General features: G+C 36.1%; 4 protein-coding genes and 1 non-coding gene across 5 annotated transcripts; 2 read left to right on the top strand and 3 right to left on the bottom strand.

Moving 5' to 3' along the window:
* Positions 1-7,844: 7,844 nt before the first annotated feature.
* Positions 7,845-9,609, bottom strand: LOC100266436 (protein BIG GRAIN 1-like E). Its single transcript, XM_002263511.5, has one exon. The coding sequence runs from the start codon at positions 9,030-9,032 to the stop codon at positions 8,061-8,063; it is 972 nt and encodes a 323-aa protein (XP_002263547.1). The 5' UTR covers positions 9,033-9,609; the 3' UTR covers positions 7,845-8,060.
* A 5,260-nt stretch (positions 9,610-14,869) lies between these two features.
* TRNAI-AAU (transfer RNA isoleucine (anticodon AAU)) lies at positions 14,870-14,943 on the bottom strand. Its single transcript has one exon. It is a non-coding gene; the product is annotated as a tRNA-Ile (tRNA).
* Positions 14,944-22,324: 7,381 nt separating this feature from the next.
* LOC100232936 (agamous-like MADS-box protein MADS2) lies at positions 22,325-35,009 on the top strand. Its single transcript, XM_002263374.5, has 8 exons — positions 22,325-23,031; positions 29,099-29,177; positions 29,383-29,444; positions 29,568-29,667; positions 33,828-33,869; positions 33,946-33,987; positions 34,373-34,509; positions 34,637-35,009. The coding sequence occupies exons 1-8, from the start codon at positions 22,847-22,849 to the stop codon at positions 34,719-34,721; spliced, it is 732 nt and encodes a 243-aa protein (XP_002263410.2). The 5' UTR covers positions 22,325-22,846; the 3' UTR covers positions 34,722-35,009.
* An 18,681-nt stretch (positions 35,010-53,690) lies between these two features.
* Positions 53,691-78,451, top strand: AP1 (apetala1). The gene is given in 8 exon segments (NM_001281281.1): positions 53,691-53,875; positions 73,100-73,178; positions 73,359-73,423; positions 73,556-73,655; positions 73,746-73,787; positions 77,648-77,689; positions 77,837-77,949; positions 78,352-78,451. Coding segments are annotated over 8 exon segments (726 nt in total).
* Positions 78,452-110,028: 31,577 nt separating this feature from the next.
* On the bottom strand, positions 110,029-111,930 carry LOC100855079 (uncharacterized). Its single transcript, XM_010652116.3, has 2 exons — positions 111,531-111,930; positions 110,029-110,388 (listed from the first exon to the last, which is right to left on the bottom strand). The coding sequence occupies exons 1-2, from the start codon at positions 111,642-111,644 to the stop codon at positions 110,029-110,031; spliced, it is 474 nt and encodes a 157-aa protein (XP_010650418.1). The 5' UTR covers positions 111,645-111,930.
* Between the last annotated feature and the right edge of the window lie 3,208 nt (positions 111,931-115,138).

Raw genomic sequence — 115,138 nt, 5'->3', positions numbered from 1 at the left:
TTATTTCCTTTAATTCCAAAAACTTTAATCACACCGCTGTGGGTCCAAGTAGAGTCCTTTCCTTTTGTTTTTCCTTTTTTGCAAAATAATAATAATGAAATAGATGAATGACATAGACATGACAACAAATGATACAAGATATATTAGAGATCAAGTCTAAAGGCGATTGGGGTTTTTGATGAATTCTTTTAACGAGGCATTGCACTTCAAATCTCGTATTCATTGTTTTTTCTTCTGTTTCTCGAAGACATAAAGAGAAATCAATGGAATGGAGATAAGGTTACTGTAGAAAGGCACTGAGTAGTTAATGGAGAATGACAAGGGAGGGTGGGTTGAGTGCCAAATGTATGTGTGGAGAGCACCCACGTGTTACAAGTCAGAAAGGGATATAGCAAACATGGGGCTGGGGAGTGATCTGCTCCTGCTGCTGCACCCACTTGAACACCTTTTTCCTTTTGGCTTTTGGAGGTTTTTGAATTTTTTGGTCATGGCCCCATGTTAAAATTGTTATATATCAACAATCCCCTTTATTCCTCCTTTGATGCCCATATGGCACATCATACCTACTACCAAAACACCCAACCCACACCCTGCAAAACCCCACTCCATTATTCAACATACTCCCGCCTCCAAACACCACCTCACTCAGTTTGTCCATGACTCTGAGGCTGAGGCTGAGGTGTTGTTACAACTCTTACAAATGGAGAACCCGCGTTCAAATTTCTGCCACAAGCTTTCAAATCAAAGGCCTCATGAAGGAGAAGGGCCTTACCTGAAAAGACATCCCAAATTGCAGCTTGAAACAACCCCCCAAAAGGACCTCTCCTTCCTTCTACTCCTCCTCCTGAGTGGGGATGACTTTTGGCAGTTTATTGATTGTCTGATTTTGTCTAATTTTTAGCTTCATGGGTGATGGGTCCAAGAAATTAAAGCAAAGTGAATTATATAGATTGATGGGGAGGTGAGTGATTAATGTAAAAGCCTGGATTAGATACCCATATTTCACAATGCCTAATCAATTCATACCATAAATGTGTATTGTAAAGATCCACAAGTTCCTTTTCTGTCTGCAAAAGTTGCACGCTTTATTCCCTTGCTCTATTTGTTTTCTCACATGAGTCACGACCTTCATGTAATTCTCATTATCTATATGCATCTCACTTCTGACCCAGATCTTTTTTATTTAAATAATATTATTTTTAAAAGAACAGTATTTAGATAAATTAAAACAAAAAAAAAAAACGATTTTTTGTTTACAGATATTATATTTGTATAATAAAATTATCTTTTTAAAATGAGATATTATTTATAAAATTATCTTTTCAAAGACACACAGAGAAACCCCTGCCTCCCCCTGATGATAAAAAAGGAAAAAATAAAAAATCTGAGATACAAATCATGTGATTGATGGTGTTGTAGAGTTGATAGATACTAAAATGATACCATTTGATGAGGGCAGTGCACGAATTCCTTTTTACTTGTTTGCCAAGTTATTCTTTCCCACGTGAAAGAAACAATGATTAGGGTCATAATATACAGGGCGTACACATGCTTACAACTTACAACTTAACAGCTTAACAACTGAATCAGCTTCCTCTTTTAACGAGTTCAACTTTTGGATATTCTTTCCTTGATTGGCGAACATGGGTTTCCATTAATTACGGTTATGCCATGTTTGATGCATGGATTCTTTTATCCTTTATCCTTCTTTATTTTTTATAGTAAGAAAAGGAAATTATTTTCTATTTTTTAGAAATTGAGGAAACCGTCTTATTTTCAAGAAACTTCAAAATATTATTTTTCATATTTGAAAAAACAAATGTAAGCCTTAATAATTAACAATATTTATACATGCTGCAAGCTGCTTCAAAAAGAAAAAACATATATGTATTTTCACTACCAAATAAGCTTAATTTATATTATATTGGTATGATATGAGATTATGATAGTATAGTAAAACCCCTAATAAATAAATGTTGATTTAATACATCAGTAACTTCGTTCAAATAATAACATTTTTTGATATTAAATTAATAATTATGTTACATATATAAGATAATAATTTTTTATATAAATTAATAATTGATGAAGTTAATAAAAAATAATAAACAAAAATCATAATACAGGATTGATATTTTTTTACAATTTTCATTTTTCTCAATTCAACTCTTTTTCAAAGTCTATGCATATTTATCATCTTATAGCTAGACTATTAAGTTTTGATACAAAAGCTCTTCCTTTTACAAGTCTTTATATCTTCAATAATTAGTAATTATCTCTTCTCTTTTTGAAATGTCTTAGACTTCTATGTATTAACCACTAACGACATCACTATATTTGTATTTATAAATCATATATGTATAAGTATTGTACAATATAAACCTAATAATCCATCTAAATTAATAAATTATTCATCTATCAGTACATCAATAACTCCACTAAGATAGTAATTTCTACTAGTCCCAAGAGTATTATTTTATAGCGATTTTATTATATATAAAAAAATTAATAAAAATTGATTAAAACACCATCAAATTGACACAAGTAAAAGAGTTAATTAAATAAATTATAAGGAATTGGGTTATAATAAAATAGAGCACATAGATTGACTAGTGTAAACTTAGAGAATCAAATAATGTAAATAGTTCCAAAAAAGTCTTGTGCTCCAAAATTTACCAGGGTGAAGCGGATAATAATGGACCAAATCATTTTATTACGTTTTCATGGAGGGACACCAAATAATTGGAGTGATGATTAGGAGATAATAGGTTAGAGAATATACCGTAGAACAAGGTCCACATATTTTCTCCGAGGCCTGTGTGCCCCCATATTTGACCGTCATGATTAGCTCCTTACCTCCTGTTTCAACAACCGCTTTCACCTCCTAACCATACATTGTCACATCTTACTCCCATAACCCCACCACTCTATTCATCCATTCAAAACATAATACATTCAAGCAACAAGGGATAAGGCTCAAGGGCATGGATTGTTCATATACATCAAATCATCACCAAGAAGGCTTAGACCTGCCGTCACCATCTTTCACATAGGGAGGCTGATAAATCATAAATGACTCCCAAACCGTCCACACATTTTGCAGTATCCGCGTGCTAATTATGGGGGCCACGTCCCCCACAGGTTCATAACAACGGATTAACGACACTTGTAAAGAAAGGAGGAGGAGGTCTCCATTGGTGGAAAAGGATGATCCATTTTTTGGCATAATTGGAGGAGGGTCGTAGTCATCCTAGTCATGCATGCAAGCAGGAAGGCCTTTTTTCTAATCTGCTTTGATGGCTAGCTTGTGAAACATGCATCATATGTGGTAAGCAACTGGATTTAAATTTGGTGGAGATATATTGAGTCTGCGGTCGAGTCGTCTGAGTCATTTTCAGATGCAACCTGCAAAGTTTTGGAAAGAAGAGGAAAAGTACTGGGATGACAGCTAAGTTGATTGGATTGGGACTTTGTGATGAGACAAGAGACATGTATTTGCATGTTATTAGCTTGTGGGTTTTGTTGCTACTTGCTACTAGGCGTGATTGTGATTGTGAAGCTTCACATTAATGCGGGGGTGGGTGGGGCACCACTTTCCCAGCTTAATCAAGACTCATGGGCCAGAGTGGAAGCTTAGGGACCTTAGGGTTAGGCCTCTCTGCCTGTTGGTCTATTCAAATTCAATGGGCTGCTTTTCCAAGGTCCATGGTGGAATTACGAAACGATTTCCAATCCTGACTCCTTTCTAGACAAAAGTGTTGGGCCTGTTGGGATCAGCAAGCATTGTCTCTCCATCATATATCATATATGTGCCTATGTGACACCCATTTGATTGCCAATTAATTAATAAGATTAGGGTAAAGTCGTGTTTCTTTTTTTACTTAATTTTAAATAGAATTTTAATGTTTAATAGGGTTAAATATTAAGTTATTTATTTTTGTAGTATTTTATTTTTATTAAATATTAAAAAGTAAAGAAAAATCAATATGTTATTTTTTCAATTTAAAAAAAAATTAAATATTTTGGTGGTGTTTGGTTTTTTTTTTTTTAACTTAATTCTAAATAAAAATTTAATGCTTAATAGTGTTAAATATTAGGTTATTTATTTTTATAGTATTTTATTTCTGTTAAGTATTATAAAATAATGAAAAATTAATATATTATTTTTTTATTTAAAAAAAGTTATATATTATGATTTTTTTTATTTAGTAAAAAATTTATAATAAGTTATAAAAAAAATTAAAAAATAAACCACTTAAATTTTTTTAATAAGAAGCCAAAAAAATAAACACCACTTTGACTTTTTATATATAACAAAAAGTTTATAATAATTTATAAAAAAATAAAAAAATAAAAAAATAAAACACCTGAAAATAAATTACTTTCAAACACCGTTTAAACCTTTTTTTGGTTGGTATAACATTGTACGTCACACGGATCCCAAGACTTTTTGATCCATCATTTTTATCGGGAAGTTAGTATCATTGCCAATTAATGCAATGTAGAATAAGGACTTGTTTTCGTGTCTACATTAATTCTAGTGTCTCTCAGGAGTCAGGACTCCTTCCAAGTTTCCAACAGGCCCATCTTGCTTTGGTTGGAAATTCTACGGCATCATCTGCTCCTTCCACAATTACCGTATTATATTATATAAAATTTTATCTAACTCCTTGCTGCATATTTTATAATTAATATGTTATTTTTATTCTTCAACTTATTTTCGTAATTCCGTTTTTTTATTTTTTATTTTTTATTTTTTAAGGTAAAAATACTTTTTTTTTTTTTTCTCTTTCTTAAATATTTTTTTGGTAACCAAAGGTAGTGTTAGAAAAATTGGGCCCTGAAATTATTATATGATAGGAATATTGGTTTTGCAATCATTGTAGTTTTGAGAGAAAAGTGATGACATGGTTTGGATTTTGTGGAGAAGATATAACCAATTAGATCAGCTTTCATACTCGAGCCAAATCAAAATGAGAAGACTTGGCCTCAATTTATCAGCGAGGCAGAGGACAGTGGTGGTTGTGGTGCCAAAACCATCCAAGTAGGCCTGCAAAAAGGAAATTAAATTAAAATTTATAATTGATGGGCCATCATCAATTATGGTAGATAAATTCACACAAATCTCTCAATAATTGTAATTAAAGATTCCAGCAAATCAAAATTTGCTCCTTGATAAGATTTTACTATTGAATTTATAGGAATAAAAATCTCCAAATTGTTCAAAGATTAAACAATTATGAATTAATTAAGAATCCCATTAAAAGTCATCTTGAAAAAGTTAAATGCACTTTCTAATATTTAGAAGCCTATTTTTACATATATTATATATTTCCTAAACTTCAAAAAATTAAACATTCTTTTTTTCACATGTAATACAATTTCAAAAATATTATCAAACTCAAACTTTTTTTTACATGTATATATTCAAATCATAGATGCAAGCGGCGTCCATGATAAAAGTAACTATTAATAAAAGCATCATCATAGATAAAAATATGTAATAGACAAAAAAAGAAAAATGTTTTAATTACATTTCCAAATAAAATGACTCTAAATTAGAGTCCTTTGATAGTAATTATGAAAGAAGTAGGATCATCCCACTCAAATCACTTTAAATTATTTTTTAAAATTTGCTAAATGTTGTAATTTCAATAAGAAAGTGCCTCCAAACGTTAGGACGTGGTTTTAAACCAATCCAATCCCTCGTGAACGGGATCTTGGTAAAAGAAAAGGTAAGGTCTAAAAAAATCATAAATTTGAAAGTGGCATCATTATTTAGCAACAACTTACCCGTCTTTGTCCTTTTTTGGGCCCGCTATCTCAAAGCAAGTAGAATTCTAAGCAATTATTACGAGGTAGAAAAAGGTTTGAGGTTGCAATTAATGGGATTAGCAAACAGAATTTAGTTTCTTGTTTTTGCATGTCTCTGGGACTGAGGATAAGATGTATTAAAACCCATATGTGTCGACTGTCATATGTTGTACTTGGTGATTGAAGAAGAGAATATGGGAAGTTGATTTTGAAAAGGGGTAGTTGTAGTGGTGTGTTTTCAAATAGAACTTGTACAAAAGTTACAAAACAAGGGAAACTGAACTAACAGCCTCAGGATCTGATGGTTTCTGTGCCCCCTTGTTGTTTTAACTTTCCAAGAAGTGGGTCAGGGATCAGACAAGCATTAGAAAACAATTAGAGCCACCAGATGAAAGGGTCCAAAATTAAAGTGAAGATCGATGGCCAACCACATTAATTTCTGATTACCTCTTCGAAGGTATAACGAATTGGTCTCAAACTTTGAAATGGAATATGGTTAAAATCATCCCACCAAGATGATTTTTTTTTTTGGGGACTTCTTTATTTTTTCCCTTTCTTTCTTTTTCTTTTTGGCGCACAAGCCGCTGATGTAGTGCGCAGGGGCGTAACGTATGGGCATAACCAACTTTGTTAACAAAACATACCTTTGAATAATCACACGCTTTGGGCCCTTCGGCCACTCAATTTGTCCCCTGCTTTACTGGCCTCCTTTTGCCCCTTGTGCATCATTTCTTGTACATATTTCTTTCTTTTAAATACCTGCTGGACCGGTATCTTATCTTTTTGACCTGAAAGTTTAAACTGTTGGATAATGGGTTTGGCATTACTTCTCCAAAATTCGATCATTATGGCCTTAGTTCTAGCGTACTCACTTTGGTTAGACAAGGAGACACCTCTTTTTCAAAAGAAGTGATGATATCAAACTTGGGCTATGAAGTTAAGTCAACAGTAGTTTCAAATGCACAACTAATTGGAAGTGCATCAATGAGAGATTAATTTTGGTTTGAAAAATGAATGTGCAACATATAATTAGAGTAGCTAAAAATCTATGTTCAATGGTATGGTCATCTCCTCTCTCTCTCTCTCTCATCCTTTTTCAAAAGAAAGTGCCCTTGAGTACTATTATTATAACCTTGCTAATTTCAAAAAGACTTTTACGATCCTTGAATGGGGTTAAACCATTGCTTTATATGACAGAAATCAGTAAAAGCAAGGGTCAGTACCCGACATTTTAAAACATCCAAGGCCTACCCTTTCCACAAACCCTAATCCAATAATGATGGAAGGCATAGAATATTCATGTTTTCTCACTTCCTCCAGGGTAATAATTCGTAATCCCACACAAGATTTCTCTATCCCTTATTTTATAGTTTATATATATATATATATCCTGATTGCCTTTAGGCCATGCCTTAACTTATCTCAATACAATCTTGAATGGCCCTCTATTGTACTAAGAATATGTATTAATAGAATAAGCCTTACTTCCCTTTCTATGCTGATCTCTTGATTAGACAGTCACAATATCAACCACCTCATTATTTGGGTTAAGATAAAAAAGTGCAATATGGAAGAGATATTATGTCGACCCTAGAGCTCTTTAACTTTTCTTTTTTCTTCTTTTTTTTTCAATGGGGTTCACTGTCATAGAGCTAGTCTCATGCCCCCACGACAAATTAACCGGCCAGTACCATTAGTTCTTGATGAAGTAGTGCAAATATGAGGAGAAGAACCCTATATACAAGTTATTGATGGGTTTGGTTATAATTGGATCAAGCACACGTGCAGGCGTGAACTATTAATTAATGTGGGCATATATGATTGCGGCTTGAAATAAGTCAAAAAGATGAATAGATGCAGTCCACATGGGGTGATGATCCATACTTTATATCTCAATTAATTTAGTGGAAGGTCTCTAAATCATCCCGCAGTCTAATCAAGCAATTCCAGTGGTGGACTTCCAATGCTCCAGCACTCCACAAGCATACCTCTAAAAGCAATTGAAGGTTAAAAAACAAAAAACGGAAATGGAAGACAAGCAGACATTCCCAACTGTACATACAGAGAAAGAAGTGGAGGAACTTTCAAGAGCCTGCAACAGAAAAGGAAAAAAAGGGAAAAAGAAAAAAAAGGAAACTATTTGACAAGAACTCAACATTTTTTTTGGCCTTCTCGCAACTTCCAATCAACATGAATTGGAGCAAAGAAGTGATCATGAATGAGGAGGAGAAAAATATACAGAATTATTATAGGGGTAGGGGGCCATTGGAAATGGGTGCTCCTCTCTTGATGCTGTCCATGTGGGTGGTCTCATATACGGGTAAGCCACTTGAGTAGCAACCCAAGTCATAGTTCTGCAGCTCGAATAGATCAGAGCTTGAATCACTCTCCGCACCGGCATCAATCTCATCCAACTTTCTGAATTCCTTCTCCTCTGATGGATACTCATCAACCCAAATCCTATCTTTCTCTGAAAGCCCGTTGCTGAAATTTTTGTGTTTCTCTGAAAACCCACTGCTGAATTTGAATTTCTCGTCCAGCCAAACCAACTCTTTGATTCTCTTCTCGTCCAAGGCCTCGTTTCGTAAGCCAGTAGCTTTTACATTGCCGTTGTTGTAGTTTGGGAGAGACACCACTTGCCTGTGATCTGAATAGCTTCTGAGATCCTTGTAGGTCTTTGTGGGAGTATTTGCATAAGGAGGGGGAGTTCTAAAGCCAGAACTTGAGGAAGAATACACGGACTTGGAATCAGCAGTGCTGGAACTCCGGAAATGGCTAATGCTGCTCCTCCTTTTCCTCCTCCCACCCGGGCTCTCCTCTTCATCCTTGATCGACTGTGCTGTGGACTTTGATTTCTTCTTCTTGGAGTTTGTTTGATTGAAAAGAGAATTCAAGAAGCTAGCGAGTCTGCCACCAGGAGAGCTGGGTTGTTTGTATTTGATCTTCTCTTTCATTTGTTTTTCCACAGCATGAGATGACTGTGTCGGTAGCGAGCTCCTCATCGGCATATCCAAGCTAATTCTTCCTCCTCTCCAACCTTGCCTCTCTTCTCTCATCATCATCCTCTGAGGAAAAGCTGCACCATTGTACCCAATAATTTCATTGCCGCCGGAGAAATACCTTGCAGCTTCAAAAACATCAAGCTCGCCAGAATCATTCCTCCGGTGGAAGGACTTCTTGTAAATTTTATCTGCCTCTGAAAGAGCTGCGACAGACATGGGTGCGGGAGTGTGTGCTATATGGGGTATGAAATGAATTGTTTGAAAAATATGCCAAAGGTGGAGAAGGTATTTATGGGAAGAAAGGTGGAGGCAAGGGAAAGCATAAAAGGAGGGATTTGTAGTGATAGGAGAGCGAATGGGGTTTGAAATGATTGAGAGTAGTGGGAGGTAAGAGTGACTTTATAACCATCAATTGCACCGTATAATACAAGTATTTCAGAGAGAGACTAGAGACCCACATGGATTGATGTGAATTTGTGCTTTACTTAGATAGAGGAATAGAGTGGGGCAGAGGGGAAACCAAGCTTTTATCCTTATCATACTGTGAAAACCAGTAGCTGTGTTGTGGGTGGTGGGGGGCAAATAGCTGTGTGTTTCCTTGGATTCTCGGCTTCTAGTCATTTTTAGTGGGATTTCCTTCCGAGTGGTGTCTGCTATGTGGCCATGTACTAGCGTTTTATCTTTTCCTGAGTTGATCTCTCATTACTCATTAGAGAGTGTTAGACAAGTGGTAGATCCCACGCTCCTTTTCAGAGCTTGGAGCTCACTCTTCCATAAAATACACTCAAACTAGTCCCCAGCTGCCATATCTTTTGACTTGCGCACCGCCATCATCGCTTCTATAAAGTTACCACTTCCACTGGTTGAATGTGGAGTCAGATGAATTCATTTTAACGTGAGTTAACAAATTAATTTCATTTTTCATCTGGGGAATTCATAATTAATGAGAATGCTAATTGATATCAAAAGAGGCCAGTTAAGAGGTAGCGGGGTGTATGTTTGAAGCACTACATATCATTAATCAATCTAAGTTAGTAAGTTGTGTTGAGGCCTAGCGTCCCGATGATCCACGTAGCTGTCAAGTGGATACACGCTTTCAACCAAGATTGAGTTCTGGTTCAGTTGTCCCTGCAAAAGATGTTCGGACAGGGTGTCCGGACACACCCTCCGATGGTTTTGTCAGCCATGGATAGAGAGATCAAACAGTTGACATTTTTCTAGGTATAGCAAACTTACCTTCCTCCTTGTGTGAAGGTCCATATATATAGTGTCAGAATCTCTGCCTCCCTCTTTAATGGTAGGGAGACTTTTTGGCTCGTCATGATGTCTCTAGGTGGTGGCAGGGCCATCATCACCATACGGGCGGCTATCAGAGATTGTGAGAGGCGACGCGGCTGTCAGAGATCGTGGGAGGTGACTTGTCATCATTTCTATCCTTTCGCTCTACAGGTGGCGGAACGTGGGCTATGCTAGGTTGTTAGAATGACGTAGTAAGACTTGCTCACTTTAGTCAACGATCCGGACAACATATCCGGATAGGATATGCTATCATCCAGATGTGATGTTTGCAAGTGCCGTGTACTTCTCCCTGAGGGAGTCCCGATAGGGGAGCGCGCCATGTGTCATCAGGGGGAGGAGTCCCTACAATGCCCCCCTTTTAACTTGCTGATTTTGCCCGGGCAGAATGGGTGGGTTAAAAATGATTGTTTTTTAAACTGAAGTTACTTTCTACGCTCATTAGGCCACGTGGTGTGCGGAGGCGAAGAGGAACAAGAGCATTTATGATGAGCCGTCGTCTCTGGGATTTCCCAGGCAGCGTGTCTTTTCAATAATGGTGCGGCTGAGCAGTTAGAATACCGAGGGGCTGTCTCTCGTTTTAAATAGCAGACCGAGTCCTTCACTCTTGCATTTTCTGTCGGTAGTGCTTTCTCTTCAGCCTTTTGCGTATCTTCGTCTGTGAGTGAGGTTCTAGGGTTTTCTGCTAGCAATACCCGTGCCGTGACGGTGACTGCATCGCGGACATCATCTCCATTTTCCCAGTTTACGCTCGGTAGCTCAGATGGTACCAGGAAGGCAACCACAAAGACTAAGGTCTTGAATTCGAATCCTGGGGACGTCACCCTTCAAGGGCCAAATAAACAAATGGCCCCATAAGACTTTGTGCTCTGTGCGGGCAAACATGAGGTCTTCGGACCCGAGCATCCCACAGACCAGAGCAAAAAAGGCCGACGTTTATGTTGGGACGTCATTTGTTTTTATTTTTGGCTCTAGCCAGCCGTACCACCGAACTGTGCCAGACGGGGCATCACAGCCGGAATGAGCCAGGACCAGAGTGGCCTCCCCAGGATTCGAACTTGGGTCCTGTAGGCCTTAAGGCTTAGGACGTTGCCCTCCTGGTACCATCTGGGCTACTGTAGGCCTTAAGGCTTAGGACGTTGCCCTCTTGCTACCATCTGGGCTAGGACCTAAGTTCGAATCCTGGGGAGGCCACTCTGGTCCTGGCCCATTCCGACTGTGATGCCCCCGTTTGGCACAGTTCGGTGGTATGGCTGGCCAGAGCCAAAAATAAAAACAAATGACGTCCCAACAAGTTGTACACTGATTTTTTTTTTTTAAAGGGTCGGTTTTGATCCTTTTCTTATAGAAGTACTGAGGAAACATGTCTGCATCTTATGGACTTTGTTATGTCTCGTTCTGATTCGTTTCCTTTCACTAGGCGCGCTTGAAATTAAAATCCGTGTAGAAGCAAAGAAAAATCAATGTTGTGGAGTCCCACCAAAGCTACGAGACATGATTGTGTTGCAAGGACTTCTTTTATGTGTAAACAAGTAAGCTAGATATGTTGTTAGTGTAAAACAGCTTTCTTACGAGATATTGGGTTTGGCCCATCAAAAGATGAGCGCCATTTCTTGATGTTCCTGAGGTACCGATGCTCCATCTGTGCAGGCATTGCAGATCGATCGACCACACGTGTGCAGTGCTAGCAAATAGATAATTGTGGCATATATGTGTGCTGGCATTTGGGTTTGATGTGAGCATATCTAGCGGGGAGCCAGACGATTGTGACAGTCGTACTAAACTAAAGTCATTGCTTAATTTTTGGCATCCATCGTAATGTGGATAATGATCAGATAGTCCCTTTCCCTTCCCCTTCCCCTTCACCATCACATGCCCACTGACCGACTGACTTTGAGGCTAAGATCTTCAGTGTCACCATCCTCAACAAGACTTTGTTGTAACATATATGGCTTCACGGCCACTGATTGAGTTAGAGCGCATAAATTGTTGCATACTCAGAGTAGGCCTTGTGGTTGTGAAGGCACTGCTCAAGTCTTAAGACAAATCATGATCAGTTAGGGAGATAATGGAAATTATCAACATCTTAGAATTGTGCTTTGAATTGAATTGTTCACATGGACCACTGGCCCTTCAATTTCCAAGCATGGACCATAATTTACTTTCTTTGAGGCCCAAGCCAACCCATGCAGTGCAGACAAAAATTGCAGTCTAGTTGGGTGTGCAAGTCCAAGCATTGGAGTGCGCCTAGTGCCTAGATATGTATAACGAAGCTTCCTCTATTTATGAGGCGATGACCTACTAAGCTATATTGACATGGATACGCATTCTAATATGAGCCATACTGATTGAGGAAAGCATGCCTTAATGGGAGGGTGAGGAAGTAGGAACAAGATCATTTAACCAGGTATACAATATGCCCCAAATCAGAGGTCCATGAATGGCCCACTTCAGGAAAGGAGTAGGGAGTGGATTTGATGGTGGCCACATGAATTTGGGTTGTTAGGCAGCCTGTTAAGATCAGAATGCCGTGCCAATGGCTATCGAACACTTGTCGGGATGCATAAATTGCCAACCAATGCGGCGTCTTCATCCGCTATAGCCAATTCCTACTTGGATAGGTGCATGTTTGGTTGCTTTCTTTTAATGTGCACCAAGCATTTCAAAAGTTACCTTCCATGGCCATGGATTTTTCAAGAGTCCCATCTCATGCCCTTAAGTTGAAGGTCTTGTGCCCTTTTTCACAAGAGCCCCTGAACAAAATGGAGTTGGTATATGGCGTGGACTTGGCAGAGATGGAAACTGTGAATCCAAATGAAGAGGGATCCCTGATCTCTGAGAAGATGGATCCATTTCATCGAGGCTAGCTGTGTGTAGACACTGACCCACCACTGCCTAAGGCTGCCCTAGCAGGGTACATTTTTGACCAGTTGCAACCCCTCAAGGGCCTTGATTTTGGGTACAGGGCCCCCCCAATGGGTAGGCCCCACTTAACCCAACCTTGCTGCCTCCTGCTGCGACAATATGGGGCATCTCCCAAAAATGTCACTCAATCCAAACCATGCATGGAGGCCCTAACGATGATTCTTGGCATGCAAACTTTAATGGCGCGGGGGGGGGGGGGGGGGGGGGAGGGGGTGCCCTCAACTACAAGCTTTCTTAGAGAAGAAGATAGATGAGATGAGATAAGATAAGAAGATCTAACCTATTCGGTGTGTGGATTCATGGGCTTGTGCATGGTGATCTGTACTCAAAAGTGAAGAAAAATAGAAAGGGGGGGAACTACTCCAAAAGCAGGCCTCTGTTTTAATCAGCTTTGTCTCCCACCCCTTTAGAGTACCATAAAACGAAGCTCTCTAAACGTACGTGGCAACACTAGCTACACACATAGTGCCCTTTAATCTAAGTCCCTTGGAAAAAGGTGTTACTTTTTATGGCTTGATGGTGTTGTTTAAAGGCTTCCAGAGGAAATATACAGATCATAGGGCATGTGGGTATGCCTATTCTATATCTCTACAAAATATTCTACCACTTAACACAAAATACATCACATCTGACATCCTCTCCCCCATGGGACACCACCACTGTCTCTTAACTAGAGCTAGCTAGCTGGAGAAGAAGATGAGCTTTACACAACATCCAGTTATCATTAATATTTTAAAATTTCAAAATTGGCTATCTAGCTATCATCTATGATAAGGTCTGGAGATAAACTTACAAAGCATGTGGTCTGCTTCTCTGATCCATTCCATCAACTCAAACATCAGATATTGATATGGGCAATGGGCCTATACATCACATCCCAAAAAAGATACGGAAACCTGATTTTAAGAGAAGAAGCGGATCAGGAAGCTTTTCATGTCCTTCACATGTTCTGCTTGCTAGCTGCTCTTAAGTCTTACCATCCATGAAAAAGATCTTTCGCCTACATGTACATTAGATTAGACTAGATAAACTCTTTAACTTTTCTCCTTTGTTCATTCTTCAGTTGCGCACGAGTACAATCATGTAATTCAAAGCAAAACTCATCTCATATGGCTGCAGCATTAGGAAGTAGTACTTCTCTTCATTTTTCTCCAACAATTCTTATGGGTTCCAGTTCTTCATCAGATGTGACTCTCATTTACATTTCTCTGTAGCTTTCCATCTATGGAAAATGATTGAATGGTAAAGACATAAGCAGTCACTGCAACAAAACACCATAAGGACAACACTACAACTCACCACATGGGAAATCATTACAGAATAATAAATATATATATATATATATAAACACCAGTACGAAAGGGAACAAATACTAATAATTTTTTTTCATGGGCATGCAAAAAGACCCCTGAAAAGAAACATAAAGATTAATATCACAAGTCAACAGAAGAGTTATCATAAAATAGCAATGACAACACATTCACACAGAAATATATCTCTAAATATATGGATGGCAATGACATAACATGAACACACAAAAGAAAAATTAAAAATGAGAAAACATGAATTCAAAATAAATAAAACACACTAAGGAAAGAAAAATAAACACAGAAAATAAAAATGAGAAGAGGGAAAAAAGGCAACGAGAAAACATGAACACATAAAAGAAAAGAAGAAAGAGGAAAAGCAAAAACAACGAGGAAACATGAACACACAAAAGAAAAAAAAAAAAGGAAGAAAAGCAAAAGTTTTGAGGAAACAAGAACTAAACTTCCTTCCAACACATGTGATCACCAGCCAATGAACTAAAGGGAGAAAAAAAAAATCCAAAATGGCCCATGCAGGTCTCGAACCTGCGACCTTCGCGTTATTAGCACGACGCTCTAACCAACTGAGCTAATAGGCCATTGATTTGCATTTCATAAAAGAAATTATAAATATTTTTAAAACTTTCTACCACTAACACACATTCGTCGGGCAATGTGTATTAGCATGCCAAATTTTAGTTTTAGCTATAATTGTCAACTAAAACTAGAGCCAGATGACCCTTAATTTGAAGATCATCCATCACTATCAATTAAATTATTTGCATCAAATAGTTTAATGATAATACTATAATGCCAAATGATTGATCAACTACCAACTACCACATCTATGAAGAGGACTTCCTTATAATTATATGCAAGATTGTGCAACATATAATATATATTGTAACCTTCATTCTCAAATTAGATCAGTTTAAGATTTATATATAAGCGAAAATTTCACCTTGATCACATTATGGTAACAATGTTTATTGATGTGAAGAAAAGTGAATGAAAGGAACAAAATTAAAATTAAAAATTCATTCAAGTGTTGCGTAAATATTACAAATGGAATAAGAATGAAAATGATTGATTTTGAGCTATTTAATAATAAGAAATCATAATGAAATACATTGATCTCATTTTTTTCAAATAACTCCTATTTTGATGTTATATTAATATGATTTTGTATTTTGTATTTTGTAAATAACATTTTAAATTTATTTTTATTTATAAGAAAATTTTAATGAATTTAAAAACATTTAAATATATTAAATTATTAGAGAATTTTAGTCATTTTAAAATTATTTAAGTATATTAAATAATTTAATGACTTTAAATATCTTAATGTTCAAATATTAGTATTTAAATTTAATTAAATTATTTATTTTAAAATATTTAATATATTTCGAGGAATTTGAATGTCATTCCTTAAGCTCATTTGGTCCAAGGAATCCTTTTCTCCTTTTTAAGAGAATCAATTTCTTAAATTTTTTGTGGGCTCCATGATTCCTTAAGGCAAGTTAACAAGTCTAATAAAGGGAATGTGAATCATTTCCATTAATTTTAATTGTGGGATGCATGTAATGATCCATACTGGCTCGAAAGAGAACTCAAGGGAGAATGAATTTCTTAGTTTTGTTTTTGGATTAATCCATGACTCTCAAAGGGAAATAAATAAGTATGGATAAGGGGATGTGAATCATTGTCATTGATTTTATTCAAAAGATGCAAGTAATGATATGTATTTACTAGGAAGTGAAGTTAAGAGAATAGGTTTACAAGTGTAACGAAGGGAATGTGAATCATGCTGGTTCAAGGGTTTTAAGATAAACAATTTGAAATAACCCAAACTCAAAACAACAAGAATAGTGTCATGTCCCAAAACCCACTCTAAGGGCATGAAGGTCATTTCACACCTCAAGCCCAAAGACTCAAAGTAGAAACGATATAAACATTCGTATTGTAATTGGAAAGAAATTTACCAATTACCAAATTCTTGTTCAGAATAGTATGACAAAATTCTAAAGTCTCAAAGCATCAACTTTTTTTTAAAAAATTAACACATCAACTAAAGTATTATTGTCCAAATAATTCCAAATTCAAATAATTTAAATGAAAAATAAATTTTAACATCTAAACAATGTTCAAAATAAAGTTTGAACCAAAATCCTAATAAAAAAAAAATTTCCCCGGCCTAGCCATCACTCCTCGCCCGAACTGAGAGTACTTGAAAAATTATCAATAAAGGGGCATGAGCTCAAAGCTCAATAAGGAACATCAATACAGTTTCACGGATCAAACATTTTCAATCATGTTTGCAAATAGGAGACATAACATATACTTATTTTCATAAAAAAACTTTTGAGTTCGAAATACTAATATATTCAAACTTTTCAACAAACTTTCTCATGTCAATTTCAAAACAATTTCTCATCAAAACCAAATCAAATGCATTCAAAATATTTTACTTTGGTTATCAAATACCAAATGGTGCCCCATTAGGTGGGACTTTACAAATGAGTGACTAGTTTCAAATTTGTTCCATTTAAGGTGAACAAAACCAAAAGTCAACTATTATAACCTATTGACTAGGGTCATAAGGTCAACTATTATAACCCGTTGACTAAGGCCATATAATATCAATTATTATAACCCGTTGATTAAGGCCATAGAAATGTCAACAATTATAACCTATTGACTAGGGTCATAGGAATCATAGTCAACCACTTTATTTCATTAATTCAAACTTGCAAAACAAAATATCATATCTCCAAAATTTTTCACTTTTCATAAATAAACGAAGATTCTCAAATATATTTTACATACAAAACACATATTTGATCCATGCAAAAAGATAAAAATAATATTTTTACACTTTTCAAAATACAATATATAAAGGAAATTATTTTCTTTTGTAAACATCTGCATTAATTTCTCTTACCTTGAAGAAGCACTCAAAATCTTGAAGTATTTAACTCTTCCTCTTCACCTAATATAATATCATACACAATTGATTATTGATTATTTATCCAAACATATAAATTTGAAAATCCTAAAAATATTTTATTTAGTATTAGGGATCCTAATTAATTTCTCATATTAATATTATTATCATTCAATATTATTTTCAACTTCCTAAACAATAATTTATTTCTTTTTTTCTAACTTATCTAAAATAAATTTTTTAAGAATATTTATTTGGATTAAACTATTATTACTATTATTTAAATCTCCTACCGAAACTTAACAAATACCCCATGCAATTTTTATTTTTTTTCAACATGTTAAATCCTTCCTACGCTTCTTTCATCATTTTTTTTCATCTCTAAAGTAAAAACTTTTAACCTCCATACTCACAATTTTATGTAATTTTCACATCCAAACTATATAATTTTTTTAATTTTTTTTTTATCTAGATCTATTCATTTGAGTAATCAAAATTTATTGATCTCCATTAATAAATCAAACTATGTTAATAAATTTTTAATCTTTTTGACCTAGAAATTAATTAAACGAACTCTAATCAAAATTGAGACATTCCAAATAATATCTAGAGTGTTTAAAACTAACGAATATAAAATATTAATTTTAAAATTAAAAATCTTACTTGAAAAATTGATCTTCAAGCCCTAAACCTTCAAACCTTCAACCTTATACTCTCTGATCTTTCTGATATTTGTGTAAAAGAGTTTTCTAAATAGAGAATATAGGAAAGATATAATTTATATATAGAGGTTTTAAATGTGAAAAGACTTTTTTAGCCTTATTAAATTATTTTAATTAATTAATAATATTTAAATTACTATTTTATCCCTAAATTGGGTTTGGGGCATTATAAATAGAGTACTTATTAATTTAAAATGATTGAGACATTATGAGTATTGCCCGTAAAATAGATTCATCCTCTTTGAATATCAACTTTGGTTCGGTAGAAAACCAACATTTTGTTTGTAGGATACAATAGTTAAGAATCTCTTCTTAGGGGATACTCGATACAAGTCAAAGTTTTAAAGAAGCTAGAAAGATAGTAGAAAAGACTTGAAATGGGAGTACTACTATATAGTGGGCTTAGATGTAACAAAATTTTGGTTGCAGCAAGGGTAGTGGTTGTGGTGGGACAGAGGTGAAGACTGTAGCAGATGCAAGTCAAGTCTCAAGCTACAAGGAGGGAGAGCCACTTGAAAGACTTGATCCAACCAAATGACAAAGTAAAAAAAAGAGTTAAAAGAAATTAAAATTAAAAACAGAGAACAAATTGAGGGGTACTAGACCTTGTACAGGCAGAGTCCTCTCTCAAAAGACAATTGTCTTGAAATTGCAAAAGGTTTCGAATTTCCACTAGAATGGGTGTGTGGGGCCTTGGGCGCGTGAGACTTCCCACGAGGCTAAGGTAATATAAAATGCGCCTAAAGTGCTTCTCCCTGTTGTAATGTGGGATATTTGACACTTTAAGCTTTATTTTTTATTTTTCCACTTTAGAAAACACACACTCTACATGATTTTCTTACAAATTATTTTCATTGATTTCATCAAAGAAGAGTATATAATATTCTAATTTATTGTTGCTGAAAAAAAGGGTACCAATATTATATATATATATATATATATATATATTAAGAGTCTCATTGCTTATTCTCAAGTTTTAATTATCTTTACCATATTAGTCAACATCCTAGCATGTTGGATTGCGATGCTACATCTCTTGGCAAGCATTGTTACCATCTTCTTCTTCTTCTTCTTCATTGTCAACATCTTCTCTGTAAACCAAGCAGGAACATTATGGGTATATCATAATCAATGATTTGGCTGCTAGCAGGACCAACCCAGAAAACCTGGTCTATAATTACCAATCTTATAGTTGCTGCCCTTTCAGTCAGTACAAGCTCGGAAATAAGTTATAAAAATTCTCATAATTAAGGCCTAACCAACTTCTCTCAATTTAAGAACACTAATACAACCATTTTTATTATTTGTCCTTGATAGTCTAACACCTTTTTACATTGATTGAAGTGCTTAAGAAAACACTAACCCAACTCACCCTTAACTTGATCTACCTCAGTGCCCAACCTTGGAAAGAGCTTAGACTTACAGACCGGCAAGGCCCAGCATGAATGCCTTCAAACTACTCCAAATTAAAGGCCCTCCCTTCATCTCTTTGCATGCATATATATAATTAGGGGTGTAAAGGGTTATGATCTAATTGATTTTTAGAATAAAATTAAATTAGCTGAACCAAATTTTTAGTAATGAAAAAATTAAATCAAACTAAACTTATTTAAAATGGATTTGATTCGATTTAGATGATCAATTGGATGGAAGTTGATTTAAACCTTAAGTCCAAATTATCTCAAGTTAACTTAGGTTTGAAGTTAAAAAATTTCTAATATTCCAAACTATAGTGAGTACATTTAAAAATTGATTAGATCATATATGAACTATTTTAGTAAACTTTATTAAATATATAATAATGATAATAATAATAATAAATATAAAAAAAATCCATTAAATATTGAACAATTACAATTTACAAAGCATAAAGGATGGAAATTTAGCAACATCAATTTAGCTCGACTTTTATCGATTGGGAGATAAAGAATCCAAAAATCAAACTGAGGTTTATAATTAATATTGATTTTCACTTACTGTCTTGACTGAAACCTGAAAATTCATTTCTGGAATATAGGTACACGTATGTAGAAAAAGTAAAAGTACATAACAATAAATAAAAAAAAATCGAAAGAAGAAAAAACTGAGGAAAGCTGGCGAATGAGAAATCGACACAAGTGAGGAAAGGTGGCGAATGGGAAATCGACAGAAGTGAAGAGAGGTGGCGAATGAGAAATCGACACAAGTGAGGAAAGGTGGCGAATGAGAAGTCGACACAAGCGTGCGGGAGGATGTGGGTGTTGGAATGATCTTGACAAAGACTCCAAGACAGGATGCTTTCTTTAATGTCACCTCTGATCCGTCTAGCCTGGTATTTAATGCCTTTCCCATCCTTCTTTTTCTTTTGTTTTCATGTCCAAACACCCTCTAAATATGCAACAACATCGCAAAAAGTAACTCTGCACACCTTTCATCTCCTCCACCAAAGTCTGTAGAATGTACGTGGTACGTACACGCAAGCATGCACATATATGTATGTATATAACTATATATTTTCATTCATATGTGACATGGGAAATTGGAATAATTTTAATTTCAGCCTTTTCAGTACAAATGTATTCCATTGTAACATATCTGCTGTGATTTGGTCTTCTTTTTCAGTGAATATCTCCTTCCCTGTCGACAGCTTGTGACCCGGGTCCAGGGTCCTTCCTTTCATACTTGAGCGTCAACTGGTCATATCCCACCCACAACTTTGCTTCCTTCATCCTTTTTTACTCAGAATTTAGAACTACAACCTTGTACTTGTTGAATCAAGACAATTTTTGGGAAGCTTCAACGTGTTTTGTTGCTGTTTTTTATTATTTTAAATGAAAAAAAAAAAAAATTTTAGAATAGAAAAATGATATTTTGTTTTTAAAAATTTGTTCTAAAATAGGCTTTAGTTTTTTAAGGATAAATTTAAAGTATTTTTAATTTTTGTTAGTATTCCAAGTAATATTTTGGAAACTTTTAGCACCTTTATGGAGAATAAGATGCAAAAACTCTTTTTCATGTTTAAGCTTTGAAAACAAATTTTGCTCCTATGAGTAATTAAGAATAGTTTCTTTTTAGAAATGTTGTCAAAAATTATTTTGTAAGAACTATATTTAGAAACATGCATCATCAAACAAACCCAAACTTTTTCTAAAACAAATTTTATAAAGGAAATCAAATATGAAAAATAATTTTTCTTTGAGTTGGTACTGTAATATTAATTCTTATAAATATTTTTTCATTATTGCTGAAAAAAACTCAATAGACAACAATGAAATGTCAAAAATTTGTGTTAAAAATATTGTTTTGTGTCATGAGTATTAAAACATTTAGGACTTGCTGAAATGGAGGTACACCTCAGAATTATTCAGCCAGTATAAATACCCCACATGGTGCATCCGGGAGGTAAGGAATTTCTGTGTACTTTTACTTTAGAGAGAATATTTTTTGAAGATGTGCAGGAACTAGAATTCAAAATCTAGCCATTTGGAGGAAAGCTGCCCCCCATTCAACCCTCCCTTCTTTGTACATTTAGGCAATGGAAAAGATTTGAACAAAATTTGACAGGTTGATCATAATGAGAAAAATCTCAATTCAACTCAAGGATTTGATTGAAGTTCAGTTGAGAACCATTTCCAACACAACACTTACAAGTTACGTACAAGATGTTGGCATGTTAGACTTTCAGTTCATTCTAAGTTCGAGGAGTGTAAACAGGATGAAAATTATTATAAAAGAAAAAGTTTTAAAACATTATAAAAATTTTCTTTTGTTGACTATAGAAAAATTGAGTGAAAGGAAATTAAAAGGCCATTAAAAATAATTTTAATTATTTTTGGAATAAAATTTTATCTGGGAATTCAAACATAAAGAATAATTTTTTCAATTTATTCCTGTTTTTATGTACCATATTATTCTAAAAAGTAAAAAAAAAAAAAAAATCTATTTCAAAGTAAAAAAACCATTTTAAGCAATAATTTTGAAGCTGGGCCTAAACTATTATGAAATGCATTTTTATCAAACTTTTTCTCACTTTTATTTACGCAAAACAAGAAAAAAAATCTTTTAGTATTTACATGATAAATGCTTTTTTTTTTCCTTTCTTTTTGTTCGTATTTTCACTTTCAGAGAAGCGAACTTAGCCAAAAGAAAGAGATGCATGGAGACAAGAGGATGCGAGAAAACAGGAATTGCCCAGGGCAGTGGGAATTGAGCAAAGAATAGAGTTTGGCATTGATCGGTGAATGTTGAAAGAAGCAAAGGCACGTGCTTAGAAAAAAAAGGAAAAAAATAAAAATCAGGGGCTCGCCAATGGAGTTGTACCTCCACCGTTACATATGAGCCTTTTGTGGGTGGGGCAACCATCCCATATTCTGAGGGCGACTGCAACATGGTGATGGGAGCAGGGGCACCATGGTCACAACACTGCATGGAACTGGGTTCTCCCAATGGGATCTCGACACGCTGTTTGTGATGTTTGAGGTTGCTCATCATATACAGCAATCACAGCAGTCACCATGGTAATAAAACAACTATAAATAAATAAATAAATAAGAGGGTGGGATTGTGGATTTGTGTTGTTTTTTAGTGGTGCGCAGACTGCATAGAAATCCCACGAAGGCAGCTCAGCAACCAAAACCCAGGTTGCAGAAATACAAACTACTCTCTTGCTCTCTGTCTCCCTCTCATACATCAGCAAACCTAGCTAAAGCCCTAGAGATTAGCAGAGAAGAAGAAGAGAAAATGGGACACAGAATCCATATTTTTAGAGCCGATTTTCAATTTTGAAATAATTATTATTAACGTAATAATCACAATATTACCAATAAGAAGCAGAAGCGGAAGAATAACAAGGATAATATGGGAAGAGGGAAGGTGGAGCTGAAGAGGATCGAGAACAAGATAAATCGACAGGTGACATTTGCAAAAAGAAGGAATGGACTGCTGAAGAAGGCCTATGAGCTTTCAGTTTTGTGTGATGCTGAGGTTGCGCTCATCATTTTCTCCAACCGTGGCAAGCTTTATGAGTTCTGCAGCGGCTCTAGGTATATTTCTTTCTCTATCCTTTCTTTTATCTCATCTATCTATACACTTACATGTCTATCTATGTACATGCTTGTCTGCCATGAACGCGGGTTTTTTTCTTCTGGGTCTCCTTTTGTGTTTGAGTCATAAATTCTTAGATTTGCCTGGTTATGGATGTGATTGTGTGCAGTTTTGAAAGGGTCAGGTGGCCTCCTTTCGGGAGAATTTAGGTTATGGTTTTTGGCATTTTTTTTGTCTTTGGTTGGACTATTGATCTGATCTTTTATTTTTGGTTCCGTGTCCATGCTGATGGTGAGAGATCCGAGACCAAAAGACAGCTTGGTTCAAGGCTGTAACATTTTGGTTTTGTGCTTTTGAGATTGTCTTTGTAGACATATCCAACACAAAATGGGGACGATATATGCAGAGTGGGACTGGTTCTTCATGAAATTGGCCCTAGTTGCCTAAGTTTGTTAGTTCATTCGACAATTTGATGGCGGATTGAACTCATATTTTACATGTATAATACTTTTGCTTGTCTGGGATGCCATTGACGTGTGGATTAAGAATTTGCTATGCCGGCTTTGTTAATCCTTTACATATTTGAGAAAGGTAGAAAGAAATTAAAACAACTGGGTAAATGATTGATGGAAGAGCTGTTGTACGAGCATTTAAGAACATAATCCTATGTCTCATCATTAAACTTTTTATTTTAGAGTTTTTCTTAACCCTTTTTTTTTTTGTTCAAAGTATGGATGCAAAGTATTGGGTTTCCAAGATAGAAGCTAGGGCTTCTGCTTTAAAGCTGCAAATTTGTACACAGTGGCCTCGTAGTCATGGAATAGTCAGTCTGAGTTCATAACTGACTAATGCTGTAGCTGTAGCTGAGTGTGATTTCATTTCATTATATTTTGAGAACAGCACAAACCCTTGTTTGCCTTTCTATGTGAGGCAATTCTTGTATGATAAAGCTAGGTTATATAAGTATTTTTTTTTTCTTTGAATAGTCGTGACTTGCTGCTAATATCCATTGATTTAGTTTATGCCTAGATTGTTTTTCCGGATCCATGTTAGTCAATTTAATGATTTAGTAATTTGCATCAAACATTACTTTAATCAAAAGGTGCATCTGCCCAGCGTCAAGGAAGTTTCCATCTGTTATAATATGATCTCGCAAAGAGGTAAGGGACAATACTGTGTCTTCTGAATGGAAATTCATTGGGAAATTAGGGGTTGTTGTGAGCAATTAATTAACGTCTATTGACTAGTAATTAACGTTTGTAGGTTGTGCTTTTAATTCTGGTCAGATCAGCATCCCCTAATCCATTGCACTGTCTGTTGCATATTAGTTTTAATAAAAATTAGAGATCAGTAGGATAATAGGATAAATCTTGATTAATATTTGGATACTTTTATAAATAAATAAAAATTCTTCAGATATGATTACTATCTAAAGACAATATGCATATATACACAACTAAGAAAATCTCAGAAACTTATTGTTTATGGTTGAGTCTTCAAATGAGTTATTGCAGGTCATTAGGATAATGAATTTTGATACTAGAAATAACACATGGATTGTCTTGCAAGGCAAGCTAGCTCCATTTGAAACATAAAAAGATCTGTATGTGAAGGTTTCATGAAAATTATAATTTTTAATCAATCCCTGTATATATATATATTTTTCCTAAGTCCATTCCTATTTTTAGCATCATTTTGACTTTCACTGCCATTTAATTAATTATTAACAAGTTTAGGTTGCTTCATGTTACCTGTGCACCCATTGAAGGAGACTTCATATCTTCATGATGATTAGATTTCATGGAAATGTTATTGCGTTAACCTGAGAATTATTTTCTTACAAGGGATGAAATAACCCCAACAGTGTGAAAGTAACTCTTCACATGTTTCAACTTGAAAAGTAATATGCTCTTCACATAAATTCCTTCAATATTTGGATCATTTTCATATATATTTTGGAAGAGAGTTATTTTTACAAGAAAAGATGAAAGACATTTGTGTCCAAAAAAGGTGCATTTTTAGACTCAAACATGAGAAGGATTACTTTAAAAATATCGGGATTATTTCATTTATTTTACCCTTAACATAATAGTAGGCCACTATTATACAATGTGTTTGTGTTCATATTTGTATATTTTTAGGATATAAGATATATGATAGTTAATAAAATTTATAAGTGATGCATTAGGATATTAGCATTAGTCACGACATTAATTGAGCATCATATCCCATAATATAAAGTCATGGTGCTTCACAATTGATTCATGTTGGAAGCTTGGGACTGATCAAGGGATCGCACATAGTTTAGGGTTATGATAAAAAACCAAGCTACTTTAATTTTCTTAAGAACAAAAAGGGAGTGCCAGTGTTCTTGAAGTTGATTTTGTTGCTTCGAGATTACATCTACTAGGTTCTTTATTTGATGCTTCTGTGACTGAAAAATAAAATATCTCTGACAATAATTGCCAATTTAAAATGGTATATTGAATTATAATTTGAATGATGGAGCATCAAGTATTGGAGTCCTAGCTAGCTTTAGAATATGCTGTTATCATGGACATGGTTCAAATGCGGCCATTGTTGATACCGGGTCAATTGAGGTTAGATTTCTCCCTCGATTGTGGTAGCGAAAGTTCCAATCCAGCAACTAGAGACTGGGCTAACTTCTTCCTTGCATAAAAGATGTCCGGACAGGTTGTCTGGACACACCTTCTGAAGCTCAAGTTAGACACAAAATGGGTAGGAACCTTTAGAGAGGAGAGAAGATGTGAGAGTCATTTGGTGTTGCATACCTAAGTTCAGTTTCAGAGGGGTTTTTATAGTGCTCAAGGGGAAAAACACTGGAGTGCTGAACTGACGCCTTGACCTAAACTGCAATGATGATTGTCCAGTGGGTGACAGGGCAATCATTGCAGTTCAGGGTGGCTGTGGCCTCATCAGACGGCGCGTCATGGTGCAGCTTGCCACCGTTTCAGCTTGTTGAAGGTATGGGACAAGGTGTGATAGTCCACTGATGTAGATGTAAGGATGGAGGTAGGTCCCCTCAATCACTCCTATGTCAGATGGCCATCGTTTCATGTATCAGGGAGGATTTGGGATTGACAGGAAGACGTTGTCCGCTCAGTGAACCCATATGGTCCAAATTAAACTTTTGTGGGTACTTCAATGGTTGTCCGGACAGTAATGGAGGGAGTGACACATGGTCCAGCAAGGGTACTGCCACGTGAACAAATACATGGAGGTACACATAGACAGACACGTGAGAGAAGGTCCCATAACCATGATAGAAAAAAAAACATGTTAGGTTTTGCTTCTGAGTATCAAGCACACCTTCTCCATGACATCTGTGTGACATTAATTCATCTGAGGGGACAAATAGTTTGTTATTTACAATGTCTTGTACTTGAGAATTATATCTTTTTGCATACATTTAGCGCTTAGTTTATGTAGACTCACTTGCATACAAATTTGGCGTATGTAGTTTTTTTCAAACCAAGAATGACGAAGTGAGATGATCAATGAAATAAGAATCATAATAAATGATTGGCGGATGGGCAAGTTGACAATATTTTAGGAGCTTAGTGGCATGCAAAGACCTATGCTTTGGGGATTAGATATTACCCAAGCCTTACTCATTGAGGTGTGAAACATGTGAGGTGCATGGTTCACACCTCAAGGCATGTCTTACACATGCTTCATTGGATTGCCTTGTGAAGAACTTGAACTCAAGGTTTTGTTTGATTTTGGAAATTTTGAAGGAAAGAAAATATAGAGGAAAAGTGGAAGGAAAGAAAAAATAAAATAAAATTATAAATGAATTAAAAGTTAATAATTTATTTTTATATATATTTTTAAATTTATTTCACTTATTTTCCTTAATTATATAAAGATTGAATTATTTCAAAATGTATACATTTTAAACTAATTTTAATTATATTTGATTTTTTTTTATATTTTTTATAGTGAAATCAAATATAAGAAAATTATTTTTCTTAGTATTTTTTTTCTTAATACTTTAGGGAATCAAGTATAATCAAAAGACTGTCAAAAAGGATGTGGGAAGGAGCATATTAGAACCCTACCTACTAAAATTTTGTCTTGTCCTCAATGAGTGTTGGTTGACTGAAGTGACTTCACCGTTGGGGTACCATTTTTTGTATGTGGGATCATGGATTAATTGTTATTATTGCTAAGGGTTCTAGAATTTGTTTCATTTGATATGGTCACATGATCAAAGCAATTCATACGTTTAAGTTTTGAATGATACGGATAAGGGAATATTTATATTGATGCTAGTCTGTAGAATGAAGTTGACCGAGTCTAAGAATTGAGTTCAAGGAATTAAAGGATGAAGGGCCATAATGTAGGACAGCACCCCTCCAAGCCAATTTGTAGAATGAAGTTGACAAGTCTAATAGCTACCATCAAGGAATTAAAGCATATAGGCCAAAAACACCCCCCTCTGGTGCGTTAGAGAAGCGATAACACCCTTCCTCAGGTGTGCTATTGAAGAGACTTGAACTTGAGGCCCCTAATTACCTATGGTTTTAACAGTATGTTTTTTTTATAGGAGGTTTTAACAGTATGTTGAGTCATCAACTTTTCTAAAAACTTGAACAGTTAGTATATGGATTCATGATGTATACCAAACTAATAGAAAGCATTCAGTCTTTCACTACTATGCATATTTCTTCTAGTCCTTGAGAGTTTGTAGCATAGATTGAAGATTCCACCGATTACCACCAAGAAAAAGATGCTAGCTCCTTACTTGTCCATAGTTAAGCCTCTAGATTCATGAATGCAGATGATTTAATTAGATAGTGTTGAATTTCCCACAACCAGCCACATTTCTTCCACAAGGTGTAAGATAGCATTGAATCGACCTTTTTGCATTGTAAAAAGCTGACACAAGTGAAGCCTCTGAACTTTTTGGACACCTGAGTAAAACTCATGATTTCACAGAGGGTAAAAACTCCCTTCTACACCCTTAGAAAAATGACATATTGGTGCCATTAGGATCAGGTTGGAGATGATGGAGTTGGTCCTTCTCGTAGTCTCTAACCAGACATTTGATGGCCATAAGTGCCTTTCCAACTTGTTTTCAACTTTGTGCTTGTTTAAAAATAGTGTCCTCTCTTTTATATGTACAGATTGTAACTTCTCTCTTGGTCTTTAAGTGTCTGGTGGGTCTTGCATGAAAGGAGAAAAGTCATAATTTTCCTTGTGGCTCATGCATGAAAGAATTGAATGTTTGCTTTAAGTATTCTATATAGAATTTGAATGGAATTATGGGTAATTGGGTAATGTTTTTTTTTGCTTTTTCATTTTAGCTTTAAAAATTACGAGGATTTGTGAATATCATTCCTGATGCAGACACCCTATGCATCTGGGATCTTAATTATTAACACGTACCTGCCCTCATCTACAAGGATTTCCTTTAGGTTTAAGATATCTGTCACATGATTGAGGAACTAGCCTTATATTTCCCTTGACATAAATACCTGATCAGCCAAAGTACTCCTATTTGTTCTTATATGTGCTGCAGGTAGAGGAAATCATCTAATATAAAATCATATCAATGTGAGAAAATAGAACTAAGATATGGTACAAATTTTAGAGGTAAAAACCTTAGATATGGAGCAAAAGACTGTATAGAGAATCTTCAAATATCCAGACAGTGATGGGACATAGAAGAATCCTCTCACTATTAGAAATTTGCTTATGGATCATGGTTTAATTCTTGGTTCCACGTGGCTTAATCACCATCACATGCAGAAAAGACAGGACAATTTTTTGATGCATATGCAAAGTGTCACTGATTGTTTTTCACATGCCTAAATTGAACGCTAAGAAGAACATTTTGTCTTCCCTCTAGTGATAGAAAATTATGGTAGTAATAATTAATAATATGTCATTTTATTCACCCAACAGAACTAGTTTTATCTCTGAAAAGTGAGAGCCAAAAGGTTGATTTCCAACAGTACTACTTTCACTATCCTATTCCACTAGAGATGCCTCTTTCAGTACTCTTACTGTCCTTCACCTTTTTCTTTGTCTCTAATCTAGCATGCCAGAGACACTTGAGAGGTATCAAAGATGCAGTTACAGTGCACTGGAAGCCAGCCAACCTGCAAAGGAGACACAGGTATCTCGTTAATGGGTTTTTTCCCTCCACTTTCATTACATTCATCAACTGGTCAGGGTCATACTGGAGGTCTCACTCTGGCTCTTAGCTTTGTGCTCTAATGCATGATTCATCATACTTTTATTGTAAATTTTAGCTAGAGTGGTCAATACCAATATGCCCATTGAGCTTTTTCACTTATCATTCTGTTCATTCTCTCAAGCAGAACAGTTACCAGGAATATCTGAAACTAAAATCAAAGGTCGAGGTCCTGCAACGAACTCAGAGGTAAAGCCACCATGGTGTATCGCTTGCACTGCAACATTGTGAATTGAAAAAAAAAAAAAAGTAATCATTCATCTTGCTTATATAGACATTATCATAAAAACATTTCAACTTGGAAATATGTAGAAATTTTCTGGGGGAAGATTTGGGGCATTTGGGTACAAAGGAGCTTGAGCAGCTTGAGCATCAGCTGGACAAGTCATTGAAGCAAATCAGATCAACAAAGGTATTGGAGTTTTAACTCTGAAACCATGTATTTTTAGAGATGCCTGAGACTGAAAAACTTGGAAAATGCTTTCTTGGTTGTCAAGATAGCATGCAAAAGGAAATGAAAATTTGAAAATTTCTAACTGAATGGGGTTTGAGTGGCTGATTCACAATTTTATCTCTGTTTTCTAATGGTTTTTTGTCAACTCATAGCAGAGCATGTAACTCTGACAACGCTAATGCCTCTTTTGTCAATTTTCCTGGAAAATTGAAACAAGAATATCTTTACCTCCATTTGCTGTTTTTTTTCTCTTGTTTGACAATATTATACACAATTGTGGTTCGTGCGTCGGTACTTTTCTGTAATCCTTGCGAGCTCTAACCCGTTTTACCTCTTTTATATGGTGCAATAAGCCTCTTTCTAGATGCCTATATTCTATACAAAACCCTTAATTCATGACTTTCACTCTTTCTTGTTGGTGGGTCACTGGACCCTTTGGAAGCTACAGAACTTGGAGATCCCTGGACCTTACTTAATAAAATAGGATTTAGAAAGTTTCATGAATGTTGATTGGGTAGATGACCTGAGTGAGTGATCGAAATGTAGAGAAATTGAAACTAGTTCAGCCTGAAAAGGACAAGTAATGGAGCCTTGCACCTTCAACAATAATGAGGAAAAGATTCTAAGTCACTGCTCCACCTTCTCAAACCAATAATACTATCTCCCCTGTTTATCCTATTATACCAACTACATTTCAGACTTCCACCTACATCACGGAATACCAATAGCAGTCTTTATTATACCAACTACAATTCAAAGTTCCACCTACATCACAGAATATTAATAGCAGTCTGGAGACATTTTGTCCAAATGTGATAAACTTATAAAACCTATAACGAAACTCCACAAAAACATAAAATCTATTAAAACTCATTGAATATCGAAACTCAAGCCTCCTACATATGAAATATACACTTAAAGCTCATAATAGCCCAAAACCCATTAAAATCCTTTCAATGTTTGAAGCTTAAACCTCAACTATCTTTGGGTTATTAAATCAAGACTAAAGTCTCAATGTGGTGAAGCTTCAATTATCCTAACCGAAGTTATAATCTCAAGCCTAATTTACAAAGTTTTGTTTTATTGTAAGCCTTAAGGTATAAGTCTTGATAGCTTTGATAATATATATTTTTTAAATCAAAACAAACCAGTCTTATCATTGAATTGTGTAAACTAGTATTTATAAAATAAATAAATAATCTAATCAAAGAGTAAAGAAATTATACAAGGAACTGTAAGGAAAAAATAACAAAATAGTAGAAAAGATATATTGATGACAATGAGGTGAGTTTGAAATTTGACAAAATATTGATGACAATGATAAAGTGTAACCTAATCCCGAGGTTTGAAATTTGATTTTACTGTCTAAGCCAATGTTGGATATTATACCACTTCACCTATATCGTTCTACTATATGTATATATAAAATGAAACAAAACAAAATCTAAATTTTTTTTTATTTTTTTTTTGAAGAAACAAATTTTTTACTTTTCATAAAAAATAAGATAAAAATTTATGATAATTTATTTATAAATTATATATATGTTCTATATAATTCAACATTTCTAAACCAAGCATAAGATTGAATTTAACTTAAATTTTTCTTTTTAAACATATTTGAAATAAAAATATAAGTTATTTTTTATACAAAAATATTAAATACAATTAATTTATTTGTATTAAAATAATTGAAAATTTCTAAATAAGATGGGTAGGACCGATAAGGTCAGGTGAGTGTGAGAATTTAGATATTATCCCACCCAATCAAAGCCCAACTCAACCCACTTGAGGAATGGACTGAACCCATTCCATTTGAATCCTTAGATACAATTGGGGGAATAAAAACTCTCCCACAAAATGGTTTACGATAAAGCTCCAAGCTCCAAACTTGCTTAGAGTCATGTCCACTAACTATTTAGCTTAGCGTAGAATAAGACACCCCATAACTATGACTAAATCTTCAATTTGATGTGATCAAAGGTTCTTTTTTCACTGACCTTATTTCTTGCTTAGACACCCAAGATGGTTGCAGCAAAATCACCTTCAACCAAGAGGTTGAATAGTCCCAAAGAATTAGCCAAGCCCTCCTACAATGTCTCAAACCTTTTTTTTAGTCGCTGTCCCAAGTTACCTACCTTAACTGCCATGCATCAAAATTTAATTTGATGTTTACCTGTATGAGGGGTTTTCTAATCAGCTTGTATCTTCAGAATGCTCCTCCTAGAAGAGCAAACAAATTTGTAATCCAATACCATGAAGCTTAGGGGAGTAGTAAGGAAAGGCCTCTGTAACTAAAGCCACAAAAGAAGAAAGAAAATGCCCATTCTGTATATATATGTTTGTTACATGAAATACACCAAAATCAAAGCAAGCCATAACTAGAAATGAATGAATTCCAAGGATTTTAGACAAATAAAAAAGATGATTGTCCTCTACATTCATCACAAATCCCAATACACCTAATAAACATCTGGATTCGCCATAGTCCCTCTTGCAATACTACAACCACTTTATGAATTGGTTATTTCTAAACGAATCATGAAAGGTATAATGAACATATCTTATCTCCACAATAAATTAAAAATCGGGATTAGAGGGTAAAAAATTGTTAAAGACATCCTAATCAATTTCTAAAAGCCTAAAAAACTTGAGCCATAGCCCACAAGCAATTAGATGATAAAGAAAAAGGCGAGTTATGAACATAACATACCTACCAAGGCTAAGATCCTTGCCAGCTCTCCTCGAGTACTATAATATGCTATCGGCAAGAAAAGGGGTTGAATGGTTGAATGAAGTGAGGATTAAAAGGTTCGGCTAACAGAATAGACAGGGAACAGACCTAAGGAGTCATCAAGAATAAAGAAGGATGTATTTGAAACAAACCCAGAGTTAGTAGGAAATAGTGTAGATATGTAGAAAGTAACAAGGACACAAATACTAAGAACTCATAATATAAATTTGTTAAAAGCAAAATGAAATTTATTAACTGGGACCCTGTTTGGATTCACTCTTAAAAATCAGAAGTTCGGAGGGTTGTCCTTTCCGAACTTGGATGGTGACCCCTTTAGAATTTGGATGTTACCTTTATATTCTCTTTTCTTTATTCTTTGAAAAATGATCGACTTTCCATTATAACTGCTGTAGTTCTTAAGATACTATAGTCATCTCATAAGCTATTGTAACTTTGTATTTAGCTTATTCAACCTGATCTGGGATAGGGGCATGACTTCTGTTTAGCCATTGCTGGAAACACATCCCAGTTTAACCTGTAGGTCTCCTATTTAGGTTTGACATTAATCCACCACAAAAACAGAGTCTTGGTGATCTTTTGCCAAAAAATGCTTAGTAGACTGGAATCATAGGTCGCCTTCTCTTGATGATCTAAGCTGTCAATTCCTTAACCTATTCCCAATTTCTTATATTAAGAAGTGGTTTTCAACATTGAGAAAACTATTCCCTGGATGATATGAAGATGAATGAAGAAAGTGAATAGAGAAGAATTACAAGTGGCATAAAACGAATTAAATGAAAAGCAGAAGAACAAGTGTAGAGGATAAAAAAGAGAGTTGCCACCCAAGTTTGGTAGTATAACAAGTAAATTGGAAAAGAACTCAACTTTATTGGAATCCAGTCCTTGAAATTATATCCTTTGAATTGCTGATATGCAATTCAAATGGAACCGTCGTCAACTCATGATTTTGTCTTTCTCCATAAGCATTTAAGACAGGCAAGATTACTACATAATCAAGTAAGGGGGCTTACAATTGATGTCCTGATTATAGTCTACTGTACCAGAATCCAATGTGATAAGGATGTAGATTGATTGAAATTTTGTTTGACATGGACGTGCATTGTATGACTCAAAGTGGTTTTCCATTATAATGTAAATCTGATGTTCTATTAGCAATCTGCTATTGATGAACATTGATAAATCTTCAGTATATTTTCCTCTTATTTTTTGCTCATTGCTCCCAGTCCTCCTAATCTGGGGAATTGGAAAGAAACTGTTGTACATGATTACACACTTGTAGAATTGAGAGTGAATACTTTCTTTCTCCAAACTCAGAAGTGCTCTAACTCTAGGAAAATATTCTTACTATGCTATTCATGCTTTGCAGACCCAATTTATGCTTGATCAACTGTCTGATCTTCAAAGAAAGGTACGCATGCCTAAAAAATTCAGTCACATAGTTATATATTATTCAAAAATCACTGTGGAGTTGTATTCTTGTGCAGGAACAAATCCTAATGGAAGCCAACAACGCCTTAAGGAGGAAGGTACTTATACCTGCTCAATGATTTTGCTTTTGATTTTGAGTTGAAGAATGTGGGCAAGTTTAGATGGAGTGTTTTTCTGTCCTTTGTAGTTAAACCCGGCATGAGAATCTCTCTAGTCCTGTATGGATTCAGGAAAACCTGAACCCTTCTGCATTTTCTTCTGGGCTTGAGTTTCTTCAGTTGTCCAACTTAAGTTCTCATAAATGACTGATCATCCCCAAACTGTCCAGCACTAGTATTCCGGATTTTTCTTCTTTGGTTTTCCACAATCAAATATTTGACACAATCCCTGAACTCTGTCACCCCAATTCATGGATTTAATTGTTGTAGCTGTTATATTTATAATAGGGTATTTGTCAGCTAGTCAAACTTTTATGTTCTGCAGTTGGGTGAAAGCAGTGCAGAAAGTGGCCTGGGATCAACATGGGAAGCTGCCGCACATAATCTACCATATAATCGCGAGCCTGTTCAGTCAGAGGACTTTTTCGAGCCTCTGCAATGCGATAGCACTTTGCAGATTGGGTAAATTTCACCTCCTCCTAATGCAAAAAAAAAAAAAAAAAAAAAAAGAAACATCTCTGTTTGAGTTATAGCCTTATAGGGTCTCTGAATCAACTAAGTTGCCTTTCCGTGACATTTTTGGATACAGTTACAATCCTGTGCTGCGGGTTGAGATGAACGGAGCCAGCACAACACAAAATGTCAATGGATTCATCCCTGGGTGGATGGTTTGAAACCCAAACTCATGATCTGTAATTGGCCATAGAAATGCCAACAGCGCAATTGTTTTCTAACCTTCACTAAAATCATGCCTATCCAACCCCTTTTCTGTCATATGACAGAGGACAATAATAGAGCTACTGATTTGAGTATATCTCTAATCTACGTCAAAGTTGTTAATAAAGTCCAATTGAATTGTCGGCAATTGTAGAAACCACAATCCTTGGAACAAATACTATGTAATAAATCCTTTTGCAATAATTTGGGTTGGCTGAAAATTTGTCCATTAAGCTGGCCAAGTACATATAGCTTATTGTGTTTATATTTGTGAAAATTTGAATGGGCAAGGGTGATGGACTGCGTAAACAGATGATATATGGTTGTCTCTGTGTGTTTTAGGAGCAGCTTCTGTACCCATATTGAAATTAATCTACCATGTTTTTATCCTGTTCATGTTTTTCCCAAAACAAAGTCAGGTTCAAATGGGCCAAGCTAGTGAAGATCTGAAAAAATAATGAACAAGACAGTGATGGGCTGAAGCGAGTCTGAGTTGGTGACAGAAAAACCATAAAGTATGTGGCTGATGAGCCAAGATTGATTGAGCCAAGTGGTCAAGTTGTTTGTGACAAACGTAAAGGATAAAATAACTAGATCCCACAAAAGAATTTATAAAGGCAACACATGATTGCATATTATGTCGGCCTCTCTTTCAAACTCGTGATTTCAAATGAAATTGGACATGCCATCCTCCATTTCACAGTTGTTGTGGTCCTCTCTCCTTCTGCTTTGTTGACAGAATTTCTCGTCATTTATTGGCGTCCTCAAGGCATGTGCTTCCTAACTCTGCTGGTGTTTTCCTGCAGCTCTTATGTCTATGTGTGGGTGTCCCCAGCCCTTCACATCACTATTTAATGGGCGAAGATAACAAGGATCTGTGTGGTTCGGCCCACAGGCAACGTCTCCAGAGCCAAGGCCCAAGGCCATGAAAAATTTTCGATCTAATTGAATTCAGTCTTGTCAGTTGTCAGGGCTGTGAAACTTTTGTGTTTTGATGAGGACATTGGTCTGGTTGTGCTCTTGTGGGTCCTTTGTTCTTCTTTCTTCAACTATTCTTCCACCACCGAACCCATGCCAGTTCCAAATTAGTCTTCCCAGAAAAGGGAAAGAAATTCAAAGATGGAGAAAGCAAAAGAATCTCTTTTGGTAAGCAATTTGAATTTCCTTTTTGACAATTGAAGAGCAGACATGTAAATGGTACTTTAACTGGAGCAGCCACCCACTCACCCATCCTTGATCCTTGTGAGGTGCATTGCACTCATATTTCCTCTTCCATGCATGATATCTTCTTATTTTCAGTATGGAAAGAAGAAATGCAGGCAGCTATTATTAACGGTATAAGCCTTCTTCCAGCAATGATCAAAAGGGAAAGTTTAAAGTAGCAAACCAAAGGTAGGATATTAACAGATTGTATAGTTCTCTTCTGGGTTGTTGGTCTTTAGACTAGTACTCTCTATGACTGTGCATGCGTTGGCCCACCATGAATGGGTGTTCTTTTATTTAATTTTATCAACCGCTGGACTCTGACCATGCAGCTTTTGAAATTTCCCTAACTAAACAAGCAGATGAAATGAGTATGCCCAGTTACATGAATGTTTATATACCAAGTTACCAACAACCTTATTTAGTGTTTAGGGTACAAAATATTAACCACGCCAGGGCCTCAACTACTTTTTATAGTCTCAAAAAGGAGAAATAAATGGATGCCAGTGGTCTCATGTGATCAATTGGTGATCTGAGGGAAGGAGGATGAAAAAAAAAAATTGAGAATATGAAAACACATGGAGCCGGAGAAAGTAAGTATATTTCTTTAAAATATTCCAACCCTTACCGAGATGGGATTCATTTTGGGTAAGCAAGTGTTGTACTGGTCCCACTGCTGTACTGTTGAATCCAGAGCCATTGCTTAGCTTTACAGATTTGCTTCTATTATGAGCATTTCTCAAAGCCAAATGGGAAATATTCCCAGCTGCCACTGAGAGATTTTGAGCAGAAATCTGGTGTTTTGCCGGTGGAGGAGTGGTGGCCCTCAAGGCCTTGTAAAAGATGTCTCTTACCCACTAGGCAAAGGAGAACTACATTTTTTTGTGGTGCAAAATGAGATTGACGTTGCACATGGGCAGACTGGATGCTCAAACATCAACATTCATTATTTAACATATGCTCCTTTCCCCTTTTCAGCGGTGCTTAAGGAGCACATGAGGGTCGCCTTTATGTGCGGCACCTCACCCTTCACCCCTTACCACCCCCCTAGACAAAGACTTTTGGCAACCACTTCACTCTTCAAATTGCTTGGCGTGCCCCTTTGTTGTTTATCCATTTTTAGCACCCTTCCTTATTCCCCACTTGTTTGGAGGTGGAGGAGAGAAATTTCTAGAATCAATTCAACTATGGGGATGATGTTTATCATCTTGTAAGTCGTACAATGGGGAATAGAGATAATAATAATGATAATAACAATAATAATAATGTGTATGAATTATTTGATGAGACCAAATAAAGTTATTGAACATGTGCAAACTATATGAGAATTGATATTGTGTTGTATTTGTTTCTTGATGGGGGGATGCATGAAGTCTCTAAATTGCTTCACCAGTCACCACCATGCATATCTTGTCAAACCGTCCACGATTTCATGAATGACTTTTAAGGCTTTTTGGAACTTGTTTAGTAACCTTACCTTTTCAAAGAAATGACATTTTGAATTTATGAAATCATTTCACAAATACGATTATTATAAATTAATGATCAAACTAAGCTAAAGGCAATTTAGAATGCTATTTGCATGTGATACTATTAGTGCGCTTAATTATCTCAATTAACATGGATGATTGCTCCAAATTATACCTGTTGGGACGTCATTTGTTTATTTGGCCCTGGTGCCTAGGCTTGAGCCTACGCGGCGCCCAGAGTGGCCTTCCCAGGATTCGAACTCGAGACCTTAAGGACTTTTGGTTTGCCCTCCTGGTACTAGCTCAGATGGTAGCTCAGATGGTACCAGGAGGGCAAACCAAAAGTCCTTAAGGTCTCGAGTTCGAATCCTGGGAAGGCCACTCTGGGCGCCACATAGGCTCAAGCCTAGGCACTAGGGCCAAATAAACAAATGACGTCCCAACAGGTATAATTTGGAGCAATCAAATGACGTCCCAACAAAAACGTCGGCCTTTTTTTCTCTGGTCTGTGGGATGCTCGGGTCCGGAGACCTCACGTTTGCCCACACAGAGCGCAGAGTCTTATGAGTAGCCCCAGATGGTACCAGGAGGGCAAACCAAAAAGTCCTTAAGGTCTCGAGTTCGAATCCTGGGAAGGCCACTCTGGGCGCCGCGTAGGCTCAAGCCTAGGTACCAGGGCCAAATAAACAAATGACGTCCCAACAATACCTACAATAGAAGATGGTAGAAAAGTTGTCCAATGCACCTTCTTTGATGGTAAAGTAGGGATATGCGGTGATTATAGAAAGAAGAAACCAATTTCTAAAGTAAACTATGATCTTCCCTCGCTCACTTAGATGTAGCCAACTTAAATAAAGGTTGTTGTTCATGACCTCAAGTAAGGTTGTTACAACCATGATAATAATATTGGTTAGAATATTAATCTACTAAAAAAAAGTTTGTTACAACCATGATTTAGGGCTAAAATATCAATTAACTCAGGCTCAAGGTTGTTTCGAATGTCAGACTTGTTTTATGGAGGGAGATCGTTCATTTTGTTACCAAAAAGTAGTGCAATATTTCATCTTTGGTAGGGTACAGGTACATTAATTGCTTGCCAAATGCCAGCAAAGAAAAAAATAATCATGTATAAAATATGAATTGGCATTGGCAAGGCTACTCGGATGAAAAAAATCAATATTTTTTCTTATAAGAAAATTTGATAAGAGTAGCATTATTGAGCATTAATGCATCTAGAGTTTATATTCAAGAGATTTTGCTTTAGATGTAAAACTTAGTTTTAATAAGAAATGACAACCAAATCATCCACAATCAAGCCAGATCTTTGGACACAATCAGACCATTGAATATTCTATTGTTTCCTTGTACAATTCTATAAATACCTTATTAATCAACAAATTGTTGGTCTAAGATAAAATCATATATTTTATTCTGTCTTCAATTCATTAGAGTACAGGTGTATATATAGACAAAAAAGAAAAGGCTATACATGGATTATGGCTACAATTGTTGACCTATAATTGACCCTATAAATGAGGGATTGTAGTGACTGATTTTTCTCCTATGATATCCATAATTTTCTCCTTTAATGGTTCAGAGAACAGCTCACGCCAACACTTCCCCTCAAGTTGGTACGTAAATATCAATAAGTCCCAACTTGTCTAGTAAGTGATGAAATATTTTACTGCTCACAGTTTTTGTAAGAATATCGGCCAATTGGTCTTTAGATTTCACAAAAGGGAATCGGATAATCTTTACATCAAGATTTTGTTTAATAAAGTGTCAATCTACTTCTACGTGCTTAGTCCAATCATGCTGAATGGGATTATGGGAGATGTCAATTGCTGCTTTATTATCACAAAACAACTTCATCTCGGAGTCAAGGGCAAAACTAATTTACGTTAGAAGTCTCCTAAGCCACAATAACTCACATAGCCCTTTAGCCATTCCACGAAACTCAGCTTCCGCACTAGATAGAGCGACCACCTTCTGTTTTTTGCTTCTTTAAGTAACCAAGTTTCCTCCAACAAAAGTGAAGTAGCCTGAGGTGGATTTCCTATCTGTGATGTTCCCTGCCCAATCTACGTCTGTATATCCTTCTACTCTTAGGTGATCATTTTTTGAGAACATAAGTCCCTTTCCAGGGGACGACTTCAAATATCTCAAAATTTGCATAACGACACTCATATGATCTTCACTTGGACAATGCATAAACTGGCTTACCATACTTACTGCATAAGCAATATCAGGCCGTGTGTGAGAAATAAATAAGCTTGCCTACCAGTCATTGATACCTTCCTTTGTCTGTTGGTACTTGATTGGGATATTCTCCAAGTTTGTGATTCGAAATTATTGGAGTTTATGTAGGCTTACAATCAAGTAATCCAACCTCTGTTAATAGGTCTAAAATATATTTTTTCTGAGACAGGAATATACATCGCTTTGATCTAGCAACTTCAATTCCCAGAAAGTATTTTAGTCCTCCTAGGTTCTTCATTTCAAACTTAGATGCCAACTGCTCTTGAAGTCTCGTTATCTCCTCTGAATCGTCTCCTATGATGATCATATCGTCTACATAGACTATCAAAGCAGTCAGTTTTCCCTATCTATGCTTTAGGAACAAAGTGTGATCAAAATTACTTTGCTGGAATCCATACTTTTTCATTGTCGTATTGAATCTCCCAAACCAAGCTCGAGGTGATTGTTTCAACCCGTATAGAGTTCTTTGTAATTTGAAAACAATGTTGCCTTCTGTGTTGACTACATATCCTGAGGGAATGTCCATATATATATATCTTCTTCTAGATCACCATGTAAAAACACATTCTTTCCATCGAACTGATGTAGGGACCAATCCAGATTTGCTGCAAATGACAACAATACTCTCACCGTATTTAGTTTGGCAACGAGTGAGAATGTTTCCTGATAGTCAACTCCCTATGTCTGTGTGAATCCCTTTGCTACAAGTCTCGCCTTGTAACACTCAACTGTTCCATCTGCTTTGTATTTGATAGAAAACACCCCCTTGCACCACACTGTTTTCTGTCCTTTAGGTAGATTGACAAGAATCCAGGTCTTATTTTTCAACAGCGCCTCCATCTCCTCATTCATAGCCTGGACCCACCTCGGGTCTTTCATTGCTTCTTCAACGCTTGTAGGAACCTGACACGAGGAGAGTGCATCTGCAAAAGTCTTTAGAGGTTTAGGAAGCGTCTTTGTGGATACATAGTTGGCAATCGGGTATTTCAACCTCCGGTCTTCTCTGTTAGGAGAGTATCTATCTGGTGGCTTGCCTCGATTATGCCTGCATGGTAACTCATAGCCCACATGAGCATCATTAGTTAACACAAGTGTACTCGGAGTGTTCAGGGAACTTACCTCAGGAATATTCTCAGGAGATGGGTCTTTGGATACTGTGAGATGATGGGGTACTATTGACTGCTGTGGCTGCTGCTCTTCAGTTACTAATGGTAGAACACCAGGTTTTGTGTCAACATCAGGTTTTGTATTGGATACAGAAATAACAAGCTCCCAATCAAACCTCAGCTAATTCAACTCTTTATTTTGAGGCGCCCCTTGAAGGGTAGAAGTGGATATGGTTGGAGAGTAGAAATTCTTTGATTCCAAGAAGGTGACATCCATCGTCACATAGGTGAGATGATTAGATGGATCATAATAGCGATATCCCTTTTGATGTAGGCCATACCCCAAAAAAAGACACCAGACTGTGCAGGGATTGAGTTTAGTGCGTTGATTCTTGTGTAAATGAACGAAAGCAACACAACCAAATACTCGAGGCGGAAGCATTAAGGCAGTAGGTAGAGAGATGACAGTGGATAGAGCCTGGAGAGGAGTCTTGAACTTAAGAACCTTAGAAGACATCCGATTAATAAGGTGAACTGCTGTAGTGACAGCATCAGTCCAAAAATGATTAGGTACATGAGCACCAAGAAGAATAGCCCAAGCAGTCTCTAAAATATGTCAATTTTTCCTTTCGGCAATTCCGTTTTGCTGTGGTGTTTGAGGATAGGTAGTTTCATGAATCAAGCCATGGCGATTGAAATAATTTTTGAAGTCACGATGCATATACTCTCCACCATTATCGGATCGAAGTATGCGAATTGTAGCAAAATACTGAGTTTTAACCATCTCATGAAATGAGCAAAAAACAGAGAAAACTTCATCCTTATTCTTCATTAGATACAACCATGTCATACGAGTGCAATCATCCACAAAAATCACAAACCATCGAACCCCAGATATAGTGGGTTTGGGAGATGGACTCCACACATCAGAGTGAATCAATTCAAAAGGTATCTGATTCTTATTAAAACTCAAAGGATAACTAACATGATGACTTTTAGCTAAGATGCATGTCTCGCATTTAAAATCAAATCCGACAAATTGGAAAATAAAGAAGGAAATACAAGTTTCAAATAGCCAAATGAAGGATGTCCTAACCGACGATGTCGCAACAAAATGTTCGCCTTATTTCGATCACTAGAGCTTCTCGTATGGTTAGCTCGACCGATGCTAAAATCTTCCATATAGTAGAGCCCCCTCCCCCTCCCCCCCCCCCCTTTTTTTAGTACCACGCCCAATTATCTCCTTGGTGAGAATATCATGAATAAGACAAAAGGTTGGATAAATTAGAACAATACAATTTAACTCCTTTGTGACTTAGCTCACTGACAATAATTTATGAGACAATGAGGGTACAAAAAGGGTATTGGTTAATGAGAGAGCTAGTGATATCATCACTGTACCAGCCCATTTTACCAAAGAAATGTCCCCATTAGCATTAGCAATGCTAGTGCGTCGAGGAGAGGATCGTGCAGAAAAATCACTTGCATCATACGTCATGTGGTCTGTTGCCCCTGAATCAAGAATCCAACCGTCATATGATTCAGTGGTATTGGTCTCGAGAAAACTCATACCTATATCCAAATCAACTGTTGTTGTCGGAATAAGTGACAATTGGGACTCAGCCGAGGCTATTGTGGCCTTGGCCGTGCCATTAGCTGCATTTTTGCTTGCTCCACCATCATTCCCATTCCCATTCCGTCACCTCTTGGCTTGTAATTCATGCCACCAATCTGGGTAGCCATGCAGTTTGAAGCATCTGTCTCGAGTATGCTTCGAATTTCCACAATGAGAGCATTTCATGTCATTAGATGGACCCTTTGACTTCGAAACTGAGTTGAATTTTTCATTCAATGACAGAGAGTTGGTTGCAGTGGAGGGCCCTTATTTGAGGCTTCGTGAAGCCAATACTGCTCCAGCCGCATCTTCTCCATCATTGGTTGTCATCACCGCTTGACGCATAGCTTCTCTACGAACATGGGCATATGCCTGTTCCACTGTGGGAAATGGCTTAAGCTGCAACACATCACTTCTAATATTATCAAGTTTATCATCCAAACCATAAAAAAAAGTATATACCCGATCCTCTTGCAGCATATTGTTAAAATATTGGATATCTGTTGGACATTGCATTGGATTGAGACGACAGAAATCAATCTCCCGCCATAGACCTTGGAGATCATTGTAGTATTTTTCCAGAGAGCCACTACCCTGCCTGAGTTGTGCCACTTGCTGCCGGAGTTCATAAACTTGGGTTGCATCACTTCCATTGAAGTAAGTGGTTGCAATTGCATCCCAAACTTGCTTTGCCATTGGAAACCGAATGAAGTTGCCAATAAGGGATGGATCCATCGAACCAATCAGCCATCCTTTCACAGTTGCATTCTCAGTCCACCGCCTATGGAAGGAAGGGTCGATTGTTGATGGTTGAGGAAGGTCGCCGTTGATGTAGCTAAGTTTATCCTTGTCCGCGACATACATCTCTACGACTTGTGATCAGAGGGCGTAATTCGTGTTGTCCAGCTTGATGCCAATCGGTGCAATTGCTAAGTCGGTGGCTGGAATGGACGTCGGAGCTTTGCTCAAAGCTTCTATCATCCTTGTTGTCAGTTCAGACAGTACAGATGGAGAGATTGAAGATTCACCCGAGTGAGGATCTGTATCTACCATGTGAAAAGAGATTGGGCTCTGTTTTCAAGAAATTTGGTTGAACGGAGGATAGAGGATCGAATTATGCTCTGATACCATGTTGGTCTGAGATAAAATCATATATTTTATTCTGTCTTCAATTCATTAGAGTACAGGTGTATATATAGACAAAAAAGAAAAGGTTATACATGGATTACGACTACAATTGTTTTCCTATAATTGACTCTATAAATGAGGGATTGCAGTGATTGATTTTTCTCCTGTGATATCCATAATTTTCTCCTTTAATGGTTCAGAGAACAGCTCACGCCAACACAAATATATAACATCATTCCTCTACAATTCTATATATATACCCAATTAATCAATATGAATATACAACATCTTTCCTCCATTGTTGTGCTTGATCTTTTGTGGTATGAGAGCACCATTACTCCTACGAGCATACCTAATCTCCATTGCTCCATATCTCAAATTCCTCTTTGTCTACCACAATGGCTCAAGAGTCATATATAGCCGAATCAAACCAAATTCCTAATGTACATTATCACTCTTGGAGGAAATCTCAACAACATGTTAGTGACTTTTAATTAACCATAAAGAAAAATGGCATTGACATTGTAAATCCAAAGCACAAACTTTGGAAGAGGCAAGAGAGTCCCCTCTTTAATGTCATGCTTGCATCTGTTAGTGATTGACTTACACCTTTTGTTGCTTCTATTGGATCAACCAAAGAATCATGGGATCGATTGCATAGGACTTGTCAACAAGTCACAATCTCACATCTTCGATCTCTAAGAGTCTCTTACTAAATTCATGAAGGATAATATGATAGTTGCAGAATTTATGCAAACTATCAAGGGCATTGCTAAAGAATTAGCACTTGTCAAAACCCTTATTGAAGGTCATGATTTAGTGATTGTTATTGTATTGAATGGATTGAGAGAAGAATCTAATAATAAATGTTTCCGATTGAACTAGAGATACTAATTTCCTTCAAAGAACTTCATGAGAAATTGACAAATCATGAGTGACATCTCAAAAGTCATATTACTAAATGAGAAAATGTGTAAATAACAATCCCCATAACAAAAATAAATATAACAATCCCCATAATAAGAATAAATGTAGCAATGACAATAACTACAATTTTGGCAATCAACATTTGAATCAAGGAATCACTACGAACCACAATCATTGAGGACATTTTTCCACTCAAATAAATCGTTTTTTCACTTATTTTTATTTATTTTTATTTTTTTGCAGTAGCCTCTCCACTTATTTTTCATTTTTATTCAAAATTGGTATTATTTTTAATATCCAGACAAAGACACAAGCAAGTAGCATCATAGTTTAAAAAAGAAAAATGTCCATTAGTGAATGATGGATGACAGTTTAGGATTGATTAAGAATTACTGTTACTTTCTGAAGAATGTGGGGTGAAGGCCTGAAGGGCGGTGATGTGGTGGCGTGATTTAGGACTCCAGAATAATGGTTGTAATCCGTGAAAAATGTGGAATCGGATTTCAACTTGATTGCTATTGGCCCTATGTCATGGCCCCGCTAAGACGATAAGAAACAAAGAGATAATAAGGGCGATACTTGTACTAGTTGGCATGGCGCCTCTGCTAGACGCTGACAAGTGACGAGCTAGGCTTTGTATATTTCTCGTGAAGATGTAGGGTAGGTCATGACTCGTATAATCCATAAACGTAGGTGATTTTTTGCCTCATGAGTGCACTCTCAGTGGGCGTGATGTGTACGAATTTCAGCTAAGATGAGAAAATGGGACCAAGGTATCAATGTTTTTTATTCTTTCAAGGAGGTATTTCTTAAAACAAATTTGAGTTATGTTTTTAGATTGCTTTCAGCGATAATAAAAAAGATAGGGATATTTGAAATTTTTTTTTTTTTTTTTAGTATACTATATATCTTTACCGAAGAATGGATTTTTTTTTTCCCTCACGACAAGAGAAAGGTGGATAGAGTGATGTTAACCGAGTTGAAGAGTGAGTTTTTCCATCCAAAATATTTACTTATTTGACTTTTAAATTTTATGACATATTTAAAATAAATTTTCCTTCAAATCATAAACTTTATTTTGTAAATATCTCTTTTAACCCAACAATCTATTGTTCTAATCATTTTCTTCTCAATATGACAACATTTATAAATACTTATCTCCTCGATTAACTTTCAAATATTTTCAACTAATATGCTTATAAATCTTGACTTCACTTTTACGGTATTAAAATTTAAAATAATAATAAAATTAAAACAAAAAATCCAAAGAGAAATTTTTTTGGTAGTGGTTTGCTCATTACAATAATTGAAAAACCCGTACATATTAGTTTTGAATTAATGAACTTTATCGTTTGAATTTTTTTCAAATATTAAAGGTTCATTTGGTCATATTTTTCTCAAACTTCTTTTTCAAAATTATTTTTAAATTATAAAATAAAAAACAGTTTCTAAAAAAAAGTTTTTTATCAAACTAATTATGTTTTTTTTTTTTGTTTTTAAAAAACGGTGAAAACATCTTTTACTTATTTTTAAAAATTATTTTTTATTTCACTTAATTTTTAAAAATTATTTTTTGAAAACAATAATTAAACAATGTTAAAAGAATTTAAAAACAGTTTTTTGTTTAAAAAATAATTATTTTTAAATCGGCTTTAAATTTTGGGTTTAGATTGCTGGGATGTTTTTGTGTTTGAAAATCTGAATATTGAATGTATTTTGGGTGACAATGTGGAATTTGGAGTAGATACAAGTATATACATTTAATATATAAAAGATGAGAGGATGCAGCGGTATAATGCTAATAAAGTTAAGAGCAAAGGATACCAACAGCGGTACCTTTTTTCTTTTGCCCTTTTAGAATTTGTCTATTATTTAGCGTTTTCCATGACCAAATAACATGTAATGTTTTCTAAACGTACACTATGAGTCTGACTCCAAAAAAATAAAAAGACAAAAACCCCAAATCCAAATGGAAGAATGACCACATAAATCTGTCAATAGCTCGGAGCACCCATGCAAAGGAACAAAAATTGTTATCCATGTCATTTAATCAATTGACAAAGCTAAAATACATCAAGAAAAAAACATTAGTTGCATGGTTTTCATTTCTGAATAAAATACACTCAATGTATAATACCTTTTCACTTGATATACAAAGCCTGCTCAAGATCCACAATTAAATGACTGTGCATGGAATACGATCCTTGGAAATTAAAAGTAGCTTCAATTGGTTCATATTCCATTCTCATAAGCCTTTGCAGATGTTAATTAAGTCAAATGAAATGTATGTCAAATTGCTATACAAACAAGATATACTTGGTAACCAAAAATAGTTTCACTCGATGTATTTATGGTGTATAAGTCTTTAATTTTGAATATGTAAGAATGAAAGGAGTTATTTGGACATTTTGTCTTTAAGAACCCGTTGACAATCAATTACAAGTGATCATGTGATGATATAAGTCTTATTTTGTCTACATTTGATAAAATCATGCGTACAATTCACACTATTATCTTATCCCGTCATACATTTTTTTTATATCTTAAGTCAATTTGTTTGTAATCTTGTTTAATAATCCAAATTGAGAAAACAAAGGCTATACTTAATTAAGAAAAACACCCAAAAGGGGGTGGGTGAATTGAGTTTTTAAAATCTTTTCAATCATAACAAATTGAAACGCAATATAAGTAAAATAAAGAGATAAGAGTTTAGAGAATTCAAACTTAGGTTTATAGTGGTTCGACACTTCTTTACCTACATCCACTTTTCTCAACCTCCTAACCAAGTAAGGGTTCCACTAACTTGAAGCTTAAACTAAGCTTCCAATCTTCTTACACGTGGATTCCGGCTCCAATGAACTCTTACACAATCTCTTCAAGATTCAAATTTCTTGAAGACTTTGACACTCAGATTTTTACAAGACAAATACACTCAGATTCCTCAACCTAGCTTAAGGATAACTCAAATACAAGACAAAGCTAGGATGACACATAAGAGTACACTAAAGGATATGTAAGTGGTGATTTAATGCACTATGAAAGAAATGAGAGCTTTTTGATCAAGAACAGGTAGGTAGACTATTGAATGCAAGTGTTCTCTTGTCAATAAATGAAGTGGAGCTCTCAATTTATAGGTTTCTAAGCTCAGGAGTCAAAAATAGCAAAAGGTAACCTCGTCCGGTCGAGCTTCCTTCGACCGGGAAGAGAAAGCTACTAGGAGAAAGAGAAACTTTTTGGCCTCCCTCGACTGGTCCTCGACCGGACGACCATAATCGGTTGACCGGTTCCTCAACCGGTTGAGCTGGTTGGCCATAACCTTGACTGGTTGAGCATTTTTGGCCCCGAAAACCTATTTTTTTTAATTCCTTTCTTTTCTAACACTTAGGCAAGACCTTTAGGAGAATTATTAAGTCAATTATAAAACATTTTGCCTAAGGTACATTAGTTAAAAACTCAGGTTTTAATGAAATCAAAGTTTTAAAGAATAAACCGAGTTTTCTAAGTTACATGAAATGTATGAAAATCCTAAGTGCACTCATGCATTCATCTTACATTAGTTTCCTATGATCACAAGTCTTCCAAGCGTCTTGATCTTGTATCCATTTGGTCCTTTGATGAATTTTTGAGTTTATGTATGAGATTCTTAACCATTAAACAAATTAGTCACTTAACCATGGTTTGTTATCATCAAAACCTGATTAGGAGAACCATTGGGCTAACGATCTCCCATTTTTTTTTATGATGACAAACTTTGGTTATCTAGAAGAGAAAAAAATCTCCCCCTCAAACCAATCATGGATCAATCAAACAATTTTTAATAGGAAATAATGTAAAACACGAAAATTTGAATAGGAAGCAATGGATCATGAAAATATCATATCACATATATATGGAAACCTCACATGTACAAACAAGATAGATATGACAATGATGACAATGACATGCATGAGGGTCTCCTAGATCCTATATATTTCTCCCCTTTTGGCAACATAAAAAAGAAACGGATGGGGAACTCTAGATAATCTCAAGGCTGAGGGGGTGGAGGAGGAAACACAAAGTGGAGGTAAGCCATCATCTCCTCATGCTGACTCGCCTGACGACTCTCAATGCGATCAATGCTCTGCTGGAGATGCTCGAATGTAGCCTGCTGTTGATCCATACGCTCCTCTATGCGCTCAAATCTCTGCTGGAAGTGATCAAATTGAGAAGTGACTCTAGTCTGATACTGATCCATGTGCTCCTCCATAGAGTAGAAGCGAGTGTCATGGACTAAAGCAAGTTCCTCCATACGAGTCCCAAGGGAGCTGATCTGAGCCGAGACATCCATCCAAGTCGTATGATTAGGAGCGTGAGGAGCCTGAGATGGTAGCTTTGTGTGAGGAAACTCAGTAAATGATGGTTGAGATGATGGTCCTGCTGTGTAAGACAACTCAGTCATCATAGGCTCTGAGAAAGTGGCTTCAACATGAATGCCCTTTGATTGAGGTGGAGGTGGAATGTCAAGCTTTGTCCCTCTCTGCTCAAAGTCCCTCTAAGGGTCTAACCCATCCTCCATCTCTCTGATCTCGGCTTCCTCCTCTGCTTCGGGATGCATCTATCCTTATCCCCGGGCCTGTCGCTCAACTCTCCTAACTCAAGAGCCATCGAGTGCCTTCTCGAACTTCATTCGTCCCAAGGACTGCTCATCATACGTGTCATAGCTAGTGGGGGCCTCGAAGTTCGTCTCTCTACTCAAGTCGACCCCGACATCCTTGAATACTTGGGTAAGGAAGCGGTTGTAGGGGAGTACTCGTGTCGTGCTCTCAACGTAGGATATCATATGCATCATCATCAGATATCCCACGTGAATTCGTTTCCTAGTGAAGATCGAGTCCACAATAAATGACTCAAGGTAGGAGACCTCATCTTGATGTCCTCCTTGTGGCAATAAGATGGAGAAATTCATGTGATGAAGGACTTGGATGGGCATGTCAGGCTGTGTGTCGATGGTTTGCCCATCCCCTGGGCATCTGCAAGTCCACACAACCTCTGAACAGCCTCTCTAGGCTTGAATCCCGTCATAGTGGGCCACGCCTTGGTCTCATACACTTAGAGTCCAACTGAAGGAATGTCGAGAATGCGGCAGATACTCTCAGGGCTCAATCTGATCTCAACTTCTCTCATTGTGGACAAGACTGGTTCTCCAAGCCCATAGGTCACCTGGGAATAAAAAGTCCGCACCAGAGTCAAGATGATTGGTTCAAAAATTGTCACAACTGGCAGTCATTCCATCCGACCGAAGAGTCCCTCAAACCCGAAGTGCTGAAGCTGGGAGAAATTGACACTTCTCATTGGGACGACTTTCCTCTAGGCGAACTTTTGCTTTTATCACTGATAGTCTTCGAAGGAATTGAAGAGGACCTTGTCATACCTCGCCTTTCGGCAAGCCTCTGTCTGCTCAGGCTGAGATGGCTCAGCAAGGCGCTTGCCCTGAGCCCTGAAGGTGCATGTCTCTCGTCTTAGAGCCATCCAATGAATGGAAAGGAGAAGGAGGAGTCCAAAAGGAGAATGAAATCAAACAAGAGAGAGCAAACACCAACCCGAAGGCCTAGGCGCACGGAGATGAGGCTGAATCCAAGCTTGAAGCGCACGGTCAGAGAGAAATCACCCCCAAAAATTGAAACCCAGGGTTTCAAATCAAACCAAAATCAAATCCACAGCCTGCAATTGGTCCGAAATCTTGCCAAAATTGACTTCTGGAAGTAGGGATGTGAAAGGTCTTTAAGGTATGTAGGAGAACAGGTGAAAAATGAAGCGCGAAGGGGCTTTTTATGTCCAACAGATCGACCGCTTGGTCAACGGTCAACGATCAACAGTCCAATTTTTGCATTTTCTTGCCTCGTGATCCTCCTCTTGCCATTTTCAGTTGAAATCCCCAATTTTTTATGTCCAATGCCAAGGGAATTTTGATTTTTGGTCAAAATTTGACCTTTTTCCTAATATTATTTCTATATGATGCATATGATATGAATTTCATACAATCATAAGGTATATTCAATCAAGAATTCATCAAGCAATCATTTGATCACAAAGAAATCACCCCTAGTTGTCTTCTAATATCAACAAATTACTCTTCACTTAGGGGTTTTGTAAAAATATCGGCAAGTTGATCTTTTGTGCTTACAAATTCAAGTCTAATGTCACCCTTTTGTGCATGGTCTCTAAGAAAATGGTGTCTTATCTCTATATGCTTAGTCCTAGAGTGTTGCACCGAATTTTTTGAAATGTTTATGGCACTAGTGTTATCACATTTAATAGGAACATGCTCAAAAATCAAATTGAAATCACTAAGTGTTTGTTTCATCCAAAGGATTTGTGCACAACATAAATCGACTGCTATGTATTCGGCTTCCGCCGTAGATAAAGCTATCGAATTTTGCTTCTTACTATGCCATGAAACAAGTGAATATCCTAGGAAATGACAAGTGTCACTAGTGTTTTTCCTCTCAACTTTACAACTGGCAAAGTCGACATCCGAGTATCCAATTAATTCAAAGTTATCACCTATAGGATACCATAGGCCTATGTCCATTGTCCCTTTTAAATATCTAAGAATTCGTTTTACAACACTTAAATGAGATTCTTTAGGACAAGATTGAAATCTAGCACACAAACATACACTATTAATGATGTCGGGTCTACTAGCGGTCAAATATAGCAAAGAACCTATCATGCCTCTATACATAGTTGAGTTGACGGACTTACCTTTCTCATTCATGTCAAGCTTGATGGATGAACTCATTGGAGTCTTCATTGTTTTGGCTTCCTCCATATTGAACCTTTTGAGGAGATCTTTTATATACTTTGCTTGATTGATGAAGGTTCCTTCCTTTAGTTGCTTGATTTGAAGTCCAAGGAAGAAGTTAAGTTCTCCCATCATGCTCATTTTGAACTCACTATGCATGCGTTTAGAAAATTCTTCACAAAGAAAGACATTAGTAGCTCCAAAAATGATATCATCAACGTATATTTGCACTAAGAGTATGTCATTTTCTTTGGTTTTTTTTTAAAAGAGTTGTGTCAATTTTTCCCATTTTAAAACCTTTTTTCAAAAGAAATTTACTCAATCTTTCATACCATGCTCTAGGTGCTTGTTTCAAACCATAAAGTGCATTTTTAAGTTTAAAAACATGATTAAGAAAGTTAAAACTTTGAAAACCGGACCTCGATCGGTAAGAGAATTCCCTCGACCGGGAAGAGAAGGCTACTGGGAGAAAGAGAAACTTTTTGGCCTCCCTCGACTGGTCCTGGACTAGTCGACCGGTTCCTCAACCGATCGACCGGTTCCTCAACCGGTTGAGCCGGTTGGCCATAACCTCGACTGGTTGAGCATTTTTGGCCCCAAAAACCTATTTTTTTAATTCCTTTCTTTTCTAACACTTAAGCAAGACCTTTAGGAGAATTATTAAGTCAATTATAAAACATTTTGCCTAAGGTACATTAGTTAAAAACTCGGGTTTTAATGAAATTGAAGTTTTAAAGAATAAACCGAGTTTTCAAAGTTGCATGAAACGTATGAAAATCCTAAGTGCACTCATGCATTCATCTTACATTAGTTTTCTATGATCACAAGTCTTCCAAGCGTCTCGATCTTGTATCTATTTGGTCATTTGATGAATTTTCGAGTTTATGCCTGAGATTCTTAACCATTAAACAAATTAGTCACTTAACCATGGTTTGTTATCATCAAAACCCGATTAGGAGAGCCCTTGGGCTAACATAAATTTTATAATATGTTTTAAATAGTCTAAATTTAAACTTTTATACTTAAGGTTGAAATTTTGAAGTAACATTTTTTGGATATAAATAATTAATTTTCAATAAATAAAAGAAAAAAGAAAGAGAATGGAAAAATGATTTGATTTTACTTGATATTCTTATAACTAAATTTGATTGGTTGATTTGACCAATTGAACCATTAATTGATTGTGTTATTAGTTCAGTTGAGCTATTAGATCATTCTAAACATTAGACTTCAATTGAACTATTTAAACCGCTTAAATGGGAGTACTGACCAAGTCTTAAAAAATTAGATGATCGAGATTTTTTTTTTTTTTTTTTGTTTCTAGGTCAATATAGTGGCAAAACTTATATACTTGCCATTAGGTTTATTGTTGCTTTTAATAATAACATGATGCGCGTTATGGTTTATAATTAAATATACAATTTTAAAATTTTAAAATAAATATGAATTTTTATACAATAAACAAACTTATGCTATTTAATAAACTTAGAAGCTTTGGTGCATTTAGATTTTACCTATATCTTGATTTAATTATTAATGTTAAATATAGAAATATGGAAGATTTTAAACTTTATTTATCCATAATTATTTATAGTTAATTTTTAAAATGTAGAAATGATATATTTATGAGACGTAATTCGATAAATTTATATATTTGTTGTTTATAAATTATATATTAAATAATCCGACGACTTTTCTAGTTACAAGTTACCACCAAGTCCCGGTAGACAACTTGGGTTTGGTTTCTCAAGAGTTAAGACTTAAGAGACAAGAGAAAGAAGTGGAAAAGAAAAAAAAGAGTGGGGCATGTCAAGTCACAGTAATCGACGTTAATAATTCAGAGAGGGAGTCACACGTAAATGATTAAGAATAAGAAAAAGAGATTAAAGGAAAAGAAGGAGAAAGGGATAGTGATGATCAGAAGCGCCGTCAATGGAAGTGAGAAGACTGCAGTGGCCGTACAAGGGCTGACAATAACATCTACTGATGCCTAAAATGCCTAAAAACTTGTGGCTCCTACACCAGACAGTAACGACTGTACAGTACCCTCCGCCAATCACAACTCGACAACAAATTCTTAAAAACCACTCTGGTTTTACCACACCATCCATCCCTCCATCCAACCCTCCAATACCACTTTTCATCAATATGCCTCTTTTTCCTTTCCTTCTATAAATGACCATTCTCTCTTCCACACAACTCTCACCAAAATACATCACCATTTGGAAACTACAAGGAAACCCCTTTAAGCTTTTTTTTAATCGAACTATCTACTTCAACTGCTCTTTGTTTTTGTTTTTGTTTTCTTTTTTGGAATTCTCTTTCCCTTTCTTTTGGGTTTAATTTTCTCCGCTGTTTTCTGTTTGGGTTCTAAGAAAAAAAAATACATAAAAATAACAAAACAATCGAAAAAAAAAAAAACGCAAAACCAAAAGATGGGAAGAGGTAGGGTTCAGCTGAAGCGCATAGAGAACAAGATCAATCGCCAAGTCACCTTCTCCAAGAGGAGGACTGGGTTGCTGAAGAAAGCTCATGAGATCTCGGTCTTGTGTGATGCAGAGGTTGCTTTGATTGTCTTCTCCACTAAAGGAAAGCTGTTTGAGTACTCAACTGATTCTTGGTACGCTTCTTATGTTTCTTCTTCATCATCCATTCTTCTTCTTCTTCCTCTTTAAAATATAAGTATATATCTTATTTGCTTCCTTGTTGTAATGAAAATATCTTCTTTTTTATTTTTTGCAATTTTTCTCATCACCGGGGCTTTCTTTTATAAATTGATTTAGATTTTTGTCTCCCCTACTTCTGATCCATGGCCTGGTAGAGAAAGCCTTGCCTATGAATGGCGAAATTATTTAACAATTCCTTACGAATCCCTGATATCATCTTCAAGTCACCAGCCTCTTTGCATTTAAAAAACTTGTTATCATTCATACATATATAGCCTTTCTCCTGATCTAAATCTTGTCCCCTTTTTTTTTTTTTAATTCTGTGCTTCCTTTTCCTTCAGATCTTTGGCTTGAAAATTATAACCAAATGACATCATTCATTGTTTTCAATGAGAGATTATGACGCATGTGCATGTGTACGTGCTCCTTGGGGACTTGGTGCTAGATGGTTCAGAGATTTCATGCAAAACTATGAGTTTATAGAGTATCTTTTTCCTGGGGTATTGGAGGATGTCTTGAAGTTTTTCATGAACCTTCAAGTACCATCCAGACCGGCAAGGTGGGGCCACTATGGAAGGTCATAGCTGGCAAACGCAGCTAGTCCTTCAAACGAGGGTATGAGATCTAAGCCATTACGCAGTTGATCTTACTCAGTGTCGATTCCCTACTCTGGTGCAACTGTAAAGAATAGGGCGTGTGTAGATTCTTCTAAAACTGATTAAAGGAGAAGTAATGCATAGTTTAGACCTTTTTTATTAGTTGCTGCCTTGCTGGAAAGTGATCGCTTTAGATGAAGTTATATATACATGGTTTTGACTTGACATATCGCTGGTAATGTGCTATAAATCGAATCCAAGAATGAATTGAACACTTTCGGACCTAAAACCCATCTCCATTCCTAATACTTCAGGTTTAAAACTCTTACTTGATTAGGTAGGCGGCTTATAGTAATACCAAAGGGGAGTCAGACTATTTAAGAAATTTGCACAAGTACGTACATTCACACATAGAGGAGGTGTTTCAGTTTCAGGTAGTGGAAGGTGGTGTTTTCGTTTAATCCAAGACCCTAAAACCATCTTGGTCACTTAGAAAGAGTAGTGTAGAGATTATATTAGCGCCATTTTTGTGTGAGTATTAGTTAGGTTTTTATTTTGGAGGCCGCGACTGTGCCAGCGACAGAAAATTTATTTCTCTACATTAATTATCATGGTTGTCACATAACCACAGGTCTTCAGTGTTTTATAATGATGACAACCCAAAGCAACTAGGAAAAGAGAAGTAGAAAAACAAAAACAAAACAAAACAAGAACAAAGGCAAAAAATATTACTGAAGTTAACTCTTGTTTTATTAATCTGGTTTTCAATTAAATAGGCAACCTAACCTAAAAAATTTCCCAAAGAAAAATAACCACTAAAGCATTAACATAACACAAGCAACTTCTGAAACCTAGGACCCACACATTCAACTCTTGCAAATTTGTAGGATCCATGCTGTAACATATTTGACTCAATGTAATATTTAAATAATTTCATGACTGACCAATATCATAGGACTACATTTCAACATTAATCTCAACACTCCTCCCTTAATGCTGAAATTTAAGGGGTCCCAACATGTCCCTCCAATACACAAGCTTCTCCAAAGAGAAAGACCCCATAAACATTTCTACAAATTACTCATTGTGATACAATATGACTGTCTTGATGCTTCCATTGGCCACCAACTATGATAAAATGATGCCGCATTTCTATGTGTCTTGTGCATTCATGAAATACTAAATTCTTTGCTATGGCAATTGTGGACTGATTTTCACAATGCACAATTTTCGGATTTTCTCGATGCTATTTCACATCTTCTAAAATTCCTCTTAACCAAACACCTTAACAAGCTGTGGAAATTGCTATAATATATTCCATCTCTGACAAAGATAGTGCAACTGTTGACTGCTTTTTAGAACTCAATGAAATGACCCTTGAACCAAGATTACAAATATAGCTCATCGATCTTTAATGAACATGCCTGATCACTATCAAAAAGACCACATAGCTTAAGATTGTTAGCAATAATGTATCAAATACCATATGAGCTTGTCATCGTAGCACTCTCTTGGCTGCACCAAAATAAAGTTTGCTTAGATTTTGCATGAACCTTGATGATAGACTTGTTGCTTGCATAACATCTGACCTGCTGTTTATGAGATAGAACAAGCTTTCAATTAAACTTTGATATTCTTGAGTATCAATTTTTTTTTTCTCCATCATTCAAGCAAAATTTATGGTTGGTGTGTGTAGGAGTTTCACTATTTTAAACTCATACTTGCTTATTTTGAGAAATAAAAATCCCTACATCACATTGTTTTTCTTTCAACCTAAGAAAGTAATTCATCAACCAAGGTCAATCATCTCAAATTTCATTAATTATCATAGTTTTAAATTCCTCCACTAACACAACACAATGACCAGTATAAATCAATTCATCAGCATATATATAGGCAAATGATAAGTTTTTCATTTATATAGGCTCCTTATAACTTGAGTGAATGGACACCTTTCACACTCCTTATATATCACCTTTAAGGACTTCATCTTTCTTAGTGGTGTTTCAAGAAAGGAAAGAGAAGAAAAACTTGGAGAGGTCGATGGGCTATATCTTGGTGTGAAATGATTTAAATCACCATCATTTTGAATTTCATGTCCTAATGGTCTTTCTTCCAACTTATCAATTTTCAGAAGTGCACCCAGATAATTTTGTAGTTCCCAATTCTAGGCATTTTTCTCATCAAACATAACATCACAACTAAAAATTACTTCCTGATACCATTTAGTTTTAAGTGATGTAACCCACAATATGCATTTCATACTATTATCATCAAGTTTATGCATCTTTTGAGAAGGTACATTAACCTTTGCAACACAACTAAAAATCTTAAAATGGGATATCTTGTGCATCCACACAATCCATGCTTCAAAAGGAGTTTGGGGGTGTAATGCTGATGTAGGACTCCCCTATAAGAAGGTAAGTTGTTTGGCCTAGAACAATTTGGAAGACTCTTAGCTTTTGGCATATTTTGAGCCATTACTACCAGACTTATGTTTCTCTTTTCTGCTACTCCATTTTGTTAAGGAGTATTGCTAGCTGTCAGTTGCCTCCAAATGTCAAATTCTTCACAAATTTATTAAACTCATTAGAAACAAATTCATCAGCATGATCTATTCACATAATCTTCAAGGAAAAAGTATCATGTTTTTTTAATGTGATTCTTGAATTTGTTAAAGATAGACATAGCTTTTGATTTTTCTTTAGCAAAATGAACCCAAGTTATCCTACTTAAATCATCCATAAAGATATATAATAAACATTTACTATCATTAAGAAAAGGAGTTCCCAATGGCCTACAAACATGGGCATGTACCAATTCAATGGGTCTTGTAGCTCTTTTCACTTGCCCTTTTGGAAAAGCATCTCAATGTTTCTTTCCAAGTATACTATTCTCATAGATTTCATCTACATGTTTTACAAAAGGCAAACCATGCATCATATTTTCCTTGCACAATAGTTTTAAACTTTTAATTAAATTAATATGTCCAAATCTAAGATGCCACAACCAATTAGCATCAAACAATGAAACATTGCATACATGTGTATCACCACATAGAATTAAGGGTTAACAAACTTTCTTTTTTAGCCATAGGAGCTTTTTACAAACAAATGTCTTTTGGTTTTCTCTAGAAACATGGAACATGCTAAATCATCGAAAAACAAGAGATTAACCTCCTAATAAAAACTACCCCACATATAACACACTTGTATCTAAATTAGTATCTTCACATAGATGGTCATAGATTTATTCAAACGTGTGAAAACTTCTAAGCTTGTTGTCATGTGATTACTACAAACATTGTTTTTATGCCGAACATTTGAAACATTCTTTTTAACAGAATAACAAGCGAGGGACATAGTTTTGGATTCTTCATTGTCTTTTGCTTCAACAAATTTCATATGTTTTTCTTTTAGTCTATCGTATTTTTCTATGCAGCCAAATTTCTTACAAAAGAAACTTTGGATTGACATATGATTATAATTTTCCTTTTTTTTTTTCAATAGCTTTATTTTGTTAGTGATTTTTTTCCACCATCTCTTTTGCGACAAGAGGTTTAATGTTCTTGACATACTCTTTTGCTGGTAGATTCGTTGTTGTTGCCTACTATCTTTTCTTCAGAAAAGTACAACTTAAGTTTGAAATAGATTTTCTACAAAATTTTCTTCATATCATTTTAGCCTATCTTCATGACATTGAAGGAACCAAGTAATTTATCAATGGTTAGGAAACTTAAATCTTTGAACTCTTCTATTGTACATCTTGGGTTAAGTGTCTCAAAAAAATTTCAATAGCTTATTCATCGGATAATTGTTAACCACATTTTTTACTTTAGTTCACAATTTTCAACATGTTGCATAAATAATCATGCATACAATCACTATCTTTCATTAGTAAGGTTTCAAACTTTCTACAAAGAGTTTGAAATTTAGCAGAATTTACATTAGCTGTGTTGTGGTACTGTCTTAACATGCATCTAAAGCTTCATTGATCTTTGTTGCTACAGAAAATCAAGGAAATAACTTGTTGAATGAAAAACAAGACCTCGGTATCTTTGTTTCATACATCTTTAATAATCTTTGGTAGAATGTTTCTTCTATATAACCTTCATCCAATAGCTTCCACAAATCTTGGTAGATAAAAAGAGTCATCATCTAGGTACACCAAACATTATATCCATTTTTTTCTCCAGAAAAAATGGTATGGTATGATGGGTTGGGTAAGATAAAAATTATTAATTAGTAAACCGATAATTTATTAATTTGATTTGCAATTAAATAGGCAATATAGCCTAAATAAACTCCTTAGAAAAAAGTAACTACCAAAGCATTAACATTAACATGATGGGAGCACCATTCACTAACAACTCTTAGAATAAAGGACTTTCATATTCAATTGTTGCAAATTTGTAGGGCACATGCTATAACTTATTTGACTCATTCACATGCTATAACTTATTTGACTCATGCAAAAAACATATATATTTAGTGAAATAATAAAAACTACCTGGGGGTCAATAGGTTGTCCTTAAAATCATCCCCAAATTAATTCCTTATTATTAGTTTTTAGTTTGTTCTTTTAGATTAATTGTTTATTGAGAGCAATTAATTTCATGCAAATGAATACAATCGGTCACATAGATGAGCATTAGGATATAAGGTAGAAAAATCACCTAGCAATCTATTTGGTGTGAAAAACCATGGATGGTTTCTCAATCATTAAATAATTCATTAATTATTAAAAATGACACACAATTTTACATGATTGGATGCATCTACTCTATAAGGTCTTATACCATTAGCACTTACACTCATTTTCCACGTCCCTGACACAATACTCCCCTATTTTTCTTTAGTGAATCCCTCCAAGCCTTTATCAAAGTTTCGCGATGAGATCTCTTACCTTTGTCAAAGTCAAAAGTTTCTCTTAAGTTTTGACAGTTTGATATGCTCTCTTAAGGTCCATGAAAGTCCATGCTTATTTTGGATAAAATATCTCTATTTATATTTATAAAACTCTTTTTAGAATTGTGAAGAGTTTCCTAATTCTAAAACATTCTAAAAATCTTTTTTAAAATCAAATACCATTTTATAGATAAACACAAATTTAAATCTTGTCTAAAAAATTATTAAACACCAATTTAGAGATAAACACAATTTTAAAACCTACCAAAAACAATTTTTGGAATTAAAAACATAGTAGAAACCAACTTAGGAAAAATAAAATATTTTCTTCCTAATTCCTTGTATTAACCATTGTAAAAGCTTTACTAACCATAAATGCATATTTACTTTAAATTTTACATGTTTGAACAACCCAAATTTGAATATGATGAAGTCCAAATTTGTCTTGGGATGGATAAGATCCAAGAAAGTAAGTCACATTTGATTGTTAAGAAAGGAACAAAATTGCCAACTAAATAAACTACATTAACAATCTTGCAATTCAGCAATTTTGTGACAAAATACATAGATACAATGAGGCCCCTAATAACTCTCATAAAACCTCACTAAACCTAATTCTAATCCTAGTCAAGGCCACTCCCAATACAAGAAGGCAAAATAGTAAAACATGTCCTTTTTGTCATAACAATGATAGATAAATAAATAAGGCTAGAAAAATCAATATCCAAATAGAGGCAAGAAAACATTTAGAGTGAAAAAGAATAAGCACTTAATAAGATTTTCGAAGCTATTTGGAATCCATGGATAACTCCATTCCTAGCCCTAGGTGGCTTAAGGTGCATCCTAGTAATCTTAGGGCTCTCTAGACCTAATCACATTGGATAACCATGACAATAAATAATATAGATCTAGATAGAATAAAGATCAAACATGAGATCTGGATGTTACCAGATCAATTCCAATTAATGAAGATGTGTCGAAAACTGAAAGATTCTTGTAAACACAATAGTCTTCCACCAAATTAAATGGCTTCTTTACCGATCTTGACACAAATGGGTAGAATCCTCTAAGAGGGTTGGAGGCTAGGGTTCTCTTTTCTCTGGAGAATGGTAGACTAGATGGGCAAAAGAAAATCTAAAGCTAGACCTTAACAGAGTTTTATATAAGCTTCCAATGGGTTTAAATGACTTGAGTTTATTATAGGTTTAGGTTACTTAAACTAGCCTACTTTGGTTATAATTGATTAATTAGCCCACTTATGCTCTAATTAATGAATTAACCAAATCTAGATAGATCATTCACAAGTTCTTGTATAATGTTATAGATTTACCAAAATGCCTTGTGCACATAAGTGAAAAAAGTAATCAATTAACTCTTTTAAACTATGTTACCATGGAAACTAAACTCAAGCGGAAACTACTGCGACCCATAGGAAAATATTGATATCCTCATAATCCAATTCTAAAGTTGACCAACATCTCAATATATAAAGTCAGTTGCATTCATTTTTGTATATTAAAGTGATATACAAGAATTTAGGTACATGACCTACTATCCACTGTTTGTCGACTCCTTATGAACTAATGTTCATTATCTTATGAGACATGTGTTATTAATCGTTCAAGATTACATTTCCCATCCTTGACTTACAATGAAATCTTGTTATTATTTGATCAATAAATATATTTTAGCTCAAAAAGAGCATATGTTAAATTTCACTAAAAGAATTACTAGAGTCATCGATTTCATGATCACATGCCCTTATGATCACCTAAGAGGACATGCTATCTCAATTGCATAAGACATTATGATGTCTATCTTAAGGTTACATATTGCCATTAGCCTCCATCAATTGTGACCCAAACCATGGAAAACATATATATGACCATCTTAAGGCATCACTCGTAGACTAAAGTCATTGATAACTTTAGTACAAACTCAATATCCTCTCAAAGTTAAGAGTTCATACAATATAATAGATTCATAAGGTCATGACTACTTGATAGCTAATGTCATGACTCACTATAAGTCTTGTCCAATGCACTCGCCATAGGAACCTCATTTTTATGACTAAGACTAGTCATCCTTCTAATTAAAAGGTAATGCACTACAACCTCAAATGGATGGTTTAAGTTAATAAACTAATTGTGAATAAATCATTTATTTGCAAGAAACCTAAGACTTAGATCTTTCATACAACTTCTAATGCACCTTAGTCATATATAATACAAGAGTTGTTAGGTTTGAATGCTTAACATATATAATGCATAAATGGGATAAAGAAAGGAGAACTAACTTATAGTGTTTGATAGGTTTTCTTTTTTCTTAGGCTATTCTTCAGCATCCTTTGAGAGTCCAAACAGCTCTAGCACTCCTTAGAGTGCTCAAAATGTCATTTTTAACCAAAAATACTCACAAAATTTCCCTTTGAAAACTTTGTAGAAAAATTCTAACACAAACAATGTTAATTCACTTGATAACCTTTAGAATAACATTGGAATTCAATATAGTAAAATAATCACAAATAATCTGAATAATCTAACAAAAAATAACTCAAATCAAACATTTTTTTCATGAAAATTGTCAAGAAAATTAAGTTAATTACAATTTAGACTCTAAAATTTTTCAAGAGTGAATAAGATATTAGAAGCATAAAATCATCTAAAGAACCTCATCTCGATGTCATCGATTTTCTATTCAATTAAAATTATTCAATTTACAAATCTAGTTGGTTTATTAGATCATGTTTGCCTTTTAATTAATTTAACACTTATTCAATTTGAAAATTGTTCATCAAATTTTTGTTTAGCACGACAAAACATTGGTCTTTAAAGCATAATATTACTCCCTCTAAATTGATGACTTTGTTTTTTCATTTTTATCATTCATTTTTTTTAAATTTTTTTTTCATTTTCGTTTTTTTATAATGAAAGCTTTTATCATTACTTAAGATAAATACCTTTCATGCATGGGTAGCCTTTCTACAAGGTGGTTTTCCCAATTTTGCAAGTGATCACTTTCACTCCTGGTTTGCAAAATATGAAATATTGATTTAACCAATGAAGCTTCTTGCACTTCGAGAAATTTAAATTTTGAACTATACCAAGCATGTATTTCAAATTAGTTTAAAATACACATAATGTTCATGAATTCCTTGAATTGGAATCTTTATGCAATAATTAAAATTAAGCAAATTTCCTTCTAATTAGAAATAATATAAGATCTTATAAAATAGTCATATCAAATTCTCTATATACTTTGTTATCAAATTTTAAAAGGAGTTAAAGTGAACATAAGGATATTAAATAGAAGAATAAACTCTTTTAAGAATAACAAAATAGAGAGATCACTTAAACTATTTAGAAAAATAATAATAAATTAAATAACCTCAAACTTTATCAAACCACAAGTATAGAATACAATTGACATAGAATTCCAAGAAATATAATTCCCCTTAAAATAAAGATTCCAAGTCTTAAAGTTAGGAACAAATATACTTCCCTAACTATGATACTCTTCTCCTAAATTCATAACGAAGATTCTAGCACACTAATAATATAGTCTTAAAAAGCAAACACAATAGAAAAAACCCTAAGGTCTCCTAAAATTGACATGACCCTATGAATAAGGATAAAACATGCACTAAGACTAGACCCTTGAGTATGGAAGAAAATATGCTAACTAAAGAGGGAAGCTCCTAAAGAGTTCCCAGGTGATGAACTTCTTAGAGAATCTAAAGTAGAAAGCTTGGAACTTACTAGGCTTGTATGTGAAGTACAACTAGGTCTTCTTTCCTAATATAAATTTGACTAGTTTAAGAGATAGTGTTAATTGGACTCTATCTTTTCTTAGGCTAGCATGAGATCTATTTCTCTTTTTTATATTCAAAATTTTATTTTTAAGATAATTTGACTCACTTACTAGTCTATTAGCAATGATTCTTCAAGAGAGGAACTTCCTTTATGTTTCACAAAAGTAGTCTTTCCACTTGTGGGAGTTTCAAAGTCGCTTAAGTAACCTAAACTTTTTTTTTTTTATCTCCATGAGCTTTTTGTTTCTCGATTATTTCATTCAAGATTTTAGAACTAGGGTAAAAGTAAAACACTTCATTTCAACTCCTAAGTTCTTTCTAAGTTTATCTTGCTTTGAGATAAAGAAATTGTTTAATCACCACATCATGGTGTTAAGATTCAAGAAAATTAATTTTTTTCAATTAGATTTTTTTTTTCAACTTTAAGTTCCTTGATCTCACTATTCATGTCAATTTTTTTAGATCTATAAAAATTTAAATTTTCGTTTAAATAATTTTGTTTTTTTTAGATTCAAGGCATTCAATGAAAGTGTTCTTTATATTCAAAGTTTTCTTTAAGTTTGTATTCTCAACATTTAACTCATAACTCTTATGATACAAGACATTATATGTCTCTTGAAGAATCACTTGATTCAATGAGACTATCAATTTTAGAAAATGAGGAAGGAAGGTAGTGAAGGCAATAGGATTATTATTAGTTTCACTTTCAATCGAGCCTTTGGAATTATTATCATCCAACTCGAAATCACTCCAAGTCACTTGCATGACTTTCTTCTTCTTTTTTAGTGTATGGAAATCTGAAGCAAAGTGTCATTTCCCACCACAGTTGAAACACTCAACATATGATGATTTTGATAGACTGTTTTCATTATGTTTCTTGAAAAAAGATTTCTTCCCTTTGTTTGAGTCATCTTTTAAGTTTGTTTTCTTTTGCATTTTCATAAAAATTTTGAATTTTTTATCCAACCGTGAAAGTTCAAATTAAGTGAGAACTTGCTCACTCTCATCTTTAAACTCAATTTTTTCTTTTGAAGAAGCCTTTAGGGCAATCCCTTTAGGTCTTTTAGGGGTTGATAGATCATAGGTCTATAAAAAGCCTACAAGTTCATCTACTTTCATAGGGCTATAAAGAGCTTACAAGTTCCTCTATAGTGATCACTTCAAGTTTAAATCTCTCAATGAGAGATCTTAATATTTTCCTAGCCATTTTAGAGTTAAGGATTCTTTTTCCTAGATTGAAACAAAAATTATTTAGTTAACATTTGTAATTTTGACAACTTCACAATAATAATGTTCTCATGTGTTACTGTAAAAATGTCCTAAGCCTCTTTAACGTATTTACATATGGCAATCCTATGAATCTTATTTGGACTAATCTTATTGAAAATGAAACAAAGAGCTTTGGCATTTGCCTTACTGCTTTCATTATCTAATCTATTCCATTTTTGCTTAGGTTTTAATTCACTAGTTGGACTACCATTCTTGGTAGCTAAGATTGAGGGCAACCACTCATATTTCACTATATTCTAAATTCTTTTAGCTTGCATTTTAAGTGAAAATTCCATTTCGACTTCCAATGGGGGTAATTACTCCCATCCATAGTTGTGAAAGGCACATCTAAGGCGCGCCTAGGCTTTGGGCGGCGCGACGCCACCCTCCGGCGCCTCGCCTGAAGGCAAGTGACGTCCTTTCACGAAGGCGTCGCTTAGGCACACAAGGTGCGACGCGATCCACAGGTTCGCCTTGATCCCTTACCTTCTTCTTCTTCTTCTTTTTCTTCTTCGGCGTTGGGTTACAGAGGGCAAAGAGAAGCCCTAATTTCTTTTTTTATTTTTTGGGACCAAAACGACATCGTTTTGGACCTTTTTAAAAATGGTCAAAACAACGTCATTTTGGTCCTTTTTATTTTAAAAAAGAACAGGCCAAAACGACACTATTTTGGAGTCTGTTCCTTTAAAATAAAAAACAGGCCAAAACGACGTCGTTTTGGCCTTGTTTTCCCTTCCAGCCCCCTTTTCTGGTTGTTTTCAACTCGATAACTCTCTCAAATTTTTCCCTAGCCTCAGCCGTGCAGTGGAGAAGTGAAGATGAGGAAAAATAGGAGAAAAATAGAGGGAAAATATATGTAAATTAGGGTGCGTCTCACTTCACTAAAGCCCGCGCCTTAGGTGCGCTTTGTGCCTTAGGCTCTAAGACTACATTTGCGCCTTGGTACACCTTGAGCCTTTTAAAACTATGCTCCCATCAAAGAATGATGGACAATTTATAAAAGTCTCAACTCTGTGTGGTTCTATTTATCAAGACTAGCATGAATAAATAAAAACTTTAAAAATAATTTTTTCCCATTTTGATACAACTTAAAAGAAAATTTATCTCTAGTTTTGATATAATGAAACTACCTAGGCTTGAATAGGTAGTTTTTTAATTAATCCCCAAATTAATTATTTATTACTAATTTTTTATTTTTCCATTTAGATTATTATTTATTAAGAGCAGTTAATCCCATGCAAATATAAACGAAATCATATATACTAATGAACATAGGGATATAATATAGAAAAACCTCTTAGTGACCTAGTAGGTGTAAAAAACCAAGAGTAGTCTTTTGACCACTAGATAATCCAAAATTATGATAAAAGAGTATACAATTTTATCTTATTGGATGCACCTACTCCAAAGAGTCTTATACCATTAATACATACACTTCTTTCCACATCTTGACATAATACTCCACTATGTAGATCCCTCGAAGCCTTTATTAAAGTTTCGTGATAAGATCTTTGACCTTTGTTGAAGACAAAATTTACTCTTAGACCTTAAAAGTTTAACAATTTGAGGATAAATGTTTTAATAAGTGAACATGCTCTTATACAGTTCCTAAAAGTCCACATTTATTTAGAATAAAATATTTCTATTTATATTTATAAAACATCTTTTAGAATTATGGAGAGTCTTTTTTTTTTTTTTAAAAAAAAAAACATTCCAAAAAATCATTTCTAGAATGAAATACTAATTTAGAGACAAACATAATTTTAAAACTTACCGAAAACCATTCCAAAAAATTTTGTTATTATCAAACATCAATTTAGAAATAAGCAAATTTTAAAATTTACCAAAAATAATTTTTGGAATTAAATACATAGTAGAAACCATGTCTGGATATATAAAATATTCCTTTCCTATTTTCTTGTGTTGTTCATTTTAAAAGCTTTACCAACCATAAGTACATACTTACCTTTAAATTTTAAATATTTGATCAACCTAAATCCAAATATAGTTAAATCCAAGGAAGTAAGTCATATCCAATCAATAAGAAATAATCGAAATTGCCAACTACGGTGATTAGGATGTTGTTCTAGAGCTTCAAGGAAAGGTTACGGAGTGGGCTCTAGAAGGTTATCTAGAGTAGGTGGAATGAGTTTAACAAAAGAGTTGTTTTTAAGGTAGGAAATGGTTAGAGGGTAAGGTTTTGAAACAATTGGTGGTGTAAGGAGGGTCCCCCGATTAAATGATTGTGTAATGAGAAAGGTAGAAGAGTTGTTTAGACGATTGTAAGAGCATGTCGTTAGAAGGGGTGCTAAGGATGTCATAACTTGGTGGTTACCAAAGGAAGACACCTTTACAATTAAATCCTTTTACTTCTCCTTAGCAGGTTGTCATCTGCAAGGGTTCCCTATAGGCATTATGTGGAATATGTGGATTCTAATAAAAGTTAGGCTTTTTTTCTTGGGAAGTGGTTTGGGAACAAATTATAACTTTTGATCAGCTAAAAAGAAAGGATTGGTGTTTATCAAGCAGATATTATTTGTGTGAAGTTTAAAAGGAATCGATAAACCACATCCTCCTTCACAGTCCTAGAGCAATCATGTTGTGACATCTTATTTTTGCTCTTTTTAATGTTTAGTAGGTTATGCATTTCTCAATCAAGGACTCCTTCCTTAGCTGGCAAGGTGCCTTAGTAGGGAAGAAAAGGAAGATCATGTGGAAAATAACTCCTTTGTGCTTATTCTAAACCTTATGGAAAGAGAAAAATCGAAGAGCCTTTGAAAATTCAAATTTGATGGACCAAGCTATTTTACGGTCATTTATGTATATGTTTTTGGAGTGGGTTAGGATGCTTTTAGGCTCTAGATATGCCTTTATTGATTGGCTAGGCTACAAATAAGGCAAGGGTGTTGTTTTTTTGTGTATCCCCTCCCTTTTTGACCTAATATGCATAGTGTATATTTTTGGGTGCTTTTCAAACGCTTTTAAAATAATTGATTTTGCCTATTAGAAAAAATTGTCAACTAAATTTAAGACTCCAACACAACGTTACTAACAAGAAAATTAGACTCCATTTCAACGTTAATCTCAACAAATGAAACAAAATTCTCTGTTGAATGGATTGGCCTTAGACTCATTGTAAGCTAAATTCATCACCCTGAATTCCTAGTTTCTTTCTGATTTACAATCAAAATCTATCTTAACCTCTAAGACTGGTAATATTCATCTCATATAAACTTCCAATTCGGACTAGAACTAGTCAAATGCTATTTTATAGATAAAATCTTTTTAGCAATGTTTCCTGTAACTTTCACGGTGCAGTTGCAAAAGTAGTGATAATTCTTTTCCTTATTCTTTAACTCAGAGGTAAAGTCTCTAATCCTTGATAATCGTGAACTGGAAAAAGGAACATGAGAGATTTCATTTGAAGGGAAAGTTATTTCATCATTTATCAGTTTTAGAAGTTTGTTTATTGCAAAAAACAGACGTGAATTGATAGGATTAGGATGAGTTTTGGTGTCCAGTCGAACCTATGCAAAGAAAGACCTCTCATTTTGGTCAAGTCTTAATGGAAGGTGAGATATACCTTGATAATATTAATGTAGAATGGTCCGTTCCCTTTAAGTGAAATCAGACGTTCAGTGTTGTCGTATGTCCTAACAATGCTATTCTCTATCAAGGGAATCATGTAGACTCTACTTTTGAAGGATCCTTAGAGATGTCTTTCTAAACCAGGTAAATAAATTGTATCAACAGAATGATATTGTTACTTGGACTGGGATGGAGCATACTCCTTATGGAGAAAGATGTGCTAGCCGGCCTGCAATGTTTTTGTTGAAGGAGAGTCGAACCTTTCATCACGTTTTCTCGGAGGCACCAAGGTTCCACCCAGTTTTCTTTTATTGATCATATTTTTAAAGCAAATTCAATTAGGTAGTGGCGAGTGCACAGTTGGATATGCCGTGAAATGGAATGTTCCATTTCTTGTTGGTAGGAACTTAAGGTGAAAGCCATCAAAGAATGGAAGAATTGGAGAATTTGGAGACATTGAACACAGATATGAATAAAATCTTATATATATTATTTTTTGTGATTGACTAGATTATTTGCTCCTGAAGACAGGGACTGCATAACAACCCTGGCCAACCTCCCATCAATCCGACTTAACATGTTTTCAAAAGAACACCAGTAATTCCACAACTATCGTTCAGCTATAAAAGCATGAAATGAACACATTCATATTGCTAAATTAATACATGGACTACTTCTAGATGCTGTATAATACAAAGAAATGATTCCATTCCCATGGGATACCTAAAAGTGCCTTCAGGAACAGTGAACAGTTCCATTAATCCCTTAGTTCTCTCCTTTCAAATTCAAGCCTTGCAGCTCCTTATATATGCTATCTAATCTAATTAGCCACCTATCCTCACTTCCCTTACTAAGAGCTAGAACCTTTTACGCCCATACATTTGTTGTTTAGGAAGCCGGGTCTTTCTCAATGTATTGCAAGGGACCTGAAAGAGGGAACTTGGCTGGCTATTAAACCCTAGAAATATCTGTGAAGGGCCCCATTTGCTTTGTGTCATTGAGATCATAAGAAATTCTCAAGGTGGAAAATGTAGTTGCAGTCATAAGGTCGTCTTCTTCAGTAGTTGAAAGAAAAGCTTCTATGGATTTTTTTCTGGAGATTTCATCCAGGATAACTTGATCTTTCTTGGATGGTCATCTGGGTCCAAGTTATTCTTCCATAAGGGCAGATCCAGAACTCAAGATGTCGGTCATTGCACTTGGCTTCCTATTTTGGGGGCCTCTCATAATGGATCCTTCAAAGAAGTGATTGAACCTTGGCGCTCCGATGACTGACATGCATGTCCTTTTCAAAACTTACTTTTTTTCCTCTCTAGGTTTTAATCCTACTGCAATGCATGTTCTATTTTATTGCTGAGAAGTGGTACCAACCAAAATGATGATCGTCAAGTTCAACACTGAATAGACTCCAAATATTCAAACCCAGATTGCTGCACCCTCACACTCACACATCTGGAAGTAGTTCCTCACATCAAAAAATCAATTTTGATGCCATATCATGTAAGAGCCTTGGTTGATCAAGTTTTTATATAATATGCTTGTCAGAGAGATGATCCCGCGACCTCGATTGTGAATTCATGATTCTATAGAAATGAAGGGTAACCAAAAGGAAAGAGCAACAAACCACTACCCAAACAAAACTGAAGCCCTAAAGGGCTAGGAACCCACCACCCAAACAAAACCACAGAGCAATAATTCTACCGACTTCCCGCTAGATTTGACAAGTATCTCCCTATCTCAAACACTGCCATTCTTTTCGGCTAATTTCTATTCAAACCTGAGATCACCTTAAAACAAAGCCCCCGGCATTTCAATCATCAAGTTAAAAATTCAGTTGTACTTCAGAAAAGATAATTATATTTTCACACACAAAAAGGGACATGTGTCTAGGGCGTTTTCCATGATTCTTTGATGAAAGACAAGCTTGACGTGATTGTCTATGACCGAGTCAGGGTAGGTTGGATTTCATTTCTTTAGGGTTTTAGGAGGTGAACAGGGAATTATAGCTATAGCAAAGGGAGGGATAAAATTGAGGATAGGAAGAAAAGAAGAAATAGAAGAAACTCCATGTAGAGTATGACTAAAAATAATTGACTTTTGTTATTAAAAAATATAGGAATGCAAAATTATCACTGTTTATCATTGTTTTTGTTTAAATCAATTAGCCTTGTTCATCACCTTCAAAAAACTCCATGCAAGTCAACAACATAGAAAAAGAAATCCAACTCATATGATTATTTACTAGTCTCTTATTCTTTTCCCTGAAACCGTTTTTTTTTTTTTATATATAAGTATTCTTTTCCTTGAAACCTTAATCCTCCCCTAAAATTAAACTAAAATAAAATAGAAACTTTATTGAATTTTTGGATGTTTAAGAAAATGATTTTTCTTTTTTTTTTAGAATATATAAGTTCTTAAATTAATTGAAAACTTACAAAAAAAAAAAAAATTTAGGAGGGGAAAAAAAAAAAGAGAGGTAATTTTTAGAAAATAAGACTTTCTAAATTCTAGTAGGAGTCCAAGGATCCAATTCGCTGAAAAAATTTTAAGTATAAGTAATATGAATAAAGTAAATGATGAAAATGTTCATGTCTTATGATTCCCAAACCTCATGTTATCATTTGCACCCTTCATCATCCCACATGAATGATTTTATTATGCATAGACGTTAACTCTCTTTATGTTGCTTATAGAAATAGTTTCATGAGTTGTTTCTCTTCATTAGGCCATATGAACAATATTTTTTGAAAAGTAAATCAATAATAATTTGTTGATGACATATGCATTACATGAAGATAAAAGAAATCCACAGATAAAGGTTATCAAGGTTTTAATATGGTTTGATTAATCAAACTTACATCCATGGATAGGAAAGAACTAATTCACTACACCATAGAAAACTTAGAGGGAAAAGAGTAAATAGATACTAGTTTTGAGTCCTCAAGGATCTTATGTTCAATCTCATAACTTTTTGTTTTCTTAACTTAGAATACTTACAGACATATTTCTAGTATATTTCCTTAGTCATCACCAATATTTATTTTGATAACAAAATATCAACACAAAAACATATCAAAGTAAATATGTGCCAAATAAGAAGTTGGGCATTTCACAATGATCTCCATATTGGTCCAAATGCTATAGACCTATCTTACATATCTCAATGACACACACTTCTCTATACACGTGTTCTCCACACATCTCGTCAATACTTGCAAACACCTCTAGTACGTCATTGTCAAGGCAGTCTCTCAATGTACTCAAAGATTTTTCTAAACCACATCTACTAGAATTTAAGTTTTAAGCAACGAAATGTTGAGCAACCATCCACTATTTCCAATCCTAGGTCCACAACATGAACTTTCAAACAATTACTGCATACCGTGACACCCCTATGTGCTATGATGAACACTCTTTATTCACCTTCTAGTAGATTTCCTAGAAATGAAACTATTCAAACACTTCATTGTTTCCACTTTTGGAGATCCAATAAGTGTGTGATATTCTTATGGGAGACACTTTTCAACAATCTTGGTAGGTGGGCAGCTATCTTGCTCCTCAGAAAATGATAGCTCAAGAAATGAACCTCATGATGGGTGAATATGTCTTGAAATGAGCATGATGTCAAACTAGATGTGTAACAACCTACTCCTAATCATATACATATTGTTTGTTTTGGGCTGAATAGTCACAATTTTAAAATATGTCTACATGGTTAAGAGAAGTTCTTACATATAGTGTGTGAGGAATTTTTTTTCTCTATTTGATGTAAGATATCACAATCACTTCTTATGGTGTCATACACAATTTCCTCCTCATATCTCATAGGATTGTGAAACCAAACAAATAGATACCCAAAGACCCACACTGAGGCTAGGGGTCAATTATATCATTTGTAATGATCTTTTCCCAATTGTATGGATGTTAACTATTTCTAAATCCAATAGGCTCTCACAACTTCAAAATTACGCAGCTAAATGAAACTCATATATGAATTTTTTCTCCTATTCGATATGGAATATTATATTTTTACTAAACAAAATAAAATTGCATGAAAAAGAAAGATATTGTGCGTTCCATTCCAACTTCCATGGATTTGTGTAAGGTGACTTGATTAATTAAATGTTGCATCATCAAGGGGTTCTAAGGATTGTGTTGCTCAGCCATGAGGAGAGTGACTAGAAGTTTCCATTTAGAAAAATGATGATAAAATGGTGTGCAAGAATAATGACTGCATGAAACACATAGCCCTTGGGTTTTGTGACAGGAGTGGTTACTCATATCAAGGTGGAGAAATCATACAGGCCTTGAATATCCTTATAATTGCTGATGGACAGGAGAAATGATTGTTAACCAGGCACAGACACGATCTTTCACATGTTGAGCGAGTCTGTTAAACTTCAAATCTAAGAAAAAACAGAGGGTCTCGATAATATTATCATGGGTATTATGTAGGCTCTTCTTAAATACATACGTAGCATTACTATGACTTCGAGAGATGCCTTGTTAGTTCCAGGTATGGGATAATAGAAGGAACTTATGGCTCTGGGACTGCCCCGAAGGAGATTCTTTTATACTTTCATTTTCATACTTTTCCAGATATGGAACAATAGAAGGAACTTATATGGTTGTGGTAGGTTCTTAATTGATTTTAATTACGTCTCACTAGTTGTGATCCTTCTTAAATAACCTTTAGAGTCCCTGCAACTAACCCCCCATAAGCCTGTGCATATATTATATAGTAACTCATCTATCCAGAATGAGGAAAACAGAAAATGCATGTGGCCACTAACTAGAAGGCCCCTATGGGATGTATGTATCATTTCATAAACTTGTACTGCAGGCTTTGGAACATAACAAGATCAATATTGTTTTCACTTATTTTCATATGGGAGAACTTGTGTGTCTTTGGCATTTAGGAGTAGATTTTTTTCAAGAAAATGTTTAAATTTTTTATCAGGCACGGAGAACTTTTTGCTAGATTTAAAAATTTTCCTTCTTCAACAGCATGGAGAAGATCCTTGATCGCTATGAAAGATATTCTTATGCAGAGAGGCAGCTGACTGCAACTGATCCTGAATCACAGGTATGCCGTACCATCAGCCTACCAATTGTCATATGGCATAACCATGTTGTTAGTACAATTTAATAATTGTTCCTAGGGGCTCAGATGGGGTCGAAGTCTCTAAGAATGTATGCATAGGTATAATCTATTTGTGGTCAGTGTTCTAATCAGTTCTTGTGTACTATGTTAAAAATGTTACAGGGAAACTGGTCCCTTGAGTACTCCAAACTTAAGGCAAAGATTGAGCTTTTACAAAGAAGCCAAAGGTATTACTTAATCTGCAAGAACACCAGTGAATAGGACAGGATCTGAAGGCCGTTCAAGTGTTTTGTTTATCAATGGTTAATGTGTGACTACTATATTAATTTCTTAATTTATTACTTCTAAAACCTCTTCAGGCACTTTTTGGGGGAAGATCTGGATTCACTGAGTCTGAAAGAGCTCCAAAATTTGGAACAGCAGCTTGATACCGCTCTTAAACACATTCGATCAAGAAAAGTATGCTAGAGTAGTATTAAAATTTTGCAGCTCAGTGCCCCAGGTATTGTTTTTAGATGACTGACTCAAAAAAAAATTCTTCTCTCGCAGAACCAGCTAATGTATGAGTCAATTTCTGAACTTCAGAGGAAGGTACGTAGGCCTCTTAGCACATGCTTCAGTGTCAGAAATTATCAGGAGAACTGTTATTAGAATGCTAAGAACAACTTAACCCTAAAACTGATTGCCCATTAATTGTGACTTATCTTTTTTGATGGGCAGACAAAGTCTCTCTTGAAATGGGGTGCACCCTATGTACAAGGGGGCATATGGGAAGCACCAAAGAGAGGAGAATAACACCACCCCACCTAAAAAAGAGCAAAACTAAGTTCTGTTATGCATAATTTAGGCTACCTTTGAAGTCCAATAATGTATAGTTGACCAACTCTTCTCATGTCAAGGTCTAAGGTTAAGATTTTCCCTACACCATCTCCCATGCAAAAAAACATATATTAAAAAAATAAATAAAAAAGCAAGTCCTTATAGGAGCACTAGTTCCCCAAGCATCATGAACAGTAAAAAAAGGTTCTTGTCCTCAACACTTCAGGCATTTAAAAAAAAAATCAAATTAAAGCTCTTTCTTCCTCCCTTGACCATAAATTGTCCAATTTAGCCTGTAATCTCAAAGCACTAATGACATCCAAAAATTGTTAACCTCCTCCATTTCCTAATCCTAAAAACGTCTTTGGAATTACAAGGACTATTGACCTCCATTCCCTCGTGTCCACCCTTAAAACATTTCTTGGAGAGGCTAGATTGAATTGAGTAGGGAAGGATTTCTTCAAAGATTGCTCCCCGCCCCCTTTATCCACCCAAAAATTTGTCCTATCCCCATTACTGAGCACAATAGAAGTTCCAAAAGTGAATTCTTCTTGCCTCCTTCTAACATCTTTCCACAACCCCACACTAAAAGCCTTTAACTTCTTGAGTGCATCACCCCCTTCCACCTCTCCAAATTTTTCATAGATGATCCTCCTTCACATGCTATCACGTTGATAAGCATATCATTACAGCCATTTCTCAAGCAATGCCTTATTCAGAGAAACCAAATTTCTAATTGCCAGCCCTCAATACGTTGATAAGGTTCAATCTCCCTCTCTTTGACAAATACTACTTCTTCCAAGAGTTTAATCTCATTTTAAATCTTTCCTCCAAAGAATCCTAAACTGCTGTAGATCTATGAGATGTACCGAGAGTGTTATCTGCAAATAAAAGAAGAATGACTTTCATTATATCTCCCCCTCTTCCTCTTACCTTAAATTGATAAATGAATTCTCCCTGCCTTGCTCTAGAAATCAGGGAGCTAAGAACCTCCATTATCAACACCAAAAGATAAGGCAAGATAGAGTCACCTTGCTGCAAGCTTTGAAACTCTGAAAATCTTTTGTGGGGGTGTCATTGACAAAATGTAAAGTGTCACCATAAAAATAGTGAAATGCAGAATGTCAACAATCTTTGCCTAAAACTCATTTTTTCCATAATAGAATGGAGAAAATTCCAGTTCACAACCTCATAGGCTGTTTTTGATATCCTATGAGGCCTTAAGTTGTCTCATAAATAGAGCAACAAGGGGGGGATTCTTAACAGGCTGTAGGATAAGGGGAAGGGGTGGAGATGGGGTTCAAATTACTCACATGTTGTTGGTTGATGATACACTGGTATTCTATGACACTTTCCAGGAGCAGATGGCTTTTTTAAGTTGATTGTTAATATGGTTTGAAGTCATTTCAAAGCTGAGAATCAATTTGGATAAGAGTGAAATTTTGTTGATGGGCAGAGTAGAGAATGTAGAGTTGTTAGCCATAGAACTCAGCTACAAAGTGGGAGCACTTCCTTCCATTTACTTGGGCTCCCCTTGGGTGCATCGCACAAAGCAGTGGCGATTTGGGATGGCGTGGAGGAGAGGATTCAGAAGAGACTAGCCATGTGAGAGAGGCAATACATTTCTAAAGAAGGGAGAATTACTCTCATTCAGAGCACTTTGGCTAGCATGCCCATTTATCTCATGTCTTTCATGTGTATGCCAAGAGTTGTTAGATTGAGTCTAAGCAAATCCAAAAGGACTTTCTTTGAGGTAGGGAAGCTTTGGAGAAGAAGCCTCAAATGTAAAGTGGGCAATTGTTTGTTCAAGAAAAAAAGAAGGGTGTTTTGGGTGTTAGAAGTCTTTCTACTCTCATTTGGGCCCTTTTGTGCAAGTGGAGTTGGCGCTTTGCGGTTGAAAATGAGTCCTTGTGGAGGCTTGTCATTAGTAGGAAGTTTGGAGTGGAAAAAGGAGGTTGGTGTACCCGTGAAGTAAGGGAGGGCTAAGGGGAGGGGTTATGGAAGGAAATTAGGAAGGAAGGGCCCCTAATGTTTAAAAATATTGTTTGTGTTAAGTTAGAGGACTTAAAACAGATACATCCCACTTGTCATCTTTTCGTATGACTCTAATACCAATTTGTTGGAGTAATAGGGTTGAAAGAGAGACACAATTACAATTACAAATAAAATAAAATGAGATTTGGAAGAATAAAAACTTTACTGTATTCACCACTCTTTCATATTCAAATATTACATAATCTCTTATTTATAAAACTTACATTTAACAAAATAGAAAACTCCTTTAATAAAATATAAAAACCTTCTAGGATTTGGCAACTCAACAATAGAAACTAAAATAATCACATAAAATAAAATATTCTCCTTTAACTATTTAGAAAATAAATCCAATCGTAATATTTAAAAAGCTTCTAAATCAAGTTTAACTTTCCAACATGCCGTGGGTGTTATCTTTCTTCGTTAAAGAGTCCCTCTTAGCATGGTGTGGTTCCTTTGTTGGAAGGAAACATAAATAAAATAAAAAATAAAAAAAGGGTTTAGGGAGCAACTCCTTTGTGAATTTTTTTCAAACAATTTGGAACGAGAGAAATAGAAAAGTATTGTTTGAAAATAAGGAATTTTCTTACAAAAAATTGAAAAAGAAAAAAAAAATCTTTGCAATTTGTTGTTTGGAGTCCCTCTTAGGATGGTGTGGTTCCTTTGTTGGAAAGAAAAAAAAGGTTTAGGGTGCAACTCCTTTGTGCATTTTTTTGGGACAATTTTGAATGAGAAATAGACGAATGCTTGAAAATAAGGAATTTACCAAAGATTGAAAAACTTTTTTCTTTGTAATTTGTTGTTGGACTAAATTGTATATAAGTGAAGGTCAAATGTCCTTAATTTTCTTTGCTGATCAGTTGGTTTCTTATTAAGGTAGAGAGTAGTTTTTTTTGTCTCTTTTCCTTTTGTTTTTTGGTGGCCGTTGTATACATCCCATATACTCTGATGCTTTCGTTTTGGTGTCTTTTTATATAATAGTCTTTATTTACCAATAAAAAAATCCTATAATTTGGTAGCAAGTCGAGTTTCAGAAAATTAATATACTTTCATGGAACCTACTACAGATTTCAAATACACTTTATACTTGGCACAAGATTGCAATTGAGTGATGTGTTGTTACTTCAAATCTTCCTCTTGAGTAACTTCTGGGACACTTCACCACATACCCTATTTTAAAAGATAAACAGAAGGACACTAAAGGAGAGAAAAAAAAAATCCTAAAACACAGGCACTCTTTTGGAGAATTAAGGAAAAGTTTATAACATATGATAGTGATGGACTTTTCTTTTGCTAGTGTGGAAAAACCCATCACTTTCTAATCTCAGCTGTAATTTCAATTCTCAGAATTTACTAGGCATGGTAATTTTGCATCTTTTTGGATTATTGTGGGAAGAGAAGCATAGAGATTGATGGCTACTGTGATTTCTGACAATCTTTTCTAAGTTTGGTTAGGCCAGCAGAAACACTAGTTCTTTGAGGATATCAGATGTAACATTAAGAATCTCACCTTGACGGGGAAGCGTTCAATAGAAAATTTGAAAATGAAATGCACCTGAAACTCACGTTTGTTAGTTGTTTCTCTAATTTTGGGACAGGAAAAGGCAATGCAGGAGCAAAATAACATGCTAGCTAAGGAGGTGATTACATTTATTGTTTGCATGCATGCTATTCATTTTTCTCCCAAAAAATTTCTGCTGCCAGATTTACCACATCAGGGCAGTGGTATGAAATATAAAGTAGAAGCATATCTAATAACTTGGTATTTTTCTATAATTTTAAAATAGATCAAGGAGAAGGAGAAGACTGTGGCACAGCAGACACATTGGGAGCAGCAAAACCATGGTCTTAATACATCATCCTTCCTACTGCCACAGCAGCTTCCCTGTCTAAACATGGGGTAACTATTTGTTCTCATGCCCAATGTATTAAATTTAGACATGATTCCCATATTGCAATTCATCATTGTCATATGATTAAATTTGTGGAAGCTTGAAAGAGCAAAGCTTGAGATACCCTGATGGCATGGACTACACGATGATAATGTATGTAATGGGGCTAGGAAAAAAAAAAGTGTCAGATGTTAATTAGGTCTGTTTGCAGAAGCGCAGAGATGGAATGGTGGGTGTGCAACTGGTGCTCCATCAGGGTATTTTAGTTCTTTTATGGGATGTTACTTCTGAATAAGAGTTGCACCCTCAACAGTCGATTCTCTGCTCTCTCGCATTCAGAATGTAGAAGATATTCACTAGAGGAAGGCCGGTATCATTGACTTGCTGCTTTGTATGTATTTCCAATGCAGTGGGACTTACCAGGGAGAAGCACATGGAGCAAGGAGGAATGAGCTGGACCTTACGCTTGAACCAATATATCCCTCCCACCTTGGATGCTTCACGACGTGAATTGGTTTGAGTCTTCTATATGGTTATAATTTTTAGTTCCATGTGAATATGGACTTATAGTTAAGCTGAGAGACCTTTTATGTATCTGATTTGATATCTACTTGGGTGAGGAGTATATACTCAACAATACATTTAAATGCTTTTGGAATCTGAATTATTTTAAGATGTTTCCCCTTATATTTCTCTGAGTGTATATAATACTCTCCCTTCCTTGGACAGTTCTGAGGTGCTGCTGTACTGCAACACCTTCAACTCTTGTAGATTTGTAGATTCCCCAATTCAGTGGTATTTGTTTATTAGTTTTTATTAGTCATAGATTCCCTCAAACCTCATTTACCTTTGTGTTATAGGCCATCTTTCATTTGAAATTTGCAATTTGATTCACAATTCTTTTTCATGAAAAAAAAATTTATTGTAGATGTTTTTCTTGAGAAAAGAGAGAAATGTGTGACAAACCTCCATCAATATTTTTAGACCACAAGGGAAAAACTAGTGAGATGCAAAGTAGGCATATAAAGACTATACCAGGTATGTAGAGATATGTTAGAAAAATAAGAACTTCAGTAGTGGGGATTGTTTTGGAGTTGGAAGTTCCAGTTATATATATTAGTAACAAGGAAACGAGTCAACCCTTGGAATTTTCTCTTCCTCCTACATGTGCCTAAAATATGTTTGGATGAACTACATTTAAGTTTGGAACTCTATGAATAGTTTCCCCAAGCTATAGTGGATTAATTCCAGTCTATAGGCAAAAACATGCTTAGTTGAATTGTGGTCCTTTTATCCATGGGTGTAAGCATTTGTCGAACCATGCATGTTACACACTGCTTTTCCATGGATGCATAATATGTGCCAAACATAGAAGCTTCCGCTGTTGTGACAGATTAACATTAGAACTTCAGTGGGTACAGCAAATTTTCTAAGAGTTTGCTTTCATGACCAAGAAAAAAAGCGTACCAACATACTAACCCAAGATGCTTTTGACTTAACATGCATTATCCTTAGTCATCGTTGTGGGAAGTATACTGAAGTTTGATTAGACTTAAGTTTGATAGTTTCAGACTAGGTTGCTGAGTAAAACCTGGCCATACATCTGCCAGAAATGTCAAAACATTAAATTGTTGCAAAGAGTTCATGTTATTGGATTGCAAGTACAAAGATGGAGGCTTCTCATTAGGGTGTTCCAGTTGAGAAATTCAAATTTAAGAATATCAAGACTAGCAGGTTTGGATCATTTGCATGAACTGGTAGCCAAATATCATGATTAACTGTAGGTGAGTCCAACTGAATGTGCTGGTTTTTTCAGCCTAATTTTAGTTTGTGTAGACATTGTTGCAGTGGGAAAAAAATGTTGATTTGTTAGGTATTCCAGGGTAATCTTGATTTCCTGTCTAAACAACTTGCCGTCCACAAATACTTTGTAAGAGTTCAACCGACAGTAAGCAGTGCCATATTTCATAGTGCACACGTAGTTGTGGTCAGTAACAACCTCATGCAGTAAAATTATAAGCGTGGGGTTCCATAGCCTCAATCAAATTTTGAAGTTGTCTAATACATGCAGGCTCTCAAGGATGCATAATGATTCCAGCTATTTGTGCTTCCACATATTCAAGTTAAGAGATATTCTGGTCCTTTTCTGGTGATACAAGCTCTGGTAAAGACCATAATCCTTCGATTGATAAGAAGTTGTGAAGAACAAAGCCGATGAGATCCGGGGCACAGGAGACTTGTAGATTGGTTTGTCAGAAACTGCGAATAGGGGGAGAGGGTGGGTGGATGTCAACCCACTCATCCTCCCAACATAACTGAAGCCCTGAAGCCCTCCAATGTGGTCCTGTAACAACAGTGTTAACAGCCCTATATCAGTGAGAGAGCGTGTCCCAAGTGTGAGCTCTGGCTGCGGACATTATGGCAGGTAGTGACCCAACACCGTCAACCTCTCCCCCATGCTCGTCTGTTTTACTCAAATCTCCCTACCTCCAACCCCAGCCCTATCTCCATCAGCCCCATCACCCTCACCCCCACTTGACCTCTCCAACCTTTTCTATCTATCCTTAGAAGTAGGGCGAGTAAGAAGCTCGATCTGGATCCAAAATGGACTATGGATCTCGATCTATTGGTCTATGCAGGATTCGCCCCCCTCTCCAGTCTCAGTTCTGGTTCGAACAGATCCCTTTCCACCTTTTTGAATTAGCTACTACTACTATTGATGAATGCACCTTTGCTGCACTCGGCCGCTTTCAGGGGGAGTGGGGATGGCAGGGAAGGGCATTTCTTTGCCGTGATCCCCATGTTCAACTGTTAATCCGTACCTATCCACCCGGCTTGGCTTTCGATCTGAGAATTACCTTCCTCGCTCATCGTTAGCTCTTCTTTATGAAGAAAGAAGTCCAAGGGGCATGCTAACACTAGGAATTGCAATTGGTTCTTTCCTGCTATAAGAGCATTGGATTCGGCTTTCACCACTACTTAAAAGAAGATATAGAACAAATAGGTTGTTTAGCCCTACCAACTCGTCTTTATACTATATATATAGGGATTTTTGCTTGCCGCCGGCTTCTCATATGATCTCCATATCCTCTTTCTCTATGAAAATGGGAGAGGGGATCTTCCCTTCTAGAGAACTTTTTTATTGCCTTCTCCTCACACTCTTTGCTCCCTACTAAATCTCACCCTATTCAGGCATGATAAATGGGAGGTCTCAAGGAGACTTATTGTTTTTCCCCTTGCGTTAGGAATTAGCTTATCCTATACCATTGGAAGATAAAGAAGAAGGCTCGAGATCAATGGACCTCCTTTCTCTTAGGTCTTACCGTTGTGATCTTGTTTAGGATTGGAATGGCTTTCCTTTCTTAACTGTAAGTTAGAAGTTTAATAAACCTTGGTGCCCGAGCTGCCCCTTAATAATTCGGTCCCAAGGTAAAGAATAACTAGTTACACCAAAAGATGCGGTCAATACAACCAGAACCACACCCGTAACCCAAGTAAATTCGCGAGGTTTTTAAAATCCACTGGTGAGATATACACAAATGCCTCTTGCTTTAACACAGAAGAAGTTTCTCAACCACTTTGTCATCATGATGAAAGCACGGTGAGTGAGTGATCTACGACCACCCTGATCTACGATCAGCCTTAGTGGAAGAAGAGAAGGGGAGTTCACATCATTTGTCAGACTGTTGAGCCCGGTACCGAAGCAAAGTACTCATCCGAAAAGACGGTTTGATCATGCCCTTTGTCCTCAACCCGTGGTTCTCCTATATCCCACCCTCTCAGAGAAAAATAGGATTTACAATCAGCCTGCTTAAGATCGTAGACCAACCTTGGCTCTCAAGTGTTGTGAGGGCTTTCATTTGCGCGTTAAGGGCAGTTTCTATTATAGCACTAGGAATCGGTGCCGTTAGTTTAAGCTAAAACAGAGGGCGTTAAGCTTCCGTATTTCATACGCTAGGAAGTCGATCCGGACTTTCATCATAACCTTTGCTTGAACCGAAGAGAGCGATGCGAACAGTTCAGGAGGTCGCAGATAAAACCCTTAGTTCAGTGCCGGGTTTCATAAGTACTCTCGGTCAATCATAGAATTATCCAAACGGGATGGGGTCATTAGGTCAAAACTAGGGGAGTGCTTACTAATAGTGAAAGGCTAACATCTCTCCGCTCTTATTAGTAGTAGCGAACATCAGGTAACTTCGTGTTGTAAGACGACTGGTAGGTAATGAAAAGCAATGTACTAAGAAAGTGTAACTCTATTAGCCCTTTATCTGGAAAAAGCTGGAAGAAATGCAAGAAAGAAAGGTTGCCTACTACTAATAAGGGCGGGTAAGAAAGAGAGGTGAGGTTGGTCGTAGATCACTTTATTCAATCTAAAAGGTTGGCTAAGTGCCCTATCTGCCTTGTTGTGATAGGGGGGCAGTGCTCTTACCTTATAGTATAGTAAGAAAGTTGTCTTTCAGTCTTTAACAGTTGCTTCAAAAGTCAATTCAAGGTTGCCACCTTTCCTTTTTCTTTTTAGTATGAGCTCTCATTGAGAGAGTGTTTCGGTGGGAAATCTCTAAGTTGGTTAGAGTCCTGGTCCGTCACGCCAGAAGTCGCAGGTTCGAACCCCTCTTGATGGAAAAAAAAAGTCGAAGTTACGGGATCCTAGGTACAACAAGACTGCAACTACGAAAGGAAGGAAAGATGAGTGAGACTGCCCTAAGATGATGTTATGAAAGAGAGCTTGCGGCGATTTTTTTCTATGTTGGAAGGGGGCCAGAATTGATGCTCTATTCGATTCTACCACTAGACAGAATTTCTTAATATAAGAGAGCCATTCCAAGTAGTATAAAACCAGAATTTCTACAATCCCTTTTAGAAAATGGTGGGTTAACTAAAGAAAGAAAGATGGAACCATATGCATTCTTAAAAGAAAGCGCTTTGCCTTACCTATGATCTATGAGAGGGTTGATCGAATGGATTGACAACCCGTCTTTTTCCATTATTTACCCTTTTCTTTTTTGGTTTATTTTGGTTTTTCCTATTAATGGATTCAAACACTAAAGACTCTCACTTTGAACCATCTTCCAATGGCTCGTAAATGATAACTAATAGACATCCATGGATCTAGCAATAAGCATCCATAGAATCCGAAAAGCTTACCAAGTATTGGCCATTCAAAGTGCTTTTAAGGGATTTAAAGCTAAACCTTGAAATAAAGACCATTAATGGTTAACAACTACTTTCATTTAAAGTAAGGACAACTCCCACCTTTGCATTCAGGTCCTTCACCTAACTTCCATCACTCCAAGAAACGTAAAACCTAGCCACTCATCCTTTTAGAAATCATTCTCAGAGGTTGTTTGGCTAGAAAGAAAAGTGAAAACAAAATGAGAAGGAAAAACATAACAAAAAGCTCTCTATATTTCTTACTACGGGAATTTACAAGTGTTCAATGAAAAACATATATATATTTCTCCCTCTCTCTCCCCTTATATATATGCTACCTAAAAGATATATAAAAATATATGTAAAAAAAAATATCTAGGTTGGTTACAAGGAGAAACTAGGAAATTACACAAAATATCTGAATATAAAAATCTAACAGAGTTAGTGCACAGGAAGATTTCGCATACCATGCGAAATTGGCATGGTGCGTGAAATCCTTTGGCTACCTCAAGTGGTTTCGCATGGTGTGCGAAATTTTGCACAGCCATACGAAAATGTTGGTTGTTGGATTTATTCCTCTGGTTTTCTTCCTTACATCTCTGATTGGCTTGGCAAAGGGCTATGAAGTGCTCCAAAACTTGGATTCTTCATGTATTTGAGCTTTAACTTGCATTGCCATGGATTTCACCAAATTCTCCCTCATTCTTGGCTTGTTTCAATAATCAAATGGCTACCAACAACACCAAAACTTGCCAAAAACTGATTAGTAACCCTTGCTAGGTTCCTTAATATGTCAATTGAGTTAAAAGGTATTAACTACTACTCAAAAGTATTTAAAACAGTTAGTTTCAAGCTATAAAAGAGTATTTTTTGAGTAGTAATCACTTCCCCCAATCGACATATTGCTAGTCCCTTAGTAATGAAGGAGAGATAAATAAGAATAAACAGTAAAATAATTTACAAAATCATGTTAATCATTCCAAAAAAATTTCAAGTGGCATGATGCGGATTATACTCTCTCATGGAATATCAGAGAGGCAAAACCCAACCTTCAACAAGAGTCATCAAATCTCCTGCCTAATTACAATTTACAAAGAGTGGGCATTATGCAAATTTAAGCAACAAAAGAATTTCCACTCCCAAAGGTCCAAACCTTATTTTTCCACAAAAATCTAAGTGTTAATCTTATTAGTTTCCGATTATAGTATGTCGAACTATTTTCTCCCCCCAACCAAGTTCTTTCTTAAACCTTAGCAAACTGACCAACCTCCAATAAGCTAAGAACGCACCTCTTTTATTTCACAATTTTTTCATTGTAGGAGTGCAATGCTAAAGGTATTGTTTTCTAAAGTGTCCATGTAATGGGGATCCATTGATGACTCCCAACCAATCAAGGTTTAGGGCATCGAGCTTTAAGGATCTTTCGACCACTAACTCCTCAGATTTTTCCCCGGACTTTTGAGATTGAAATTCAATACCCAAGCACCTACAATATGTTAACTCCACCTATTCACCCTTGTAACAACCATTGAGGTCGGTGACTCCCAACCAATCAAGGCTTAAGGCACCGGGTTTTAAAGACTTTCGCCATATACCTCTCAGACTTTGCTCGGGTTTCAAGGCAAGCGAAACACTTTGTTCTTTCTTTTTTTTTTTCGAAGGCTCATTGGCCTTTTATAAGGTGTCCCAACACTATTAAAACAAGGTCAAAGGTATCAAGACGAAATTTTTCTAAGTTTAGGAGGTGAGATAGTTTTTCATCTTATAACCGTAACCTAATATGCACTATGTGTGGTAAGATTAAAGTGGAAGAAATAAGGTTGAATTCCATAAGAGTTTCAATAATTCATCAACTTCAATAAGCATAATACAAACTCTAAGATTCAAGTAAAAATGCAAGAACTCAATTCCTCCCATTTCATTTTGAGAATTTTTCCTTAATAACCATGGAAAGTAGAGTGAAAACTTTTTTAAAATTAAGCCAATGGCATGACTGCATTGAATGAGAGATTAAATTAAGCCAAAAAGTAACTAAATTAACAAATTAACCTAGCATTATTAACAAAACTTTCTTCCTCAACTCTTGATTACTACTCAAAAAGTGCTATTTGATAGCCTATAATTAATCCTTTTAAACACTTTTGAGTAGTAGTTTTGGCCTTTTAACTCAATTGGCATGTTAATGACCCTTTAAAGCAATTTTGATCACTTTGTGTAAGTTTTGGTGTTTTTGTTAGTATTTTGATCACCAAAGCAAGTCAAGACTGAGGAGAGCTATGAGGAATCTTGGGCAAAGCTTAGAAGTCATTTGCCAAGAGTGAATCCGGATTGCAAGGAGAAAAAGCAAAGAGAATCTGCCATAAAGCATATTCTTGATGACAGTCGTAGCAGCCACTTTTGGAGCACTTTCTGAAGTCCAAATGATGCATGCTATATACCATTTCAAAGCTCAGGAAGTCAACAATCCAATGCTTGAAACGGTGTGCAATTCGGAGTTGAAACGAAGAAGTTACAGCCATTACAAGCCAATCACTCCGAGCTGAATGAAGCATTTTGCAAAGTGTTGCGAAATCACCCTTTTGTTGCGAAGTGATTTCGCAGCATTTTTGTACAGTAAGGTGTTTCTCTTTCTGACGATGCACGAACCATGCCGCGAGAAGGGAGCTGGGAACCTCAAGGTGGAAGCCAACTTCGCAGCCCTGGGAAGATAGCTCGGTGTTGCGAAATAATTTCGCAGCCCTCTTGGGTGTCTGCGAAATCTCGCAGACACCATTTTTCTCCTGCGAAATGGTTCCTGAAGCCTCCTGATATTTGCTACCGACATTGGGAGATATTTTCCATTAGATTTTTGTTGTCTAAATCCCAAAATACTCCTTGTAAACCACCAATTACATGATTCCTTAGTTTTTAAGTTAGTAAAAAGACTAAATATCTTTGTAACAATTAGTTTTATATTATGTTGATATATATACCTCTCAAGAGCCTGTTCTCAGAGAGGAGTTCCTTCTGTAAACGTTTGGGTAAGCAAGTAAAGTCTATTTTCTTTCTACTACCTTACCTTCTCACTTTGTATTTTCATTTTATTACTAAGTTATGAATTCTCTGAGGAGTTTTCCCCAGAGAATGAGTAACTAAACCTCTAATTCCTTGGAGCTAAGGTTGCCGGGGAAGGTTCCAAATGCAAGAATGCAAAGCTTGGTGGTTTTAGCTAGTAATAAAGAGGAAGTGAAATCCTTTAGTGATTTCTATGTTTTTAGTTAACTTAAAACACCTTAGAGTTACCTGGGCCAACACTTGGTAAGGCAAGTGATTTCCAACCATGGAAATGCACTAGTTTACCCCTTGCGAGCCTCTGGGAGGTGACTTCAGGGTAGGATTTTCTAGAATAGCCAACACTTGGTAAGCTTTTGGACTCCTAGGAGGCATCCATTAGTTATCTCTTGCGAGCTTTTGACGGGTAATCCAAGGTTAAAGATCACCTTGAATGGTTAAGGCTTAGTGAGAGGCTTAAAGTGAAATCTAATTGAAGGAGTCTCTGTACATCACCGGTTAGAGAATTGACTATATGTTGAATCTCTAATGCGAGGAAATGAACCATCTGACCGGAGCTATGTCTTTTGCATGAGGAACCACCCCAGTGAACCTAAATCTCCAAGGAATGCTTTTCTTCCTAAATTATTCCAAACTTCTGTTAAGTTAGTTAGTTTAAGTCTCAACTTTTACCAATCAAAGTTTGTGTTTTATTTCTTAAGCTAACCATGAAATGAAACAAGACCAATTCACTTGGAATTGGTATCATTGATTGCTTGTTAATCATTCCCAGTGAACGACCCTAGAGCCACTATACTATAGTAGCTTTTTCTTTGCTACCCTAGTGTATGGTGTTATAGGTTATAAATTTTGTTGATTACTCCCTCAATCAAGGAGCACCAGCTGGACACAAATCAGCTGAGACACCAATTGGGCACGAATCAACTCTCTTCCCCCAATCGAGATCAACATTGCCCTCAATGTTTCAAGAGCAATTGAAAATAAAGGGAGAAAGTGGTACCTCCTGAATGAAATGGAGTCTGAGTCGTATAGGAGAAACCACATGAGTCAAAAAACAAAAGGGTAATGAGTAGAGGAAATAGAAAAATGCTAAGTATAATAAAAAATAGGATGTTTATATATTAATCTGAGAAAGTACAATATAAGATATGATCAGGTAATACATCCAATCCCAGAATATAAAGTATCAAAACAAGGATAAATCTCCAATAATATAATATGTAAATACAATAAGATAAAGAGATGTCCTATGATCAAGTAGTGGGAGCCTCAGGTAGAGATGATGCATCCTCTGGTGTAGCTATAGTGGCCTCCTAAGGTGGGGGAATTTGGACCTCTGTTGGTGTAGTGTCCTCAGCTAGAGCTATAGGCTCTGATGATGCGGGAAGGTCAGGTTGAGGCGGAAGTAGAAGTCCCAGGTGGTGCTGAATCTAGCGGAGAATAGCAGTCTGTTGGTCCTAATGGGCATGCATTTCAGCCATCTGCTGGAATAGAGCAGAATGGGTGGTGGTGAATGTTTGAAAGGTATGCACAAAGGCGCGGAACTCTGAAGCAAATATGGTAATGGAAGGCTCGGATGTAGTAGGCGTGACTGGTGGAACCGTAGGAGTCACAAACGGAGCAGCATAAGTAGCCTCAGGTATGGGCACTGGTGGTACAGTCTCTATGGGGAGCTCGCTCTGCTCTGGCGTGGGGGCACTAGAGGTGCTACCATGGGAGGGGCTCCAGGAGGTGCAGAATAGCCCGCCAACTGATTTCATTTGTCGATAGTGAATCACTCTCCACAAAGGCGACGGCACTCGAGCCAAGGCTCAGTAGGAAAGCCCATGTACTCCAAGACCTAGCATAGCAACCTTGGGGATAATAATGGAATGGTGTCGGCCCTTTGAAGCTTCTTCCTATGGACCTTCTCCTCAAAGTGGATGAGGGAGGCCATGATCAAGTGGTGCAGGCCAAAGTAGAAGCCCTCTAATATACGGAATAACTCGTCTAAAATAACTCATCTCCTCTGTACTAAATGCTATAAGAGAAAAAGGTTGGAACGTAGCACCACGTCTACGAGGAGCATCCCATGTGGAAGCTCATTCCCTAGAAAAATTGAATCTATGGAGGTCCCCCTAGATAAAATGTGGACCATGTCACTCTGAGATACTGAGGACCAGTAGCAAAAAAACAGATGGATCATCTGGCTCTAAAGAAATCTATAGAGCCTCTGCAATATGCCTGGCCTCGAGGACACCATGACGTCCATCAATGGTGAAGTGAATCGCAATAGGACTCGGAACACCACGAGTAGTCATAGACTGGTAAAAGCCTAATGCTACTCTGGGATAAAAGAACTCACGAGGAGTCATGGGTGCTCAAGGTGGTACATCTGGAGTAGGCTGTAAGAGTCTCGGAGCTCAGGTTGTTGTCACATGGCCTCCTGATCAAAATATAGCTCCTAGTGGAAGGGTCTTGTTCTACAATCTGAGTTGCCCTCAATGGGCGATGCTATGAGCATCGGGCGTCTGATAATAGACTCCGTGACAAGTCAGAAAAAACCTCAGAATATGCAAGAGGTTCAGAAGCTATAGATGACTCACCTGGGCCTGAAGTCCTGGCCCTCTTAGTCGGAGGGCACCGTACTAAACTCTCAGGGAGCGAAATAGTTGCATCTGGTGTAGTTGGTGGTCTCCTCGTCTCGTATCTGTGCTGAGGAGCAGGAGAGGAAGGACCAATGGTTGTTCCACCCTCGGAATGTGGAATCTGTGGGGCTTCCGCGGCCTGAGGTTGAGAATCGCTAAGCACCTGAGCAGAGGAGGCTCTCTACCTCGTAGTGTGTCTCTGTGAAGGGACGGGAGGGGTTCATCGGGTCCGTGCCATGTCGAAAATGGAAGGCGAGCCTCGAGTCCATGCTCCAAGGGGGTGCGGTATCAAATCTTCGAAATGAGATGCGCGCGGGGCTTGGTATCGAATGGAAAAGAGTGAGGTCGCAAGGTGGCAGGGGAAAATGAGGGATTTGCAGGGTGTGGGGTGTTTGTAAAATGGGGATTTTAGGGTTCAGGGGGTTTAAAAAGAAATGGCAAGTGACCTTTCATTTTTGCATAACGATTCTTGGGTTTCGCACAGCGTGTGAAATGGCTTTGGGGGTGCGAAATTTTATGCATGGTCTGCGAAAATTTCGCTAGGTGTGCGAAAATTTAGCTAGGTGTGCGAAATTTTCGCTAAGTGTGCGAAATGAGTTCGAATGGCATTTTTATTTTCGATGGGTGTGCGAAATTGGTTCACAAGGTGTGCGAAATGATTCATTGATTTCACATGCCTGCGAAAATTTCATGAGGTGTGCGAATTGGCCTAATTTTTCCTTTGTTTGAAATCCCCCTGCAATTGATCATCAAAAACCTAAGTTAAATCAAACCAAAATAAAATTAAAATGAAAAATAAAAAACAAAACAAGTAATAATATGGGAAAACTTTCAAATCAGAAATAAAATAAAAAGATATGGACTCAATTAGTCTTTAGAAAGACTAAGTCCATCAAAAAACTAGTCTTGTCAAGCTTGATGTGGATCAAGGAGGATGAATTCCTTCTTGTCGCTAGAAAAAAGCTCCACAAAGGGCTTGAAATGGTAGCCATTCACTTTGAAGCTCTCGATGTTGTTGGAGTTGAGTAGTTTCACTACTCCATTTGAATGCACTTGGTGAATGGTAAATGGACCTATCTACCTTGATTTCAGCTTGCCTGAAAAGATGTGGAGCTTAGAGTCATAGAGCAAGACTCTTTGTCCCTTTCGAAAATCCTTACGGGAAATCAACTGACCATGTCACCTCTTCAATTTCTCTTTTGCAATTTTTGAATTGATGTAGGCATCGTTTTTCAATTCCTCCATTTCATTGAGGTCTAAGAACCTCTTTAACCCAACTCTGCTCATATCCATGTTAAGCTTCTTGATTGCCCACCAAGCTTTGTATTCCAATTCCATGAGAAGATGGCATGCTTTGCCATAGACTAGGCGATAAGAAGACATCCCGAGAATGGTCTTGTAAGTTGTTCTATATGCCCATAGTGAATCAAGGAGCTTGATTGACCAATCTTTTCTGTTTGTGTTCACCACCTTCATCAATATGTTTTTAATTTCCCTGTTTGCTAACTCAACTTGCTCACTAGTTTGAGGGTGGCAAGATGTAGCTACCTTATGCTTCACCCCATACTTGGCTAGGAGAGTTTTAAAAGGCTTGTTACAAAAATGAGTACCCTCATTAGTAATTATGGCTTTGGGCACCCCAAATCTTGAGAAGATGTTTTCCTTTAGAAACTTGAGAACCACTCTATGGCCATTGTGCTTGCATGGGACTGCCTTAACCCATTTAGAAACATAATCTACTCCCACCAAGATCTACGAGTAGCCAAAAGACATAGGGAATGGTCTCATGAAGTCAATGTCGCAAACGTCAAAAAGAGCAACTATCAAAATGGGGTTCAAAGGCATCATGTTCCTGCGTGTCAACTTCCCAAGCCTCTAGCATCGATCACAACTCTTGCACATGGTGTGGGCATCTTTGAAAAGTGATGGCCAACAGAAACCCGATTGCAACACCCTCATGGTTGTCTTCTGAGAAGAAAAGTGGCCTCCACATGCATTTTCATGGCAATGACTGAGAATCCCCTGTTGCTCTTCTTCAAGAACGCACTTCCTTATTATCTGATCTACACAATACTTGAATAGAAATGGCTCTTCCCAATAGTAGGCATGAATTTTTGCAAAGAAGTGCTTCTTATCTTGTGTTTTCCACTCTCTTGGAACTTCTTCTGTGACCAGGTAGTTAGCAATGTGCGCGTACCAAGGGACAATTTCCATCGACATGAGAGACTTCTCTGGAAAATCGTTATTAATGGGCATTCCATGGGAATTATGTGCGATAGCTAGCCTTGAAAGGTGGTCTGCTACCACATTCTCCACTCATTTCTTGTCTTTGATCTAGATATTGAATTCTTGAAACAAGAGAATCCATCTAATCAACCTTGCTTTAGCATCTTGCTTAGTCAACAGATACTTCAAAGCAGAGTGATCAGTGAAAACCACGATAAAAGACCCCATCAAGTAAACAAGAAACTTATCCAAGGCAAAAACTACAGCTAATAATTCTTTCTCGATGGTTGTATAGTTTCTTTGAGCCTCATTCAATGTCCTGCTCGCATAGTAGATCACATAGGTTTTTCCATTTTCTCTTTACCCAATAACAGCTCTTATAGCAAAGTCACTAGTATCACACATTACCTTAAAGGGCAGTTGCCAGTTGAAAGCCCTCACTATTGGTGCGGTTGTCAGAAATAGCTTCAACTCTTCAAAACTCCTTTGGCATTTATCATCCCATATGAATTTAGCATCATTCACCAATAGTTCACACAAAAGCCTTGCAAGCTTAGAGAAATCCTTGATAAACCTCCTATAGAACCCGGCATGCCAAGGAATTGCCTTACTCCTTTGACATTTGTTGGAGATGGGAACTTAACAATGAGTTCAACCTTTGCTTTGTCAACTTCAATGTTTTCCTTGGAAATGATGTGCCTAAGGACAATCCCTTGTTGTACCATGAAATGGTAGTTCTCCTAGTTAAGCACTAAGTTTTTCTCAATGCATCAGTTCAGAACAGCTTCTAAGTCAACCAAGCATTCATCAAATGCACTTCCATATATGGTGATATCATCCATAAAGACTTCCATTATACGCTCCACCATATCACTGAAAATGCTTAACGTGCATCTTTGGAAAGTTGCGAGTACATTGCATAAGTCGAAAGACATTCTCCTGTATGCATAGGTTTCAAATGGGCATGTGAAAGTGGTCTTTTTCTGGTCCTCGACATCAATTTCTGTCTAAAAGTACCCGGAGTAGCCATCCAAGAAACAATAAAAAAGATGCCCAACAACCCTCTCAAGCACCTAATCAATAAAGGGCAATGGGAAACAGTCCTTCTTTGTCACCGCATTCAACTTCCTGTAATCGATACACACCCTCCAACCTGTAGTGAGGCGTGTAGAGACATCTTCTCCCTTATCATTTTGCACCACCGTGATCCCAGACTTCTTTGGCACAACTTGAGTATGACTCACCCATGGGTTATCTGATATGGGGTAAATAATACCAGCCTGAAGTAGCTTAAGAACTTCAGCTTGCACCACCTCTTGCATGTGAGGGTTCAACCTTCTCTGAGGTTGACGAACTGGCTTAGCTTCATCCTTCATGTAAATATGATGGGTGCAGACTAAATGGTTGATCGCTTTCAAATCAGAAATTTGCCACCCTACTGCCTTCTTACATTTTCTAAGAACTTCAAGTAGACAATCCTCTTGATAAATGGTAAGAGTTGAAGATATAACAACAGGGCAATGCTTGTCTTCTTCCAAGTATGCATACTTCAACTCTGTGGGTAGTAGCTTAAGAATAAGCTTTGGGGGCTCCTCCTTAACAGCTCTTTGCGTCTCTTCCTCATTGAATAAGGGTACAATCTCTTCTCTCCTCCTCCAATGGAGTAGGGTAGCAAGCAAATCTGAGGGTTCAGGTAACCCTTCATCAAGATCCCCAAAGCTCTCAACCAAATCCTCCTACATTCTCTTATCACAATGCTCCTCCACTAAAGTGTCAATCATGCACACTTTCTCTGGGTCTTCTTCTTCTTTCGGATGGATATGCTTCTTGTACAAATGGAAAATGTTGAACTTTAATGTCATGTTGCCAAACGTGAGTTGCATGACTCCATTCCTACAATTGATGATTGCATTTGATGTAGTTAGGAATGGTCTTCCAAGTATGATAGGAACATAATTAGTTCCTTTGACAACTAGATTTGTATCAAGAACAACTTATTCGTGCCCAGTCGGTGTATCAGTTGATTTATGTCCAGCTGGTGCTCCTTGGCTGAGGGAGTAATCAACAAAATTTATAACCTATTACACCATGAACTAGGGTAGCAAAGATAAAGCTACTATAGCATAGTGGCTCTAGGATCGTTCACTGGGAAGGGTTTTCAATTCATAAATGATACCAATTCAAAGCTAAATTGGTGCCTTTTCATTTCAAGGTTAGCTTCAAAAGAAAACATAAACTTTGATTGAAAAAGGTTTGGTGTAATCTAACGGCAAAGAAAGTAATAGAAATTACTTATAAAGAAAAGCATTCCTTGGAGGTTTAGGTTCACAAGGTAGGTTCCTCGTGCAAAAAATAGAACTCAGGTCATTTGGTTCATTTCCTCCCTTTAGAGAATTAACATATAGTCAATTCTCTAACTGGTGCTGTACAGATGCTTCCTCTTAATGGGTTCAAACATTAAATCCCTCTCACAGATGCACCTTGCAATGACTCATACCTCTCACCTAGCACTTGTCATTCAAGGTGATCTTTAACCTTGGATTACCCGTCAAAAGCTCGTAAGAGATAACTAATGGATGTCTCCTTGGAGTCCAAAAGTTTACCAAGTGTTGGCTATTCTAGAAAATCCTACCTTCAAGTCACCTCCCAAAAGCTCGCAAGAGATAAACTAGTGAATCTCCATGGACGGAGATCACTTGCCTTACCAAGTGTTGGCTCAGGTAATTTAAAAGCGTTTTAAGTTAACTAAAAAGATAAAAACCATTAATGGGTCACACTTTCTCTTCATTAATGGCTAAAACCACAAAGCTACTAATTCTTGCATTTGGAACCTTTCCCGGCAACCTTAACTCCAAGGAACTAAAATTCTAGCCACTCATTCTCTGAAGAAACTTCCTCAGAGCTTGTTTGGCTAGAAATAAAAAGAACGAGAAAACACAAATATATTTGTATGAAAAACAGAGCAAGTGCTCTGTGTATATATTACTTATTCAAAGGGTTGTCTCCAAGAACAAGCTCCTAGAGATCCCTCTTTATCGAAAAGATTACAAACTATATATATGGGTTTATTTACCCTTTGTTCTAACTTAAAGACTAAGGAATCCTATGATAGGTGGGTTACAAGGAGACTTTGGGAATTTAGACATCAAATATCTAAAGCAAAATATCCCAGAAGATATCAAAATGTCGGTCGCAAATATCAGGAAGCTTCAGAAGAACACTACAGCTGTGCAACATTCTACCTTCAGCTTGGAGTGATCTGGGTAAACGTCATGGAGGATCCGGACATGGCTGATCGAGGAAGTTGAAACGCCTTCCTTCCCATCCAGATATGTCTGCGGGATGAAGTTGAAACGCCTCCTTTCCCATCCGGATCTTGAATTCCAGATGTCATCCGGGGGTGGATGTTGTGCCGAATGTAAGTGGCGGTAGCCGGATTCCGGATGTGATACATCCGGATGGAAATGGCGGCAGCCGGTTGGAATTTCTACCCGGATGGAATTTCTACCCGGATGGAAATCCTACCCGGATGGCATTTCTACCCGGATGGAATTCCTACCCGGATGGAAATGAGCTGGATGTAGTTGTCTTACGAAGGCCATATCTTCCTCATTTCAGCTCTAATTCATACACCGTTTGAAGCGTTGGATTCTTGACTTCATAACCTTTGAAATGGTATATATAATGTAGAAAATGGACTTCGGGAAGTGCTCCAAAAGTGTGAAAGAAGACTGCAGCTGCTGTCCTCTATTTTCTTCACTCTGTTTTTCCTCTCTCCATTGTTCTTTCCTTGCATACTTTGAACGACTTTGGAAAAGGGCTATGGAGCTCCAAAGTTTGGTTCTTCATGAATTTGAGCTTCCAAAATCTTTGCCATGAACTATATACAGCTCTCCTTCATTCTTGGATTGCTTTGGTGTAGCTAAAAGCTATCAAAAACACAAAAACTTAACACAATTTGATTAGAAACGATTGCAAGGGTCCTTAACATGTCAATTGAGTTAAAAGGTAATAATTACTACTCAAGAGTGTTTAAAAGAGTTAATTACAAGCTACAAAATAGCACTTTTTGAGTAGTAATCAACAACAAAATCCACTAGATAGTAGAATTTGTCAACTTGAACCAAGACATCTTTGATCATTCCTCTTGGAATCTTCACTGATCTATCTGCCAGAGATAGAGTGATGGATGTTGGCTTCAACTCTCCAAGTCCCAGCTGCTTGTAGATAGAGTAGGGTAGCAAATTCACACTTGCTCCCAAGTCCAACAAAGTTTTCTCCACACAAGTCCCTCCAATACTCATTGAGATGGTAGGACAGCCCGGATCTTTGTACTTCACTAGAGACTTGCACTATATGATGGCATTCACTTGCTTAGTCAAGAAGGCTTTCTTGTTCACATTCAACCCTCTCTTTACAATCCACAAGTCCTTCAATAATTTTGCATATGTTGGCACTTGTTTGATCATGTCTAGCAAAGGGATATTGACATTTACTTGCCTCAACACTTCAAAAATTTCTGATGCATTATTGGTTCCTTTTTTCCATGCAAAGCTTGGGAGAAAGGTGGAGGCATGTGTTTCTTCATCATATCTTCCTTGATCACTATCCTCTCAGGTTTTTCATCCACACTAGAATCATGGTCATCTTTCTTTGTACTTTTTCTCTTTTCTCTTTCCTTTAATTTCCTCACTCTTTTCTTTTTCTCCTACACTCTCTTCATCATGCTTTGGCTTGGATGTGGGCTGATCAACCTCTTTACCACTCCTCAAGGTGATAACTGCTTTGACTTCCCTCACATTTGAAGATTCTCCCTCTTGAGCCTCCACTTCATGGATACCCTTGGGGTTTTGATGAGGTTGAGAAGGAAACTTTCATTTCTCTTGCACTGTGTTGAGGTTGGTAAGCTTTGAGATTGCGTATTGGACATTGTCTATCTTTTGAGACAGATCATTTTGCATCACATCCATCATTTTGTTCAATGTACTCTCCATACTGTCAATTCTCTTATTCAGTTGAGCATTGATGGACTTCTAATCTCCCACAAAGTCTCCCACAACCTTGCTAAGGTTCGCAATAGCTTGTTCAAGATTCAAGGCTTGCTAAGGTGCTCGAGCAGGTTGTGTGTACTGAGGTGGCTTTGGTTTCCAAGAGAAATTTGGATGGTTCCTCCTATTCGAATTGTAAGTGTTGTCATATAAAGCATTGTTATTGGGCTTGAATTGACCAATAACATTTGCTTGTAGGACACTCCTCCAAACATCTCTCTCACTATTGGAATTGTAGGACACTCCTCCACCAAGTGCTCATAAGATTGACAAATGGAACACGGCATAGCTTGCACTGGTGTCTCAGAAATGGCTGATTACTACTCAAAAAGTGCTATTTGATAGCTTGTAATTAACTCTTTTAAACACTTTTGAGTAGTAGTTATTGCCTTTTAACCCAATTAACATGTTAAGGACCCTTGCAATCATTTCTAATCAAATTGTGTAAGTTTTGGTGTTTTTGTTAGTAATTTGATCACCAAAACAATCCAAGAATGAGGGAGAATTGTATATAGTTCATGGCAAAGCAATGAAGAGCTCAAATTCATGAAGAACCAAGCTTTGGAGCTCCATAGCCCTTTGCCAAAGTCGTTCAAAGTATGCAAGGAGAGAAGCAAGGAGAGAGGAAAAACAGAGTGAAGAAAACAGAGGACAAGCAGCTGCAGTCTTCATGCGCACTTTTGGAGCACTTCCCGAAGTCCATTTTCTACATTCTATATACCATTTCAAAGATCAGGAAGTCAAGAATCCAATGCTTCAAACGGTACGCGATTCGGAGTTGAAACGAAGGAGTTACAGCCATTGCAAGCAGATCACTCCAAAGTGTTGCGAAATCAGCCTTTTGTTGCGAGAATTTCGCAGCCTTTTTGTACAGTGCTATGGAATTCCTCCTGAAGCTACCCGATACATGCCGCAAGCTGGAACTCTGAGAACCTCAAGGTGGAAGCCAATTTCGCAGCCCTGCGAGTTTAACTTGTTGTTGCGAAAATATTTCGCAGCCCTCTTGAGTGTCTGCGAAATCTCGCAGACACCATTTTTCACCTGCGAAATGTTCCTGGAGCTTCCCGATATTTTTGCACCGACTCTTTTAGATATTTTTCTTCAGATTTTTGTGTATAAATTTCCATTCTTCTCCTTGTAAGCCACCAACCACAAGATTTCTTAGCTAGGAAGGTTGGAAAAACTCCTCTATATATATTCCCTTGCATCCACTGTAAAAGAGAGAGGAGGACCATATATGTAATCCGTAATATTGATCATATATAGAATATACAGAGCCTTGCTCTGTTTTTCCTTCTCTTTCATTTTTCATTTCATTTTCATTTTCTAGCCAACCAAACTCTGAGGATTTTTCCTCAGAGGATGAGAGGCTAAGCCTTTTGTCTCTTGGAGTGAGGAAAGCCGGGTAAGTTTCCACATGCATAATTTGGAAGTTTTGTTGTTTTAGTTTTTAATGAAGAGAAAGTGTAACCCGTTAGTGATTTCTATGTTTTTAGTTAACTTAAAACACCTTAGAGTCACCTGGGCCAACACTTGGTAAGGCAAGTGATTTCCAACCATGGAAATGCACTAGTTTACCCCTTGCGAGCCTTTGGGAGGTGACTTGAAGGTAGGATTTTCTAGAATAGCCAACACTTGGTAAGCTTTTGGACTCCTAGGAGACATCCATTAGTTATCTCTTGCGAGCTTGAGAAGGGAAGTCCAAGGTTAAAGATCACCTTGAATGGCAAGTGCTAGGTGAGAGGTATGAGCCATTGCAAGATGCATCAGTGAGAGAGATTTAGTGTTTGAACCCATTAATGGGAAGCATCTGTACAACACCGGTTAGAGAATTAACTATATGTTAATTCTCTAATGCGAGGAAAATAAACAAGTGACCGGAACTCTCCATTTTGTATGAGGAACGAGCCTAGTGATCTGAACTCCAAGAAACACTTTTCTTTGTAAGTAAAATCAGTTACTATTTTTGGTTAGCTTAAAACCAATCCTTTTCCATTTAAACAAGTTTATGTTTTCTTTTAAAGCTAACCTTGAAATGAAAAGGCACCAATTCATCTTTGAATTAATATCAATTGTGAAGTGAAAACCCATCCCAGTGAACGATCCTAGAGCCACTATGCTATAGTAGCTTTGTCTTTGCTACTCTAGTAAATGGTGTAATAGGTTATAAATTTTGTTGATTACTCCCTCAATCAAGGAGCACCAGCTGGACACAAATCAGCTGAGACACCAATTGGGCACGAATCAAATGGCGCCGTTGCCGGGGATCGAACCTCGAATCAAATGGTGCCGTTGCCACTGCCACTGCTAGGGACGAATCAAATGGCGCCGTTGCCGGGGACGAATCAAATGGCGCCGTTGCCGGGGATCGAACCTCGAATCAAATGGTGCCGTTGCCACTGCCACTGCTAGGGACGAATCAAATGGCGCCGTTGCCGGGGATGGTGCCACTTTACAGTGATATCACCTTTTCAGAGTACTTGTGATCTTCATCACAAGTTTGGTGACTTTTCTTTTCATTTTACTAACTCTTTTTATTTTTTTTACTATTCATGTTTTAGTATATCTTTTATTTAGTTTTTAGTTTACCTTAATTTTCTTTCTTTGAATTGTTTTTCTTTTGTTTTCTTTTGTGTTCTCTGTTTTTAAATCACAAATTGCTAGTTGTGCATGCCATATTGAACCACATAGCAGAGGAAGCCATGAACTTCATGAGTTATGTGGCTGAATTTTCAAGAGAATGGGATGAACCAAATGCTAGAGATATGGGAAGAATGACGTCTCAACCTGATGCTAAGGGTGAGATGTATATTTTGAATGATGGCATGGACATGAAGGCAGAAATTGCAGCTATGGAAAGGAGATTGGAAGAGCTAGAAATGAATCAGATGCAAGAAGCGCAAGCCATCTCTCAAACACCATTGCAAACTATGCCTTGTGCCATTTGTCTATCTTATGAGCACTTGGTTGAAGAGTGTCCTATCATTCCAACGGAGAGGGAAATGTTTGGTGATTGCAACACCTACAATTCCAATTGGAGGGACCATCCAAATTTCTCTTGGAAACTACAGCCACCTCAGTATCAGCAACCTGCTCAAGCACCACAGCAAGCCTCAAACCTTGAACAAGCTATGGTGAATCTTTGCAAGGTCGTGGGAGATTTTGTGGGAAAGCAAGAAGCCACCAATGCTCGAGTGGATCAAAGAATGGACAGAGTGGATCAAAGAATTGATAGAATGGAGAGTACTTTGAATAAAAGGATGGATGAAATGCAAAATGATCTATCTCAGAAGTTAGATATTCTCCAAGATTCAATCTCAAGGCTTGCCAACCTCAACACAATGCAAGAGAAAGAAAACTCTCCTTCTCAACCTTATCAAAATTCCAAGGGCATCCATGTAGTGGAGGCTCAAGAGGAAGAATCTTCAATGGAGAAGGAAGTCAAAGAAGTGATCACTCTGAGGAGTGGTAAAGAGGTTGATCTGCCCACATGCAAGCTAGAGCATAAGGTAGAGAATGAAACAGAGAAAGAAAAGAGGGAGGAAATCAAAGGAAAGAAAAAGGGGAAAAGCATAGAGAAAGATGACTATGATTTTGATATAGCTGAAGAACCACTGAGGATAGTCATCAAGGAAGAATTGATGAAGAAACACATGCCTCCACTTTTTCTCCAAGCTTTGTATGAGAAAATCATACAGAGAAAGCCCCAAGTGAGAGATGCAAGCTTCATATGGGATCCGGGCAAGCTAAATCAGGATCAAATTTTTTGATGGACTTAGTCTTTTTAAAGACTAGCTAGTCCATATCTTTTTGTTTTGTTAATTTCTTGTTTTAATTTTGATTTCAATGCTTTAATTTTGATTTCAATGCTTTAATTCTAATTTGTTTTGATGTAATATAGGTTTTTGGATGATCAAAATCAAGAGGAATTGCAAAGAAATTGAAGAAAAAAAATCGGAGCAAAATCGGAGTCAAACGGAGCGAAAACAGGGGAGAAACAGGGGAAAAACAGGGGCCTGCGAGATTTCGCAGCCTCTGCGAAATCGGCACTTTGCTGCGAAACCAGTTCGCAGCCCAATTGCCCTTTCTGCGAAAATTTTCGCAGCTGCGAAACCAATTTTGGCACACGAGTGCCACTTCGCAGCACAGGAGCCCCCATTTCGCAGCTGCGAAAGCGGCTGCGAACCACCAAAGCATGAAATCCTTCATTTCGCAGGGAAAGCTCCATTCCGCAAGGTATTTGGCAGCTGCGAAGCCGATTTTGGCACACGAGTGCCATTCCGCAGCACAGTGACCCTCATTTCGCAGCTGCGAAACAGCTGCGAAGCTCCAAAGCGTGAAAATTCTCAATTTCGCAGTCAAAGTCCCATTCCGCAGAGGATTTCGCGGCTGCAAAAGCAACTTTGGCACACGAGTGCCATTTCGCAGCACAGTGACTCCCATTTCGCAGCTGCGAAACGGCTGCGAAGTCCAAAAAAGTGAAAAATCCCAATTTCACAGCCGCACCCTCATTTCGGCAACTGTTGGACACATTTCGATCACTTCCCGAAGTTCAAATTATGCATGCAATATCTCGTTGGAAATCTTGGGAAGTCACGAGTCCATAGCTTCAAACGGTACTCGATTTGGATTTGAAACGGAAAAGTTATGGCTGTTTGAAGAAGACTGTACAAACCATGAGCGGAAATGTCGCACCTCAATTTCGCTACTGTTGGACACATTTTTGAAGCACTTTCTGGAGCTCAAATTATGCATATGATATCTCGTTTCAAAGCTTGGGAAGTCAGGAGTCCACAGCTTCAAACGGTATGCGATTTGGAGGTGAAATGAAGAAGCTATGGTCGTTTGAAGACAAGCGCGCAAAGCTGAGCGAGAATTTCGCAGCCGAGACGCCATTTGGAAGGGTGTTTCGCAGCTGCGAAACCACTTTTTGGCACACGAGTGCCATTTGCAGCACAATTCCCCTCATTTTGAAGCTGCGATACACCTGCGAAATCACTTTTGAACTTTGAAATGGTTGCGAAATGATTTCCAAGCTTCAGAATGGCTGCGGAAATGCTCCAAGCTTCAAAAATGGTCTGCGAAAATGCCACTTTGCTGTGAAATGATCTCCAAGCTTTGAAATGGTTGCGAAATCACCTCCAAGCATCGAAATGGCCTTCAAATTGGAAAATTGACTTGCGAAATGGAGGAAGGTTTGCAAAAACACCTTGCAAAGCCAAGGGAAGTTGCTAAAATGCCAACAGAGCCCTACGATCATGCATCTGAAGAGGAGAGCCCTGCACACCCTGGGATCACACACACCAAACCTCTCACTCCATTTCTGACCTCCTTAAACCATCAAATCCCATAGCTACCAGCTGAGAGCTCCAGTTGAGGAGACTATGTCACCTAAGGAGACTACCAGAACAGAGGCCAAAGTCATGATCCAACCCACTCAAGAGGCCACCACAGACGCATCAACTCCACAGGACCTTACCACTACTTGATCATCTCTTTACTTTTTGTATTTACATATTAGTATAGATAATTCCATATTTTGATGTCTTATATTTTGGGATTGGATGTATTACTGATGATACATCATACATAGACATCATTTTTGTTTAAACTTAGCATTTTTCTATTTCCTCTACTCACTAACTCTTATGTTTTCTTTGAAACATGTGGTTTCTCCTATACGACTCAGACTCCATGTCACTAAAGAGGTACCACTTCCTCCCTATTTTTTAATCGCTTTTGTCACATTGAGGACAATGTTCAGCTTGGTTGGGGGGAGAGTTGAGGAAGTAAGTATTGTTAATAATGCTAAGTTATTTTGGTTATTTAGTTGCTTTTTGCTTAATTTTAAAAATTTTTGCTTTAAACTCCATGGATATTAAGGATTAACTCTCAAAATTAAATGAGAGAAGTCGAGTTTCAACTTGATTACATGAGTCTTAGAGTTTGTATTATGCTCTTCTAAAAGTTGATGAATTGTTGAAACTCCCATTGCATGCAAACTTATCTCTTCCACCTTAAGCTATTCACACACACACATTAGATTCCGGTTATAAGATGTGAAACTATCTCACCCTCTAAGCTTGAGAAATCATAATTTGACACCTTTAACCTCTCTTTAATAGTGTTGGGACACCTCATAAAGACCAATGAGTCTTTGAAAAAATAGAAAAAAAAAAAAAAAAAAAAAAAAAAAAAAATATACAAAAAAAAAAAATAGAATAAACTTCTTTGCTTGCCTTGAAACCTGAGCATGGTCCGAAGGGGTGGCGAAAGCCTTTAAAGCCTGGTGCCCTAAGCCTTTATTGGTTGGGAGTCACCGATCCTCTGCTTGTTACATGGGTGAATTGGTTAAGTTTAGTAAGTGAAAAGAATTGTGAATAAGAGGTGCGTTCCTAGCCTATCAAGAGATGGTTAATTTTGCTAAGCTTAAAGAAAGACTTAGGTTGGGGGGAGATGATAGTTATCCATACTATACTCGGAAGCTAATCACATTAACACTTAGCTTTTAGTGGAAGAATTTGATTTGGATCTATTGAGAGTGGAAATTCTTTTGATGCTTAAACTTGCATAATATCCATTCTTTGTACTCTATGATCAAGTGAATGCTTTGACAACTCTTATTATAGGTTGAGTTTCACATCTTTATTGATCCATGGATGTCCATCATGCCACTCATATAATTTTTTGGAGTGATTTGCATGATCCCTTTTATGTATATTATTATAGTTACTTAGTTTTTATCTCCTTTATTGCTAAGGGACTAGCAATATGTCGGTTGGGGGGAGTGATTACTACTCAAAAAGTGCTATTTGATAGCTTGTAATTAACTCTTTTAAACACTTTTGAGTAGTAGTTATTGCCTTTTAACCCAATTAACATGTTAAGGACCCTTGCAATCATTTCTAATCAAATTGTGTAAGTTTTGGTGTTTTTGTTAGTAATTTGATCACCAAAACAATCCAAGAATGAGGGAGAATTGTATATAGTTCATGGCAAAGCAATGAAGAGCTCAAATTCATGAAGAACCAAGCTTTGGAGCTCCATAGCCCTTTGCCAAAGTCGTTCAAAGTATGCAAGGAGAGAAGCAAGGAGAGAGGAAAAACAGAGTGAAGAAAACAGAGGACAAGCAGCTGCAGTCTTCATGCGCACTTTTGGAGCACTTCCCGAAGTCCATTTTCTACATTCTATATACCATTTCAAAGATCAGGAAGTCAAGAATCCAATGCTTCAAACGGTACGCGATTCGGAGTTGAAACGAAGGAGTTACAGCCATTGCAAGCAGATCACTCCAAAGTGTTGCGAAATCAGCCTTTTGTTGCGAGAATTTCGCAGCCTTTTTGTACAGTGCTATGGAATTCCTCCTGAAGCTACCCGATACATGCCGCAAGCTGGAACTCTGAGAACCTCAAGGTGGAAGCCAATTTCGCAGCCCTGCGAGTTTAACTTGTTGTTGCGAAAATATTTCGCAGCCCTCTTGAGTGTCTGCGAAATCTCGCAGACACCATTTTTCACCTGCGAAATGTTCCTGGAGCTTCCCGATATTTTTGCACCGACTCTTTTAGATATTTTTCTTCAGATTTTTGTGTATAAATTTCCATTCTTCTCCTTGTAAGCCACCAACCACAAGATTTCTTAGCTAGGAAGGTTGGAAAAACTCCTCTATATATATTCCCTTGCATCCACTGTAAAAGAGAGAGGAGGACCATATATGTAATCCGTAATATTGATCATATATAGAATATACAGAGCCTTGCTCTGTTTTTCCTTCTCTTTCATTTTTCATTTCATTTTCATTTTCTAGCCAACCAAACTCTGAGGATTTTTCCTCAGAGGATGAGAGGCTAAGCCTTTTGTCTCTTGGAGTGAGGAAAGCCGGGTAAGTTTCCACATGCATAATTTGGAAGTTTTGTTGTTTTAGTTTTTAATGAAGAGAAAGTGTAACCCGTTAGTGATTTCTATGTTTTTAGTTAACTTAAAACACCTTAGAGTCACCTGGGCCAACACTTGGTAAGGCAAGTGATTTCCAACCATGGAAATGCACTAGTTTACCCCTTGCGAGCCTTTGGGAGGTGACTTGAAGGTAGGATTTTCTAGAATAGCCAACACTTGGTAAGCTTTTGGACTCCTAGGAGACATCCATTAGTTATCTCTTGCGAGCTTGAGAAGGGAAGTCCAAGGTTAAAGATCACCTTGAATGGCAAGTGCTAGGTGAGAGGTATGAGCCATTGCAAGATGCATCAGTGAGAGAGATTTAGTGTTTGAACCCATTAATGGGAAGCATCTGTACAACACCGGTTAGAGAATTAACTATATGTTAATTCTCTAATGCGAGGAAAATAAACAAGTGACCGGAACTCTCCATTTTGTATGAGGAACGAGCCTAGTGATCTGAACTCCAAGAAACACTTTTCTTTGTAAGTAAAATCAGTTACTATTTTTGGTTAGCTTAAAACCAATCCTTTTCCATTTAAACAAGTTTATGTTTTCTTTTAAAGCTAACCTTGAAATGAAAAGGCACCAATTCATCTTTGAATTAATATCAATTGTGAAGTGAAAACCCATCCCAGTGAACGATCCTAGAGCCACTATGCTATAGTAGCTTTGTCTTTGCTACTCTAGTAAATGGTGTAATAGGTTATAAATTTTGTTGATTACTCCCTCAATCAAGGAGCACCAGCTGGACACAAATCAGCTGAGACACCAATTGGGCACGAATCAAATGGCGCCGTTGCCGGGGATCGAACCTCGAATCAAATGGTGCCGTTGCCACTGCCACTGCTAGGGACGAATCAATGGCTTGCACTTTTTGCACCTTCTTCATTTCTAGCTCTTCTAATCTCCTTGTCATAGCTGCAATCTTTGCTTTCATGTCAATGTCTTCATTCAAAACATACATCCCACCCTTCGCATTAGGTTGAGACTTCATTCTTCCCATCTTTCTAGCATTTGGTTCATCCCATCCTCTTGAAACTTCAGCCACATAACTCAAAAAATCTATGGCTTCCTCTGGATTCTTACTCATGAAGTCTCCTCCACACATAGTTTCTAGGAGTTGCTTTATTGAAGAAGACATACCATCGTAAAAATAGCTCACTAAGAGTCATGTGTCAAAGCCATAGTGAGGACAAGCATTAATAGCTTCCATGTACCTTTCCCAACACTCAGAATTTCTCATTCTTTTTAGTTGAGAAGTTCGAAATTTGCCTTTTCAAACCATTAGTCCTATGAGTAGGAAAGAACTTCTTGAGAAACTCGGCTTGCAAATCAGTCCAAGTTCGGATACTCCTTGGCCTTAAAGAATTAAGCCAAATCTTGGCCTTATCCTTCAAGGTGAAAGGAAATAGCTTGAGCCTCATCAAGTCAATTGAAGCTCCTCTTTCTTGAAATGTATTACAAACCTCCTCGAATTCCTTAATATGTGAGTAGGGATTCTCACTTTCCATGCCATGGAAAGTAGGTAAGAATGGCACAATGTGAGGTCTGATTACTAGCTACTCAGTGGGAGGCACTATGCATGACGGTGCACTCATACGAGGTGGATGCATGTGGTCCCTCATGGATCGGTATGCGTTAAAATTATCCTCTTGACCATGTTGGCTATTTTGATCTTCATGTGGAACATCCATGATGTTCGAGCACACTTCCAACTCAGTTTCTCGAGGAGTTTCAATCTTCACAAGTCTTCCCTCAATATCTCTTATCCAATAGGGCATGCACAACTAAAAATCACTAAAACAAAAACAAAGAAAATAGAAGAAATACAATACTAGGAAAAAGTTAAGGTTAGTTAAAAACTAACTAAAAGATAAGCTAAAATAGAGACAAAGAAAAAGAAAGAAAAATCACCAAACTTGTGATGAAGATCACAAGTGTTCACCAAAAGTCATGTCAATGTACTTTGGCACCATCCCCGACAACGGCGCCAGTTGATTCGTCCCCATTACAGTCATGCCATTTGATTCTAGCTCAGACGGGTGTTATCAACAAAATTTATAAAACCTAAATCACCTCACACTAAGGTAGCATAGCTAACATAGTATAGTGGCTTTAGGATAGTCCACAGAGATGGGTTTTCATCGTACAGTTGACTTTAGTGAAGGAAATAAAATGGTGTTTTTCCTTATAACAATTAGCTTTTAAAGAAAATGGAATTGTGGTTGCAAAGATTGATTTTAAATTAAGCAAAAATAATAAGTGAAGTTAACTACAAGGAAAAAGTCTATTGGAGCTTTAGGTCGCTAGGATCGAGTTCCTTAGGCATAGGAGAAGATTTTGAATCTTCTCCTCGCATTGGGGATAATAACATAAAAGATGGTTATCTCCCAAACCGGTTTTATATTTAGCAATTAAGATTTGATCCAAAGGGTTCATGAAAAATTATAGTTGCTTCTCATTAATGGATTCAAACACTAAAGACTCTCACCTTGAACCACTTTCCAATGGCTCGTAAATGATAACTAATAGGCATCCATGGATCTAGCAATAATCATCCATAGAATCTAAAAAGCTTACCAAGTATTGGCCATTCAAAGTGCTTTTAAGGGATTTAAAGCTAAACCTTGAAATAAAGATCATTAATGGTTAACAACTACTTTCATTTAAAGCAAGGACAACTCCCACCTTTGTATTCAAGTCATTCACCTAACTTCCATCACTCCAAGAAACGTAAAACCTAGCCACTCATCCCCTGAGAAATGATCCTCAGAGGTTGTTTGGCTAGAAAGAAAAATGAAAACAAAATGAGAAGGAAAAGCAGAACAAAAAGCTCTTTATATTTCTTACTACGGGAATTTACAAGTGTTCAATGAAAAACATACATATATTTCTCCCTTTCTCTTCCCTCATATATATGCTACCTAAAAGAAATATAAAAAGATATAAAATAAAATATCTAGGTTGGTTACAAGGAGAAACTAGGAAATTACACAAAATATCTGAAGATAAAAATCTAACGGAGTCGATGCACAGGAAGATTTTGCATATCATGCGAAATTTGGCATGGTGCGCGAAATCCTTTGGCTGCCTCAAGTGGTTTCGCATGGTGTGCGAAATTTCGCACAGCCATGAGAAAATACTGGTTGTTGGATTTTTTTCCTCTGGTTTTCTTCCTCGCATCTCTGATTGGCTTGGCAAAGGGCTATGAAGTGCTCCAAAGCTTGGATTCTTCATGTATTTGAGCTTTAACCTGCATTGTCATGGATTTCACCAAATTCTTCCTCATTCTTGGCTTGTTTCAATAATCAAATAGCTACCAACAACACCAAAACTTGCCAAAAACTGATTAGTAACCCTTGCTAGGTTCCTTAATGTGCCAATTGAGTAAAAAGGTATTAACTACTACTCAAAAGTATTTAAAACAGTTAGTTTCAAGCTATAAAAGAGTACTTTTTGAGTAGTAATCATCCACCCACCCCCACCACCTATATGCGGCACACCTCTGGACAAAGTCCATTTAAAAAATAAAAATAAAAAATTCAAAAGAACCAATCTACCGAGATAAGATTTATGCTTTATCTTGTACTTTGCTAGTGTAACAATTGTAGTTCCCATTTGTTATACTTCTCACAATATTTGTCAATGGTGTGAGCATTTGATTCAAATGACCTGCAACTATTTTGCACCATATTTCACTACAAACCATAAGGTTGTTTAACTCTTTTATTAACAAAGGCAAAAGTTATTCCTCACTATATTTAAATGAAATAAATGAATCTAATATTGTAGAGAACACCCTACCAAAATCATGTACCACAGTAACATTGGTTACTCTCAACTTTGCAGCCTTTTTTTTCATGGAGTTCTTTCATCTCGGTCCATGCTCAACTTGTTTCATTAAATACCATCAACTAGAAAAAATGCATAAAAATGTCAATTTCCATACAAAATATGCCAGTACATTTTAAAAAAAAATAAAAATAAAAATCAACAGAACATTGGATGATCAAGGAAAGCACATTGAAGAACTGAAGAGATACTGTGTAACAAGGATGCTTTTCTTTAGCATTTTTCTCTCTTCAATATGTCAAACCCTTGGGAATCTTTTATAATTATATTCTGATTCAAACGACTAGCAACAGTAGGAAGATCATTCTATCATCAGTGGGGGAGCATGTCTGATACCGATACCACTCCATGTGAATTTGTGAATGCATGTTCTGGTTTACAAGGGACAAGAGGAGGGGTGCTGGAGTTTTGGGAACGATACCCCTGGCTTTGAACGTTCAGCCGTGCCCCATCGTCTATAAGGATGTCTTCCAATTTCATTTATTCTAGACTTCGATTGAAACTGATAGAAATATAGATCTAGCTCCATCTGCAGCTCCTCAGCTTCTTTAACTTCTAATTGTACTTTTCGACATGGTGAAGTAATTGACCATTCATGTGAAGTAAAATTCCAGGCAAGAAAAACACTGTGAATCAAGAACTCAAATTTGGAAGACCTAACCCGGAGAAGGGACCCTGCTAACAGGCAAGTGGTATACTACAAAGGCAGAAGAAAGTGCAAACCAACCCCATAGAAGTCCCTCAAACATATATCTTATAATAGCTAATAGAGACTTCAAATTTACAATTAAAATCTTGCCATATTCAAAACGCCAGTTGCAAGGTGATAGATTTCAAAATAACTGTCAAAGATTTCAGAATCAAACTCTACACCTAATTCAGCTGCCCAATATGAGCTCAACCAACCCTTGGTACATTTTTATGAACAAAAAAGATGCCAAATCATAGAGCCTCAAGACTTGATTGCAACTGTAATAGACTTGGTTGTGTATGAACTCCAAAACAAGATCATGCATCCAAGCATGAAACTTATGAAGCTTGATAATTGTTCTCTTCAGGTCCTATTGCTCAACTCCAAAATGATTTTACAGTCACCCAAAAGTTTTAGATCATGTGACAATAAGGTCACTTAAGGAAGAAAAGTTAGACAAAAGGACAACCTAAATAAATAAAAAATCATATACCACGCAGAATAGTCGAATTGAGCTCTATTAATGTTTTCCAGACAATACTGTGCTCACTAGCCATTAATTTTCTCCTGAAATATGGATGGAATGCAAATATTTATCTTATTTATCTTGAAGGAAAGAACTCCAATGGTATATATTAATCTTAGTGCTATTTTTTATAAAAATAAATTATATCTATATTATAACTGGAGTCAAGCTAGAAGCACTTTACAGTGAAATTTATAAATGAAAAGGAACTCCCTGGATTTGGTCCATTGCCTACGAACTTGCTTTCATAAGAAATTCTCCCAGTCAAAACTCACAGCAACCTAGCCAACTTTATCTTTCCTTTTTCTTTTATCTCCAATAAGTAATGAATGCTCAATGAAAAAAACAGGAGAATCCATGGAAAGAATTCATGTATAGTAAGCAGCAAGCACAGAAACCAATGAAAGTACAAGGAAGAACCAAACAAATTTCATTACTAACAAAGTAGATATTGATGCTGCTAAAACCAGAAAAGAAAGTTCATGAGTAAGGAAAATTTTGTAATAGAAACTAGTTACCCTGCTACAAACTGATAATGGAAACCGGCTAAGATACCAACTGAAAAAGTATAATATTTAGAATGAAATCAGAAGATGTATAATAGAAACTAGTTACCTTACTACAAACTGGACAGGTTTGGCTTCTCTCCAACCACTCATATATACAACCAAGGTGGAAATGATGAGAACATTGTGTAACTATCTTAGGATTTTCAGGAGTGTAATCTGCAAACAAGGAAAAGAAGGAGAACCAACGTATTAGTAATGAAATAGAGTAGCTAAATTGTTTTATACGCCAGAAACCACTTCAAGTTTCCAAATTATGAAGTAGCCTTGCAAAATATGGATTAATTGGATGATGATCAATTCATATATCATGGTAATGACAGAAAAATAAAATACTACATTAAAAAATTTTGACCTTCAAGGCATGTGGGACAGACATCCTCATCTTCTGATGATGTAGAGATACACTCAATTCTACCGGCCACTTCTGCTGTTGATGGCTCCACTAGTGGACTCAGAATAGCATTTTCTTGATCCCCCTTCACAGTAAGACCTACTGAGTGTGCCTCCCCCGCTAACAAGTTCCAGGCCCGCCTGAATATTGCTTCTCCCGTGTGGTTCAGAATCTTTCAGCAAATGACAAGGTCCTTTCTCATGGCTTGTGGTTCGTCCACCCAGTTGCAAATTGGAACATCTAGGATTCGCATTACATGGCAAAGATCTAGGACGAAACCCATCTGTGTTAGATACTGTATCATCAAGTCCCACTGTAAAATTTGAAGAGGCAGCACACCGAATGGTACGCATCTGTCTGGTGCCTAATATTTGTACATACTGCAGAAAAATGGGGAGGGATACATTATGAGAAATAATTCGTTCACTTCAGTGCGTAGGTGAGACTAATACATACATTACAAACTAAAGCTATACGCTATATAACCTCCTCAGCATTTTGAACAAGGTAAACAACGACCAAATTCTCTAGATTCCAAGAATTTAAGCAGATAGTGATCCAGCAGGAGCAAGGACACAAACCCCCTTGCATTTGTTTTTCTTGATGACTTAATCCTTCAGTGCATTAGCATATAATTAAGGAAAGAACAGAATACAAAGGTGGCAAAATGTGGCTGCCATAAACCTTAATGGATCTTTCTTTTAGTTTCTAATTCGAATAAAGGAAAGGAATGGTTTTTTTAGATACCTCGGAAGGTTCAGGGCATCAGATATTGATCAGAAGTACCATTTAAAGTGAAGCAATTATGACTGCACATTACTGGGCCTATTAAGATTATGCACGCTTGGTTGAGATGTATTAAGGAAAAATCTGCCAGTCATGATTTGGCATTTTCGCTGCCATTTGTGGCCTTCATAGAAAATCCTACAACTCAAACAGTGAAAGACCTATAGTATCCTGGAGACGGAAAAAAGAGTTACTTCCATGAAGCCATTTTCTATTTTCTTTGGGCACTGTTTTGCAACAGGTCTCCCTATTTCCTCTTCCTTTTTTGGGCTTTACATTCCCCTCATCTGATCATTCTTAATTATAATTTCCATCAGATTAAGAAGATAAGGTTGAAAAAATTCAAACTAAAAAAAATATCAAGCTTGGTACGTACTGGGTTCAAAAGACCTTTTTCATTCCAAAAAAAAAAAAAACAGAACTTGTGTTTTATTAAATTCTGCCAGTTCTCAATGGAATGTACCACAAAAAAAATATGAAGCATTTTTTTAAATACCATAAAAGCAGCATATCAGCAGCCAAAAGAACATAAATTTATGAGAGAAGCAATAAGTTCAGAGGATTCTCCTAAGCATGTGGCTGTGGAATATTCCTTTCAAGTAAAAGACATATATATTTCAGGAGTGAAATATATATTCGACATGTCATTTTCCTTACTTTCTTATCAAACAAACAGGGCAAAAAAAAAAAAAAAAAAAACCTAGAAACCGTGGAAGGAACAACCAGAAGTAAGTACCTTGTTGAGAAAGTTGGGAATGAAGGCACCGGGACAGGTGCGGTTTGTGTGGATGGACCTGTCTTGGTTATCTTCCCAATCCCTCGGGCCGAAACAGGAAGAAACACAACCCATTTTGAACTTTTGAACCACCCCTTTCTGCTTCAACACAATATCGTGGAGAAACAAACAAACCCAGAAAAGGGATTAAGGCTTCGTTTGGTGGTAGAGGAAAAACAAAACAGATTGCACTGAAACTTCTAACAGATTCCAACATGCGGCTCTTTCAAACTTGGAAAAGTATGCAGTCAGTCTATACTAGAAACATCGTCTGAGACTTCTTTTTCTCCGAAAATAAAGCAAAAGAGTGGATATCCCGAATATCATAGGCCTGAGATATCCCGAATGATTTCTACTTAGATCCGATCTCAATCTTCATTTTGATTTTCATCCCGTTAGATTACATTAAATATTTGAAAATATTTTTGTTTCTATTTTGCGATTTTAGACTTATTTAAACCAATTAAAATTTAAAAGTATTAAATTTATCATTCTTATGAAATTCAATTTATTTTCATGCTACTATAATATAAAATTAAGTATTAGGTAAAATAAATAAATAAATAAAATTAAAAATACAATCAAAATTAGAAAAAAAAAAATAAAACTAAATTTTTCTAAAATTATCTTGTTTTTTAATTCCTTAGGGCATGTTTGGTTGCTATTTTTAAAAACTGTTCTGGAAAATGATTTTTTGTATTTTTAGAAACAAAATTGTGTTTGGGAGCTGAATTCTGTAAAATAATTTTTGTTCTCAAAAACAAAAAAAAACATTTGAGTTAATAAAAAAAGTTTTTTAGAACAAGTAAAATAAAAAAGAATATTTAAAGGTATTTTTTTCTTTAATTAACTTGATATTGTAAGCATATAAATAATTTTTAAATTCATATTTTATTAAATTTAAAAAAATAATTCTCAAATTTATTTACACCAATTATAATTTTTGTTAACTTTTAGTAGATAAATATGAACATGGAATATGATATAGATAAATAAGGTAAAAAATTAATAAAATAAAAAATAATTTAAATATAAATATAATTTTTATATCATTTAAAAATAATTATTGATTTCCTAGTGCAATTTAAAATATTATAAGACAAAAATAATTACATGATATAATAAATTAAAAATGATTTCATGCTCAACATATAAATCTATCTTATACAAATCATATTATTATTTATTAAATATTATATTGCCTTTTACATGATATAATAAATTTAAAATAATTCAAGTATAAATGTAATCTTTATAACATACAAAAATAATTATTGATTCTCTAATATAAACCTATTATTAAAATGTTGTTTTTATAATTATGATTCTTTTAAAAATATATTTTTTAAATAATTATTGATTTTCTACTTTAATTTGGAATGTTATAAGACAAAATTTAGATTATATAATAAATTAAAAATATTCAAATGTTTATTCTCATTAAATCTCATGGTGCATATAAACCATAACATTCCAATTTTACTTTACTTTCCCAAATATGGTTTTCACTGTCCTCATGTCCACCCGACTGCAAGTTTGCAAACCCACAATAAAAGCACTCCCCGGATGGTCATCTTCATTGGAAAAGGTATCCAATGCTTAATCACTAAAATCGACGCTAAGGAGTCACCATCCATCAGCCCCAAAGCTCCCGAGTTCCATCGATTGTGGTGAGGTAAGTGAGCCCTCATCTGTCTGATTTCTCCTCTTCTAGACTTAAAAGGAAGTCACGGCTCGGTTAAATTTCAATGTTTCTTCTTCCTCGGATTTTTTTTGGAAAATTTTATGATCTTTATGTTGTGATTTGAAAGGAAAAAAAATCATTGATTTGAATCAGAAAAACTTTTGTAATTTAACCGATTCAACCCAATTACCTTATGGAGTTACCTTCGTTTGGTGCTACTGGAGATGCTGCCACTATGCGGGAGAAGAGGAAATGTGAGAAAAACAAGAAAAAAAACAAGAAGAACAGCAAGAAAAAAGCACGAAGTTAAAAACTGTTCTGTAAACAGTAAAAAAAAAAAGGGAAAGCCAAGGCTTGTTTGATTGTTATTTTTGAAAACTGTTCTGGAAATAATTTTTGAGAACAGTTTTTAAGAATAGTTTAAAAAAACATGTTTGGTTAAGTTAATAAAAAAAATTTAAAATAAGTAAAACAAAAAACATGTTTGAAAGTTTTTTGTTTTAAATTAATAAAGTGTTTTCTTCCATTAACTTGATATTATAAATATATAAATAATTTTTATATATACAATTCATTTAAATTAAAAAAAATATTTCATTTTGAAATTTTTACACCTGTTATGATTTTCTTAAACAAATGATAACTTTGTCACCATGTGTAAATATATTAATTTCAACAATTTAAAATGGTTTATGGGTGAGTGTGTGGTGGTTGGGTGGAGCTCACATTTGTGAAAACACAAAAAACAACTAAGAAAACGCAAAAAGAAAGAAAAGAAAACACGAAAAAAACAATTTATATTCTTTGAACAGTGAAAAAACAATGAAAATATCTTTTTATTGTTTTAAAAAAATGGTTTTTGATAACACAGAAAACACAAAAAACAAAAACACACCCCCTTCCCTAAACAAGTTTTTTTTGTGTTTTTTGTGTTCAAGAACAAAAAACCGTTCTTGAAAATAGGAACCAAACAGGCCCCAACATTTTTTTGTTCTCTAAAAAGTGTCATTTTGATAACACGAAGAACAAGAAAAACAAAAATAATTTTCTCAACTAAACAAGTTTTTAGTATTTTTTGTTTTCAATAATAGTTCTTGAAACACCGACTAAACAAGCCCTTATATCTTCATTGTTTTTTTTTCTTTTCAATGAAACCATTATCTTAATATTAATTCTCTTTTTCCTAATATTTAAAAATCATTTTTAAAATTTTTATTCATTTTTATATTATTGTTAGCTTTACTTTATATATTTATTTTATAATTTTTCTTAATTTTATTTTAATAATAGAATCTTCTTAACTCTAATATTCTATTTTCTAAAATTGTAATGATAAAATATTAATAGATTACAAATTTATTATTGAATTAAAAAATTCAAAAGCTATATATAATATCCGTTTTAGCGGTTAATATAACATGAAATTACGGCAAACATGCATGTTAAGACTCATACAACCTTAATTAATATTGTATCTAAAAAAGGAGAGAAAAAAAGAAAAGAAAATTATAAGATAAAAGAAAAAAAAATATTATTCAGTGAAAATTGAAATAATTTTTGTTTTTAAATTTGTCACCACATTTCATTTAATATGATATTTCTTAATATACAAAAATGAAAAAAAAAATATATAGGTATCGATAGAATGCTGAACTATGAGCAGATAAACTAATAATTTATAATTATATTTTATATTTTATTTTTATATGCATTTTTAAATTTTTATTTTTTTCACATTTTATTATTAAGAGAATGACCAATTTTGAGAAGAAATCAATTTCTTCTACCATTATTTTTCATTTTTATTTATTTTTACATTTTACTATTATTAATCTTAATTCTCATTTTAATTTAAATTGTTGAAGGCAATCAATAGAATTTTTAT

Source organism: Vitis vinifera, chromosome 1 (genome assembly GCF_030704535.1).
Source record: "Vitis vinifera cultivar Pinot Noir 40024 chromosome 1, ASM3070453v1".
In the NCBI taxonomy this organism is placed as follows: Eukaryota; Viridiplantae; Streptophyta; class Magnoliopsida; order Vitales; family Vitaceae; genus Vitis; species Vitis vinifera.
Note: the sequence above shows the minus strand (reverse complement) of the source record. Positions and strands in the feature narration are given on the sequence as shown.

Coding starts and splice junctions, on each gene's coding strand:
- LOC100266436 (XM_002263511.5), bottom strand. CDS start 9,032: ATGTCTGTCGCAGCTCTTTCAGAGGCAGATAAAATTTACAAGAAGTCC.
- LOC100232936 (XM_002263374.5), top strand. CDS start 22,847: ATGGGAAGAGGGAAGGTGGAGCTGAAGAGGATCGAGAACAAGATAAAT. Junction 23,032..29,098: donor GAGTTCTGCAGCGGCTCTAG/GTATATTTCTTT, acceptor TCTCTAATCTAG/CATGCCAGAGACACTTGAGA. Junction 33,988..34,372: donor ACAACGCCTTAAGGAGGAAG/GTACTTATACCT, acceptor TATGTTCTGCAG/TTGGGTGAAAGCAGTGCAGA.
- LOC100855079 (XM_010652116.3), bottom strand. CDS start 111,644: ATGGGTTGTGTTTCTTCCTGTTTCGGCCCGAGGGATTGGGAAGATAAC. Junction 110,389..111,530: donor TTCCCAACTTTCTCAACAAG/GTACTTACTTCT, acceptor ATTTTTCTGCAG/TATGTACAAATATTAGGCAC.